At 44.0% G+C, this 144,179-nt stretch overlaps 2 protein-coding genes across 3 annotated transcripts in view; both read right to left on the bottom strand.

Moving 5' to 3' along the window:
* Positions 1-36,350: 36,350 nt before the first annotated feature.
* On the bottom strand, positions 36,351-96,741 carry LOC137383008 (transmembrane protein 233). The gene is made up of 3 exons (XM_068055596.1): positions 96,562-96,741; positions 77,454-77,588; positions 36,351-36,429 (listed from the first exon to the last, which is right to left on the bottom strand). The coding sequence occupies exons 1-3, from the start codon at positions 96,739-96,741 to the stop codon at positions 36,367-36,369; spliced, it is 378 nt and encodes a 125-aa protein (XP_067911697.1). The 3' UTR covers positions 36,351-36,366.
* A 23,840-nt stretch (positions 96,742-120,581) lies between these two features.
* bicdl1 (BICD family like cargo adaptor 1) overlaps positions 120,582-144,179 on the bottom strand; it is a 99,993-nt gene continuing 76,395 nt past the window's right edge. For both annotated transcript variants that reach the window (XM_068055257.1, XM_068055258.1), the window contains 4 exons: positions 141,004-141,222; positions 138,076-138,206; positions 131,309-131,429; positions 120,582-125,927 (listed from right to left, as the gene is read on the bottom strand). In XM_068055257.1, coding sequence (XP_067911358.1) covers positions 125,733-125,927; positions 131,309-131,429; positions 138,076-138,206; positions 141,004-141,222 — 666 coding nt within the window. In that variant the 3' untranslated portion in view covers positions 120,582-125,732. The remainder of the gene's footprint in view (positions 125,928-131,308; positions 131,430-138,075; positions 138,207-141,003; positions 141,223-144,179) is intronic.

Raw genomic sequence — 144,179 nt, 5'->3', positions numbered from 1 at the left:
ATTAGAGATAGCATTAGATCCAAGGAAGAGGCATATAAATTTGCCAGGAAAAACAACAGACCTGAAGATTGGGAGCAGTTTAGAATTCAGCAAAAGAGCACCAAGGGATTGATTAAGAAGGGGAAAATAGATTACAAGAGTAAGCTTGCGGGGAACATAAAAACTGACTGTAAATGTTTCTATCGGTATGTGAAGAGAAAAAGATTGGTGAAGACAAATGTAGGTCCCTTACAGTCAGAAACAGGGGAATTTATTATGGGGAATAAAGAAATGGCTGACCAACTAAATGCATATTTTGGTTCTGTCTTCACAAAGGAGGACACAAATATCATACTAGAAATGTTGGGGAACACAGTGCTCAGTGAGAAAAAGGAACTGAAAGAAATCAGTATGAGTAGAGAAATGGTGTTGGGGAAATTGATGGGATTGAAAGCCGATAAATCCCCAGGGCCGGATGGTATGCATCCCAGAGAACTTAAGGAAGTGGCCCTAGAAATAGTGGATGCGTTGGTGGTCATCTTCCAAGATTCTATAGACTCTAGAACAGTTCCTACAGATTGGAGGGTAGCTAATGTAACCCCACTATTTAAAAAGGGAGGTAGAGAGAAAACAGGGAATTATAGATCAGTCAGCCTGACGTCGGTAGTGGGGAAAATTCTAGAATCCATTATCAAAGATTTTATTGCAGAGCACTTAGAGAACAGTGGTAAAATCGGGCAGAGGCAGCATGGATTTACGAAAGGGAACTCATACTTGACAAATCTACTAGAATTCTTCGAGGATGTAACTAGTAGAGTTGATGAGGGGGAGCCAGTGGATGTGATTTATTTGGACTTTCAGAAGGCTTTTGACAAAGTCCCACATAAGAGATTAGCATGTAAAATTAAAGCGCATGGGATTGGGGGTAGTGTATTGCGATGGATTGAAAATTGCTTGGTGGACAGGAAACAAAGAGTAGGAAAAATATAAATAAAAGCAAAATACGGCGGATGCTGGAAATCTGAAATAAAAACAAGAAATGCTGGAAATACTCAGCAGGTCTGGCAGCATCTGTGGAAAGAGAAGCAGAGTTAACGTTTCAGGTCGTTGACCCTTCTTCAGAACTGGCAAATATTAGAAATGTAAAAGGTTATAAGCAAGTAAAGCGGGGGTGGTGCGAGAGATAACAAAGGAGAAGGTGTAAATAGGACAAGGTCACAGAATAGCTGACCAGAAGGTTGTGGAGCAAAGGCAAACAATATGTTAATGGTGTGTTGAAAGACAAAGCATTAGTGCAGATAGGGTGTTAACTGACTGCAAATTGAACAGCCGTAAGTACAAACATGAAAAAAAAACAATGGGTAAGCAAACTGAACAAACTAAGATGAAATGAAATAAACACAAAAAAAAGAAAAAAGGAAAAAGAAAAAAAAAAGAAAAAGAAAAGTAAAATGGGGGGCTGTCATGCTCTGAAATTATCGAACTCAATGTTCAGTCCGGCAGGCTGTAGTGTGTCTAATCGGTAAATGAGATGCTGTTCCTTGAGCTTGCGTTGATGTTCACTGGAACACTGCAGCAAGCCCAGGACAGAGATGTGAGCATGAGAACAGGGGGGAGTGTTGAAATGGCAAGCAACTGGAAGCTCAGGGTCCTGCTTGCAGACTGAGCAGAGATGTTCCGCAAAGCGGTCACCCAGTCTGCGTTTGGTCTCCCCATTGTAGAGGAGATTGCATTGTGAGCAGCGAATACAGTATACTACATTGAAAGAAGTACAAGTAAATCACTGCTTCACTTGAAAGGAGTGTTTGGGGCCTGGGATAGTGAGGAGAAAGGAGGTAAATGGGCAGGTATTACACCTCCTGCGATTGCAAGGAAAGGTGCCATGGGAAGGGGATGAGGTGGTGGGGGTAATGGAGGAGTGGACCAGGGTGTCACGGAGGGAATGATCCCTTCGGAATGCTGACAGTGGAAGGGAGGGGAAGATGCGTTTGGTAGTGGCATCACACTGGAGGTGGCGGAAATGGCGGAGGATGATCCTTTGGCTATGGAGGCTGATGGGGTGGAAAGTGAGGACAAGGGGAACCCTGTCACGGTTCTGGGAGGTGAGGGTAGTGGTGCGGGAAATGGGTCGGACACAGTTGAGGGCCCTGTCAACCACAGTGGGAGGAAAAAGGAAGACCTATCAGAAGCGCTGTCATGGAAGGTAGCATCATCAGAGCAGATGCGTCAGAGACAGAGAAACTGGGAGAATGGAGGCAGGGTGTGAAGAAGTGTAGTCAAGGTAGCTGTGGGAGTTGGTGGGCTTATAGCCTATCCCCAGAGATGGAGATAGAGAAGTCGAGGAAGGAAAGGAACGTGTCAGAGATGAACCATGTAAAGGTGAGAGAAGGGTGGAAATTAGAAGCAAAGTTGATAAAGTTTTCCAGTTCGGGGCGGGAGCAGGAAACGGCACCGATACAGTGATCAATGTAGCGCGAAAAAGAGTTGGGGGAGTGGGCCTGAGTTGGACTGGAACAAGGAATGTTCAACGTATCCCACAAAAAGACAGGCATAACTAGGACCCATGCAGGTACCCATAGCAACACCTTTTACTTGAAGGAAGTGAGTGGAGTTGAAGGAGAAGTTGTTCAGCCAGGCGGAGAAGGGTGGTGGTGGATGGGGACTGGTTGGGTCTCTGTTCAAGGAAGAAACGGAGAGCCCTCAAACCGTCCTGTTGGGGGATGGAGGTGTAGAGAATTTGGACATCCATAGTGAAGAGGAGGCTGTTAGGGCCAGGAAACTGGAAATAGTCAAAATGACGTAGAGCGTCAGAAGAGTCACGGATGTAGATGGGAAGAGACTGGACCAACGGAGAAAAGATGGAGTCAAGATAGGAAGAAATAAGTTCAGTGGGGCAGGAGCAGGCTGACACAATGGGTTGGCCGGGACAGTCCTGTTTGTGGATTTTAGGAAGGAGGTAGAAGCAGGCTGTCCGGTGTTGTGGGACTAAGAGGTTGGAAGCTGTAGAGGGAAGATCTCCAGAGGAGATTAGGTTAGTGACAGTCCTGTGGACAGTAGCTTGATGTTCGGTGGTGGGGTCCTGGTCCAGAGGGAGGTCAGAAGAAGTGTTTGAGAGTTGACGCTGAGCCTCTGCAAGGTAGGGGTCGGCACGCCATAAAACAACAGCACCACCCTTGTCTGCAGGTTTGATGACCATGTCGGGATTAGACCTGAGAGAACGGAGTGCCTCAAGTTCAGAGGGGGACAGGTTAGAGTGAGTGAGGGGGCAGAGGATAAATGGGTCGTTTTCCGAATGGCAGGCAGTGACTAGTGGGGTACCGCAGGGATCGGTGCTAGGACCCCAGCTATTCACAATATACATTAATGATTTAGATGAGGGAACTAATTGTAATATCTCCAAATTTGCAGATGACACAAAACTGGGTGGGAGGGTGAGTTGTGAGGAGGATGCAGAGAGGCTTCAGGGTGATTTGGACAAGTTGAGTGAGTGGGCAAATACATGGCAGATGCAGTATAATGTGGATAAATGTGAGGTTATCCACTTTAGTCGCAAAAACAGGAAGACAGATTATTATCTGAACGGCTATAAACTGAGAGAGGGGAATATGCAGCGAGATATGGGTGTTCTCGTACACCAATCGCTGAAGGTAAGCATGCAGGTGCAATAGGCGGTAAAAAAGGCAAATGGTATGTTGGCCTTCACAACGAGAGGATTCGAGTACAGGAGCAGGGATGTCTTGCTGCAATTATACAGGGCCTTGGTGAGGCCACACCTGGAATATTGTGTGCAGTTTTGGTCTCTTTATCTGAGGAAGGATGTTCTTGCTAAAGAGAGAGTGCAGCGAAGGTTTACCAGACTGATTCCTAGGATGGCGGGACTGACGTATAAGGAGAGATTGCGTCGGTTAGGATTATATTCGCTGGAGTTCAGAAGAGTGAGGGGGGATCTCATAGAAACCTATAAAATTCTAACAGGACTTGACAGGGTAGATGCAGGAAGGTGGGGGAGTCCAGAACCAGGGATCATAGTCTAAGGATACGGGGTAAACCTTTCAGGACTGAGATGAGGAGAAATTTCTTCACCCAGAGAGTGATGAACCTGTGGAATTCGCTACCACAGAAAGCGGTTGAGGCCAAAACATTGTATGTTTTCAAGAAGGAGTTAGATATAGCTCTTGGGTCTAAAGGGATCAAAGGATATGGGGCGAAAGCGGGAACAGGTTACTGAGCTGGATGATCAGCCATGATCATAATGAATGGTGGAGCAGATTCGAAGGGCCGAATGGCCTACTCCTGCTCCTATTTTCTATGTTTCTATGTATACAAAATTATGAGGGGCATGGGAAGATAGTTTTTCCCTTAGCGGAGGGGTCAATAACCAGGGGGCATAGATTTAAGGTAAGGGGGCAGGAGGTTTAGAAGGGATTTGAGGAAAAAAATTTTCACCCAGAGGGTGTTTGGAATCTGGAACGCACTACCTGAAGGGGTGATAGAGGCAGGAACCCTCACAACATTTAAGAAGTATTTAGATGCGCATTTGAAACGCCATAGCATACAAGGCTACAGGCCAAGTGCTGGAAAATGGGATTAGAATAGGTAGGTGCTTGATGGCTGGCACAGACAAGATGGGCCAAAGGGCCTGTTTCTGAGTTGTATGACTTTATGACTCTAAAGTTGGCTGAGTGGGAGGAAGCGGAGATTAGTGGTGAATGGTTGTTTTTCAGACTACAGGAAGACATACAGCACAGTTCCCAGGGGTTGGTACTCGGACCACTGCTTTTCTTGATTTATGTGAATGACCTAGATTTAAGTGTAAAAGTCAGGAGTTCAAAATCTGCAGACGACACTAAACTTGGAAGTATTGTGAGCTATGCGGAGGATAGTGATAGACTTCAAGAGGATGTAGACAGGCTGGTGGAATGGAAGGACATGTGGCAGATGAAATTTAATGCAGAGAAGTTTCTCGTAGAAAAAACAAGGAGCGATAATACAAAATAAAGGGTACAGTTCTAAAGAGGGTGCAGGAACAGAGACCTGGGGGCCTATAAGAAATAGGAGCGGGAGTAGGCCGTACGGCCCCTCGAACTTCCTCAGCCATTCGATAATGTCATGGCTGATCTGATGTTGGCCTCAACTCCACTTTCCTGATGGCTCCCATAACCCTTGACTTCCCTATAGCTCAAAAAACTATCTCTTGGCCTTGAATATATTCAATGACTTAGGCTCCACAGCTCTCTAGGGTAGAGAATTCCAAAGATTCATAACCCTTTGAGAAGAAATTCCTCCTCATTTCCATCTTAAATGGGACACCTTTATTCTGAAACTATGCGCCCTGCTTCTAGATTCCCTACGAGGGGAAGCATTCTCTCAGCAACTACCATGTCAAGCCCCCTCAGAATCTTATATGTTTCAATAAGATCACCTCTCATTCTCCTATTACTGCAGAGAGTATAGGCACAAATATGTTACATGTGCACAAATCATTGCGGGTGGAGGGCAGATTGAGAAAGTGGTTGGAAAGGGATACGGGATCCTGGGCTTTATAAATAGAGGCATAGAGTATAAAAGCAAGGAAGTTATAATGAACCTTTATAAAGCACTAATTCGTCCTCAACTGGAATATTCTGTCTAATTCTGGGCACAGGCAGAATGTGAAGACTTTAAAGAGGATGCAGAAAGGATTTGTAAGAATAGTTCCAGGGATGAGGGCCTTCAGTTACAGGGATGGATTGAAGAAGCTGGTGGTGTTCTTAGATAAGAGAAAGTTGAGAGGAGCTTTGATGGAAATGTTCAAAATCATGAAGGTTCTGGACAGAGTAGATAGGGAGAGACTGTTCCCAATGCCCGAAGGGTCGAGAACCAGAGGACACCGATTTAAGGTAATTGACAAAAGAACCAAAGGCGACATGAGGAAAAACATTTTTACGCAGTGAGTGGTTAGAATCTGGAATGCACTGCCTGCGAGTGCGGTGGAGGCAGATTCCATTAAGGCCTTCAAAAGGGATTTGGATAAGCACCTGAAGAGAGAAACGGTGGGGTGTGGGAAGAGCAGAGTTGCTGTTGCAGAGACCCTGCACGGACACGACATGCTGAATGACCTCATTCTGTGCTGTAACTATGCTAAGATTCTATGGCTGCAAGATCCAAGGCCTGCTGTGTACAATACCACCAAGATTAAATAGGATAGAAGTAGGGATCAGGAACCTTGTTTTTTTTAGTCCATAGGTTATAGGTGGAAGAGAAAACTGCACTGGCAGACCTTTAATGAAGGACCTATTAATACAATGCACCGGATCTGTAATGACACAATTACACATTAATGGGTGATTAACAATCTGATCCAATGTAATAATGTGGAAGTGATTAACCACAAGAGGGCACTAGGTACACTGATTGGTTTCCTTGCAAATGCTTTTCTTCTGGTCTCATATGAAGGTGGCAATTCACTGCTTCCCTGCAGAGTCACTGGTGTCAGTCAGGGTGCCAATACCTCGTCCAACTGGCCACAATTGAATCTCAGCAGTGGACGCCATTCAACTGTGGGGGGCCTCGACCAAGCCCAACCCTGCCCTCACCGCATGACCGTGTGTGTACTTCCAGGAAGGGCATTGGGGCAAAAGGCTATCCTGATTTTCCCTTCCCTAAGCTGGGGCTCTGAGGCCTATTTTAGTGACCCTACTCCTGCCCCAGCTGAGATCAGTGTCAGCAACTTACACTGGTAATGTGCTTTTAAAGAAAGAAAGTACTTGTATTTATGTGGTGCCTTTCACACCTCAGGTTGTCTCAAAGTGCTTCACAACCAACAACATACTATTTTGGAGTGTAGTCACTTGAAACACAACAGCTAATTTGTGCACAGCAAGATCCCACAAACAGCCGAGAGATGAATGACTAGGTGATCAGTTTTGGGTGGTGTTGGGTGAGAGATAAATGAGGTTGCACACTATCTGATTCAACCTGGTTGAGCAGCTAGAGAGGGGGATGAAATGAGGGGTCGGTACGGGGCTTTTGGCAACAGCTAAGTATGACGGTTTCATTTTTCCTCCAAGTTCTAGCTCAGCCCATGATGGGATGTCAGAGAGACAGAGGGCTGTGGAATCAAGGGTGGTGATGTCTCACATTTTTAGAGGACATTAAATGAGGGAAATAGGCTGCTGTTACTCAACTGGCTATAGAAGGCTCCCATTAATCACTCAGCAAGGTACTCTTACTCCAATACACCCTCCGCCAAACCACCACACTACGGTGTAACCATGTGCAGACCTCTGGTGGAAATCCAGATCTGCAAACCCCACTGCCATGTGCCAATATTCTGCCGCGGTATGGCACCTGATATACCATTTGGTAAGTGGCCTGCTGCGTGCAATAGCCTTCTTGATTAGTGATAATGGGCAGGAGATGTTGACAGCTTGAGCGGTAGCCAATCTCAGCGAATGTACATATAAACAGAAGCAGCTCGCCTGTTTGAGGCTCCCAACCTGACATTGCGGTTAAACTAGTGTCACTGCGGTCCCCTATGCTTCAAATCTGCTGCCATCAACCCTCTCAAAAAAAAAAACACTCTTGACCCCTCTATCCTTTTAAATTATTGCCCCATCTTCAATCTCGCTTTCCTTTCGAAAGTCTTTTTCATGATGTCACCTCCCAAATTTGTGCCTCCATGTTTGAATACTTCCAATCAGGTTTCCGTCCCTGCCAGAGTACTGAAACAGACCTTATCAAAGTCACAAATGACATTGTATGTGAATGACCATGGTAGATTATCCTCCATCCTTCTCAAGCTAGTTGCATTCTTTGACATGATTGGTTATAGCATCCTCCTCCAATGCTTCTCCAATTTGACTGGGTGGGATTGCCTTCGCGTGACTTCATTCTTTTCTATCCAGTTGTAGCCAGAGAATAACCTGCAATGACTTCTCTTCCTGCTCCTGCACTGTTACCTCTTGAGTTCCCCAAGGATCAATCCTCAGCTGCTTCCTATTCCTGCCCCTGGGCAATGTCATCCGAAAACACATGAGGTTCCACATGTATGCTGACACACCCAGCACTCCGTCACACTTTCTATCTTGACCCTCCACCGTCTGGGATTTGTCACACTACTTGTGCAGCATCAAGTACTGAATAAGCAGATATTGGGAATTGTCTGAGGTCTGCAACCTTGGTGTTGCTTGAAATGAGCTTCTGACTGCATATTCACTCTATTACAAAGATCACCTACTTACATCTCTGTAACATCACCCAAATCAGTCCCTGCTTCAGCTCATCTGCTGCTGAAGCCCTCATCTCTGCCTTTGTTACCTCTAGTCTTGACTATTCCAATAGTCTCCTGGCTGACCTCCCATCTTCCACCATGCATAAACTTGAGCTCATCCAAAACTCTGCTGCCTGTAACTTAACTTGCACCAAGTCTTGTTCATCCATTACCTCTGTGCTCGCTGACTGATGTTGGTTCCTGATCCAGCAATATCTCACTTTTAAAATTCTCATCTTTGTATTCAAATCCCTCCATGACCTGCCCCTCTCGATCTCTGTTACTTCCTCCAGCCCATGACTGTTTGATAAAGTACCATATTATAGGCTTGGTAGCAAAATTGAAACCCATTCGATAAAAGGGGCATTAGCAGCATAGATACAAAATTGGCTAAGGGATAGAACACAAGAGTTGAGCATGGCTATTTTTCAGACTGGAAGGAGAGCTACAGTGGTGCACCCAGGGTTCAGATTTTAGACCATTCCTGTTTTTGATATACATTAATAACTTGGTCTTGGGGGTGCAGGGCACAATTTTGAGATTTGCAGATGACACAAAACTTGGAAATGTAGTAAACAGTGAGGAAGATGGTAATAGACTTCAAGAGGACATAGACAGGCTGGTGGAATGGGGAGGGAACATGGCAGATGAAAGTGTGAGGTGATATGTTTTAATTAGAGGAATAAGAAGAGATAATACAAGTGAAATGGTACAACTTAAAGGGGGTGCAAGAGCAAAGAGATCTGCGGATGTTTGTGCACAAATCTTTGAAGATGGCAGAACAGGTTTACAAAGTAGTTAATAAAGCATACGGGGTCCTGGGCTTTATAAATAGAGGCTTAGAATACAAAAGCCAGGAAGTTATGACAAATCTATATAAAACAGCTGGAGTATTGTGAACAATTCTGGGCATCACACTTTAGGAAGGACGTGAAGGCTTTGGAAAGGATACAGAAGAGATTCATCAGAATGATTCCAGGGATGAGGAACTTCAGTTAAGTGGAGCAGCTAGAGAAGTATGGAGTTGTTCTCCTTAGAGCAGAGAAGGCTAAGAGGAGATTTTTTGGAGGTGTTTAAAATCATAAAGGGCTTAGCTAGAGTAAATAAAGAGGAATTGTTTCCAATGGCTGCAGGGTTGATAACCAGAGGGCTCAGTAAGCTGATTGGCAAAAGAACCAGAGGCAATATGCAATGACTGGTTAGGATTTGGAGTGTACTGCCTGAAAGGGAAGTGGGGCTACCAGGATTGCTCTGTGTTGGGGCCTCAACTTTTTACAATTTATATAAATGACTTGGATGAAGGGACTGAAGGTATGGTTGTTAAATTTGCAGATGACACAAAGATAGGTAGGAAGGTAACTTGTGAAGAGGACATAAGGGGGCTACAAAGGGATATAGATCGGTTAAGTGAGTGGGCAAAGACCTGGCAAATGAAATATAATGTGGGAAAGTGTGAAATTGTCCACTTAGGCAGGAAGAATAAAAATGAAGCATATTATCTAAATGGTGAGAGATTGCAGAGCTCTGAGATGCAGAGGGATCTGGGTGTCCTAGTGCATGAATCGCAAAAGGTTAGTATGCAGGTACAGCATGTAATTAGGAAAGCTAATAGAATGTTATCATTTATCGCGAGGGGAATTGAGTACAAAAGTAGGGAGGTTATGCTTCAGCTATACAGGACATTGGTGAGACCACATCTGGAGTACTGTGTACAGTACTGGTCTCCTTATTTAAGGAAGGATGTAAATGCGTTGGAGGCAGTACAGAAAAGGTTTACTAGACTAATACCTGGAATGGGCAATCTGTCTTATGAGGAAATATTGGACAAGCTAGGCTTGTATCCGCTGGAATTTAGAAGAGTAAGAGGTGACTTGATTGAAACATATAAGATCCTGAGGGGTCTTAACAGGGTGGATGTGAAAAGGATGTTTCCCCTTGTGGGAGAATCTAGGGGTCATTGTTTAAAAATAAGGGGTCGCCCATTTAAGACAGAGATGAGGAGAAATTTTTTCTCTCACAGGGTCATGTATCTTTGGAATTCTCTTCCTCAGAAGGCGGTGGAAGCAGAGTCCTTGAACACTTTTAAGGCAGAGGTAGATAGATTCTTGATAAGTAAGGGGGTGGAAGGTTATCGGGGTAGGTGGAAATGTGGAGTAATCGTTTCAGCCTGAACTTATTGAATGGCGGAGCAGGCTTGAGGAGCTGAGTGGCCTACTCCTGCTCCTAATTTGTATGTTTGTAAAGAGCCAACACAGATACGATGAGCTGAATGGCTTCCTTCTGTGTAGTACTGTTATATGATTCTATGATAACTCTCCAAGATCTCTGCATTCCTCCAATTCTGGCCTCTTGCCCATCCTTGGTTTCCTTCACCCCACATTTGGTGGCTGTGCTTTCAGCTGCCGAAGCCCACAGTTCTGAAATTCCTTCCTTAAAACTCTCTGTATCTCTGTCTCTCTCTCTGCCTTTAAGAAGCTCCTTAAAACTTACATCTTTAACCTAGCTTTTGGTCATCCATACTAATATCTCCTTATTTGTTTAGAACAATGAGTTTAGAAGAATGAGAGGTGATCTTATTGAAACATATAAGGTCCTGAAGGGACTTGACAGGGTGGATGCTGAGAGGGTGTTTCCCCTTATGGGAGAGACTAGAACCAGGGGACATGGTTTAAAAATAAGGGGTCGTCCATTTAAGATGGTGATGAGGAGAATTTTTTTCTCTGAGGGTTGTTAGTCTGTGAAACTTTCTTCCCCAGAGAGCAGTGGAGGCAGGGTCATTGAATATTTTTAAGGCTGAGTTAGATAGATTCTTGATTGACAAGGGAGTCAAAGGTTATAGCAGGTAGACAGGAAAGTAGAGTTGAGGCCACAATCAGATCAGCCACGATCTTATCAAATGGCGGAGCAGGCTCGAGGGGCCGAATGGCCTTCTCCTGCTCCTTATTCATCTATTCATATGTATGTTGGTTCAGTGTTAAATTTAATTTGATAATGCTCTGCGAAGTGCCTTGGGATATTTTACTCTGTTAAAGGGGCTACATAATTGCAAGTTGGTGGTGATGGAGGAGATTCTTCTTGCAGACACTTCACTGTACTGCTTATTGGGCTGTGGCATTGGCTAGAGTTTATTTGTGGGACTTGAAGGGGTCCTTCTGAGTGGATGGATTGTGGAGGGCACTTACATTTCATTTCCTCCACTTCCTTCAAGCTGACTAATTGTACAATTATGCTTTACTAATCCTGGCGGCCTGTGCTGCAACATAGTGAGGGAACATTTCTATTGCCATGTGATCTATACCATCATAGACTGATGTGGATCCAATGAAGGATGCTGGGAATCTGCCAGTTGAGTGCTTTAGGTGAATTGATTCCTGACCCTTATCCACTCGGAGGTCTCATGACAGAAGTAGAGTTTCCAATATTTAGCATTAAGCAGAACAACCATCTGATACAACGGAAACACATCCCTACCTGAGGGAGAAACAACAGCTGACAACACGTGTCCAAAACACACATCTGCAATATCAAAGAAGTTTGATTTCCTTTTGTGTGTCCTGCAATTCTTTGAGCCTCAGCAACTCAACCCTTTATGGTGTCCAATTCCATCCAAGGTTAGAATACTGTTCAGAGAATGCTCTCCTAACATCTTTCGCACTCTTCGACAAGATCCCAGAAAAGACATGTCCGATAGTTATTCTTGCTCTCACTTCTATCCTTTCTCTTTTCCTTCTCTGCCTTATTGGCATGGTTTGGTCATTGCTTCTCTGATCTTGATTTTCCTCATCTCAGTTTCCTACCTCAGTCTTACAGGATCACAAAACTCAGCAACAAAGAAAACTTCCTGGGGTAGATTATCAACTTGCCATCTGGCTGTAAAACTGTTGTTGCAGGTCAGCTACATGGTGTAGGAACTACTCAAGTTTCATTCCCACTGAAATCAATCGAAATAAAAAGCAGCCAGTTTCTTGATCAATAATGACCGTTTTACCCCTGCGGGGGATGGGGGGGGGGGCGTGGTAACTTGAACATTTCTCACTACCCTCTCCCCCTCCCACCCCCACCCCCGGTCTTCCCATCTTACAGTTTAATAGTTTTTAAAACTCAGGCATGACACCATTCAAGCCCTATTTCATGATTATCTCCTCCTTTAGTGACCATAACTCTTCAGCCAGGTTGTTCAATAACACAATCCTGCTGAAAGTCAGTGAGACCTTTATGAGCCTACTGAGAATTATTCATTGCTCTGTGACCTTTGAACAGATTGTGATCATAGAGGTTAGATTCATCCTCGTCATGAGTAGTTGGCAGGGGTTGGGTCATTTCTGAAATGATAAGCCACAATTCTGCGCAGATATTTTCCCTAATTAGAGCTGTTATCTCTCATCTAATCATCATTGCAGGAGTTTTAACACACACATGAAGAACAAACACTTTGGCTACGTACCAGAGGAATTCTTCATGCAGACCTGTCACCTGGCATGAGTCAGAGCTTATAGAAGAGGAGTAATAACGGGAAAAGGTCATAGAGTCAAAATTGGAGGATGAAGGAATTAGTGGTCTTGCATTACAAAGCTGTGAAGCATCTTCAAGTACCATTCTCCCTGCACCCTCACTATTCAGACTCATTGAACTTGCCTCCCACTCTGAATCATTTCTTTCCCAGGACCACAAAACTAGAAATAATAGCTTTCCCCAGACTTCCCTTCAGACTACAACCGTGGCTACACTCCAAAAGTACTTAATTGTGAAGCCCTCTGGGAAGACCTGAAGATATGAAAGACGCTATATAAATACATGCTCCTTCTTCATTCTCTCAACAATTTTGAGACTTAGCATCAATGAATCACTCTGTCCTGTGGTACCTTGTCGTCCTTCAGATATTACACAGTGAGTCAGAAAAGAAGTTGGCAGCTTCATCAGTTCAAGTATCAGCATTTCAGCAGAAAAGTCATTGGACATTCTGAGACCAACAACAACATGGCAGGCTATGACCAACAAGTGCCAAACCCTGCACAAAGTATAGAAAGGATTTGCTGAAATAGACATCAGAGAGTGAGAAGATATATTTAGTGAAATGCCAATCAATCGTGTTTTGAATCTCGGGGGCCCGGTGGTCTATCAATGTTACATGATCCAACCACCCAGATTAACATCAGATGGACAGGCAGGGTAAATGGAAGCAAGGAATCAAGGATAGTCCCTTCCTCTTTTAAACACTCTCGCTCTTTTTCTTTCCACAGATCTTAAGCTAATAACTGAAGGCCTTAAAATTGGAATAATCTGAGCAAAACTCACTACATCAAGCCTGCCAGTGTTGTAATGTACCACTTTTATGCTTAAATTGCATTGTTCTCACTCTGTACATCCATGTGTCTATTTTAAGGAATTTTCTCTTCCAAGAGAATGTTAAGTGCTACGTTTGAACGATTACGATTTAAACACACACTGGCTACTGCTGTTTACGTTCAGTTTATGAGTTGCTGAATTTTTCTTTACTGGGGACACGATTCTCTATATTTAGCTGAGTCAATGATAGGATTGCATATCAAAATACGGACTTTAACATGGGCAGAATGCACCTGTCCTCACTCCCAAGCTTCAGTCACTGACACCAGCGCACAAGCTGAGAACAGCAGTTCTGCATCTGTTGCTGCCAGTATCAGGAGGTGCCTGGAGAAAGGGACACGTGCTGCTTCTCCACCACTGGGATGCAGAAGCCTGCAAATTCTTAAGCTGTTCCACCCTGTATTTTCTCCTTTCCCTAAATCACAACGTGCAGTCCTTTTGATAGCCATGGAACTGTTACATGGTTCAGTGGTAACACTCTCAGCTCCAAGTCAGGTTATAAGTTCAAGTCCCAATCCAGAGACTTCAGCACATAATGCTAGGCTGGCACGTAAGTGTAGCATGGCTGGGATTGTCAGATGTGTCATGTTTTGGACGAGACAATAAACTGAGGCCTGCTATTGTGGACGTAAAGATCCCATAACACTATTTTGAAGAAGAGCAAAGGAATTCTCCTGGTGTCCTGGTCAACAGTTATCTTTCAATCAACAAGATTCTCTGGTCATTATTTTTAATTGGTGTTTGTGGGATCTTGCTCTGCGCAAACTGGCTGCCAGATTCCTATGTTACAACAGTAACTACAGTTAAAAATAATATTTAATTGGCTGAGAAGCGTTTTGGCACGGCTTGAAGTCGTTAAAGGAATTCTATCAATGCAAGTTTTTTTTAATGGCCACCTTGCAGATTTCAGAATAGCAGAGAATGCCTTTTTCAGTGTCTGGCTCTCAACCATTAAGTTACTTCAGTGACTTTTGTTTCTTGAAAGCAAAGATGAAAACCAGACAGAGGAACAGGTAGCCCTGGCTGGATTTCCTATCTTTAAGCTCCCTAACCCGTGGGTGCTGAGTCTAACTCTATTGGCCCCACTGCTGCTCCAGTTGATGTTTTTATTTATTTATTTAGAGATATAGCACTGAAACAGGCCCTTTGGCCCACCGAGTCTGTGCCGACCAACAACCACCCATTTATACTAACCCTACAGTAATCCCATATTCCCTATCACCTCCCTACACTAGGGGCAATTTACAACAGCCAATTTACCTATCACCTGCAAGTCTTTGGCTGTGGGAGGAAACTGGAGCACCCGGTGTAAACCCACGCAGACACAGGGAGAACTTGCAAACTCCGCACAGGCAGTACCCAGAATCGAACCCGGGTCCCTGGAGCTGTGAGGCCGCGGTGCTAACCACTGTGCCACTGTGCCGCCCATAATTACTTAACTGACAGGTTGGAACTGAGGCCTCCATGGTCTATATAGTTCATCTACTCATTGGGTAAACACACTGAACTGGTGAGCAAACCTTTTTTGTTTTCATTTTCCCGCAACAACTGGGACAACAATGCCTGCTCATTGCCAATGGCCACTTATTACACATTGGCCTGCAGCCATTATAACAGTATTAGTGAGAAAAGTAAGCCAGCTGAAGGCAACCAGCAGAAAAGCAGCCCTTTATTTGAAATTGAGCTGACTGAGGTGAACAGATCAGAACAACAGGCATCCCTAAAACTCACAAAATGAGGCAATGGGGCCCAAGTGACAGCTAGTCCTGGTACTCATGCATTTTAGCTACAATCTTAATTTTTAAAGAAAGGACACACCTCTTAAAGATTTGCCTTTATTTCATTATCACTTTTTGTAATACCTATCAGAGTCATCATTTTATTTACAAAAGACACTTTGAAAAGGTAGGTAAATACCACTTCACCCGACGCTGGAAGAAGATTTAGTTTGTAAACATGAAACAAGAATAAAGCCCTACGTTTCCATTCCCTCTTATAATTTTTTCTTACTGCAGCTCCCTGGCCTTGAAGAACGTGACAGCTGCAGAAACTATGTAAATGACAAATATGTCTGCTACTTAAGACCAATAGTTATCTGGGTGTATGGATGACTGTGATCCATACAGCAAAAACTAAACACACAGCTGGATTATTCTTTGTGTAGTCACTAACATTTCAGTAAAATACCATGGTGACGGTGTGGAACTTTCATATGATGAATTACACACCCATCAGTACATTTATAGATTTTGTCCTTCTAAACTTTGTCTTTCTTAACTTTGGTTGCGGTCGTAAAGAGTATCTTGTACTGTATGACACTAGGGTGAATTGCTGGGGATTACAGGTCTGTCGCTGGTGGGGGTAGCACGTTCACCACATGGACTGCAGTGGTTCAAAATGAAGGCCCACCACCACCTTTTCAGGAGCAACTAGGAATGGGCAATAAATGTTGGCCTTACTGGCAACGCTCATATCCCGAGAATGAATTTTTAAAAAGTACTGGGAACAATTTGAGCTGATGAATTGAGCACCACATAAGGTGCACATTGTCATGTTATAGTGTATTGGCTGGTTATGGTGTTTTCTGTTGTGCTTTGGTATCAATGTACTGAGTGGAATCACTGGATGCTACATCTCATTAAATCATTTTAACTACTAAAGAATTAAAAGAAACATACACAGCTTGAAATTAAGCTCTTTGAATGTTAGCATAAAACATTTAACATTTGTCCCTGACATCTCCTTCTCTGCTATCTCCACAGCACCATTGGCCTACTTATCTTAAAATGGGTTTGTACATCTGTTAAAATACAGACAGGAACTTTGCATAAACCTGTTAAATGTCATGTGCTAATATTGTAAGAGATGACTCTCAAGGGATTATCTTCCTAATGAAATTATGAATGTAACAGCTTTCGAACACTGACATACAGTAAACACACAGAGTGGGTCACACTATCTTATAAATGATGTGATCGCCCGCATGGGAGTCTGTTTAAGCCTCAAGTTAATTCTGGTGCATTAAGTAAATAATGAGATCTGATATTTTTAAAATGACTTCCCGAATTTTTATTGCTGCTTATGTGTTTCTGTGTTATCCAGCTGCCAGATTTGATGGAAAAGTGTTTCCCGAGCTTTCTGATATCACAAAAGTTTGAAATTATTTCAGTTTTTCTTTTCCCTGATCAAAGGACTTGACTGGTTTTAAGACAAAAAAAACTTTGCCCTCTAGCCAGCTGAATAAGAAGGATCACATTAACTACAATAAACTATGCATGGCTGGCAATAATTACACGTAACTCCTTCCTCTTTTTCAGGTTGTTGCTGGTGAATTTCCAAATCAACCAATCTTCCTTGCTGTTTGCCCAGTCACTGCTGCTGCAAGCAAAGGCAAAACAAACAGATTAACTAAATGAGAAAAAACCCACAAATATTGGAAATCTGATATTAAAACAAAAAATGCCAGAAACACACAGCAGGTCAGTCAGGATTTTGATGTGATGGAGGGTTATGACTATGTGGGAACCCAGCCAAATACCGATTCATCTCCTGTGCACTTATAGCATTTTCTGCTTTTATTACATTATAGACCGTGATATCAACAAACCAGTAACAAATAAATGATACTTCTATACAAAGTATGTCCTTTTCAATCAAAGGTCATATGATATTCAAGGACAAGGAAAGCCATTCTGCCCATCTAGAGAGACCCTACAGACCCCAGTCAGTTGTTTCATAAGTTGCTTCAGAGTTTTAATCTCCACTACTCTACCCCACAGGCCCATGTATCAATCATTGTTCTGCACAGAAGAACTTCCTGACCAGTTCTAAATATGCCTTTTACTAGTTTAAGCCTGTGTCCCCTTGTCCTACACTTGCACTTTGATTTCAAGTAATTTTTCAGATTTCTCTCTTCCATACCATTTATCTCATATAACTTGATAAGGTCAACTCTCAGGTACCTGATTTAGCGTAGTTATGAAAAAGGACAAAGATAGACCAGCAGTAAAAGTATTCATTTGGGGGGGGGGGGGGGGGCGGGGGATAGGCCAATTTTACTAAGCTGACATGTGATTTAGGAAAGGTGGACTGGAAACAGCTACTTGAAGGTAAATCAGTGGCAGAGCAATGGGATGCATTCAAGGAGCTGATAGTGAAAGTTCCAAACAAATATTTTCCTGCAAAGAAAAAGGGTGGGACTCGAAAATTGAGAGCTCCTTGGATGACAAGGAACATGCAGGGTAGGATAAAGCGAAAAAGGGAAACTTTTTTGTCAGATACCAAGATCATAATACTGCAGAAAGCTTAGAGGATTATAGAAAGTGTAGGGGGGAAATTAAAAAGGAAATTAAGAAAGCAAAGCAAGGGCATGAAAAAATATTGACAAGTAAAATCAAAGAAAACCCAAACATATTCTATAAAAACATAAAGAACAAGAGGATAACTAAGGAAAGAGTAGGCCCTATTAGAGACCAAAAATGTAACCTGTGCGTGAGGTGGAAGATTAGATTAGATTAGATTAGAGATACAGCACTGAAACAGGCCCTTCGGCCCACTGAGTCTGTGCCGAACATCAACCACCCATTTATACTAATCCTACACTAATCCCATATTCCTACCAAACATCCCCACCTGTCCCTATATTTCCCTACCACCTACCTATACTAGTGACAATTTATAATGGCCAATTTACCTATCAACCTGCAAGTCTTTTGGCTTGTGGGAGGAAACCGGAGCACCCGGAGAAAACCCACGCAGACACAGGGAGAACTTGCAAACTCCACACAGGCAGTACCCAGAATCGAACCCGGGTCCCTGGAGCTGTGAGGCTGCGGTGCTAACCACTGCGCCACTGTGCCGCCCTGTGGGCATAGTTCTTAACGAATAATTTGTGTCTGTCTTCAGAAAAGAGTGGGATGATGCAGACATTGTAATTAAGGAGGAGGAGTATGCAATATTGGATGGGATAAATATAGTGAGAGGAATTAGGGATTTAGCATCTTTGCGAGTGGAAAAATCACCAGGCCCAGACGAAATGTATCCAGGGTTGTTAAGAGAAGCAAGGAAGGAAATAATGGAGGCTCTGACTATCATTTTCCAATCCCATCTGGCTACAAGCATGGTGCCAGAGGACTAGAGGACTGCTAATGTTGTACCATTGTTTAAGTAGGGAGGAAAGGATAGCTCGAGTAATTACAGACCAGTCAGTCTAACATCAGTGGTGGGAAAATTATTGGAAAAATATTCTGAGAGACAATATAAATTGTCATTTATAAAGGCACAGGTTGATCAAGGACAGTGAGCATGGATTTGTTAAGGGAAAGTAGTGTCTGACTAACATGATTGAATTTTTTGAGGAAGTGATAAGGTAGCGTGTTTGATGTAGTCTACATGAATTTTAGCAAAGCTTTTGAAAAGGCCCCATGTGGCTGACTGGTTTGAAAAGTAAAAGCCCATAGGATCCAAGGGAAAGTGGCAAGTTGGATCCAAAATTATCCCAGTAGCAGGAAGCAAAGGGTAATGGTCGATGGGTGTTTTTATGACTGAAGGCTGTTTCCAGTGGAGTTTTGCAGGGCTCTGTACTAGGTCCCTTGCTTTTCAGGGTATATATCAATGATTTTGACTTATATGTAGGAGCATGATTAAGAAGTTTGCAGATGATATGAAAAATGTCCGTGTGGTTGGTAGTGAGGAAGAAAGCTGTAGACTGCAGGAAGGTATCAATGGACTAGTCAGGTGGGCAGAAAAGTGGCAAATGGAATTCAATTGGAGAAGTGTGAGGTAATGCATTAGGGAAGGCAAACAAGGCAAGGGAGCACACAATAATTGGTAGGGTACTGAAAAGTGTAGAGGAGCAAAAAGATCTTGGCGTGCATGTCCACAGATCCCTGAAGACAGCAAGGCAGGTAGATAAGGTGGCTCTGCAGATATACGGGATACTTTCTTTTATTAGCCGAAGCACAGAATATAAGAGCAGGGAGGTTATGCTGCAACTGTTTAAAATACTCGTTAGGTCACAGCTAGAATACTGCGTACAGTTCTGGTCACCACATTACAGGAAGGATGTGATCGCACTGGAGATGGTACAGAGGAGATTTACGAGGATGTTGCTAGGAATGGAAAACGTTAGCGATGAAGAAAGATTGGGTAGGCTGGGGTTGTTTTCTTTGGAACAGAGGAGGCCGAGGGGAGACTTAATTGAGGTGTATAAAATTATGAGGGCACTAGATAGAGTGGAAAGAAAGGACCGGTTTCCCTTAGCAGGAAGGTCATTAACCGGGGCATAGATTTAAGATAGTTGGTAGAATTCGGGGGGAGTTGAGGTGAATTTTTTTCATGCAGAGGGTGGTGGGGGCCTCGAACTCACTGATTGAAAGGGTGGTAGAGTCAGAAACACTCACCGTATTTAAAAAGCACTTGGATATGCACTTGAAGTGCTGTAACCTGCAGGGCTATGGACCAAGAGCTGGAAATTGGGATTAGACTGGATAACTCATTTTCGGCTGGCACAGACACAATAGTCCGAATGGTCGCCTTCTGTGCCATAAATTTCTAAGCTTCTGTGATTGTACCTCCTGCCTAGGTAGAGAAGCCCAGTTTGCTCAGTCCTTCCTCATACTTCAGACCTCTAACACTAGAGATCAGCCTCACAGCCCACAGGCTGCGGAGATTCAGAAGACTGCAGGTAATACTTCATGATACAGGCTGCAATATTTTGCTCTATATTATTTGAATGTGTGTGACACTCTAACTCTTAGAAGGTCGTAGTCTAATATGAAGACTTTTAAGGTAATTAGCAAAAGAACCAGAGGGAAAATGAGGAGAATCTTTTGAACCGCAGCAAATTGTTTCGGTCTGGAATTCATTGCGTGAACATGAGGTGGAAGCAGATTCGATGGTAACTAATGGTATATGCTAGAAAAGGAAAACAAGGTGCATGACTAAGGGGGAAGAAGAGAGTGGAACTAATTGGATCTCTTTTTCAAAGAGCTGGCTCAGTCACAATGGGCCTGATGGCCTCCTTCTTTGCTGTATGATTCTATGAATGTGCTGTGTTATGAAAGAGTCTTGATTCAAGTTTTCTCTGCCTTCCTTAGAAGGTACTGATTCATAGAGTATGGTTCCATGGGCACTAACCGTCCTCTGATACTTTACCCAGGTGGCCATTCTTTATGTGTGATCACAACATTCATGAGTTGAAGTCACAATCACGTGGCTTATTAGTTTTATGTCAATATCTCCTTTTGCTCCTTTCATACCAGTACTCTGACACTACATAAGTTAATAGCTACAAATTGGCTAGGACCCAGTCAGCAAGTGTTTGTAGATCTTGTTAAATGATGCAATATCTGAGTCTGTTTTCTGCGTTGTATAGACAAATTGCTCCGTATAGCCTATGTACGATCTTTGCTAGATTTAATTGGGAACCACAAGTGGGGTGATTTATTTTCTGTTTGGTACTTTCTAGTTAAGGTGGTTTTGTAAACAATCTTTAACTCCGTTTGTCAGAATGGCCATCTTCACAATTCTCTTTGCAGATTCATTTCTTGTCTAAATATATTATTTGGCATCAGTCTCATCAGTCATAATGAATTCCCTGATTACCAGGACATCATTAAGGTGAGCATTGACAATGTTTTAATGATTTGCTAACAAACTTTGAAAATGTCTTCCAAAGTTGATTGAGCTGCTGATTTATGTCTTCAACTGAGGCAGCAGATAAATTATCCAGATCTTCAGAGCACCAAGAATGTGCTGAATATTTTAGGAAAAACAGACACCTCGAAGTTCTTCTGTTAGTTACTCTCACAAATGTTAAAATGTTTTGTTTCCATTTCTTTCAGCTCTCAAACATCTGTCGCTCCCATTATTATCTCTACTCCTTGCTGCCCAAACCCTGATCCAAACCTTCATTACCTTCAGGTTCAGTTTCTCCAATAGCCTCCTCCCCAGCTTCCCTTTTCCACCCTCCAACTTACCTAGAACTCCACAGCCCTTATTTTTTGGAATTGATTCTGAGGATATGGGTGTCTCTAGTAAGGTCAGTATTTATTACCCATCACTAATTGTCCCTGAAAAGGTGATGGTAAGCCGCCTTCTTGAACCACTGCAGTCCGTGTGGCGTTGGAAAATGAGTTCCATACTTTTGACCCAGTTAAAGGAATGGCGATTTACATCCAAGTCGGAATGGTGTGTGAATTGGAAAGGAACGTGGAAGTGGTGGTGTTCCCATCTGCCTGCTGCCCTTGTCCTTCTAGGTAGTTGAGATCGTGGGTTTGGGAGGTGCTGCTGAAGATGCCTTGGTGAGATGCTGCAGTGATTCCTGGAAGTAGTACACCCTGCAGGCACAGTACACCAGTGGTGGATGTTTAAGGTGATGCATTGGGTGCCAATCAAGCTTTGGCTTGGATGGTGTCGCGATTCTTGATGTGTTGTTGGCGCTGCAGTCATCCAGGAAAGCACAGAACACTGTTGTAATAACGAAGTCAATGGAAAGGAAAATCGGGCAGGGTACACAGCATGCAGCTGATCCACTACCACCTGTTTTGCACTTGCCCCTACCCTGGCTGCAGTTGAATTATGCTCTCAATAACTACTAATAAGGATTCAGTTCTATTATGTCAACATCCATATCTCCTCTGCCTTTACTGACTATGCCTGGAATTCATCAGGACTTCTTCCACTCTGCATAATATCATTGGAAGTTTGTTGGAAGCCCTATTTAACTGCATGAATGGATTTCCTTCGAAGTTGCAGCAGCAGAACAGGAAACGTCCCAAGCCTTTTTCCTCTCTGTTGCAGATACTGAGTCTAATTGAGATTGTAGTTTGTTATGAGCCTTTTTAAAATATATTTTATATATTTTACTTTCACTTTCATCTTTATTCATCTGTCCTTCATACAGATTTTATCTGTGTTGTCACAGCTTTATGATTTAATTCTCAATCATCTCAATGTCATTTATCATGTCCAGTTTAGACAGAGTCTGAGAGTAAGGTGATATAATAATGTTAAAAAGACCACTTAGCACATACTGCAACACCAGCCCAATGATAAAGGGTGTATTTCAGTCTGTACCTAGAAACAAACCCAATACTACTCCATAGACATTGTTGCTAAATTCAGACTCAATGGCCAAGAAATTCTATTGCACCTGAAAACATGCATCTGTTTGCCAGCCTCCAGCCAGCACTTGAAATTGGGGCTGGGACCTAATTATAATGCAGTCAGCACCATCCACACTACTCGTTGGTTCCAGGCTTGATTGGAGAGGGGAGGGGCAGAAATCGGGCTTGACTGATGCCACTTAAAGGCAGATGGCACCTCTTAAAGGGGTGATGTACTCTGACTTCAGACAGCAGGGAAAATGCCCAGACTGAAGAGGGCTGGACGAATTGTAGATAGAACACCCAGGTTCTCTGATGCCACTTTGGAGGACCTGGTGCAGAGGGTGAACAGGAGAAGGGAAATCTTGATCCCCTGCTCAGGGTACAGAGAGTTCTTCAGGCAACACCTTCAGTGCTAGTGGGAAGAGGTTGCAGAGGAGGACAGTGACCAGGAGCTTAGCTCCTAGGATGTAGCTGCAATGCTGAAAGACATTCTTTGGTCAAACCATAGTTGTCAAGATGGGAATACTGCTCCCTTACTCTCTACTCACATCTCCACCAGTTTCAGCCTCACTACTCACAATACCTCCCTCCCATATTTCCTTTCAGTCTACTACCATCACTACACTGTTCTTCACTACACCGCCTTCTCCTCAAACACACTCACCACTATTGCAATCCTCACTTACCCATGCCACACATTTTTGTAATGAGTTCTTTATGTTGCCTGATGCAACATAAATGAGATGCATGGAGTCCAGTTATGCTGAAGATCTCTAACAGGTTTATTCACAACTAACAAGTATACACAGTACAGAGCTAACTATTTACAGAACTTACTTTGCGTGTTATAGTTGCAGAATGACTCTGGCTCCAAGTCACATGACTGCATCCTGGTACTTGGCTAAGATCTTAAAGGGACTCCACTCTTAAAGGCAATCATACAACATACCCTTTCTTTCCAATGATAAGTCTCGTATACTACAATTAAAAATACATCAAATTAGATAACACCAAAATTATTTACACAGGTTATTTACAGAGATTATGAACTTTACACGTACAGAAGCTTAATAGTCCACATATCGTTTCAGTGGTTTGACAGCTCTTCCAGATCTGTTTATAGTGTAACCTTCAGGGGATGTGGATTTCATCCTTGGCTGCTTTGGGTTTGCAGGCATGTTGTCAATGTGTTGGTTGTTGTTCTGTTATTCCGTCACACCCTTATCGTTTGAGTGTGTTCTTTCGAATCCGCTGTGCACAATTGGAGTATTGCACACTTCTCTTAGTTGGCTCTGGTTCCTTCTCAATACCACTCCACTAGATGTTGTAATCTTGTAGAACCTAGGGTCACTGCAAATTTTGGATACCTCTGTGGGTAACCTTGTTCTCTAAGTGAGGTGTATGATCCTGACCTTTTGTCCTATGTGCAGCTGAGGTAGTTCTGCCCCTGCATGTAGGTCGTGCACCATCTTCATTCTCCCCTGTTTTTCCAGCAGTGTCTCCTGCACCTCAGAGCATTTGGACAGATGATGGCTTGGCAGAGTCGTCCACACTTGTCTACCAAATATGATCTCTGCTGGTGACGGTAATCCCATATCCCTAGGTGTAGCTCTGAGGTGGAGCATGACAACACGGAAATCTTGTTTTGTTGTCCTACACTTCAGGATAAGTGATTTGACTGTGTGAACCATTCGCTCAGCAAGACCATTAAATCTAGGGTAATGTGGAGAGGGCGTCACATGGTTTACACCCCATTAGGCTCAAATATCTCTGAAAGGTTTGCCCATATACTGTAGCCCATTGTCAGAAATGATTTCTTCAGGTTGACCGAACAGACTGAACTTGGCACTCAATGTGTCTGTGACGACTGCGCTTGAAATGTCTTTTACCTGTCTGACAATTGGAAATTTGGAGAAATAATCAGTGACTAAGATAAAGTTGTCTCCATCAATGGAAAACAAGTCAGTGGCGATTGTGGACCAAGGAACTGACGGAATCCCGTGAGGGTGTCGAGGTTCTTTGCGTTGTTGTGGCTGGTGGCTCTGGCATGCCTCACATATCCTCACTAACCTTTCGATGTCACTGTTGATCCCTGGCCAATTAATAGTGTCTTGTGCCAGTCGTCTTGTTTGCTCTATACCCATACAGCCTTGGTGAAGTTGTTTCAAAATGTCCTGTCAGAGAGCTTTGGGCACAATCACTTGTTTTCCCTTGAAAGTGATGCCTTTTGAGATAACGTGTTCATCTCTGTAAGGCCAAAAACATCTGAGGGTTTCTGGCACCTCTTTTACCATGTCAGGCCAGACTTCTTTGATGACTTTCCACAGTGCCTTCAGTTGTGGATCATTCCTAGGCCCAGCCATCTTCAGCTGCTTCATCAATGACCTTCCTTCAATCATAAGGTCAGAAGTGGGGATGTTCGCTGATGATTGCACAATGTTCAGCACCATTCGTGACTCCTCAGATACTGAAGCAATCCGTGTAGAAATGCAGCAAGACCTGGACAATATCCAGGCTTGGGCTGATAAGTGGCAAGTAACATTTGCACTACACAAGTGCCAGGCAATGACCATCTCCAACAAGAGAGAATCTAACCATCTCCCCATGACATTCAATGGTATTACCATTGCTGAATCCCCCACTATCAACATCCTAGGGGCTACCATTGACCAGAAACTGAACTGGAGTAGCCATATTAATACCGTGGCTACAAGAGCAGGTCAGAGGCTAGAATCCTGAGGCAAGTAACTCACCTCCTGACTCCCCAAAGCCTGTCCACCATCTACAAGGCCCAAGTCAGGAGTGTGATGGAATACTCTCCACTTGCCTGGATGGGTGCAGCTTCAACAACACTCAAGAAGCTTGACACCATCCAGGACAAAGCAGCCCACTTGATTGGCAGCCCATCTACAAACATTCACTCCCTCCACCACCGACGCACAGTGGCAGCAGTGTGTACCATCTACAAGATGCACTGCAGCAATGCACCAAGGCTCCTTAGACAGCACCTTCCAAACCCGCGACCTCTACCAACTAGAAGGACAAGGGCAGCAAATACATGGGAACACCACCACCTGCAAGTTCCCCTCCAAGTCACACACCATCCTGACTTGGAACTATATCGCCGTTCCTTCACTGTCGCTGGGTCAAAAACCTGGAACTCCCTTCCTAACGCACTGTGGGTCTACCTACCCCAAATGGACTGCAATGGTTCAAGAAGGCAGCTCACCACCACCTTCTCAAGGGCAATTAGGGATGGGCAATAAATGCTGGCATAGCCAGTGATGCCCACATCCCATGAATGAATAATTTGCTGGTTCTGATTGTAGTTGATCACATTTGTGCTGATCAAAATGCAATAAATCGATTTTGAGCACATCTTCCACCTCGATATCCATGCTGCCTACTTGTAAATCCAGTGGAACTTTTTCATTCTTGCTCGGGTTTGGCAATCTGCTCAGTTTATCCGAGGCGGCCATTTTGGTACCCGGTTTCACAGAATCACAGAATCGTTACAGTGCAGAAGGAGGCCATTCGGTGCATCGTGTCTGCACTGGCTCTCTGAAAGAGCAACTCCCTCAGTTCCATTCCCCTGCCTTCTCCCCATAACCCTGCACATTCTTCCTTTTCATATAACTGTCCAATTCCCTTTTGAATGCTTCAAATTTAACCTGCCTCCACCACGTTCTCAGGCAGCGCATTCCAGACATATGTAGCAGATGTTGAAGTTGTACCCCTGTACTTTCACTAAGAGCTGCTGCAATCGAGGTGGTGCGCTTGTCAATGTTTTGCGCCAGATCATCTCCTGTGGTTTGTGGTCAGTTTCCACCGTGAACCGCTTACCAAACAGGTGGGTGTGGAATCTTGTGATCCCAAACACCAGAGCAAGGTGTTTCACGCTCTATGTTTGAGTAATTGGACTGTGCTGAGGATAAACATTTGGACCCAAATGCAATTAGTTTGCCATCCTGCAGGATGCACACTCCTAGCCCTTTCTTTGAGGGGTCAACTTCCAGGATTGTCTTCTTCCTTGGATCATAGTACTGCAGGGTACAGGTTTCTGCTGACAGTGCTTGTTTGAGAGACACAAACATATACATGCTGCTATACATATGGTACGTCTTTCTTTAATAGCTCTCTCAGCGATGATGCTTTGTCAGAAAAATTTGGAATGTATGGTGCCAAAAAGTTGAAAAATCCAAGACATCTCTGGAGGTCTTTCTTGTCTTGTGGAGTAGGCATATGCCTTACATCTTCGATTTTGCCTGGGTCAGGACGGATTCCACGACCAGAATAGATGGAGCCAAAGAAATTGATCTGACTTACATTCACCTGACACTTCTTGCTGTTAAAAACAGGTCCTTTGTGATGAGCTACTGCTCAGTGAATGGAGATTTCGATCATGTTCTTCTTTTGTTTTGCCAATCAGCAACGCATATACAGCCAGGTGCATTTTCTATAATTCTGTCCATATGCTGAAACAGATCTTGACTGACAGACAAGCCGAAGGGTAGTCTCTGGAAACAGTATCTTCCAAATGGTGTTCTGAAGGTGGTGACTTCTTGAGATTCCTTAGCTAGGTGTACCGACCAATATCCATGTTTAGCATCCAACTTGGAGAATTTGGCTCCTGTGAACTTGGGATTCAATTCCTCTCATGTTGGTATCTTGTGTCATTTCCTTAGGGAGCGGTTTAGATGTCTCGGATCTAGACATACCCTGATTGCTCCATCCTTCTTCAGTATGCACGTAATTGAGCCGCACCAGTCTGTGTGATGATGCACACGATGGATGATGCCATTGTGTCCCATGTCATGTAACCCATGCTTAAGCTTTTCTTGTACGTGCACGCTGCACTTTGTGGGGGGCTCGACTGATGGAGTTGCATCCTGTCTAAGCATTTGAAATCTCCTATGGCATCGAACCTGTCCGGGTACATTTGTTGTAGATCGTGGACTGACTCAATGCGGGTACCCTTGGTCTCTTCTGCTGTAATGGGTACCTTGGTGACATCATGGATGGTCACGATGTTGAGGTCCTTACACACTGGTAGTCCTGCCACTGCTGGTTTGTTCATGTCTACAAGGTAGAATGTTTGTGGTTTAATTGCCGATTTGCCATAGGTGCATTACATTGTTAGTGTGCCACTACAAGGATTGGGTAACCCATTGTATACAGATAACATGGCAGTTATCATTTGTATTATTGATTTCCAATAACTCCGGTACATACCTTTGAGTAGTTGAACTGGTCGGATATTTGCACTAGCGCCAGTGTCAATTTTGACCCTGAGTGTATATTTGCCAGCTTTCTTTGTTAATAATGTTAATAATGGCGAAAGCTTCCGGTTGTTTGACTTCATCAATGTGATGTGTCAGGTTCACAATGTGGAACGCCTGTTCGTCCTCTGGCTGAGAAATACTCCTCGTTGAGTCTTGTCTCAGGTCTGTTTTGCTGTAGATTTCGTGTATCGGCTTGCGTTTACACAGGTCTCTGGCACTCTTCTTGTTGCTGTTGCCCTGTTGCTGCGCCTGTTGTCTGTTTGTCAGTGTCCTGCTGTGACTTCTGGCTGTGTCTTTGGAGCCAGATTTCTTGCATAGGCGGACCCAGTGTCCTTTTGCACGGCACGCCTTGCACAGGTCACGAAACGTAGGGCAATTTCGCCATGAGTGGGACCAATCATATTTACCACACAGCTTTCTTGCTCTTTTCAACCTGGTTATGGTGCCGATACTGTTGGCTGCACCTAGTGCTTGCAGGTGCTGTTGTCCTGCTACAATGGCTTCATATTTCTGCCATCTTCCAGCCGTGCATTGATGCTATGACCTTCCTTTTTCCCCAAGAGGTCTTTCTGAAATGCTTCAATGGGTGCTGGTACAATCACCAGCTCCATTATTCGATCCGACAACTCAGCTTCTGAGAAATTGCATTCGTTTCCCTTACTACGGCATCTACTGATGAACTGGTCTTTTGATTCCTGTGGCTGTAGCATGTGAGACATCAATTCCAGGTGGTGAATTCTAAAATTTACTCTTAATCGGAGCTGATCTTCTAGCATTTTCCATATCTTTGCGGGATCTTTCTGGTCCTCGTCCGATAGTCCAGAGGTGTTGATTTTGTGTAGTCCCTCATTTCCAACCGTTATTTCTGTTTTTACAGCCTGTTTTTCTGGTTTTACAAATATTTGGTCTGTGAAAAATAACTGCATTCTTTGTTTGAACAGTTGGAACTCAGATAGGATATCCAAAGCCTTCCAATTTAGGCTGGGAAATTTGACATCCATATTTCTGCTGTTCTTTTGCTTAAAAACATGCTTTAAGACTTGTACTATGACTCTGCACTGTTTCCCCTTTAAGAGAATCTCTTATTTATACTAGCTGCTTTGATTGACAGGAGCAGGTGTTTGCTAGTGCTGTGTGTTTACACAGCTGTTCAATAGCTGCTAGAGTTTGTTTATGTTCTTCACGCTCGAGTGGTTTAATGAGTTTTTTTACTGTGGCTTTGTGAATGGAAGCTCTTATTTTAGCTCGAGTGGTTTAGGGTTTTTTAAAACTTTGGCTGCATTGGAAGAAGGCTCTGCAGTGATCTGGATTTTCGTGCATTTTTTTTAATGGATGCTTCCTGTAATGGCGCCAACCTCGATCAGCTCGGGAAAGGAGTCAGGTCTTCCCCATTCTTTTTCTACATGGAGTTTTTGAAAAGAAACAATCTTTTGAAGGTCTTCAAGGCAGTTTTTTAAAGTGGTATCCCTGACCCGTTGGCACAATGGCTCACACGATTTACTTGCAGCCGATCATTCTGAGCTCTGTCTGTTACAGCTGGAGGTGAGTCCCTTTTTTCTTTACTGTTTGAGCCAGTAATTTTTTTTCTACTTTTCTCTCCAGTAGCTGTAGGGAAGTTGTTTTCAGAGATATAGTCTTCAAAATAGAAATTTCTTTTCACCACAGCTGCCACCATATAATGAAGTCTTTTATGTTGCCTGATGTAACAGACCTAACCATCAGCCTCAAGAAAACGAACATCATGGGGCAGGACGTCAGAAATGCTCCATCCATCAATATTGGCGCCCACACTCTGGAAGTGGTTCAAGAGTTCACCTACCTAGGCTCAACTATCACCAGTAACCTGTCTCTAGATGCAGAAATCAACAAGCGCATGGGAAAGGCTTCCACTGCTATGTCCAGACTGGCCAAGAGAGTGTGGGAAAATGGCGCACTGACACGGAACACAAAAGTCCGAGTGTATCAGGCCTGTGTCCTCAATACCTTGCTCTATGGCAGCGAGGCCTGGACAACGTATGTCAGCCAAGAGTGACGTCTCAACTCATTCCATCTTCGCTGCCTCCGGAGAATACGTGGCATCAGGTGGCAGGACCGTATCTTCAACACAGAAGTCCTCGAGGCGGCCAACATCCCCAGCTTATACACACTACTGAGTCAGCGGCGCTTGAGATGGCTTGGCCATGTGAGCCGCATGGAAGATGGCAGGATCCCCAAAGACACATTGTACAGCGAGCTCACCACTGGTATCAGACCCACCGGCCGTCCATGTCTCCGCTTTAAAGACGTCTGCAAACGCGACATGAAATCCTGTGACATTGATCACAAGTCGTGGGAGTCAATTGCCAGCGTTCGCCAGAGCTGGCGGGCAGCCATAAAGACGGGGCTGAAGTGTGGCGAGTCGAAGAGACTTAGTAGTTGGCAGGAAAAAAGACAGAGGTGAAAGGGGAGAGCCAACTGTGTAACAGCCCCGACAAACAAATTTCTCTGCAGCACCTGTGGAAGAGCCTGTCACTCTAGAATTGGCCTTTATAGCCACTCCAGGCGCTGCTTCACAAACCACTGACCACCTCCAGGCGCTTATCCATTGTCTCTCGAGACAAGGAGGCCAAAGAAGAAGAAGATGTAACATAAATGAGATGCTTGGAGTCCAGTTATGCTGAAGATCTCTAACAGGTTTCCTAACAGCTAACAAGTATATACAGTACAGAGGTAACTATTTACAGAACCTTACTCTGGATGTTACAGTTCCAGAGTGACTCTGGCTCCAAGTCACATGACTGCGTCCTGGTACTTGATTCATTAGCATACTAAGATCTTAAGGGACATCACTCTGAAAGGCAATCATACTACAGTCTTACACACTGTATACCAACTACTCTAATAGGATTGAAACATTCTCTCAGCAGCTCAAGACCGTCACTAACACACTTCCTTAATTTCTTGCCGGAGAAGGTTGTGTATAACATGAGACAGGAAGCTGCCACCAGAGGAGGCCAAGCCTGCCTGTACACCCTCTTCCCTGTGGAATAAACTGTGCTGCTTTCATGGGCAGGAGCAGAGTCATGGCCCTGGTGAGTGGTGACACTGGAGGTGATGTCCAACGGGGTTTATTCACACCTTATCCTCTTTTTCTCTTCTTCTATCTCATCCTACACACCCTGCATGACAAACTGCAGCAGTTTAAGCAATCATTAATCTATTTGAGCTCTCCTTTCATGTGAAGAGCCAACCCTTGTCCTTATTTCTTTTCAGGTGCTGACAATGTGGAGATACTTCAACCACTTCAGGAAGAGGAGGCCAGCCTTTCTGAAGATGCACCTCACTCGATCTCACTGCAGCGAACAGCAGCTCAGAGACTGGTACCACACGTACTTCAGATGACAGGCTAAAGGAAAGATCTTCATGTAGTGAATCAATGGCCACAGCTAGGGCACGGAGATAGGACACCACAAGTGCCAGCTCATTGGAAGACAAGATCACATACTAGCTCAGCTGCATATGGTATGGACCCTGTCTTCGAAGGCCCAGGCTATCCAAGGGGACTAATGGGCATCTATCAGGAAGTGCTAGGTGCACTGGGCAGCGAGCTTGCGCATAATGGCTCAGAGCATGGAGAAGTCCAACTCCAAGTTGTGTCAAGACTTCAAACTGCGCACAGAGACCATTCTTCACAACATGGACTGAGTGGTGAGCTCCATGAACATGACAATGGCACCCACCATGACGGAGCCTCTGGTGACATCTCTGACAGCAGTCATGGTAGTTCAGATGGCTGCGACCTTTACTTAGGGCGCCAGTGTTGACAGGGGCACCCAGAGTGTCTCATTAGTCCTCCACTCTGTTTGCATGCAAAGCAGTAGAATTGCTGAATTGAGTGGTCTCAGCTCCATGGGAGAGCCCTCTGTCAGGCTGACAACATGCCTGCTCGCCCACCGCCCACCCTGCCAGTGCCCTTGTAGATGCCACATAGCCAGCTTGGCCAGACTGCCCTGACCCTGGAAAAACAAATAACTTCATTGAAATTTCTAAACCAAAATAGGGTTTTAAACAAGATAAAATCAAAAATTATATATTCCACAATAGCAATTAAAATTATCCTTTAATTTTCCTTTTTCCATCGTTCAATAGCACCAAAGTGCTGCAGTCTGCAATGGGGCCCTCTAGGCACAGCATTACCCGAGATCCTTAACCACAGGCATCTGAAGAGTCCTCATTTGAAGCCTTCCAGTTCTCAAGCTGTAGACACTGGGGAAACACCTTGTAGGAGCACTAAGATAAGTAAACAAGTACAGAGAACAAACACTAAGGGATTGCACAAGGGTGATTCATACTTATTTCTATTAACTATTAGATGCAGATTTCAGTTGTTTGATAAATTTGTTGTTTGTTTTGTTGGTTTTATCCTGTAGTGAAGTGAGGGCAGCAGCCATAGGGTGGACTGAAACAAGGCAAGTGGATGCTGATAGTAAGGAGGGTGATAAGGATTGTGGGACTGTGGTGCACTGGGGATGGGAGAGATGGTTTAGGTGAAACACAGTTGGATAAGCTGCTATGGCAACTAGAGGCACTGGTTTTTCTTTTTCCTTTCATTCCTCCTCCCATGTCCCTCCTCTTTGTCCAGGTGGTGATAAATGTTGGTCCGTTATGGTGGCAAAGCTATGGAGCATGCAGGAGACAATAACAAGTCTGTATCCTTACTCAAGGGTGTACTGCAAAGTTCCTCCTGAACGGCCCGGGCAGCAGAATCTTTGCTTGAGCACTATGACTGTCTACTCAATGACACCTCTGGTAGTGGCATGGCTCTCGCTGTAGGTCACTTCAGCAGCTGTGGCCAGGCTCTTGACAGGAGTCATGAGCTATGTCTGAAGGGGATAGCCCTTGTTGTCAGTAGCTAGCCAGTAACCTGATGGCATGGTTGGAACAAAGGTGGCACAGAGCACTGACACAGGATATATGAACGCTGCCAAGAAACGAGGCACAGACCTGCATGATGCCCTGCCAATGGCCGCAAAGAAGCTTAGTGTTGAGGGAGTGAAATCACTTCCTATTCAGAGGGATGCCAGAATGGTGATGAGATGTACGCAAGGCAATGTGGTTGCAGTCCATGGAATCTTGGACCCTGGGAATCCTGCGATGTGGATGAAGCCTCATCATGCTTTCCTCTGTCCACAGGGAATGCAATGCAGGTGTTGCTCCTGCAATAGTGATCCTCAGTGAATTCCCTGGTAGGTGAACAGCAAACTGGGAGATGTCACTGATGTCACCTGCTGCAGCTTCTGCTGTACACCCTGAAGAGGGTGTACACACAGAGGAGCCTGGTCCAAAACAGCTTGCAATGCATTTCTGGCATGGGATTGGCACGTGTATGCTGATCACCATATTTGGATCCTTAGGCACCCATTTTATGCCTGTAAAACGAGTGAAGATTGGTCGAATTTCTAGCTTACACTGATTTTTCTGCCTATTGATATGAGTTACCTTTGTGCCAATCATTTGGTGGAGTTTCGATCTGGGTGTCTATTGCTCTATATCTTACCTAAAATGTTCCATTCATGTTGACTTCATCAGTTCTTTCCAAATCTTCATCCAAGTTAATTAGGCACAGTTCCATCAAGCTCACTCTCTGATGCTGACTCCTTCTCTTGTCATATAGTTCTTGCTTTCCACTTGAAAATACTTGCAATATTTTCCTCCTTGTTGGGACCTTGCCCGAGAGGAAAATGTCAAACTTTTATAATGTTTTTTGCCAAACATCTATATTTTCTACATCACCTTTTCATATTTTAACTTGTTATCTTGCTCCCAGTCCAAATCCCAGTAGACCTGCAGTAACATTGCAAATGGGTGCTTATTGTGTTTCCTCCCAGCTTAGCAATTGAATGCAGCCTTCGTTGGCCACTGACATCCGATACATTTTAGCATGAATCTAAAAGCGCAGACCCTTGTTGATTTAGCAGTTTCGTTGAATATGTTCCACTACTATTTCACAAACACTCATTCAAGGTCCATTAATGTAGGAACATGTCCACTAATAATAGTTTGGAAGGCCTGGGACACTTGCGAGACTTTCAGGCTTCATTATAAACATGTGTTCTGTTTCCAACAACAAATTTATGGCCAGATTGTAGAATATTTGATCATAAAATTATGGTAATCAGGTTTTGAAAGCTTTCATCTCTAGAGATTCTTATTACAGTGTTAATAGCATCCCAGTTTATCTTCTTGTTTCTCCATATTTATTTGGAAGGTGATCTTTATTTTTTCCTATATTGAAAGCAAAATGATGCTGAACCATTCCTCTTTCTGCAGTGATTTATTTTCATCTGCAACTCAAAATATAATTAGGCCATTTTTGTCTGTTTCAATTTTATATATTATAAAATATTTAATACACCCATTTCATTGACATGTTTTATGCATGTGTATGTCATAGATTAAATATGTCCATGACATTGCCCCACTTTATGAGGTGTATCCAAAATATTTAACATTTCAAACAAGGCAAGGGAATACACAATAAATAGTAGGGTACTGAGAAGTGTAGAGGAACAGAGGGACCTCGGATTACAAGTCCACAGATCCCTGAATGTAGCAGGACAGGTAGGCGTGATAAAGAATTGCTTACAGCATTCGATAAGATGCCTGAAAGGTTACTACACAAAATAAGAGCTCATGGTGTGGGGGTAACATATTAGCATGGATAGAGGATTGATTAGATAACAGGAAACTGAGAGTAGGGATAAATGAGTCATTTTCCGGTTGGCAAGCCATTACTAGTGGAGTGCCACAGCGATCAGGGCTGAAGCTTCAACTATTTATAATCTATATCAATGACTTGGATGAAGGGACACAAGGTATGGCAGCTATGGCTGCTGACGACACTAGGACAGGTAGGAAAGTAAGCTGTCAAGAGGACATAAAGAGTCTACAAAGGGATTTAAATAGGTTAAGTGAGTCGGAAAAATTTGACAGATGGAGTATCCACATCCACAGGGTGGATGTGGAAAGGATGTTTCCTCTTGTGGGAGAATCTAGAACCAGGGGTCACTGTTTAAAAATGAGGCGTTGCCCATTTTTAAGACAGAGATGAGGAGAAATTTTTTCTCTCAGAAAGTTGTGAGTCTTTGGAATTCTCTTCCTCAAAAGACGGTGGAAGTAGAGACTTTGAATATTTTTAAGGCAGAGATTCTTGATAAGCAAGGGGGTGAAAGGTTATCGGAGGTAGGCGGGAATGTGGAGTTGCGGTTACAATAGGTTCAACCATGATCTTTATTGAATGGCAGAGCAAGCTCGAGGGGCTGAGTGGCCTACTCCTGCTCCGAATTCATATGGTCGTATGTAGAATGGGCATAAAAATGGCAGAAGGTATTTTGTGTCAGTAAATGGGAGGCGGTACATCTTGGCTTCTTGAAAAATATTATTGGAGCAAGCTGGATTGTTTGGAGTTGCGAGTTCACCTTCACGAGTCCTTTTAAAAGCTGCACCTCAAATGGATAAGTATGGATCACTGGTTTAATGGCATGAGGTATAGATTATTAAAGTTTGGATACAATGGTGAATCTGTATAAACCTTAGTAAGACCATAATTGGGGAACTGTGTGCAGTGTTGGGCTCCATAATGTAGGAAGGATGTTGAGGCAAAAGAGAATGAATAGCACAGATTCACTAGGATTCTCTGAGAACCATTTCAAAACTTCACAGTAATAGTCGCTTGTAGTCTCCCACCTTCCACCCTGTCACAGACCTTCCCTTTTGTTTTCCCCCACCTCCCTCGTCTCTGCACTTGCTTAAAACCTGTTATCTGTAACTTTTTCCAGTTCTGATGAAGGGTCACAGACCTGAAACGTTAACTGTTTCTCTCTCCACAGATGCTGCCAGACCTGCTGAGTATTTCCAGCACTTTCTGTTTTTATTTCAGATTTCCAGCATCCGCAGAATTTTGCTTTTGGATAACTTACTTAATTGTTTCACAGTTCTAAATGAATCATTCAATTATAATACATAATGCACATTAAATGTTAACTGCTACAATACTAATGCACAAATATAACTGTTTCGGCATATAATGCATATTTTGTATTACTTACAGTTCACAATGCACATTAAATCTTAGCTGCTACGGTAAGTAATTAGGGGCTGGATTTTACGTGCCGTTGGAAGGCAGGTTTTCTGGTGGAGGGGTCGGAGAATCGGCACAGATTCGTTCGCCACGGAACCCAACGCTGTAATGCCGGGTTCCAATTCTTTTTGGAGACGGTGAAGTTCCATGGTGGTACCTCCGCCATGAAGCGAGGGGATTGTAGTTTAAATATGCTAAATACAGTTTTGCAAGCATTAGTATATAATTCGGTGGGATCCTACTACCAGACATTCGCAATCTTCTGCACGACAGCGGCACTCACGTGCCTTCACAGTCCCGTCTTTGAAAAGCTGGTGCCACCGAGGCGGGAGTTCTTGGTGCCTGCAAAGGTTAGGTAGGTGATGCGTTGTTATCTTCGTGAATATTTTTCGACATCGGACACTGCCACTAAACTCAATCTGCAGATGTGAGGGAATGGGGGAGCTCTGTAAGTGGGTGCTGTGGGGGAGGGGGAAGAGGGAACTCCAAGTCAGTATTGTGGGGGAGGGGGAACTCTAAGTGGGTACTGTGGGTGGAAGGGGGAAGGGGGAGCTCTGTAAGTGGGTACTGTGGGGGAGAGGGAAGGGGAAACTCTAAGTGGGTACTGTGGGGGGAAGGAGGAACTCTAAGTGGGTACTGTGGGGGGAAGGGGGGAAGGGGAGCTCTGTAAGTGGGTACTGTGGGGGAGAGGGAAGGGGAAACTCTAAGTGGGTACTGTGGGGGGAAGGGGAGCTCTGTAAGTGGGTACTGTGGGGGGGGGGGAAGGGGGAGCTCTGTAAGTGGGTGTGGTGGGGGGGAGGGGGAACTCTGTAAGTGGGTGCGGTGGGGGGGGAGGGGGAGCTCTGTAAGTGGGTACTGTGGGGAAAAGGGAAGGAGTTACTCTAAGTGGGTACTCTGGGGGGAAGGGGGATCTCTAAGTGGATACTGTGGGGGGGGGGGAAAGGGGGAACTCTGTAAAAGGGTGCTGTGGGGGGGGAGGGGGAGCTCTGTAAGTGGATGCTGTGGGGGGGGGGAAGTGAGCTCTGTAAGTGGGTGCTGTGAGGGGGGGAAGGGGGAGCTCTGTAAGTGGGTGCAGTGGGGGGGGGGGAAGGGGGAGCTCTGTAAGTGGGTACTGTGGGGAAAAGGGAAGGAGTTACTCTAAGTGGGTACTCTGGGGTGAATGGGGATCTCTAAGTGGGTACCGTGAGCGGGGGGTGGGGGTGAAGGGGGAGCTCTGTAAGTGGGTACTATGGGGGCGGGGGAAGGGTTGAAGTCTGCAATCCAACATCAGGAGACTCCATAAACACGTCGCCAATGCCACCCTTGCCACATGATTTTGGAAGGACTGCTGCCGTCATTACACTAAGCGGCTGCCTGCTGGGTCATCGCAGCAGTGCAGCTGAAAACATCACAGGCAGGACCGCCGCCATTTTGCACACCCACAACCGATAACAAAATCCAGCCTTCGGAGTGACCCTTTGGCTTAGTTGTTGCATGCCCATCTCTTGAGTCAGAAGGTACAAGGTTTGAGTCCCGCTCCATCTAGGTAATTGGAGACTGGAGCTCCAGCTCTGAATTCTGGTTTGAATCCAGCAGGATACCCTTGTCCTGTGGGTGTGGTTATCTCTCCCTCATTGTATGGATTATGGGAGCCCATAAAACCCTCCCACCATATAGGAATAACCATAACAATAAAGATGGTTATGGCCATGAAATGAACATTCACATTGCAGCCTGTCAGACTGATAGTCAGCTTGCAAATCCTTCCACTAATCCAAGGGAAGAGTATGAAGATGAAAAAAAAATAACATCCTTGGAACAGTACCCCATAAAACTGACTAAAGAGTTGCCTTAAAGATTTAAAAGGGAATGCCCTGTAAACTGCCTGGGTATAGCCATACAATATGGAGTTCAGCTGTTGAACTGAATACAGGCTTCCAAATAGTTAAAACGGGTTTTTAAGTAATTAACTCATCCAGTCATTGTCCCTTGCTCAGATCCAGGGGAGAAGTCCTTATCATGTCTTAAACAGCTCACAATCACTAATATTTATGTGGCTCCCTTTGTTAAAGGTGAGACCTGAAGGTACGGGGTTTATAGAAGTGGAGATGACCACTATGGAGGTCCATGATTTAGTACTAACTTGTTGGGGATGATTGACAGAAAAAGGGGTGAGCACTTCTGACACATGGATCTCTCAGAATGGGAGTTTTTGTTTCTCTGTGGTCTGTGCTTTCTGGTTTCTTGATGATTTAGCAAGAAATCTTGTGACAGCTTGCAAGTAACCTAATAGTTAGTAAATTAGTAAATGGTTAGTAAATTAATTTCAATTCAAACTGGTTAGTGTAAGATATTGTTCAACAACAATTTGCATAGTAAAATACACATTAATGTGGGCAGCATGACGTTGAGAAATATGAGGGATCAAGGATAGCTGCTTGGAGTACACCAGAGGTTACTTACTGCGTGGAAATGGGAAGAGAAGCCATTGATTCAATAGTTAGGGGAAGAGACAGGCATTTCTGTGCTGCAGGCATGAATCCAGGATGGCATGTTGCCTCCCTGGTGCTAGGATCCAGGATGTCATTGAATGGCTGCAGCGCACTCTGAGGGGGGAGAGTTAACAGCTAGATGTCATGTTCCATATCAGAGTCATTTACGGCACAGAAGAAGGCCATTCGGCCCAATGAGTCCATGACGACTCTCCACGGAGCTATGCAGTCAGTCCCACTCCTCGGCTCAATCCCCATAGTCCTGCAAGTCTATCCCTCTCAAGTGGCCATCCAACTTCTTCTTGTCTCTGCTTCCACCACCCTTGGGGCAGCGAGTTCCAGGTTATTACCACCCGCTGCGTAAAAAAGTGTTTCCTCATATTCCCCCTGCATCCTTTGCCCAAAACCTTCAATGTGGGTTCCCTAGTCCTTGTACTATTTGTTAATGGGAACAGTTTTTTCTTGACTAACTTATATAATCTGTCATAATCTTGTACACCTATATTAAACCTCCCATCAATCTCCTTTGTTCTGAGGAGAACAAAACCCGTTTATTCCAACCTAAACTTGTAACTAAAATCCTCTATCCCTGAAAACATTCTGGTAAATCTCCTCTGCACCCTCTCAAGGGCCTCCACATTCTTCCTAAAGTGTGAAGACCAGAACTGGATGCAATACTCTAGTTGGGGCTTAACCAGAGCTTTATAAAGGTTCAGCATAACTTCCCTGATTTTGCACTCTATGCCTCTATTTATGAAGCCCAAGATTCATATGCTTTACTAATCACTCTCTCAATATGTCCTGCCTTCAAAGATCTATGCACATGCATCCCAAGTCCCTCTGTCCCTGCACACTCTTTAGAACTGTGTCATTAAGTATAAATTGCCTATCCCTATTCCTTCTGCCAAAATGCATCACCTCACACTTGTCAGTATTAAATTCCATCTGCCACCTGTTTGCCCATTCTGCTAGCCTATCTATGTCCTGTTGCAGGCAGTTCATATAATCCTCACTGTTTGCCACACGTCTAAGTTTGGTGTCATCTGCAAATTTTGAGATTCTACTCTGTATTCCAAGATCTAAGTCATTTATATATAGCAAAAAAAAGCAGTGGTCCCAGCACTGACCCTTGGGATATGCCACTGTCTACCATCCTCCAGTCTGAAAAGCAACCATTTACTCCAACTCGCTGTTTTCTGTCCTTAATTTTTTTATCCAATTGGACACTGACCCTCCTATTCCATGAGCTTCAGTTTTGTTAACTAGCCTTTTATGTGGTACTTTCTCAAATGCTTTCTTAAAATCCATATGAACAACATCCATTGCATTCCCTTCATCAACCTTCTCTGTTACTTCATCAAAAAATTCAATTTGATTAGTCAAGTATGACTTGCAAACTCATGCTGGCTATCCATAATTAACTTGAACCTCTCCAAGTGTCTGTTGATATTTTCCTTGACTACTGTTTCTAAAACCATACCCACCACCGACGTTAAACTAATTGGCCTGTAGTTGCTAGGACTGTCCTTACATCCTCTCTTAAATAAGAGTGGCACATCTGCCACTCTCCAATCCTCTGGCACCTCCCCCATATCTAGGGAAGATTGGAAGATTATGGAAAGTCCTTCCGCTATCTCCATCCCCACTTCCTTCAGCAACCTGGGATGTGAGCCATCTGGACCAGGTGACTTATCCACTCTAAGCATAGCCAGCCTTTTTAGTACCTCTCCCCTCTCAATTTTATCCTATCCATTGCCTCTACTCTTTCTGCTTCTACTGATATTTTGTCAGCCTCCATTTCCCTCCTGAACACTGATACAAAGTGCTCATTTAGCACAATAAGCCTTGCCTTGCACCTCTAAGCATGTATTACCCTCTCTCTTCCTAATGGGCCTCGCTCCTCCTCTTACCACTTGCTTACTATTTTCATGCCAGTAGAAGATCTTTGGGTTCCCTTTTATGTTGACTGCCATTCTATTTTCATATTGTCCAGTCTTATTTTCCTCTTCATCTTCCCTCTGAAATAACTGTATATGGCCTGTTTCTCACTTGATGAGTCCATCTAACATGGATCATACACCCTCTTTTTTTGTTTCATCATCATCTCTATCTCCCTCATCAACCAAGGAGCCCTGTTCTTGGTTCCCTTATCTTTCACCCTTGTTGGAATGTTACGAGCCTGTACCTGAAGCATCTCTTCCTTATAGGTGACCCATTGTTTGATACAGCTCTTCCTGACAGTCTTTGGTTCCATTTTACTCTGACTAGATCCGTTCTTCCAATCTAGGCATTCTACCTTATTTTGTTCCTTGTTTTTCTGCATTACTAGTCTAAACCTTATGATACGATGATCACTCTTACCCAAGTGCTCCCCCACAGACACTTGGTCCACCTGGCCCACCTCATTTCCCACTACCAAAGGCATAGGTAGAAAGAAGAATGAAGACGTGCAGGCAGATTTTAAGGAGCTAGGAAAGAAATTAAAAAGTAGGATCTCAAAAGTAATAATCTCTGGATTACTCCCAGTGCCTTGTGAGTAGAAAATGGGAGGATAGTGCAGATGAATGTGTAGCTAGAGAGATGATGCAGGAGGGAGGGCTTTAGACTCCTGGGCTGGAATTTTACGCTGAGCGGACGGGAGCCGGACTCCGATGTAAATGTCGGTGCCGAACCCGCTTCCGCCCAGCCTGGGGATCCGTCCCGTATTTTACGGATCCCCAGGCTTTAATTGGCCCAAGGCGGGACTTCCACCCACTTGAGCGAGGAGGTCCCGCCTCAGTGAGCTGCCGGCCAATCAGCGGGCCGGCAGCTCTTAGTCTCAGCAGCGCCACTAGGAGCGGTGGCCACTGCTGGGACTGCAGCCCAGCCGACCGAGGAGGATACCAAGGAGCCGGGACTGAAGGTAAGTTTGGGTTGCCTCACCAGGGGAATCGGTCGTGCCCTGGTGAGGCTAAGGTAGTCGTTTGGGGGGAGGGGGGCATCTTGGAACCCAGGGTTGGGTTGGGAGGCGGGGGCAGCCCTCAATCGGGCACCCTGTGCTCAACCGGGGTGCGGAAAGGCCGGCAGCTATAGCTGGGCGGCCTTTCATGTCCCCGGCACACCCGCTTGCCAGGGGTAAAATACCCATGGAGACGGGCAAGGGCCCTTAAGTGGCTGTTAAGTGGCCACTTAAGGGTCTTGATTGGCCTCGGGCAGGCGGGCCACTTTGCACCCCCCGCCAACCTCCCCCCCCCACCCCGCCGGATCTCAGTAAACTTGGTTGGAGACAGAATCGGGACAGCTAGGCCTCCCGGAGCCTGCTGCTCAATTTGACGCCGCCCAAACGCCACATCCGACCCGCTGGGGCAGCGTAAAATTCCGGCCTTGGTGTACATGGGACCTTGAAAAGCTCAATGGGTTACACCTTAATGGGATTAGGACCAATATTGTGGCAGGGCAGTTTGCTGGTGCTGTTGGGGAGGGTTTAAGTTAGCTTGGCAGGGGAATGGGAACCTGAGTGTAAATGCAGTAGAGAGAGAAGAAATGGCAGGCATAAAATCAGTAAGCAAGTGTAGAAGGCAGAGGAAATAAAGGCTAGGAAATAGACAACAAAGGAGTTGTTCAGTGATTAGTGGTATTATACATCAATGCATGGAGTCTAGTGAATAAAACAGATGAGCTGAGGGAACAGATAGACACTTGGAAGTATGATGTAGTTATTGTTGAAACATGGCTTAAAGAAGGGCAAGAATGGCAGCTCAACATTCCTCGTTACAGGGATTTCAGGCGGGATACAGAGGGGCATAAAAAAGGAAGGGGGGGTTGTAATATTGGTTAAAGAAACAATCACAGCTGTGAGGAAGGATATGTTAGAACAGGGGCCACCAACAAATAGATCACAAGCTATTGGTAGCTTGCTGTTGGTCTCTAAGTAGCTCGCATAAAGCTTTGAAAAATTGCACTTAACAAGAAACGTTTTCCTTATAAAAAGAAAAAAAAACTACATGTGAGTAAATGTAGACTCTATCAGTAGTATATTACAATGTACCCCTCTGTATAATGGAGATTATTTGATGTGTCTCTGCTCTTTGACCTGACGCTCTCCTCGTGCCAATTGTTTTGATTCTAATTGGCTCCCACTGAGCACCGCTCCATCTGTCCCGTGCTCTCCAACCAATCACAGCAGACCTAATATCCGCTGGTCTCACGGCCAACCAATTAGACGCATTGTTTCTTAACAAGGCCAGGTGAGCACGTCTTCGGATAACAGTCTGTTCCTGGAGAGAGCAGCCAGACCCGGGGAAGAGCCTGTTCCTGGAGGGAGCAGTCGGATCCGGGAAAGAGTCTGTACCTGGAGGGAGCAGACGGACCCAAGGAAGTGTTTGTTCCCGGAGGGAGCAGCCGGACCCGGGGAAGGGAAAAGGTTACCAAAAACTCCAATTATGGACGCTGACATTTCGAAGCCGACTGACCAACAAGCATCTGAACGACTCTATCAGGGTTGCCCTCTCCAGTTACAAGCCGAGTTTCTCAGGATTGGTGGACAGCACGCAGTGTCAAGTATCACACTGAAATAAAGTTAAGATTCGTTTTCCTTCATATTAACTATAATATTATAATGTAATTATAATAGGTACATATTTAGAACAAAGAACAAAGAACAGTACAGCACAGGAACAGTCCATTCGGCCCTCCAAGCCTGCGCCGATCTTGATGCCTGCCTAAACTAAAACATTCTGCACTTCTGGGGTCCGTATCCCTCTATTCCCATCCTATTCATGTATTTGTCAAGATGCCTCTTAAACGTCGCTATCATACCAGCTTCGACCTCCTTCCCTGGCAGCAAGTTCCAGGCACTCACCACCCTCTGTGTAAAGAACTTGCCTCGCACATCCCCTCTAAACTTTGCTCCTCTCACCTTAAACCTATGTCCCCTAGTAACTGACTCTTCCACCCTGGGAAAAAGCTTCTGACTATCCATTCTGTCCATGCCACTCATAACTTTGTAAACCTCTATCATGTCGCCCCTCCGCCTCCGTCATTCCATGAAAACAATCCGAGTTTATCCAACCTCTCCTCATAGCTAATGCCCTCCAGACCAGGCAACATCCTGGTCAACCTCTTCTGTACCCTCTCCAAAGCCTCCACGTCCTTCTGGTAGTGTGGCGACCAGAATTGCACGCAATATTCTAAGTGTGGCCTAACTAAAGTTCTGTACAGCTGCAGCATGACTTGCCAATTTTTATATTCTATGCCCCGACCGATGAAGGTAAGCATGCCGTATGCCTTCTTGACTACCTTATCCACCTGCGTTGCCACTTTCAGTGACCTGTGGACCTGTATGCCCAGATCTCTCTGCCTGTCAATACTCCTAAGGGTTCTGCCATTTACTGTATACTTCCCACCTGCATTAGACCTTCCAAAATGCATTACCTCACATTTGTCCGGATTAAACTCCATCTGCCATTTCTCCGCCCAAGTCTCCAACCGATCTATATCCTGCTGTATCCTCTGACAATCCTCATTACTATCCGCAACGCCACCAACCTTTGTGTCGTCCGCAAACTTACTAATCAGACCAGCTACATTTTCCTCCAAATCATTTATATATACTACAAACAGCAAAGGTCCCAGCACTGATCCCTGCGGAACACCACTAGTCACATCCCTCCATTCAGAAAAGCACCCTTCCACTACCCTCTGTCTTCTATGACCGAGCCAGTTCTGTATCCATCTTGCCAGCTCACCTCTGATCCCGTGTGACTTCACCTTTTGTACCAGTCTGCCATGAGGGACCTTGTCAAGGGCTTTACTGAAGTTCATATATATAACATCCACTGCCCTTCCTTCATCAATCATCTTCGTCACTTCCTCAAAAAACTCAATCAAATTAGTGAGACACGACCTCCCCTTCACAAAACCATGCTGTCTCTCGCTAATAAGTTCGTTTGTTTCCAATTGGGAGTAAATCCTGTCCCGAAGAATCCTCTCTAATAGTTTCCCTACCACTAACGTAAGGCTCACCGGCCTATAATTTCCTGGATTATCCTTGCTACCCTTCTTAAACAAAGGAACAACATTGGCTATTCTCCAGTCCTTTGGGACCTCACCTGTAGCCAATGAGGATGCAAAGATTTCTGTCAAGGCCCCAGCAATTTCTTCCCTTGTCTCCCTCAGTATTCTGGGGTAGATCCCATCAGGCCCTGGGGACTTATCTACCTTAATGCTTTGCAAGACACCCGACACCTCCTCCTTTTTGATAATGAAATGACTGAGACTATCCCGCGTTATCCAAGGTTCCCGAAACTTGCCAAACTTATCCTTCTTCCTCACAGGAATATGCCGGTCCTGGATTCTAATCAACTGACGTGTGCATTTATCAGTCCATATTTTTTCAATATATGTTTATGTGGCTCGTGATATTTTTCGTTTATCAGAAGTAGCTCGCACTAAAGAAAAGGTTGGCGATCCCTGCATTAGAAGGATCATCAAATGAGGCAGTATGGGTTGAACTGAGGAACAAAAAATAAAGGGCGATCACATTGCTGGGATTATACTATAGACCCCCAGAGGGAAGTAGAAGAGCAAATATGTGAGCAAATTGCTGAGAAGTGCAAAAACAATAGACAGTAATAGTAGGGGATTTCAGCTACTCTAATAATAATTGGGATAAAATCAGTGTGAAAGGCACAGAGGGTTCAGAATGCTTAAAAAGCATTCAGGAAAGCTACTGTAGCCAGTACATAGCAAATCCAACAAGAGTTCTGGAATTATTTTCAGGAATTTTTAATTCAGCTAGTTGGAACATAATTATGGAAAAGGTGGAAATACAACAGGAGTTAAAGTTCTAAATTGGGGTAAGGCCAATTTTACTAAACTGAGATGTAATTTAGCAAAAGTGGACTGGAAACAGCTACCTGAAGGTAAATCAGTGTCAGAGCAGTGGGAGACATTCAAAAGGGAGATTCAAGGCATTCAGAGTAAACATGTTCCCACAAAGAAAAAGGGTGGGATGACCAAATCTACAGCCCCCTGGATGTCAAGGGGCTTACAGGGTAAGATAATACAGAAAAGTAAAGCTTATGTCAGAACTCAAGATTACAGAAAACCGAGAGAAGGAAAGAAAGTGGAGGGATGAAATCAAAAAGGAAATCAGGAAAGTAAAGAGAGGGCATGGAAGAATATTGGCAAGAAAAATCAAGGAGAATCCAAAAATATTTTATCAATACATTAAGCGTAAGAGGAAAACTAAGGAAAGAATAGGGCCCAAAAAGATCAAAAAGGTAACCTATGTGTAGGAGTGGAAGATATTGGTATGGCTCTTAATGAATACTTTGCATCTGTCTTCATCAAAGAGGGTGACGATGCAGATATTGTAGTTAAGGAGGAGGAGTGTGAAGTATTGGATGTGATAAACATATGGAGAGAAGATGTATTAAGGGGATTAACATCCTTGAAAATAGATAAGTCACCAGGGCTGGATGAAATGTACCCCTGACTGTTAAAAAAAAACAGTGAGAAAATAGCAGAGGGTCTGACTATCATTTTCCAATCTTCGCTGACTACAAGCATGGTGCCAAAGGACTGGAGGACTGCTAAGGTTGTACCATTGTTTAAAAAGGAGCAAGATACAGACAGAGTAATTACAGGCCAGTCAGCCTAACCTCGGTGGTGGGTAATGAATGAAACAAATTCTGAGGGATAGGATAAATCGTCATTTGGAAAGACATGGATTAATCAAGGATAGTCAACATTGATTTATTAAGGAAAGGTCGTTTCTGACTTACTTGACTGAATTTTCTGAGGAGGTAACAAGGTGGGGTGACAAGGGTAGCAAGTTTGATGTAGTCTACATGGATTATAGCAAGGATTTTAACAAGGTCCTACATGGAAGACTGGTTAGAAAAGTAAGAGCCCATAGGATCCAAGGGACCTGATCGGAGGTGGCAGTGGAGAAGACAGTCATAGGGCTGGAGTTTGTTCTCAGCCCGATGTCAGTTTGCATGGCAGTGGGCCGGAGAATCGGAACGGCAGTGGCTGTCACGGAACCCACGGGATTGCTGGGCCCAATCTTCCTGGCGGTGGGGAAGCTTTGTGATGGCCTATCCACCACCGCTCTGCGACAGGACCTTGGTTTAACTATTTAAAATATCCATTACCATGTCATCCGCCACGATCGTCCCATTCGTTCCCCATCTACAGCGCGACTTGCGACACTCACGTGCCTTCACTTACCCATCCGGGTGAAGCTGGCACCATTGAAGAGGGGAAGGGGTCTCTGCTGCATTCTGAGTATATTGCGGGGTTGTGGGGGGTGGAGAAGGGTCAACTCTGCATTCTGAATATAGATGGGGGGTGGGGGGGGGAGAAGGGGTCAAGTGTGCATTGTGTAAAAGGATAAGGGGGGGAAAGGGCAACTCTGCAATATTTAGTTCTTTTAAAAATGGCGCCAGTACCTGCTCCAGCATCAGGTGATATTGTGAATGGCGCTACCAATGCCGCCCCACCACGTGATTGTGGGGGAGGGGTGGCCTCCGTCAATATGTTAAGTGGCTGGACGCCGCATAATCACGGCAGCGCGGCCCCTGTGCGGGGCAGCCACTATTTTCTGCACCCACCGCCATTCCCGGTGGTGGGACAATAAAATCCAGTCCATCGAGTCATTTACAGCATCGAAGGAAGCCATTCAGCCCATTGAGCCCATGCTGGCTCTCCATGGAGCAATCCAGTCAGTTGACCCCAATCCCCCCAACCTGCTCGATCCCCGTAGCCCTGCAAGTTTATTTCCTTCAAGTGGCCATCCAATTTCCTTTTGAAGTCACCGATTGTCTCCGCTTCCACCACCCTGGTGGGCAGCGAGTTCCAGATCATTACCATTCACTGCTATAAAAAGTAAAGGGGAGAGGGGGGAAGAGTGTGGACCTGAGTAGAGAATGAGAGAGAGAGAGAGAGAGTGGGGGAAGAGTCCGGACCTGAGCAGAGAATCAGAGAGAGAGAGAGAGAGAGTGAGAGTGAGTGGGGGAGGGAAGAGTGTGAACCTGAGCAGAGAATGAGAGAGAGAGAGATAGAGAGTGGGGGAAGAGTGCGGAGCTGAGCAGAGAATAAGAGAGAGAGAGAGAGAGAGAGAGTGAGAGTGAGTGGGGGAGGGAAGTGTGTGAACCTGAGTAGAGAATGAGAGAAAGAGAGAGAGAGAGAGTGGGGGAAGTGTGGACCTGAGTAGAGAATGAGAGAGAGAGAGAGAGAGTGGGGAAGGGAAGAGTGTGAACCTGAGTAGAGAATGAGAGAGAGAGAGAGAGAGAGCAAGTGGGGGAGGGAAGTGTGTGAAACGGTGTAGAGAATGAGAGAGAGAGTGGGGGAAGAGTGCGGACCTGAGTAGAGAATGAGAGAGAGAGAGAGAGTGGGGGAGGAAAGAGTGTGAACCTGAGTAGAGAATGAGAGAAAGAGAGAGAGAGAGAGTGGGGGAAGTGTGGACCTGAGTAGAGAATGAGAGAGAGAGAGAGAGTGGGGGAGGAAAGAGTGTGAACCTGAGTAGAGATTGAGAGAGAGAGAGAGAGAGAGTGGGAGAAGAGTGCAGACCTGAGCAGAGAATAAGAGAGAGAGAGAGAGAATGGGGGAAGAGTGCAGACCTGAGCAGAGAATAAGAGAGAGAGAGAGTGTGGGGGAAGAGTGCAGACCTGAGCAGAGAATAAGAGAGAGAGAGAGAGAGTGGGGGAAGAGTGCGGACCTGAGCAGAGAATAAGAGAGAGAGAGAGTGGGGGAAGAGTGCAGCCCTGAGCAGAGAATAAGAGAGAGAGAGAGAGAGAGAGTGGGGATAGAGTGCGGACCTGAGCAGAGAATAAGAGAGAGAGAGTGGGGGAAGAGTGTGGACCTGAGTAGAGATTGAGAGAGAGAGAGAGAGAGAGAGTGGGAGAAGAGTGCAGACCGGAGTAGAGAATGAGAGAGAGAGAGAGAGTGGGGGAAGAGTGCAGACCTGAGCAGAGAATAAGAGAGAGAGAGAGAGAATGGGGGAAGAGTGCAGACCTGAGCAGAGAATAAGAGAGAGAGAGAGTGTGGGGGAAGAGTGCAGACCTGAGCAGAGAATGAGAGAGAGAGAGAGAGTGGGTGAAGAGTGCAGACCTGAGCAGAGAGTAAGAGAGAGAGAGAGAGAGTGTGTGGGGGAAGAGTGCGGACCTGAGCAGAGAATAAGAGAGAGAGAGAGTGGGGGAAGAGTGCAGCCCTGAGCAGAGAATAAGAGAGAGAGTGGGGGAAGAGTGCAGACCTGAGCAGAGAATAAGAGAGAGAGAGAGTGTGGGGGAAGAGTGCGGACCTGAGCAGAGAAGAGAGAGAGAGAGTGGGGGAAGAGTGCAGCCCTGAGCAGAGAATAAGAGAGAGAGAGAGAGTGTGTGGGGGAAGAGTGCAGACCTGAGCAGAGAATAAGCGAGAGAGAGTGGGGGAGGAGTGCGGACCTGAGCAGAGAGAAAGAGAGAGAGAGGGAGTGGGGGAAGAGAGCGGACCTGAGCAGAGAATAAGAGAGAGAGAGGGAGTGGGGAAGAGAGCGGACCTGAGCAGAGAGTAAGAGAGAGAGAGAGTGTGGGGGAAGAGTGCAGACCTCAGCAGAGAATAAGAGAGAGAGTGAGTGTGAGGGAAGAGTGCAGACCTGAGCAGAGAATAAGAGAGAAAGAGAGTGGGGGAAGAGTGCAGACCTGAGCAGAGAATAAGAGAGAGAGAGAGAGAGTGTGGGGTAAGAGTGCAGACCTGAGCAGAGAATAAGAGAGAGAGAGAGTGGGAAAAGAGTGCAGACCTGAGCAGAGAATAAGAGAGAGAGAGAGAGAGTGGGGATAGAGTGCGGACCTGAGCAGAGCGAAAGAGAGAGAGAGGGAGTGGGGGAAGAGAGCGGACCTGAGCAGAGAATAAGAGAGAGAGAGGGAGTGGGGAAGAGAGCGGACCTGAGCAGAGAGTAAGAGAGAGAGAGAGTGTGGGGGCAGAGTGCAGACCTCAGCAGAGAATAAGAGAGAGAGTGAGTGTGAGGGAAGAGTGCAGACCTGAGCAGAGAATAAGAGAGAAAGAGAGTGGGGGAAGAGTGCAGACCTGAGCAGAGAATAAGAGAGAGAGAGAGAGAGTGGGGATAGAGTGCGGACCTGAGCAGAGAATAAGAGAGAGAGAGAGAGTGTGGGGCAAGAGTGCAGACCTGAGCAGAGAATAAGAGAGAGAGAGAGAGAGTGTGGGGGAAGAGTGCAGACCTGAGCAGAGAATAAGAGAGAGAGAGAGAGAGAGAGTGGGGATAGAGTGCGGACCTGAGCAGAGAATAAGAGAGAGAGAGAGTGGGGAAAGAGTGCAGACCTGAGCAGAGAATAAGAGAGAGAGAGAGAGAGTGGGGATAGAGTGCGGACCTGAGCAGAGAGAAAGAGAGAGAGAGGGAGTGGGGGAAGAGAGCGGACCTGAGCAGAGAATAAGAGAGAGAGAGGGAGTGGGGAAGAGAGCGGACTTGAGCAGAGAGTAAGAGAGAGAGAGAGTGTGGGGGAAGAGTGCAGACCTCAGCAGAGAATAAGAGAGAGAGTGAGTGTGAGGGAAGAGTGCAGACCTGAGCAGAGAATAAGAGAGAAAGAGAGTGGAGGAAGAGTGCAGACCTGAGCAGAGAATAAGAGAGAGAGAGAGAGAGTGAGGATAGAGTGCGGACCTGAGCAGAGAATAAGAGAGAGAGAGAGAGAGAGTGTGGGGCAAGAGTGCAGACCTGAGCAGAGAATAAGAGAGAGAGAGAGAGAGTGTGGAGGAAGAGTGCAGACCTGAGCAGAGAATAAGAGAGAGAGAGAGAGAGAGTGGGGATAGAGTGCGGACCTGAGCAGAGAATAAGAGAGAGAGAGAGTGGGGGAAGAGTGCAGACCTGAGCAGAGAATAAGAGAGAGAGAGAGAGAGAGAGAGTGTGGGGGAAGAATGCACACCTGAGCAGACAATAAGAGAGAGAGAGAGAGTGGGGGAAGAGTGCAGACCTGAGCAGAGAATAAGAGAGAGAGAGTGTGGGGGAAGAGTGCGGACCTGAGCAGAGAATAAGAGAGAGAGAGAGAGTGGGGAAAGAGTGCAGACCTGAGCAGAGAATAAGAGAGAGAGAGTGTGGGGGAAGAGTGCGGACCTGAGCAGAGAATAAGAGAGAGAGAGGGAGTGGGGTAAGAGTGCAGACCTGAGCAGAGAATAAGAGAGAGAGAGAGAGAGAGAGAGTTTAGGGGAAGAGGGCGGACCTGAACAGAGAATGAGAGAGAGTGAGAGAGAGAGTGTGGGGGAAGAGTGCAGACCTGAGTAGAGAATAAGAGAGAGAGAGAGTAGGGGAAGAGTGCGGACCTGAGCAGAGAATAAGAGAGAGAGAGAGTGTGGGGGAAGAGTGCAGACCTGAGCAGAGAATAAGAGAGAGAGAGAGTGGGGGAAGAGTGCAGACCTGAGCAGAGAATAAGAGAGAGAGAGAGAGAGTGGGGATAGAGTGAGGACCTGAGCAGAAAATAAGAGAGAGAGAGAGAGAGAGTGGGGATAGAGTGCAGACCTGAGCAGAGAATAAGAGAGAGAGAGAGAGTGTGGGGGAAGAGTGCAGACCTGAGCAGAGAATAAGAGAGAGAGAGTGTGGGAGAAGAGTGCAGACCTGAGCAGAGAATAAGAGAGAGAGAGTGTGGGGGAAGAGTGCGGACCTGAGCAGAGAATAAGAGAGAGAGAGAGTGTGGGGGAAGAGTGCAGACCTGAGCAGAGAATAAGAGAGAGAGTGAGAGAGAGAGAGTGGGGATAGAGTGCGGACCTGAGCAGAGAATAAGAGAGAGAGAGTGTGGGGGAAGAGTGCGGACCTGAGCAGAGAATAAGAGAGAGAGAGAGAGTGGGGAAAGAGTGCAGACCTGAGCAGAGAATAAGAGAGAGAGAGTGTGGGGGAAGAGTGCGGACCTGAGCAGAGAATAAGAGAGAGAGAGGGAGTGGGGGGAGAGTGCGGACCTGAGCAGAGAGTAAGAGAGCAAGAGAGTGTGGGGGAAGAGTGCGGACCTGAGCAGAGAATAAGAGAGAGAGAGGAAGTGGGGGAAGAGTGCAGACCTGAGCAGAGAATAAGAGAGAGAGAGAGAGAGAGTTTAGGGGAAGAGGGCGGACCTGAGCAGAGAATGAGAGAGAGAGAGAGAGTGTGTGGGGGAAGAGTGCAGACCTGAGTAGAGAATGAGAGAGAGAGAGAGAGAGTGGGGGAAGAGTGCAGACCTGAGTAGAGAATGAGAGAGAGAGAGAGCGAGTGGGGGAAGAGTGCAGACCTGAGCAGAGAATAAGAGAGAGAGTAAGTGTGGGGCAAGAGTGCAGACCTGAGCAGAGAATAAGAGAGAGAGAGAGAGTGGGGGTAGAGTGCGGACCTGAGCAGAGAATAAGAGAGAGAGAGAGTGTGGGGGAAGAGTGCAGACCTGAGCAGAGAATAAGAGAGAGAGAGAGAGTGGGGGAAGAGTGCAGACCTGAGCAGAGATTAAGAGAGAGAGAGAGAGAGAGAGAGAGAGTGTGGGGGAAGAGTGCAGACCAGAGCAGAGAATAAGAGAGAGAGAGAGAGAGAGAGAGAGAGCGGGGATAGAGTGCGGACCCCAGCAGAGAATAAGAGAGAGAGAGAGAGTGTGGGGGAAGAGTGCAGACCTGAGCAGAGAATAAGAGAGAGAGAGAGTGTGGGGGAAGAGTGCAGACCTGAGCAGAGAATAAGAGAGAGAGAGAGAGAGAGAGTGGGGATAGAGTGCGGACCTGAGCAGAGAATAAGAGAGAGAGAGAGTGGGGAAAGAGTGCAGACCTGAGCAGAGAATAAGAGAGAGAGAGAGAGAGTGGGGATAGAGTGCGGACCTGAGCAGAGAGAAAGAGAGAGAGAGGGAGTGGGGGAAGAGAGCGGACCTGAGCAGAGAATAAGAGAGAGAGAGGGAGTGGGGAAGAGAGCGGACCTGAGCAGAGAGTAAGAGAGAGAGAGAGTGTGGGGGAAGAGTGCAGACCTCAGCAGAGAATAAGAGAGAGAGTGAGTGTGAGGGAAGAGTGCAGACCTGAGCAGAGAATAAGAGAGAAAGAGAGTGGGGGAAGAGTGCAGACCTGAGCAGAGACTAAGAGAGAGAGAGAGAGAGTGGGGATAGAGTGCGGACCTGAGCAGAGAATAAGAGAGAGAGAGAGAGAGAGTGTGGGGCAAGAGTGCAGACCTGAGCAGAGAATAAGAGAGAGAGAGAGAGAGTGTGGGGGAAGAGTGCAGACCTGAGCAGAGAATAAGAGAGAGAGAGAGAGAGAGAGTGGGGATAGAGTGCGGACCTGAGCAGAGAATAAGAGAGAGAGAGAGTGGGGGAAGAGTGCAGACCTGAGCAGAGAATAAGAGAGAGAGAGAGAGAGAGAGAATGTGGGGGAAGAATGCACACCTGAGCAGAGAATAAGAGAGAGAGAGAGAGAGAGAGAGTGTGGGGGAAGAATGCACACCTGAGCAGACAATAAGAGAGAGAGAGAGAGTGGGGGAAGAGTGCAGACCTGAGCAGAGAATAAGAGAGAGAGAGTGTGGGGGAAGAGTGCGGACCTGAGCAGAGAATAAGAGAGAGAGAGAGAGTGGGGAAAGAGTGCAGACCTGAGCAGAGAATAAGAGAGGGAGAGTGTGGGGGAAGAGTGCGGACCTGAGCAGAGAATAAGAGAGAGAGAGGGAGTGGGGTAAGAGTGCAGACCTGAGCAGAGAATAAGAGAGAGAGAGAGAGAGAGAGAGAGTTTAGGGGAAGAGGGCGGACCTGAACAGAGAATGAGAGAGAGTGAGAGAGAGAGTGTGGGGGAAGAGTGCAGACCTGAGTAGAGAATAAGAGAGAGAGAGAGTAGGGGAAGAGTGCGGACCTGAGCAGAGAATAAGAGAGAGAGAGAGTGTGGGGGAAGAGTGCAGACCTGAGCAGAGAATAAGAGAGAGAGAGAGTGGGGGAAGAGTGCAGACCTGAGCAGAGAATAAGAGAGAGAGAGAGAGAGAGAGAGTGGGGATAGAGTGAGGACCTGAGCAGAAAATAAGTGAGAGAGAGAGAGAGAGTGGGGATAGAGTGCAGACCTGAGCAGAGAATAAGAGAGAGAGAGAGTGTGGGGGAAGAGTGCAGACCTGAGCAGAGAATAAGAGAGAGAGAGTGTGGGAGAAGAGTGCAGACCTGAGCAGAGAATAAGAGAGAGAGAGTGTGGGGGAAGAGTGCGGACCTGAGCAGAGAATAAGAGAGAGAGAGAGTGTGGGGGAAGAGTGCAGACCTGAGCAGAGAATAAGAGAGAGAGTGAGAGAGAGAGAGTGGGGATAGAGTGCGGACCTGAGCAGAGAATAAGAGAGAGAGAGTGTGGGGGAAGAGTGCGGACCTGAGCAGAGAATAAGAGAGAGAGAGAGAGTGGGGAAAGAGTGCAGACCTGAGCAGAGAATAAGAGAGAGAGAGTGTGGGGGAAGAGTGCGGACCTGAGCAGAGAATAAGAGAGAGAGAGGGAGTGGGGGGAGAGTGCGGACCTGAGCAGAGAGTAAGAGAGCAAGAGAGTGTGGGGGAAGAGTGCGGACCTGAGCAGAGAATAAGAGAGAGAGAGGAAGTGGGGGAAGAGTGCAGACCTGAGCAGAGAATAAGAGAGAGAGTTTAGGGGAAGAGGGCGGACCTGAGCAGAGAATGAGAGAGAGAGAGAGAGTGTGTGGGGGAAGAGTGCAGACCTGAGTAGAGAATGAGAGAGAGAGAGAGAGAGTGGGGGAAGAGTGCAGACCTGAGTAGAGAATGAGAGAGAGAGAGAGCGAGTGGGGGAAGAGTGCAGACCTGAGCAGAGAATAAGAGAGAGAGTAAGTGTGGGGCAAGAGTGCAGACCTGAGCAGAGAATAAGAGAGAGAGAGAGAGTGGGGGTAGAGTGCGGACCTGAGCAGAGAATAAGAGAGAGAGAGAGTGTGGGGGAAGAGTGCAGACCTGAGCAGAGAATAAGAGAGAGAGAGAGAGTGGGGGAAGAGTGCAGACCTGAGCAGAGATTAAGAGAGAGAGAGAGAGAGAGAGAGAGAGTGTGGGGGAAGAGTGCAGACCAGAGCAGAGAATAAGAGAGAGAGAGAGAGAGAGAGAGAGAGAGGGGATAGAGTGCGGACCCGAGCAGAGAATAAGAGAGAGAGAGAGAGTGTGGGGGAAGAGTGCAGACCTGAGCAGAGAATAAGAGAGAGAGAGAGTGTGGGGGAAGAGTGCAGACCTGAGCAGAGAATAAGAGAGAGAGAGAGAGAGAGTGGGGTTAGAGTGTGGACCTGAGCAGAGAATAAGAGAGAGAGAGAGTGTGGGGGAAGAGTGCAGACCTGAGCAGAGAATAAGAGAGAGAGAGTGTGGGGGAAGAGTGCGGACCTGAGCAGAGAATAAGAGAGAGAGAGAGTGGGGGAAGAGTGCAGACCTGAGCAGAGAATAAGAGAGAGAGAGAGTGTGGGGGAAGAGTGCAGACCTGAGAAGAGAATAAGAGAGAGAGAGAGAGAGAGAGAGTGGGGATAGAGTGTGGACCTGAGCAGAGAATAAGAGAGAGAGAGAGAGAGTGGGGGAAGAGTGCGGAACTGAGCAGAGAATAAGAGAGAGAGAGAGTGTGGGGGAAGAGTGCAGACCTGAGCAGAGAATAAGAGAGAGAGAGTGTGGGGGAAGAGTGCAGACCTGATCAGAGAATAAGAGAGAGAGAGTGTGGGGGAAGAGTGCAGACCTGATCAGAGAATAAGAGAGAGAGAGTGTGGGGGAAGAGTGCAGACCTGATCAGAGAATAAGAGAGAGAGAGTGTGGAGGAAGAGTGCAGACCTGATCAGAGAATAAGAGGGAGAGAGTGTGGGGGAAGAGTGCAGACCTGATCAGAGAGTAAGAGAGAGAGAGTGTGGGGGAAGAGTGCAGACCTGATCAGAGAATAAGAGAGAGTGTGGGGGAAGAGTGCAGACCTTATCAGAGAATAAGAGAGAGAGAGTGTGGGGGAAGAGTGCAGACCTGATCAGAGAGTAAGAGAGAGAGAGTGTGGGGTAAGAGTGCAGACCTGATCAGAGAATAAGAGAGAGAGAGAGAGTGTGGGGGAAGAGTGCAGACCTGATCAGAGAGTAAGAGAGAGAGAGTGTGGGGGAAGAGTGCAGACCTGATCAGAGAGTAAGAGAGAGAGAGTGTGGGGGAAGAGTGCAGACCTGATCAGAGAATAAGAGAGAGAGAGAGAGTGTGGGGGAAGAGTGCGGACCTAACTGGAGGCAGCAGCAGTGGCAGTGTTCCTTCCACAGTGTATTGCCATAAGTGACATCACAGGACAGCAGGTAGGCAATTAGTTGGTGAGTATTAAGGTTTTTTCTTCTAAACTAGGGCAGTGGTTTAAACTAGGACAAGAAAACTATAAGGTATTGTATTAAATTTGTATCTTAACTAATTAAACTAATTAATATAACATAATCGGACAAAAAGGGAGGCCCGCGAGCAGAACAGCACTGACTGTGAGTCTGAATCAAATTGGAGGGAAAAAGCAATGATACTGTCCAGGTGTCACGTTGAGTGAGTATAGTGGTAAACTTTTATTTTAAATTAATCAACAATAATGAAAGACTAAATCAATAAAATAGTATGAAAACTAATACAATTAGTTAAATTATCATACAATTACGATCAATGTTCAATTAATTAATCGTATGTAGAGGTAAAAATTAAATTAAATAAAAAGGTTAGTAACACTAATAGGGCTCTAAATATTTCAGTAAATTAAAATCTGAGGTGTATCGATAATAAGAGTAAGTGAAACATTTAAGTTAACTCCCATAAAATAAAGGGAAGCAGCTTACTGGTGAGTAGCTGTTCAGTCTTTCGTTAAGTTTTAAGTTTATTTCTATTAAGTCAGTTAATAGTGCAATAAACAGAGGGATGGCAGGACATCTCAGTCCCATGGAATGCCCATCCTGTTCCATGTGAGAACGCCAGGGCACTTCTCATGACCTGGACAACCATATGTGTGGGAAGTGTCATGAGCTTGAGCTCCAAGTTTTGGAGCTTCGGTGACAGCTGGCGACACTGTGATGCATCAACGAGTTGGGAGTTTTGTGGATAGCACATTTCTGGATGTGGTTGCCCCGCAGCTTAAGGGTGTGCATGGAAAAAGGGAATGGGTGATGGCCAGGCAGTCAAAGAGGAACAGGCAAGTAGTGCACGAGTCTTATAAGTGCAACTTTCTCTCTCGCCAGTATTCAGTTGGTGAGAATGGTGGTTCCTCTGGGGAGAGCAGCCAGAGTCAAGTTCATGGCAGTACGGCTGGCTCAGCTGTACAGGGGGGCAGGAGGAAGAGTAGGAAAGCAATAATGATAGGGGATTCTAGGGAAACAGATAGGCATTTGAGCAGCCACGGTCATGAATCCAGGATGGTATGTTGCTTCCCTGGTGCCAGGGTCAAGGATGTCACTGAGCAGCTGCAGACCACTCTGAGAGAGGGTGGGTGAACAGCCAGGCAATATCAGTACCAACAACATAGGTAGAAAAAGGGATGAAGTACTGAAGGCAGATTTTAGGGAGCTACAAAGGAGACTAGCAAGCAGGACCTCAAAGGTGGTAATCTCTGGATTACTCCTGCTGCTACGCGATAATGAGTATAGAAATAGGAGGATAGAAAAGGTGAATACATGGCTGGGGACATGGTGCAGTGGGGAGGGCTTTTGATTCCTGGGACATTGAGATTGGTTCTGCGGGAGATCGGACCATACAGGCTAGATGGGCTGCACCTGGATAAGAGCCAGGAAGGACCAATGTCCTTGTGGGGTGGTTCGCTAGTGCTATTGGGGAGGGTTTAAACTAAGTTGGCAGGGAATGGGAACCAGACGGTAACATTAGAAAGAAAAACAAGGTGTGCAAAGAATTGGGAGATACAGATAGCACTGGAGTAAGAAATTGTAAATTATTAATTGGGGTCAGAATAAGAGGGAATGCAATAAGGTCTAAATTAGGTTTTCAGTGCATGGATGCAAAAGCATGGAATGTGGTAAATAAAGTTAGTGAGCTGTAGGGGCTGACAGACATGTGGGAGTATGATGTTGTGGCAATAACAGAGATCTAAAAATAGGCAGGACTGGGTACTAAATATTCCTGGATACAAGGTGTTCAGGAAAGATAGGGAAGGAAAGAAAGGAGGAGGGGTGGCAGTATTGATTGATAATATTACAGAGCTGGAGAGAGAGGATGTCCTAAAGGAGTCAAGGGCAAAATCCATTTAGTTTAGGCTAAGAAACAATAGAGATACTATTACACTACTGGGTGTATTCTATAGGCCTCCAACTTGTGGGAAAGATATAGAGGAACACATTTGCAAGGAAATTTCAGAGAGGTGCAAAAATTATAATGCAGTTATAATGGGGGACTTTAGTTATCCTAATATAGACTGGGATTGTAATAATGTAAAGGGCAGAGATGGGGAAGAGATTCTAATGTGTGTTCAGGAGAATTTTCTACATCAGTATGTTTCCATTTCAATAAGGAAGGAGGCATTGCTGGATCTGGTTCTAGGGAATAAGGTGGGCGGCACAGTGGCGCAGTGGTTAGCACCGCAGCCTCACAGCTCCAGCGACCCGGGTTCAATTCTGGGTACTACCTGTGTGGAGTTTGCAAGTTCTCCCTGTGTCTGCGTGGGTTTTCGCCGGGTGCTCCAGTTTCCTCCCACCACCAAAGACTTGCAGTTGATAGGTAAATTGGCCATTATAAATTGCCGCTAGTAGAGGTAGGTTGGAGGGGAATATAGGGACAGGTGGGGATGTGGTAGGAATATGGGATTAGTGTAGGATTAGTATAAATGGGTGGTTGATGGTCGGCACAGACTCGGTGGGCCGAAGGGCCTGTTTCAGTGCTGTATCTCTAAATAAAAAATAAATAAAATAAAAAAGTGGAACAAGTGTCAATAGGGGAACATTTAGGGGACAGTAATCATAATATCATAAGTTAGCTATAGAAAAGGACAGACAGCAAACCAGAGTGAAAAATAATTAATTGGGGATGGCCAATTTCAATGGGGTGAGAACAGATCTGGCCCAAATAAATTAGAATGAAAGATTGGCAAGCAAACCTTAATTGAACAATGAGCTACTTTTAAAGAGGAGATAGTTCAGGTACAGTCTAGGTACATTCCTCGAGGGGGAAAGGTAGGACAAACAAAGCCAGAGCTCCCTGGATGACAGAAGAGATAGAGAACACGATGAAACAGAAAAAGGTGCATATAACAGATGTCAGGTTGATAATATAAGTGAGAATCAGGCTGAATATAGAAAGTTCAGAGATGAAGTGAAAAAGGAAATAAGAGAGTCAAAGAGAGAGTATGAGAGGAGACTGGCAGTCAACATAAAAGGAAATCCAAAAGTCTTCTATATGCATACAAATAGTAAATGGGTGGTAAGAGGAGGGGTGGGGTCAATTAGGACCTAAAAGGTGATTTATGCATGGAAGCAGAGGGCATGGTTGAAGATTAAATGATTACTTTACCAAGGAAGATGATGCTGCTGAAATCATAGTGGAAGAGGAGGTAGTTGAGATACTGGATGAGCTAAAAATTGATAATGATGAGGTATTAGAAAAACTGGCTGTACTTAAAAGTTGATAAGTAACCAGGACTGGATGGAATGCATCCAAAGATACTGAAGGAAGTAAGGTTGCAAATTGCAGAGGCACTGGCTATAATCTTCAATCCTCCTTAGGTACAGGGGTGGTGCCAGAGGACTGGAGAATTACAAATGTTACACTCTTGTTCATAAAAGGGTGTAAGAATAAACCCAGCAACTACAGTTCAGTCAGTTTAACCTCAGTGGTGGGAAAGCTTTTAGAAACAATAATCCAGGATGCAATTTACAGTCATTTAGACAGATGTGAATTAATTAAGGAAAACCAACATGGATTTGTTAAGGGCAAATCATGTTTAACTAATTTGATTGAGTTTTTTGATGAAGTAACAGAGGGTTGATGAGGGTAATGCGGCTGATGTAGTGTAAATGGACTTCCAAATGGTCAGCAAAGTTGAAGCCAATGGAATAAAAGGGACAGTGGCAGCATGCATACGAAGTTGGCTAAGTGACAGGAAACGGAGAGTACTGAACAGTTGTTTTTCGGACTGGAGGAAGGTATATAGTGGGGTTCCTCAGGGGTCGGTACTAGGTACTACTTTTCTTGATCTATATTAGTGACTGAGACTTGGGTGTACAGGACACAATTTCAAAATTTGCAGATGACACTAAACTTGGAAGTATTGTGAACTGTGCAGAGGATAGCGATAGACTTCAAGAGGACGTAGGCTGGTGGAATGGGCAGACAAGTGAAATTTAATGCAGAGAAGTGTGAAGTATTTATTTTGGTAGGAAGAATGAGGAAAGCCAATATAAAATAAAGGATACAATTTTAAAAGGGGTGCAGGAACAGAGTAACCTGGAGGTGTATGTGCACAAATCATTGAAGGTGGCAGGTCAGTTGAGAAAATGGTTAATAAGGCATATGGGATCTCGGGCTTTATAAATGAAGGCATGGAGTACAAAAGCAAGGAAGGTATGGTGAACCTTTATAAAACACTGGTTTAGCCTAAGCTGGAGTATTATGTTCAATATTGGGCATCGCACTTTAGGAAGGATGTGAAGGCTTTAGAGAGAGTGTAGAAAAGATTTACAAAAATGCTTCCAGGATGTGAAACTTCAGTTATAAGGATAGATTGGAGAAGCTGGGGCTCTAATCTTTAGAGAAGGTTGAGAGGAGATTTGATGGAGGTTTCAAAATCATGAGGAGTCTGGACAGAGCAGATAGGGAGAAACTCCCATTGACGGAAAGTTCGAGAATCAGAGGACACCGATTTAAGGTGATTGGCAAAAGAACCAGATGTGAGATGAGGAGAAACCTTTTTACACAGTGAGTGGTTGGGATCTGGAATACACTGCCTGAAAGTGCGGTGGAGGCAGATTCAATTGAGGCCTTCAAAAGGGAATTGCTAATTATCTGGAAAAAATATTTGCAGGGCTACGGGGAAAAGGCAGGGGAGTGGGGTTAACTAAGTAGTTCTTACAGACAACTGGCACAGATACGACAGCCTAAAAGGCCTTCTTCTGTGCTGTTACTATTCAGTGATTCCATGAGTCTAAGGGGACGTGTCAAGTTGGATCCAAAATTAACTCAGAGGCAGGAAGCAAAGGGTAATGGTCTCCAGGTGTTTCTGTGACTGAAAGGCTGTTTCTAGTAGTGTTCTGCAGGGGTCTGGACTAGGTCCCTTGTTTCTCGTGGTATTTATCACTGATTTAGACTTAAATGTAGAGGGTATGATTAAGAAGTTTTCAGACGATACAAGGTTGGTTGTGTGGTTGATAGTACGGAAAAAAGCTGTAGGCTACAGGAAGGTGTCAATGGACTGGTCAGGTTGGCAGAAATGTGGCAAATAAAATTAAATTTGGAGAAGTGGGGGGCTAACAAGGCAAGGGAATACACAATACATGATAGGATGCTAAAAAGTGTAGAGGAACAGAGGGACCTTGGAGTGCATGTCCACAGATCTCTGAAAGTAGCAGGACAGGTAGATAAGGTGGTTAAGGAGGCATACAGGATACTTACCATTATTAGCTGAGGCATAGAATATAAGGGTGGGGAAGTTATGCCAGAACACTAGTTCGACCACAGCTACAGCACTGCATACAGTTCTGGTCACCACATTACGGGAAGGATCTGATCAAGCTAGAGAGGGTACAGAGGACATTTACAAGGATGTAGCCAGGAATAGAGAATTTTAGCTATGGGGAAAGATTGGATAGGCTGGGGTTGTTTTCTTTGGAACAGAGGAGGCTGAGGGGAGATGTATAAAATGATGAGGAAATTATATATAGTGGATAGGAAGGACCTATTTCCCTTAGAAGAGAGGTCAGCAACCAGGAAGCATAGATTTAACATAATTGCCAAGACGATTAGAGGGGAGTTGAGGAGAAATATTTTCACCCAGATGGGGGTCTGGAACTCTCTGCATGAAAGTGTGGTAAAGGCAGAAATTGTCATTGCATTTGGAAAATACTTCGGCATGCACTTGAAGTGCTATAACCTACAGGGCTACAGTCCAAGAACTAGAAGTGCCGTAATTTTTTTGTTTTTATATTTCTTCCTACTTGGAAATTTTGTGTGGTTCCTTGATCACTTAATCAGATTTGCCATCCCTTCCATCCTTCATTTCCTATCATCTGCAGATATGACTGACTTGCACTGTGTTTCTACATTATATTGCTTTCCAATAGCCACTTGGAATGTCAGTTGTGATATTTTTGAAATTGGAGTGAGGGTTAGCTGAGTTTAGTAAGAAATATGAGACAAAGACTAAGACAGAAACAACATGCTGTTATAATGGAGTCTACTTTATTCTGTTTTATTTTCACTTCCTCTTTTAGCTCCCTCTGCTGGCTCATGTGTGCATTGTAGCCTCAAGTGAACAATATGTACAATGCAATTCTCAAAACACTACATCCCTCCCCTTCTTAGTAAATGCGAGACATAGCATGTTTCAATGGTTTGTTTCCAAAAGTGTAAACAATAAATTTAAACATAAATAGTTCACTTCATAACAGTAGTCACTTAAGTATGGTGGGCATTTTCTCTCACAAATAGGATATCGTCTAACACAGGGTGTGGTCTCATTTGACTCATGTTCTTCATCTGAGGTGTTGATGTCAGAATCGGATTCAATGCTTGTGAGTGGTGTTTTCAGTGCTTTGAAGAATGACGTGGATCTTGTGATGATTTGTGAATTGCACTTAGCAGTGATGATTGATCAGTGTGTTGGTCACAGCAAATGGTTGGATGCCATGAGGGGTTGTTTGCTTTCCAACATGACCATCACGTTTCACAAGTACTTCATCTCCTGGCTTAAGCAGTGTGGCTTTAAATTTCATGTTTCACTCTGCATTTACTTTCACTCGATCCTTCTGCTCTCGATCGCATTTGCATACATGTTGATCATTAGCTCCGCAGAGTAGCTCAGGAAGACATGTGCGTATAGGATGTGCAAAGATGAGTGTAGCTGGAGGCTTTCCAGTAGTCAAGTGAGGAGTTGCTCTGCAATTACGAAGAAAGTGATTAGCTCTTGCCCTCAGCTGTAACTGTATGTATGACTTTTTTCAAGGTTTATACAAATCTCATTGACTTCTCCATTAGCTCGGCCAATGGGGTGTGATTTTCTGATGAGTGAGCCCGAAGTAGTTCATGAATTTACTGAACTCATCGCTGTTGAATAGGGGTCCATTGTCAATTGTTACCATTTGAGAGATTCCAAACAATGTAAAGATCTGATCAAGCTTTGGGATGACTGCTTTGTTGAAGTCGACATAGTTAATACCACGATTGGGAATCTGCTGTAGTCATTAGTGACAACAAGCAGGTGTTCACCTGTGAGCAAATGTGCAAAACCAATGCTGACTTCAATCCATGGTCCTGGAGGTAATTCAAACATCTTGAGAGGATCATGAAGATTTGACATTGTGTTTGCTTGACATGGCAAACATTGATTGATATTGTGCTCTACCATGCGGTCAAAATTCCTGAGAACCATACCTTTTCCCTAAGGAGTTGTTTGGTTTTGACAATTCCTTGGTGTCCTTCATGTGCTAAATTGACAACACATTCCCTCAATAAGTGTGGGATGACAATACAGTTGTTGCATAGTACAAGATCAGATGTGGTTGTAATCACAACATTGTTCGAACATTGTGAAGATCTTGTAGTGTGTGAGCAATTTCTTTTGTAGACACTTTCTTAATCATGTCTTTCCAGTGTTATGATTCCATAGCCTTCATACATAGTTGCAAAGCCTCATCTTGTTTTGTTGCTGCTTTGATGTCAGCTAGTTTTAGCAACTTTGGCACCACATTTATGCTTATGTGGTTAAGATGTTGCTCAGCAACCTTTTCCTCACGACCAGTAGGACCGACTGTCGGCAACGGATGTTGCGAAAGATAGTCCTCTGCGTTAAGCCTGCCTGGCTAATACTCAACATAGAACTCGTACTCCTGTAGTTTGAGTATCCAACATTCTATTCAAGTGAGTGGTTTGCCATGTGGATTGTTGAACAAGCTCACGAGTGGTCTATGATTGGTTATTACTTTAAACTCACTTCCATATTATTAGAGATGAAAGTGTAAGATACTCCATGTGATTGAGAGTGCTTCTCTCTCTGTTTGCAAATAACATGGCTCTACAGGCGTTAACGATCTGCTTGCCATCGCAATGATCGATGGGTTACCTGCCTTGTCTTTCTGTACAAGAACTGCACCTAAGCCAACTGGGCTTGTATCCACGACTAGCTGGGTGGTTTTCTCAGTCGAAATATGCATTTGTGCAACTTGCTGACAAACGTTGTTTGATCTGGTATACCGCCTGTTTGTGTGATTTAGTCCATTCCTAATTAGTGGTCTCTTTTGTCAGATCGCGTGGCGGGGGGGGGGGGCAGATAGCGTAGTGAGGTCAAGAGTGCAACGACTACAGTACATGATGAGTCCTCGCAGACTCTGGACTTCTTGCACGTTTGTAGGATCCACAGCATTTGCAATGGCTTCAACTTTCCGTGGATTAGGTGACACTCCTTCACCACTGAACACATGACTGAAGAATTCAGTTCTGCTTTCATTGAAACAAGCACTTGTTTTTGCTCCTTATGATCAATTCCATTGTTTTGCCCATTACTGATGTAAGACTAAAGAACCTCTCTTTGTCTGAGTTTGTTTTCTCTTGTTTTTGAAAAAAAACACCATGTTGATTTGTTTACAATCCAGTTGGGGCTCCTGTGTGTTCAATAACTCCCCCAGGACAATTGTCAACACTTCACACACTTGGTTCCTAACTGACTCAGAACATCTGTTATATTCCATCCATTGGTGGATATTTAATGTTCCTCTTGCCTGTCTAGGGCTTCCTTGCACGTGGTGTTAATGATATCAGGTTCAGTTGTAGAATTTTCTAAGATGATGGGTATCACACTTCTAGAATCTGCTCTAGTGAATACTTCCACAACATTTTCATTCAGTATGTTAACAATTCATCCTCCGTTTCAAACCTGTTTGTGTCCTTAAAGGATTTGAATTTTCCTTTGACACTGTTTGGCTGTTACAATATTGGAATAATTTATTACTGCTGCATTTGATTTGTACAGCAATGTTCATTTCTAGCTCTCTCTTTACCCCTCTGACTACCTTTTTGGGGAAGTTTCTGTATTTTTCCCAGTTGTTTCCCTCACAACTTTCCCTACAATCTTGGCAGAGTTTGTTTTTCTTATTTATTTATTTTGCGATCTCTTAATAATTTAGATCATGTTCATTTAGTCTGCATTTACTAGTCGTCAATATTGGCTGCATGCTCAGTCGTGTACCTGTAAAGGTACAGTGTCTACCACTTACATCATCCACACTTATCACAGGCATCTACCTATATCAGGCAAATAGCACTAACCATTGATCGATTGCAATTACAAAGACATCACTTATAACTATTAAGCACGCCAACGATTTTGGGCAGTTCACCGAGTGCTTCACACCTCAATTATCTTCTATATTGAGACATTCCCAGGGACCCCTGCAAAATATAGACACCCAAAATGGTGCCATTGTTGCAGACAACATTTTGTGTGTGTATGGCAGGGCATTCTAGTACATCAACAAATACAAAATCAGCTGATACACGGACAGATACATCTCTTGCTCCCACCTGGCCCACGTGACAGCATATTTTGCCATCCATCTGTCCTCGGAGGATTGGGAAGATTGTCCAGGACTCCCTGAACCCCCAACTTCGACCATGTTCTCTTCAGCCCCCTAAGTGAGGGGGCTGATCTTGAAAATTTAAGACTAATATCTCTAAGTTTCTTTGAGAACGCAGACCACTTCACCTGTCTGGGTGCACTGTCCTCCACAGATACGCCAGGACCCATTTGAGCCCCCCGTGCCCCTCCCTCTCCTTTGATTTCATTTGCTGAACATTCTGCCCCTTACAAGGAAAATTGGAACGTTCCAGAGATGGCAATGGCAATGACATGGTGGGTAGCTCTTGTGTTCCAGCAGAGTTCCGTGGGAGACCAGCAGAACTCTGAGGAATTTCAGCTCCAATTAGTTTAAAGAGCAGAAATACAAATTTAGTTCCAGCTGATAACATTGTTCACTTGCCATTACCAAATGAAGATTGACTTATCTCTCATGGTATCCTAATGTATTGTGTCAGAAGGCAGTCGTGTATTCGTTTTGGGCCATGCTAGACTGCTTTGGTATACCCAATTTGTACCATTACAGAAGCAAAATACTGTAGATGTTGGAAATTTGAAATAAAAACAGAAAATGCTGAAAACAGTCAGCAGGTCAGGCATTGACATGAAACATTAACTCTTTCTCTCTCCACAGATGCTGCCTAACCTGTTGAGTGTTTCCAGCATTTTCTATTTTTATTCCCGATTTGTACTAGTTTGGTTAAAGTCTTCGAATAATATGACCTATCTGTTAGCAGAAGCCTTACTTTATGTTGTGACTTGACGGTCTATTATAGAGATTTTCAAGCGTTTTAGTAGAGGGGTCCCCTGGAAATCCTAACAGACTGTTCAGGACTCCTCGCAAATACCAATGCAAGTCCCAGGATCCCACTTACCAATACCGACACTTTCCCAGGAGCCTCCCTAATTCCCCTTGACAACTGAGAGGCTTGCTAAGCCATTTCAGAGGGCAGTTGAGAGTCAACTACGTTGTTGTAGGTCTGGAATCACATATAGGCCAGACCGGATAAGGACAGCAGAATTCCTTCCCTAAAGGACATTACTGAAACAGATGGGTTTTTACAACAACCAATGATAGCTTCATGGTACCATGACTGAGACTAGCTTTCAATTCCAGATTCATTAACTGAACTTATTAATTATTTGAATTTAAATTCCACCAGCTGCTCTGGTGGGATTTGAACCCATGTCCCCAGAGCATTAGTCTGGCCCTCTGCTCAGTGAGATTACCACTACACCACCACCTCCCCCTAAATACTGACACACTCCCAGGAACTCCTTTACCAATACTGACACTCTCCTGGGAACTCCCTTTACCAATAGAACAACATAGAACATAGAACAGTACAGCACAGTACAGGCCCTTCAGCCCACGATGTTGTGCCGAACCTTTAACCTACTCTAGGATCAAACTACCTACATACCCTTCATACGACTATCAACCATGTACCTATCCAAGAGTCGCTTAAATGTCCCTAATGTATCTGCTTCTACTACCACCACTGGCAGTGCATTCCACGCACCCACCACTCTCTGTGTAAAGAACCTACCTCTGACATCTCCCCGAAACCTTCCTCCAATCACCTTAGAATTATGCCCCCTGGTGATAGCCCTTTCCACCCTGGGAAAAAGTCTCTGGCTATCCACTCTATCTATGCCTCTCATCATCTTGTACCCCTCTATCAAGTCACCTCTCATCCTTCTTCGCTCCAATGAGAAAAGCCCTAGCTCCCTCAACCTTTCTTCGTAAGACATGCCCTCCAGTCCAGGCAGCATCCTGGTAAATCTCCTCTGCACCCTCTCTAAAGCTTCCACATCCTTCCTATAATGAGGCGACCAGAACTGAAGACAATATTCCAAGTGTGGTCTAACCAGGGCTTTATAGAGCTGCAGCATAACCTCGCGGCTCTTAAACTCAATCCCCCTGTTAATGAAAGCCAACACACCATACGCCTTCTTAACAACCCTATCAACTTGGGTGGCAACTTTGAGGGATCTATGGACATGGACCCCAAGATCCCTCTGTTCCTCCACACTACCAAGAATCCTGTCTTTAAGCCTGTATTCTGCATTCAAATTCGACCTTCCAAAATGAATCACTTCACACTTTTCCAGGTTGAACTCCATCTGCCACTTCTCAGCCCAGCTCTGCATCCTGTCAATGTCGCATTGCAACCTACAACAGCCTTCCACACTATCCACAACTCCAGCAACCTTTGTGTCATCGGCAAACTTGCTAACCCAGCCTTCCACTTCCTCATCCAAGTCATTTATAAAAATCACAAAGAGCAGAGGTCCCAGAACAGATCCCTGCGGAACACCACTGGTCACCGAGCTCCAGGCTGAATACTTTCCATCTACTACCACCCTTTGTTTTCTATGGGCCAGCCAATTCTGTATCCAGACAGCCAACTTTCCCTGTATCCCATGCCACCTTACTTTCTGAATGAGCCTACCATGGGGAACCTTATCAAACGCCTTGCTAAAATCCATATACACCACATCCACTGCTCTTCCTTCATCAATGTGTTTTGTCACATTTTCAAAGAATTCAATAAGGCTTGTGAGGCATGACCTACCCCTCACAAAGCCATGCTGACTGTCTCTAATAAAACTATGCTTTTCCAAATAATCATAAATCCTGTCTCTCAGAATCCTCTCCAATAATTTGCCCACTACCGACGTAAGACTGACTGGTCTATAATTCCCAGGGTTATCCCTATTCCCTTTCTTGAACAAGGGAATAACATTTGCCACCCTCCAATCATCTGGTACTACTCCAGTAGACAGTGAGGACGCAAAGATCATCGCCAAAGGCGCGGTAATCTCCTTCCTCGCTTCCCGTAATATCCTTGGGTATATCCCGTCTGGCCCCGGGGACTTATCTGTCCTCATGTCTTTCACACTCCTGGGATCCCCTTTACCAATATTGACACACTTCTGGGATCCCCATTACCAATACTGACACACTCCTGGGATCCCTTTTACCAATATTGACACACTCCTGGGATCCCCTTTACCAATACTGACACACTCCTGGGATTCCTTTTACCAATACTGACACGCTCCTGGGATCCCCTTTACCAATATTGACACACTTCTGGGATCCCCATTACGAATACTGACACACTCCTGGGATCCCCTTTACCAATATTGACACACTCCTGGGATCCCCTTTACCAATACTGACACACTCCTGGGATCCCCTTTACCAATACTGACACACTCCTGGGATCCCCTTTACTAATACTGACACACTCCTGGGATCCCCTTTACCAATATTGACACACTCCTGGGATCCCCTTTACCAATACTGACACACTCCTGGGATCCCCTTTACCAATATTGACACAATCCTGGGATCCCGTTTACCAATACTGACACACTCCTGGGATCCCCTTTACCAATACTGACACACTCCTGGGATCCCCATTACCAATACTGACACACTCCTGGGATCCCTTTTACCAATATTGACACACTCCTGGGATCCCCTTTACCAATATTGACACACTTCTGGGATCCCCATTACCAATACTGACACACTCCTGGGATCCCCTTTACCAATATTGACACACTCCTGGGATCCCCTTTACCAATACTGACACACTCCTGGGATCCCCTTTACCAATATTGACACACTCCTGGGATCCCCTTTACCAATATTGACACACTCCTGGGATCCCCTTTACCAATACTGACACACTCCTGGGATCCCTTTTACCAATACTGACACACTCCTGGGATCCCCTTTACCAATACTGACACACTCCTGGGATCCCCTTTACCAATACTGACACACTCCTGGGATCCCCTTTACCAATATTGACACACTCCTGGGATCCCCTTTACCAATACTGACACACTTCTGGGATCCCCTTTACCAATATTGACACACTTTTGGGATCCCCTTTACCAATATTTGCACACTCCTGGGATCCCCTTTACCAATACTGACACACTCCTGGGATCCCATTTACCAATATTGACACACTCCTGGGATCCCCTTTACCAATATTGACACACTCCTGGGATCCCCTTTACCAATACTGACACACTCCTGGGATCCCCTTTACCAATACTGACACACTCCTGGGATCCCCTTTACTAATATTGACACACTCCTGGGATCCCTTTTACCAATACTGACACACTCCTGGGATCCCCTTTACCAATATTGACACACTCCTGGGATCCCCTTTACCAATATTGACACACTTCTGGGATCCCCGTTACCAATATTGACACACTCCTGGGATCCCCTTTACCAACACTGACACACTCCTGGGATCCCCTTTACCAATATTGACACACTCCCAGGAACTCCCTTTACCAATATTGACACACTCCTGGGATCCCCTTTACCAAAATTGACACACTTCTGGGATCCCCGTTACCAATACTGACACACTCCTGGGATCCCCTTTACCAACACTGACACACTCCTGGGATCCCCTTTACCAATATTGACACACTCCTGGGATCCCCTTTACCAATATTGACACACTTCTGGGATCCCCGTTACCAATACTGACACACTCCTGGGATCCCCTTTACCAACACTGACACACTCCTGGGATCCCCTTTACCAATATTGACACACTCCTGGGATCCCCTTTACCAACACTGACACACTCCTGGGATCCCCTTTACCAAAATTGACACACTCCCAGGAACTCCCTTTACCAATATTGACACACTCCTGGGATCCCCTTTACCAGCACTGACACACTCCCAGGAACTCCCTAGAAATATTGATGCACTCCCGGGACCTCGGCGCAAATATTGGAACAGTCTTTGGACCCTCCCTGAAATTCCTGAGACATGACCAGAGACTCCTGCTTGTATAAGCACGCCGAAAATGGTGCCATTGTAGCAGATAACATTTTAATGAGTGTACAGCAACAGATGTAACATTCTAGCTCGTCAACAAATGCAAAATCAGCTGACGCATGTACAGGCAGAACACTGTTGACTTTGTGGATCTCTTAAGATCTTCTTGTGGGTTTCATAAGGTCTGGAAACCTCTATTTGAAAACTTATGGAACAGCAAACCTTTAGAGTTATCGGAAGTAAAGATCTGCCTAGATAATTGTAGATTTTGCGTTCCCAAAATACATATGTAATGAGCTGAATGTTAGGTAACAGTCCCTCATACCTAATTTTGAATTTATACTCTTTAAGCCAAACACATTTTTAATAAACATAACAAAAGACATGCACATTTAATTTATTTCAAGAGGGCTACTTATCCGTTATTGTGTAGTGAATCACTGAGTAAACCCTCCATCTATACACGCTGTGATCTACTATTGAGATGCACAGCATGTAGCATTTCAAAACAAAACTGTTTCAAGTTGTCAAGATGAATTATAGAGCATTTCAAACAGCAGTTCTTCACGACAAATTAACACTTAGCTGGTAATCAGCATTACTGTGCATGCTGTAATTCTTCCTCTATATATCATTGCACCTGTTTTCTTCCAGGATTTAACCTCCCTCGATTATCCCGAATTCAATGGCATTCATTCAAAGCTCATGTTACAGAGGGTAAGACTGAGCAAGACACTGCTTCTTTCCCTCTGCAGGCATGTGCTAAAAATTCAGGATTACATTAGCCCTCATCAAAAAAAAAATGGATTTGCTGCTCCATGTGTTGAGCAAGGCTACCTAAAAAAAGTTTGCTCCTGTCAATGTTAAGATTCACTTTTATCCTTGTATTGTGGATTAGGATGGACCGGTGTGAAATAAGCCAGGGATGAACGCGTGGGCACTGAAACCAGGAATGGAACTATGGGCACTGAAGCTACAGATGGACCTGTAAATATTGAAGACAGGTTTGACTTGTGGGTACTGAAGCCAGGATGGACCTCTAGGTACTGGAGCTTCAACTCAAACTTGTAAAAAAACTCATAAAGCTTTCTAGTAAAATATGCTGAAGAACCTTTAGTGCTTTGACCAGATGGACTTGTTTGTAAGGGAATGGGAAAATGTGAGGACATTCATGTCTCTTACTGTGAAATGTTGGGATTCTGCACAGTCCTCTTGCTCTTGGATGTGTAGATCATGTTTGATGGAGTCAGAATGCTCATTTTAATGAAGGCCTCAACAAACCTGGGTTTTGGCATTAAGAACAGAAAGTGCCAGAAATACTCAGGTCTGGCAGCATCTGTGTAGAAAGAAACAGAGTTAACATTTCAGGTCTGTGACCCTTCATCAGAACTGATAATAGTTAGAAATGTCTTTGAGCAAGTGAAAGAGGGAAGGTCGGGAGAACAAGAAGGAAAGACTGTGATAGGACAGAGGGGGGAGAGATTAAATGACAGATGTCATGGGACAGAATGCAAATGGACTGTGAAATAGTTGTAGCGAAAGAAAAAGCATGAGTCCAGAGAGAGTGCTAATGGCAGAATAATGAACAGCTCTGTACAAAAGCAAAAACATGGAAAATAAGTTTAAAAAATAATTACAAGAGAAAATATATATTAAAAAATATAATCAATAAACAAAATAAAATAAAAATAACAAAAAATAATGGAGCTCATGATCTGAAATTATTGAACTCAATATTGAGTCCCGAAGGCTGTAGAGTGCCTCATTGAAAAATGAGGTGCTGTTCCTTGAGTTTGCGTTGATGTGCACTGGAGCACTGCAGCAGGCTGAGGATAAATGTGGGTATGGGAACAAGGCAGAGAATTAATATGGGAAGCAACTGGAAGCTCGGGATCATGCTTGCGGACCAAGTGGAGGTGTTCTGTAAAGTCGTCACCCAATCTGCGCTTGGTGTCCCCAGTGTAGAGGAGACCACATTGTGAGCAGTGAATACAGTATACTAAATTGAAAGAAGTCCAAGCAAATCGCTGCTTCACCTGGAAAGAGTGTTTAGGGCTTTGGATGGTGAGGGGAGAGGAGGTAAAAGGGCAGGTATTACACCTCCTGCGATTGCAAGGGAAGGTGCCTTGGGAAAGGGACGAGGTGTCAGGGGTGATGGAGGAGTGGACCAGGGTGTCGCGGAGGGAACGGTCCCTTCGGAATGCTGACAGGGGAGGGGAGGGGAAGCTGCATTGGTGGTGGCATCACGCTGAAGGTGGTGGAAATGGCGGAGGATGATCCTTTGGATGTGGTGGCTGATGGGGTGGAAAGTGAGTACAAGGGGGACCCTGTCGCAATTCTGGGAGGGAGGGGCAGAGGTGAGGGAGGGAAGCGGTGAGGGAGGGTAGAAGTACGGGAAATGGGTCGGACACGGTCGAGGGCCCTGTCAACCACAGTGCAGGGGAATCCTCAGTTGGGGAAAAAGGAAGATATATCAGAAGGGCTGTTGTGGAAGGTTCATCAGAACAGATGTGTCAGAGACGGAGGAACTGGGAGAATGGAATGGAGTCCTTACAGGAAGCAGGGTGTGAGGAAATGTAGTCAGGATAGCCGTGGGAGTTGGTGGGCTTAGAGTAAATACTAGTAGGCAGCCTATCCCCAGAGATGGCAACAGAGAAGCCGAGGAAGGGAAGTGTCGGAGATGGACCAACGTAGGTGAGAGAAGGGTGGGAAGTGGAAGCAACGTTGATGACACTTTCCAGTTCGGGGCAAGAGCAGGAAGCGGCACCGATACAATCAACAATGCACTGGAAAAAGAGTTGGGGAAGGAGGCCTGAGTAGACTGGAACAAGGAATGTTCGACATATCCCACAAAAAGACAGGCATAACTAGGACCCATACAGGTACCCATAGCAACACCTTTTATTTGGAGAAAGTGAGTGGAGTTGGAGGAGAAGTTGTTCAATGTGAGAACAAGTTCAGCCAGGCGGAGGAGGGTGGTGGTGGATGGGGACTGGTTGGGCCTCTGTTCAAGGAAGAAGCAGAGAGCCCTCAGACCGTCCTGGTGGGGGGATGGAGGTGTAGAGAGATTGGACGGCAAGAGGAGGCGGTTAGGGCCTGGAAACTGTCGAAATGAAGTAGGGTGCCAGAAGGGTCACAGATAGAGGTGGGAAGACAAGGACAAGGGGAGAAAAGATAGAGTCAAGACAGGAGGAAATAAGTTCAGTGGGGCAGGAGCAGGCTGACACAATGGGTCTATCGGGACAGCCTTGTTTGTGGATTTTGGGAAGAAGATAGAAGCGGGCTGTTCGGGATAGCGGGACTATCAGGTGGAAAGCTGTAGAGGGAAGATCTCCAGAGGAGATGAGGTCAGTGACAGTCCTGGAGACAGTGGCTTGATGTTTGGTGGTGAGGTCATGGTCCAGGGGGAGGTCGGAAGAAGTGTCTGAGAGTTGGTGCTCAAGCTCTGCAAGGTAGAGGTCGGTGCACCAGACAACAACAGCTCTTGCGATTAGGCACTCTATAGCCTGCTGGACTCAATATTGAGTTCAATAATTTCAGATCATGAGCCCCATTATTTTTTCTTTATTTATTATTTTAATTTTTATTTTATTTGCTTTATTGTATTTTGTTGTATATGTTTTCTTCTTTTTTTAATTATTTATTTTTTAACTATGTGCTAGTCTTAAGCTTATTTTCCATGTTTTTGCTTTCGTACAGAGCTGTTCATTATTCTGCCATTAGCACTCTCTCTGGACTCATGCTTTGTCTTTCACTACAACTATTTCGCACTCCATTTGCATTCTGTTCCATGACATCTGTCATTTAATCTCTCCTCCCTCAGTCCTATCACAGTTTTTCTTTCTTGTTCTTCTTCCCCCTCTCCCCTCTTTCACTTGCTCAAAGACTGTTACATTTCTAACCTTTGCCAGTTCTGATGAAAGGTCACAGACCAGTAACATTAACTCTGTTTCTCTCTCCACAGATGCTGCCAGACCTGCTGAGCGTTTCTGGCATTTTCTGTTCTCAGTTCAGAGTTCCAGCATCTGCAGTATTTTGCTCTTATTTTAGGTTTTGGCATTGCTTTTGTGCTCTGGATCAGGATGCTCCCAGATTCTAAGGCATTTGTGCCAACTAGCTGTCAATCACTTTACACAACATCCTTCATTTTCCTTGATTTTCAGTCTTGCTTGTAAGCCAATACCAGCTTGTATCTGGAATTCCCTCCTTAAACCCCTCTCCCTCTCCATTCAGACTTTTCGAAGAAACTACTTTTTTGACCAAGCTTTTTCCTATCCCCCCAAATATCTCCTTCTTGGAATAAGGGTCACTTTTTAAAAAAGAAAATACACCTCTGTGAAGCACCTTGGAATGTTTTACTATGTTAAAGGCGTCTCATAGATGGAAGCTGTTGAAACTTGCGTTTTTGATGGCTCTCCCATTTGCTGGAAGGTGAGTGGGTCAAAGCTTTACCTCCCCTACAATGCAATTGCTCCCTTAAAGATGACGGATTTGCGGGTTTCTGGTTCTTCCTGCTCATTAATGTGAATGAGTAGAAAATTACGGTCTGGCCAACACAGAAACAGAAACAGCCAGCCAATGAGTTTTAAGAAACCTCCAGGTCTGCCATTTCCTTTTGTCACAAGCTCCTGACCAGGTTTCCATCTGGATCTAAAGTCTGGATTCCTTTCTTGTTGGTTCAGTTGAGGAAGATAGGTTGATTTCACAAGAGGTGTTGATTGGCTAATCTTAACTCTATCTAGAGTTTCGGCTGCGGAGTGGGATATTATTTGGTATACAGTTGCTAGAATATCAACTGACAAGTACTTGTGAGAGTGACTACTGAAAATCCCTCATCCCATTACCACAACCATTGAACCATTGCAATTGCATTGTTGCAGTCTGAGATTATGGATCAGTGTTGCAGATGATGTGGAACAATAAACTCCCAATCACATATTTTCTGAATTTGTTTTTTAATAGGTCATGATGCTGAAGGGGGTACGGTTCATTGAAGGTATATATTTCACACCCCATTCATTGCGTTCTGCCTTGAATCTTCCTGTGAAGGCCCCATTGGACTCCAGAATGGGTCATTTAATCAACTTTCTGTTGTTCGTTGGCTTCCAACATTCTGGAAACAGCCGGTAATGACATTTCATTCAACATGAAAGGGACTCAGAGATTCCTTTTGTCCATCTCAATCTATTTGTGTATGATTGCCCATGATCATGGATAAGGAGAGGATGGGTTGTTCTCAGTTGACTCTTGGGTTGGTCTGGGGCTACCCTTTGAGGTTGTATAGTGCTTTGTATTTGTCCCCTTTGCCCCCCCCCCCGCCCTCCTCATCACACTAAATGGAGGAAGGGCGCTGCCCCCAACTCTGATTGAATGCCCTTTCCGTCCCCATATTGTTTGCTCCTTTTTCTGACTTTGGCCTCCCACAAACGTGACTCTCATTCCTGCTGTAAAAATGAAACCTTAGGCTTTTCCTATTGCAAACTGTATGACTTGCTATCCTGGTCCTAATCACAGGAGCCTGTGTCAGCCTGAATAAATCTCCTATGGTTCTCTTTGACTCAGTCTTTGTTGAAATGGTCACTATTCTTATCCAATGCATATGAACTTTTAATATTATTGTCAATTTGTTTAATCTTACCTCTTGACTGTTACAAACTTGTATTCCAGTTTGTTATTGCTGTAATGTTGTTAACCTGTTATACTGCATGGTGCTGCTCTCTTAATTTATTTTCCTTTATCTTTTACCTTTGCCTATTGGGTATTCACAAATTGCAAAAATAAAATGTTTAAAATAAACGTTGACCCCAGATTAAAGGAAAAATTCAGAGATCCCACACTCCCAACTCCACTCCATTGGAGAACGGATTTGAGCAAGGACTCAGATTCTCCGAAATCCATCTTCTTTGAGTTCAACTTCCTGCTGTGAGTGCAGGATCACAGCATTTATCCTCTGAATATCTCTAACCATGAAAAGCCATCCCTCTATTGGTAATACCGTGGCTTCTCCCAGGCAGTCACTGCGGCCTGTCCTCTTCTATTCCCATGCATCCTAGATGTAGTTTTTATCACAACCACTCATGTTTGAGCTGAGTGAATTTCAATAAATATTAAAGTATCTTTTTTTAAATAGAAAAAACAATTGTTTGATATTATAGCACCATTTTGTTAATTCTTAAAATTATCAATTCTCAGGAAGCCAATGCTTCAATTACACTGCAGAGGGAATCTCTGGATCAATAGTCAGGAATTAGGGTTGCCAACGCTCCTGGAATCTCCAGGAATGAGAAATTAATCTCCTGAACGCTGCTGCAAGCAACCCGGAGAAAATCATAGGGGCATTAACAAATTCATTCTCTTTAAGCACCTTTGTTTATTAGTTATGAAAATATTGGAGATGGGCGAAAGAAGGCTGTTTGACTGGGCGGGTTAGTGGTGGGAGGTCATGTGATGAAACCTCCAGGAATTAGTCCAACCAGAGTTGGCAACCCTACCAGGATTCTACTCAGACCTTCTCCCATTCCAGCTATAACTTCACCAGAAACTCTGGTTATGTGTATAAATGGGGTTTGGACTGCAGACTCACTGACTCCTTTCATTCATTACACTCTATGTATTCGTGAAGAATGTGCAGAGGGGGCACATTGAAATGACCATTATGAACTGAACTCACTAACTGCAACAAAGTCAGCTCCCCTCTTCAGTTGTAGGAAGGATTACAGTGATCCTGGCTCCAACTTCCTCTCCTGAAGGTGCAGCCTCACAGTGGGGTATTACCCCACAATTGCAGGCCAACCTCAATTCTTTGGCCAAGTATCTACTTTTCATGTGGGAGCCTGACGCAAGTGTCAGAATGCTATTTGAATGTATCAGGCTTCACTGCCAAGCTTGATCCTGTTCTTGCCTGACTCACAAACATGTACCCTGCTGTAAGGGTTATTGGAAAGTAGTCCTTTCCCTAGCACAGGAGCACTGAACCTAATTGTAGCACCTTGATTAAACTGAAGTCAGCTAACTCAACACAGATCAGGGATTGAACCTGTAACATTCTGAATCTGTATGGCTCAGTTTCACATCTCCTCAATCAGGCAGCAAACTCCACATTTACCACTCTAGTATCTTGAGCTTTTACTGTTACACTCACAAGTCAAACCTTCATACCTATCCCGATTTTATTATTCCTTTTGCCATGTTTTATGGAACCATATAAATCTTTGGTAAACTTTTGCAGAAAGTGTCACAGATTGCCATGAATCAATGCAGATGTGAAAGATAAAATAACAGATGGCTGATAATTCTGAATCAATTTCACCAAAGCTGTATTACTGTAACTCATATCATGAACTTCCAAATAGCAGATGTACTTCAAAGCCCAGCTAGGTTAAAAGATGTAAAGTGAAAGGTTCCTACCACAGTGAAATGAACAATGCAAGAAATTGCAATAATTATTACTCCAACAATAATAGCTGCAATGGCAACCAACATCGCAATATGTCCCAGCTTTTTGGCTCCATCAATATCTCCCTCGTTGTATCTGTGTAGAGCCTGGAAGATGAAAAGCAATTATTAGTATAAAATCATGTTGCTCTCTTTAACTTAGTGATTAGTCTGGTACTTAATACAGTGAATGCTGCTAATATGCTCTAACTCACACCAAGTCCAGTTCACCGATCATCCCTGTGTTTACTGGCACCTGGTCCAGCAGCGCACTGATTTAAATATTCTCATCCTTGTGTTCAAATCCCTCCATGGCCTCACCCCTCCCTGTATCTGTAACCTCCTTCAGCCCTACAACCTACTGTGTTCCTCCAATTCTGGCCCCTTGCTTATCCCCGATTATCACTGTCCATCATTGGAAGCCATGCCTTCAGCTGCCTACGTCCAAAGCTCTGAAATGTTGCCCCCTAATTCTCTCTGGCTCGCAACCTCTCTCCCTTTTTAAGGTGCTTCTTAAAACTGACCTCTTTGTCCAAGCTATTGGCCACCGGTCCTGATATCTGATTAAGTGCGTCTATGTTAAATGTTGTCTGACAACGCTCCTGTGAAGCCTATTGAAAGGTTTTTATTATGTTAAAGGCACTATATAAGTGCATTGTTATTGTGATAGCAAAAGACGGTGATGGTAAATTAGCAGTCCGTTTTACATATCTCCTGATTATTATTTCCATTGACAATCCATTTTACACTATTACACAAAACCAACATGACTCCTTCTTCCCAAAACAAAATCAGATTGCCGAATATATTTTTATGAGAGCTATATTCCTTTAAAATTGTAAGGAAAAGCAATTATGTTGTGCGATATGGAGTATAACACATTTACTTCATACACGGATAATCATGGCTAAATCACTGTACCGTTTTTCCCTTCACATCAGACGTAACATATTTTCTTTACATTATTCAAAGCCTAGAATTCCGGTAATTTATTGATCCCAACATTTACAGGGAGGTGCAGAGGACTTGTAGCAGCTGGGAAAGCCAGAAATACAGGTGATGCAGAGGCTCTGCCGACTCCAATGGCAGGACCCAATTTGAATATTTTTTTCTTCTGTTTTCTAGACAGCAACCAGCCAGGTTGAAAGGTTGACTGGCTGTCAGGCAGGAAGGCCTGTGCAGCAAGGCCACAGCTAGGAAGCGGAGAGTAGGGAGGGAGGGGAAAATCACAGGGGGTGTTGAGATCGCGGGTCAGAGGGGTGATCGCGGGGGTGAGGGGTGGGGTGGTGGTTGAAGAGATCGTAAGTCGGGGGAAATCGTGAGTTCGTGGGAGACCTTGGATTGAGGGGGAGAGATCACAGGGAAGGAAGCAGATTAGCTTGGGGGCCAGGGGTAAGCACTCCTGTTCCTCCTGACCCACAAGCAGTGCTGGAGAGGCACATACCTGCTGGATTCAGCCGTCCTCGCCTCCCTTCAGCTGCCAGATTTCCTGAGTCATGGAAAACTCATCCCAAAGCTGTTGAACCAAAAAGTCTGTTAAGATTTGAGGCACACAGTCTCATTGACATATTGAAATAACTGCCTTTTGAAAGCAAGTTAAGTCACCCAGCACCTCCCCAATCCTCTCCACCTCCCTGTAAATATTGGGATCTCCATTAAAACCAGAAATGGGTGTGTTTGAAGCGGGTTCGGGTCAGCTTTCAGATTTTGAAATGTTAACATCCTCTGCCATCCATCATGGGGAGTTAAAGCTCTGCCCATTGTCTCCATGAATCGCAGTTGAAGTATCAGCCTCTGCATTGATGTTAATGGAAATGAAAATCAGGCATGGTGTAAAACAAGCTGCCGATTCGTTATCACCCATTTAATGTTACCATCCAAGACCAAATTATCACTGAGATGACGGACTGCACTAAACTCCAATCAAGCCCTAAATTATATTATTCTAATCTATGCCAATCTATTCTAATCTATCTGAAAAGACACTAAAATATTTTTTGAAAACAACCTTTGCTGGAAATGATGTGTTTTGGGCTCAGTAAACAACAGAAACCTTGGTGACCTGGGGAAGATGTTTACAGAGAAGTTGCATGTCAAGGTTTTTGGAGGTCAGGAGGTTGACTTTCTGTTTGGGGAAGATATTGTTTACAGTTCAGTTGGGGTGTGAACTGTTTTGAAGACAGTTGGAGATCAACTTGCCAAGGAAAAAACACCCAGCTCACCTCTTTCTCTACCTCTTTGAAGAAACCTTGCAAAGATCCAGTGTGAGGGAGCTAAAATCCCTGTTACGGCATCTCTCCTGAGAAGCTGGAAAAAATTGCCAGATTAATTCTCAATGCCACCGGAAAAGAACTGCTTTAGAAAAAATCCCAGTGACCATTCTCCATATACCCGGACACCAGACCAAAAGGGACATCCGACTTCCTTCCATATCTTCTCTTTTATCTTCAGAATGAGCAAGTATTTGGCCTAAGTATTCTTTTATTGTCTTTTTTTTTTGTAACAGACCTCTGCAGAGAGAATTTCTGTATTCTTTTCAGATTGTGTGTATGTGTGTGGGGAATTTACAAAGGGTACTTTGATATTTCAATCTGTGTGTTCATGCTTTGCTTCATTACTGGATAAGTCTTGTTTGATAATAAACTGATAATTTTGTTGTTTATTAAAGAAACCTAGTTGGTGTATTTCATTCTGGGATAAATAGTAGAGTATATGATTGACCTAATGGGTAACTGGGTAAACATTTTAAAATATATGTTGTGACCTGTGGAAAAGTGGGACTAGAAAGGACAGCGCACTCCTCCCACCTCAGTCATATAGTTGGGGGCTCTGTGCAGGATAACCCGATGCCAACAACGTGCAATTGTAAGTGGGGTAACAATTATTGAAAAGAAGAAAAATTTTTAAAAACAGGTTCTTGTGCATTAGAGTAAAGCTTACACTACCAGAATGTCTTTATCAGTTGTTAGGACCTTTCTGGGGAAGGAGGATGTATCCCTGAGTGATTTGAGAAACTTAACCAAGGTTAGACTAAAGGAATTGGCAGAAATATTGGCTTTAGAGAGTTAAAACCAGGAGGTAACAAAGCAGACATAATTGAGGAAATAGCACAGCATGTGAAATTGGAAGAAGAAAAAGGCAATCCAGATGGTAGTGTAGTTGAATTAGCTAGGATTCAGTTGCAGTTGAAGCATCTTGAACTTGTAAAAGAAAAAGAAACAAAATTGGAAAATCTTTAGCTTGAACAGGAAAGAGAATTAACAATGAAAAAACTTAACTAGAATTTCAAAGAGAAAGTGAAAGAGAAGGAAGGAAATTCTAATTTAAAAAGATGGAACTGAGACAAAGTAGTGGTCTTGACTCCAGGGAAAATACTGGCAAGGAAAGATCTGCTCCAGACCAGGACCCAGTGGAGAGCTGTTTAAATTTGCGCAAGCCCTCCTGAAGTTTCAGGAAAGGGATGTAGAGGCATTTTTCATTTTTTTTGAAAAGATCACTACACAGATGATATGGCCGAAGGAAAGCTGGACACTGCTTATGCGAAGCAGGATGATGGGCAGAGCTCATAAAGTTTATGCCATGCTTTCTGAGGAGGCTTCTGTAGATTATAAGATGGCAAAAATAGTTATTTTCGCTGCTTATGAGTTGGTCCCTGAATCATACAGGCAGAAATATCAGAACCTCTGGAGATTGCCTGGGCAGACTTATATAGAATTTGAAAGAGTAAAGCCAATTAATTTTGATCGTTGGATGTGGGCACTATAGGTAGAGGCCATGTATGAGAACCTTAGGGAACTAATTCTCCTGGAAGAATTAAAAAATTCACTCCTTTGTTAGTAAGGACCCATGTAGAGAACCAGAAGGTTTCAACAGCCAGACAGGAGCTGAGATCGCTAATGATTATGAGCTTGTTTACAAGCCCAAACCCTTTGTCTGTCACCCCCACAAACCCGAGAAGGATAGAAGGTGGGAGGGTGAAAGGAAGGCAAGTAGCCTGGGACAAGAAGGGACAGCTGCAAGCACCCCAGGATCTCCTCATCAGGCAAGAAAGGAAGATGCTGAGGGTGGAAGTGAGGTCCGGAAGCCTAAGTGTTACCATTGCCACAAGGTGGGACACCTTCGTGCAGAATGCTGTAAGTTGCAGGGTAAACCCATGGGACTTACTGGGGTGCACAAGGCCAATGCAGAGAAAGGGGCCCTGACTGAGAGTACGACAGAGTAAGCTGTAGCTCTGACTGCAGCTGTAAGGCCAAGTACAAAAATCGCTGTGAGTGTGGGGGATGTGAACCGGGAATTCTTGTCAAAAGGAAAAGTAACCCTTTATCCGTCAAGTAAGGCAGGTAAACCTATAATTAGACTTAGGGAAAAAGGAGCCACCCAAACTCTTTTGCTTGGGAAAGGAAGACTTTTCCACCAGAGACCGCACTGAATGCCAAGGTTTTAATGAATGATAACGATGGGAGTATATACCCATACCTTTGAAACTGAGTGCACCTGGAGTGTGACCTAATGTTGGAACGGTAACTGCAGGAGTCGTCCATAGTTTTCCTGTAGACGGAGTTGACCTACTCCTAGGGAATGATTTGGCCGGAGCAAAGCTAGTAGCTTCTCCAGAATGCATGGAAAAACCAAGTGAAGTCAAAGAGACAGAACAGTAGCAAGAAAAAATTCCAAGAATTTTTCCTTCATGTGTAGTGACCAGAGTAATGGCTAAACAAGTTCCATTGCCAGAGGTAAAACTGGCACGACAAACAGTTGTATATCTGAAACTTTCTTTCAGGATTTGAATAATCCAAAGGAAATGTTCAATAAGTCTTCTCTGAGCAAGGCTCAGCAAGCCGATCCAGAGTTAAGTAAAGTGGCACAATCAGCTCTAAGTGAAGCTGAGACAAAGGGAGTTCCAGAAGGCTACTATATTAAAAATGGGATTCTGATGAGGAAATGGAGACCTCCTCACAGACCTGCAGATGAAGACTGGACGGTAGATCATCAGATAGTGGTACCACCAAAGTACTGCTGGGAAATATTAAGGATAGCCCATGAAATTCCTATGGCGGGACATGTAGGGATCCGGAAGACCCAATCACGTATAAGTCGACATTTTTACTGGCAAGGTCTTTCCAAGGACGTGGTGCAGTTTTGTAAAATGTGCCATATGTGCCAGATTGTGGAAAAACCACAGCCTGCCATAAAACCAGCACCTCTAATTCCCATACCAGTTTTTGGGGAACCATTTAGTAGAGTGTTGGTAGACTGTATGGAAACTTTACCGAAAACAAAAGCGGGACAGCAATATCTACTCACTATCATGGATATGGCTACTCAGTTCCCAGAGGCCATTCCCTTGAGAACAATTTCTGCTAAGGTAGTGGGAGAAAAGTTAACCCAATTCTTCACTAGATTTGGATTACAGATTGAGATTCAGTCGGATCAAGGTTCCCATTTTATGTCTAAAATTTTCCAGGAAGTTATGGGTAATTTGGGTATAACACAGTTAAATTCTTCAGCATTCCACCCACAGACACAAGGAGCTTTAGAATGGTACCATCAGACCCTCAAAACGATGATCAGAGCATACTGTCATGAATATCCCCATGATTGGGATAAAGGGCTAGAATTTCTTTTGTTTGCCACTAAGGATTCACTTAATGAGTCTACTAGTTTTAGTCTTTTTGAATTAGTTTATGGACATGAGATAAGAGTTCCTCTAAAACTAATTAAAGAAAATTTTTGGAACAAAGGGACGAATCTTCTGTGTTAGATTATGTATCCGTGTTCTGGGAGCAGCTCATGAGAGCCTGCAAAGTGGCTCAGGAACACCTGAAAGTTTCCCAAATAACCAGGAAGAAATGGGCAGGCAAGCATACCAAGACCCGAACATTTCAACCAGGAGTGAGGTGTTAGTATTACTGCCTTTGCAAGGTGAACCGCTGAAAGCATGGTTCAGTGGTCCATATAAAGTGGTCAAAAGAATTGGTAAAATAAATTATTTGATTGACACCCCAGATCGCCAGAAAAAGAATCGTGTGGTCATATCAATATATTGAAACAATATCATCGCCGGGAGGAGGATAAGCGAGCACAGGTATGTCAGGTAGTAGGGACAGTGAAGGATGAAAGGGATAGTGAGGATGAGGCAGAAGGAGACCGAGAAAATTCTCAAATTGAACCTCCTATCTGATTAGTTAATACTGAATTAAGGAGATTGAACACTATGATTTCATATTTAGATGCAGAACAATGAAAAGACCTAACAAGGCTACTCACAGCATTTAAAGGGGTCTGTAGAGACAAGCCAAGATGTACAACCTTAGTCACACATGATGTGGATGTATAGGAATCCTTTCCTATAAAACAGCATCCTAATATCCTAATTGCTTTTGTCCAGAGAAACAGGCCCAGGTAAAAGCAGAAATCCAATACATGCAGAAAACCACCTAATTGAACCCAGTCAAAGCAGCTGGAGTTCACCAATAGTACAAATGCCTAAACCTGATGGTTAAACTAGATTCTGCATAGACTACAGAAAGGTTAACACAGTAACAAAGGCAGACTCCTACCCAATTCCTCGCTTGGAAGACTGTATTGACAATGTTGGCAGCACCACATTTCTTACAAAAATAGATCTGTTAAAGGGATACTGGCAGGTTCCTTTAACAGCCCGAGCTAAAGAAATATAGGTGTTTGTCACACCAGATGGTCTTTTCCAATGCTGAGTGATGTCATCCAGGCTAAAAAATGCCCCAGCCACTTTTCAGAGACGAATGAACCAAATGGTAGCCAGTGTTCCTAACTGTGTGGCTTATCCTGATGATGTGCTGGCATACAGTGACACTTGGAAAGACCACTTGGAACAACTAGAAGCTCTGTTTAGAAAATTACAATTGGCTGATTTAGGGATAAACCTTGCCAAAAGTGAATTTGCAAAGGCGAGAGTAGCCGACCTCGGGCATATAGTAGGGCAAGGTCAAGTGTTGCCAAGAACGGCAAAAGTACAAGTATTGGTGGAGTTCCCTTTCCCTAAGACTAAGGGAGAAATCATAAGGTTTTTGGGGATGTGTGGTTTCTACCGCAAGTTTATACCAAAGTTTCGTACTATAGTTGCTGCTCCACTGACAGATTTGCTACAAAAAAAGAAAACCAAGGTAGTGTGGTCAGGGGAGTGCTGAGCATCTTTTGAGAGGTTGAAAGCCATTTTGATTAATGAACAGTAAAGCTGCTCCAAATTTCACTAAGCCATTCAAGATAGCAATTGGTGCTAATAACCTGGGGGTTGTGCAGTCCTGTTACATGATGATAAATCAGGCTTAGAAAGGCCAGTGGGATACTTTTCCAAAAAGCTAAAGCAACATCAAAAAGATATTAAACAGTGGAAAAAGAAACCCTGGGCTTATTACTAGCTCTTAAGTGTTTTGAACTCTATGTCCACCATGATTAAAGAGTGACACTGGTGTATAACCACATAGCCTTTGTGGAAAAATTTAAAAACCAGAATTCCAGATTATTCCGATGGAGTTTACTATTGCAACCTTAAAGATTATCCACGTTGCAGGGCAACATAATGTAATTGCGGATGCATTATCTAGAATCTAACTTTGCTTTGAGTTATCTGAGTGCAAAGATGGTACAAAGCAGAACTGTATTAGCTACAGGTAAAAAGTGAGCGGGAATATGAGAATGAGTGTGTAAATGTGTTCTAATTTTTTTCATCTTCTGTTTTTTTTTCACTTTAATAATGAAACATTTAAAAATGGCATTTCATTCCACCAAAGATGGAGATGTTATGAAGACGCTCCTATACTTTTGTTGGGTATTTTTTTGAGGATTTATATTTAAATTGTGGAGATGGATTCATTGGAAGGCTGAAGATTTCATGAATGCTGGACTTTGCTTTGTTGTTGACAGTTCACTGAAAGGCCACTGAGATGTTGTTTGCAAACAACCTTTGCTGGATATCATGCGCTTTGAGCTCAGTAAACAACAGAAAACTTGGTGACCTGGGGAAGATGTTTACAGAGAAGTTGCATGTCAATGTTTTTGGAGGTCAGGAGGTTGACTTTCTGTTAGGGTTTTGAATATTGTTTTCAGTTCAGTTGGGGTGTGAACTGTTTTGAAGATAGTTGGAGATCAACTTGCCAAGGAAAAACACCCAGCTCACCTCTTTCTCTACCTCTTTGATGAAAACCTGCAAAGATCCAGTGTGGGAGAGCTAAAATCCCTGGTGCTGCATCTCTCCTGAGAAGTTGGAAAAACCAGCCAGGTTAATTCTCAATTCCGCCTGAAAAGAACTGCTTTAGAAAAGATCCAATTGACCCATATCTGTATACCTGGATGCCAGGCCAAAAGGGACAACCAACTTGCTTCCATATCTTCTCTTTTTTCTTCAAGAATTAGCAAGCAGTTAGCCAGAGTATTTTTTTTTTTGGTCTTTTTTTGTAACAGACCTCTGCAGAGAGAATTTCTGTATTTTTTTCAGAGTGCGTGTGAGTGTGTGTGTGGGGAATTTAAAAAGGGAACTTTGATATTTCAATCTGTGTGTTAATGCTTTGCTTCATGTCTGGATAAGTCTTGTTTGATAATAAACTGATAATTTTGTTGTTTGTTAAAGAAACCTGGTTGGTGTATTTAATTCTGGGATAAAGAGTAGAATATATGATTGACCTAATGGATAACTGGGTAAACATTTTAAATATATATGTTGAGACCTGTGGAGAAGTGGGACTAGAAAAGACAGTGCACTCCTCCCACCTCAGTTGTAACACAATATTCAAGAATGGCATGTACCAGCAAAGTTTAAAGAATTGTAGCTGGTAGAAAAAGTTTGCGTGAGGGAAGATGGTACAAAGGATTTTGGGTGTGCACTGTGCAATGTGTCACAGTTTTCCAAGCCAGTAAAAAGGTACAGTTTTGGGTAATAATCCACACAAATAAAATCCCTGCAAATAGACCACCAACCATGTGTCAGGAAAGTCAAAAGAAGGGAGCTGCAGGTCAGTAACCAGATCTAAAGCAGAAATGCCCAAATGTTGTGCTAACAGATAGTCCCATTTCTCAGCAAGATTTAAGGTTTAAACACTGCAGCATTTGCTCGTGAATTTAGTTTAAACATCATATGCTCTGAGCACCAATAATTAACTCAATCCTCTGGATTTCCATTCTTAAACAGCTGCTCTGATGATTAATTGCCAAGTGTTAAACTTCTGTTCTTTTCATTTTGCAGTGGCGGGGGGGGTTATTTTATGCAATTAGTGAATGACTGAACTGGTTGGGGGTTAATAGCTCCATCAGATTTTCTTTAATTCGTTCATGGGATGTGGGCGTCGCTGGCTTGGCCAGCATTTATTGCCCATCCCTAAGTGCCCTCGAGAAGGTGGTGGTGATATACCATCTTGAACCGCTGCAGTTCATGTGGTGAGGGTACTCCCACAGTGCTGTTAGGGAGGGAATTTCAGGATTTTGACCCGGTGTCAGAAAAGGAATGCCGATATAATTCCAAGTCAGGATGGTGTGTGATTTGGAGGGGAATTTGTAATTGGTGGTGTTCTCATGCATCTGCTGCCCTTTTTCTTCTAGGTGGTAGAGGTCACAAGTTTGGAAGGTGCTGTTGAAGGATCCTTGGTGAGTTGCTGCACTGCATTTTGTAGATGTTACACACTGCTGCCACTGTGTGCAGTGGTAGAGATGGTGAAAGTTTAAGGTGATGGATGGGGTGCCGATCACACGGGCTGGGCTGCTTTGGCCTGGATGGTATCAAGTTGGTTGAGTGTTGTTGGAGCTGCACTCACCAAGGCAAGTGGAGAGTATTCCATCACACTTGTGCCTTGTAGATGCTGAACAGGCATTGGAGAGTCAGGCGACGAGTTAACTTGCCGCAGAATTTCCAGTCTCTGACCTGCTCTTGTAGCCACAGTATTTATATGGCTGGTCCAGTTAAGTTTCTGGTCAATAATAACATTCCAGGATGTTAATAGTGGGGGATTCAATGATAGTAATGTCAGTGAATGTCAAGGGGAGATGGTTGGATTCTGTCTTGTTGGAGATGGTCATTACCTGGCTGGCACTTGTGTTGCTCGAATGTTACTTGCCACCTATCAGCCCAAGTATGAATGTTGTCCAGGTCTTGCTGCATTGGAGGAGTTGCGAATAGTACTGAACATTTTGAAATCATCAGCGAACATCCCCACTTCGGACCTTATGATGAAGGGAAGGTCATTGATGAAGCAGCTGAAGATGGTTCGACCTAAGACACTACCATGAGGAACTCCTGTAGTAATGTCCTTGGGCTGAGATGGTTGGCCTCCAACAACCACAACCATCTTCTTTGTTTAACTATGACTTCAGCCATTGGAAAGTTTTCCCCCTGATTCCCATTGCTTTTAATTTTGCTAGGGTTCCTTGAAGCCACCCTGGGTCAAATGCTGCTTTGATGTCAAGGGCAGTCACTCTCACCTCACCACTGGAATTCAGCTCTTTTGTCCATGTTTGGACCAAGGCTGTAAAGAGGTCTGGTGCCGAGTAGTCCTGATAGAAACCAAACTGAGCAGGTTATTGGTGAGTAAATGCCGCTTGATAACACTATTGATGACACCTTCCATCACTATGCTGATGATTGAGCGTAGACTGATGGGGCAATAATATCCCGGATTGGATTTGTCCTGCTTTTTATGGACAGGACATAACCTGAGCAATTTTCCACATTGGTAGGTAGATGCCATTGTTGTAGCTGTACTGGAACAGCTTGACTAGAGACATGGCCAGTTCTAGAGCACATCTTCAGCACTGCAGCTGGGATGTTGTAAGAGGCCATAGAATTGAATTGGCTGAAGACAGGAAGAGGCGGAGATGGATCATCCACTCGGTACTTCTGACTGAAGATTGTTGCAAATGCTCCTGCCTTGTCTTTTGCAGTCACATATTGGGATCCCCCATCATCAAGGATTGGGATGTTTTCAGAGCCTCCTACTCCCGTTAATTGTTTAATTGTCCACCACCATTCACAACTGGATGTGGCAGGACTGCAGAGCTTTTATCTGATCTGTTGGTTGTGAAATTGCTTAACTCTGCCTGCAACATGTTGCTTCTACTCTCTATCATCCTGTGTTGTAGCTTCACTAGGGTGGCAGCTCATTTTTAGGTATGCCTGGTTCTGCTCCTAGCATGCTGTCCTATACTCCTTGTTGAATCAAAGATGGTCCTCTGGCTTGATGGTCATGAGAGCGGTGAGGACAAAGTCAAGTAGGTTTTTCCCTTTTGTTTGTTCTCTCACCACCTGCCACAGGCCCAGTCTGGCAGATATGTCCTTCAGGACTTGGCCAGCTCGGTCAGTAGTGGTGCTACCAAGCCACTCTTGGTGATGGGCATTGAACACCCCGACCCAGAGTACATCTGTGCCCTTGATACCATTAGTGCTTCTTCCAAGTGCTGTTAAAAATGTAGGAGCATTGATTCATCAGCTGAGGGAGGGTAATCAACAGCGAGGGTTTCCTTGCCCACGTTTGATCTGATGCCATGAGACTTCACGGAGTCCCAAGTCAATGTTGAGGAATCTTAGGGTTACTCCCTTCCGACTGTATACCACTGTTCTGCCACCTCTGGTAGGCCTGTCCTGCCAGTGGGAAAGGACATACTCAGGGATGGTGTTGGACATGTCTGGGACATTGGCTGTAAGATATGATTCTGTGAGAATGGTTATATCCATCTATTGCTTGACTAGACTGTTGGACACCTGTCTCAATTTAGGCAGAAGTCCCCAGATGTTAGTGTGGATGACTTTGCAGTGTCAACTTAGCAGGGTGTGCCTTTGTTGTATCTGGTATCTAGGTCAATACTGGCTGGTCCAACTAGTTTTATTCTTATTTGAAATTTCTGTAGCGGTTAAATACAATTGAGTGGCTTGCTAGGCCACTTCAGAGGACAGTTAAAATTCTGTGGGTCTGGAGTCACATATGGGCCAGACCAAGGAAGGATGGCAGATTTCCTTCCCTAAAGGACATTAGTGAACCAGATGGATTTTTTGTGACAATCTGGTAGTTTCATGATTATCATTACTGAGACAAGCTTTATATTCCAGATTTATTTTAATAATTCCGTTTAAATTCCCCCAGCTATCATGGTAGGATTTGAACTCATGTCTCTGCAGCATTAGTCCAGGCCTGCAGGTTGCTTCTCCAGTAATATTACTACTATTCTGCTGTTCCCAACTGTGTCTGGCATGTACAACCTCTGTCATTCATCACAATCTAGGGGCTTAGGTTGTCAACTTTCTCTCAACAGTGTACACTGTTGCCGTCTGTCAAGGGAGCTCACACTTCCTGTGAGAAAGTGCCTGGAGCCATAAAGGGAATGGATGTGAAGTGATAATGTGTAATTAGCATTTCCTAATATGCATTATAAACTGGAGTTTAATGATCTTATATTAACAAAAATACGTGGATATCAGAAAGAATATTTAAGTTCGGAAATGACGGTGAGGTTTCAGCAACAGTTGCGTCACCTAGAATGTACACAGCTAGATAATAAACTTTGTCATGCTAGACCCCCACTCTGCCAAGAATGAGGCATATTAATTTCACCATATGGATATTAAATTTCAAATTGTTGCTGGGACAAAGAGAAGGCCTGTTACAAGGTGTCATGCAGGCCCCCACCTGACAAGCATGAGGCATATTAATTTCACCACATGGACATTAAATTTCAAACTGTTGTTGAAGTGAACAAAGGACTTGCTTTTAAAAAAAATTGCCAGATCCTGGCTGGAAAAACATTTGCATATTAACAGACAGTGCTTAGAAAGGACAAAGGACGATTCACTGACACATTCAACCCTCAATGGACTTTTGATCACCAGCCGTTGAAGGTGGGGGAGCTCGCATTCCAGGTTGACTGCTAAGATGGCCTAATACACAAATGGACATGGTCAAACCAGCTAGTCACATGACTAACCTGCTGGGAAACCTGAGTTTTTTGAATTTGTACGAACAGTTTGGGCAGAAAGCTGAATGCTCCTGGACTGAGAGGATCTCTCCTGGCTGGCTCGCCACAGCCTCTCCTGTCTGTCTGCTCCTAACTCTTTATCATGGAACTCCAAATCCACTGAAAACACTTGACCCCTAAGACAGAAAAGTCTCCGACAGCGAACAAGGTTTAAGAAGAATACTAGGTCCCAACGAAAAACAAAATCTATCTACAATCAAGGACTCTACAGTGAGCTCGAAGAACCATAACAAAAACTCTTCAGATATTGCCTCAAACTTTTCCAATTTATTTTTCTTCTGCTCTTTTCTGTCTCTATTTGCATGTGTGTATTGCGTATGCATGCTAGCGTGGGCATGTGATGTATCTGTAGGCGTCAACCGAACTAGAGTTTAAGTTTAATAAATTTCAACTTTTCTTCTTTATACTTAAGAAAGCCTGTTTGTACTGGTTACTTTGCCTTATAATTGGAAAGTGGTGAACAAGGATTCACCAAGGGGGAGCTAAAAACACAGTGTGTTTAAAATTAAACTCTGTTACAGTAAGACCAGGTGAAGGCTGAGAGGGATCCCTAGCCCTCTTTCTCACCTGGTCATAACACAAGGGCTGCCAGACACTTGGCTGGAAGACATTTACATACCAATAGGGACAAGCGAGATTACTTCCCTTATCCACTTAACCCTCAATGGACTTTGAGCACCAGACATTGAAGGCTGGGAAGCGCATTCCAGGCACTGCTAAGATGATACAATCTACAGAGCCAAGGTATAGTCAGACCAATTAGTCACATGACTAACCTGCTTGGCAACCTGGGTTTTTTCTGAATTATACAAACAGTTTGAACTCAGGATGTCCGTTTGCTCCTGGACTGAAAATATCTCTCCTGGCTGGCTCACCACAGCCTCTCCTGTCTGCCTGCTCCCATCTCTTTCTCATGGAACTCCAAATCCACTGAAGACACATGAACCCCAAGAGGGAAAAGTCTCCTGCATCAAACAAGGTTTAAGAAAAATGCTGGGTCCCAACGAAAAGCAAGATCTGCCTACAATCAAGGACTCTACAGTAAGCTCAAAGATCCGTAACAAAAACCATCTTCAGAGATTGCCTCAAACTTTTCCACTTTATTTCTTCTGTTCTGTCTCTATCTGCACGTGTGTATAGCTGATGCATGCCAGCGTGGGATCATCACATATCCGTAGGCATTAACTGAATTAGAGTTTAGGTTTAAGTTGAATAAATTTCAATCTTTCTTCTTTAAATCTAAGAAAACGTGTTTGTGCTGGTTTCTTTGTTGAAAAGTGGTAAACAAGGATTCACCAAGGGGAAGCTAAAAATAGTGTGTTTAAAATTAAACCCTGTTACGGTAAGACCAGGTAAAGGCTGGGAAGGATCCTTAGAGTCCTTTCTCACCTGGTTGTAACACCTTCGATGCCTAGCTGGGAACCACCCATAAAACAGCACTGAGTCAGACTGAGACACAGGTGATACCTGTGAGTTAGAGAGACAGAGACACAGGCAGCTAGGACTGAGCTAAGCAAAGGCACAGGTGGACAGCAGGAGTCAGACACAGCCAGATAGTACTGAGTCAGACAGACACAGGTGGGAGCACTTTGTCAGGCAGACAGAGACACAGGTTGACAAGACTGAGTGAGGCAGATGAACAGGTAACTAGCGTTGACTAAGTACATAGTTTGACAATTAGGTCAGTAATACTGACTTAAATGGATAGTCATAGGTGGGCAGCACTGAGTTAGACATACTCCAGAATAGACAAAGAGCATTGAATCAGACATAGCACTTATACAAACAGAGACATGACTGTAAAACACTCAGACACACAGAAACATTGAGTTTTATTAATCTCCTATAAAATCCAGATGAAGGTAAGAATATTTAAATATCCCGTGTACTCAGTGGAATTGTACCCAGATGAAAACTGAACATTGAAGTAGGACTGAAGCTGTTTAAGTTATGTTTCAAAAATATAAATTCACTGGACAAGAATAACAACTAATGAACAAACCCTTAAACTAGAAGAAACAAAGAGGGTAGTGCTGAGGCTGATCATAATGAGGTGGATGACATACCATGGGTATACGTTTCGAGAAAAACTCTCTCACCCAGAGGGTGGTGAGTGTCTGGAATTCACTGCCCGGATCGGTGGTGGAGGCAGAAACCCTCAACTCATTTAAAAGGTACCTGGACCTGCACCTGAAGTTTTGTAACCTGTAAGGCTACAGGTCAGGTGCTGGAAGGTGGGATTAGAATGGGCAGCTAGTTTTTCAGCTGGCGCAGACACGATGGGCTGAATGGCCTCTTTCTGTGCTGCAACTTTTCTATGCTTCTATATTATTAGGGAATCACAAGAAAGTCACTGGTTTATTACTGTCTGGGAAAGTTGATTGCAGGTGAAAAAGCTCAATGATGGAATAGAATAGGCAGGTCTAATATCAGGGGATGACCTGTGCAGATATCAGAAAGCATGCAGTGCAAACTATAGAGCGCAGAATGCACATAAAAGAACAGGTACTGGATGCTACTGCTGGCATGTCAATTGTATCTAAGTGTGCTCATTCCTTTCCTCATGGAGCCAATCCAGATGATGTTCTGAGGCAGTTTTAGTAATCTCATCCTTGAGCCGACAGGTCTGTAGCACTCAGCGTCCCATTGGTGATGGACCAGTCTATTATGAGAGGAAGACCTGTGATCGGGTGCTGACATTCTTCCAACAACAACTTGCATTTATATAGCATCTTTAGCATAGTAAGATGTCTCAAGGGGCTTCAAAGGAGCAAATATCAGACAAACATTTGACACCAAGGCACACAGGAAACAGGTGACCAAAAGCTTGGACAAAGAGGCAGATTTTAAGGCATGTCTTAAAGGAAGAGAGAGAACTAGAGAGGCAGAGAGGTTTAGGGAGGCAATTCCAGAGTTATGGAGAATCTGTTATGGACAGGTGGTCTGGGTGACTTCCACTTTTCACCTCTCAACTAACTGCAGATAGCGTTTTTAAAAAGTGTTTTAGTCCCTAAGTATTTTAAGGGTCAAATAAAGAGATAAACAACATGTTTTCTTATAGGTTAAAAAAGATAAATATATATTTTACACAATAACTGAAAATGTTTGCTACCTCACCCACCCTCGCACACACATACACAAAAGAAAAGATAAAGAGTAGAGTGGTAGCATGCTGTTAGAGTTCAATTCTGGCAAAAGAGTTGATTGCTTTAAGAAAACCTTTAGAAGCTTTTCAAGAAGAAATCTTTCAATGGAGTATGCCTGAAAGATCTTTGTCTTGGAAAGGATGAAGTGTTTCAGGCTCCTTGTGGTTAAGCCTTAATCCAAAGTCGATGGTGGAAATTCTGGTTCACTTTCTCAGATGGGGAATTCCAAAGTCACCTTGCAATTTCTCTGCTGCAGTAATTAAAAGGTGTTATCAGCAGGGCTCCTGCTTAGCTGGAACTGGTTCACAGCTGTTCTGTCTGGAAAATACCTTCTCTGGCTGTTCGGCTATTCTGCCCCTCTCTCTCCAGAGAGATACTTTTTAAGGCAGAAACTTGCCAGTTTGGAGTGTTGGTCAGGTGTCCTGGGGTGATCCATACAATGTTCCAGGATATGGGAACCATTGTTCCATGATGGCATCTGGATGTGGTCCATTCTGATGAATAGGTTCTACTTCACACCTATTATTTTAGTCTTTGCTCCAGAGTCAGTCTGTCTACAACGGACTTTGTTAGCTCCATTCCTGAAACAAGGAGTTGGTTGTATAGAATGGGCTGTTTTACATTTCAATGTGTTTTCCCCAAAGCTAATTCAGAACTAGATAATGGGTTTCATCTTCAACAGACAGATTTGCCTATTGACAGTACAGGAGGGGTCACCTGACCTCTACTCCATTTTGTCTATGGCACAGATGTGTCCATTTTCTTCTGGTTCAGTTCAACAATCAACTTTTATTTCATAATTCCTCCAGCTCATTTCATATTTCCTCAATGTTCCCTCCATTAGTGTGAAAACCCTAAGCAGATGAAGGCATGGCCAGCAATGGTGGAGCAATTAAAATTGGGGATGAACAAGAGGCCAGAATTTGAGGAGTGAAACGATCTTAAAGGCTTGTAGGGCTGCAGGAGACTGCAGAGATAGGGAGGGGTGAGGCCATGGAGGGATTTCAGAATAAGGATGGGAATTTTTATATTGAGGTGTTGTTGGACTGGGAGCCAATGTAGGTCAGCGACCACAGGAGTCATGGGTGAACAGGACTTGTGCAAGTTAGGATGCGGGCAGCAGAATTTAGAATGCATTCAAGTTTATGTAGTGTGGAAGATGGGAGGCCGGCCAGGAGAGAATGCAAATAGCCAAATTTCGAGGGAACTAAGGCATGGATGATGGTTTCAGCAGAAGATGAACTGAGGCAGGGGTGGAGTTTGCGGATATTATGCATGGGAGGCGGTGGCGTAGTGGTATTGTCACTGGACTAGTAACCTAGAGACCCAGGGTATTGCTCTAGGGACATGGGTTCGAATCCCACCATGCACCTGCTGCCCTTCTTCTAGTTAGTACAGGTTGCAGGTTTGGAAGATGCTGTCGAAGGAGCCTTGGTGAGTTGCTGCAGTGCATCTTGTATACGGCACACACTGCTGCCACTGCATACTGGTGGTGGAGGAAGTGAATGTTGAATGGGGTGCCAATCAAGCGGGCTGCTTTGCCCTGGATGATGTCGAGCTTGTTGTTGCAGCTGTACTCATCCAGGCAAGTGGGGAGTATTCCATCACACTCCTGACTTGTGCCTTGTAGATGAACAGGTTTTGGGGAGTCAGGAGGTGAGTTACTCACTGCAGAATTCCTATCTCTTACTTGCTCTTGTAGCCACAGCATTTATATGGCTGGTCCAGTTCAGTTTCTGGTCTAGGGTAACCACTAGGATGTAAATGGTGTGGGATTCAGCAATGGTAATGCCATTGAACGTTAAGGGAGCCTTGGTGAGATTCTCTTTTATTGAAGATGGCCATTGCCTGACACTTGTGTAGCATCAATATTATTTGCCACTTATTAACCCAGGTCTTGCTGCATGCAGGCATGGACTGCTTCATTATCTGAGGACTTATGAATCGGACTGAGCACTGTAATCATCAGCGAACATCCCCACGTACGACCTTATGATGGAGGGAAAGTCATTGATAAAGCAGCTGGATATGGTTGGGCCTGGAAAACTGCCCAGACGATCTCTTGCATCAATGTCCTGGGGCTGAGATGATTGGCCTCCAACAACCATGACTATCTTCCTTTGTGCTAGTTATGACTCCAGCCAGAGGAGAATTCCCTCCGCCAAATTCCCATTGACTTCAATTTTACTCAGGCTCCTTAATATCACACTTGGTCAAATGCTGCCTTGATTTCCGGGGCAATCACTCTCACCTCACATTACATTCACATTCCTATATTACAACAGTGACTGCAATTCAAAAGTACTGACTCAGCTATTGCATGCGTTGGTACCTCCCGAGGTCATAAAAGGCAGCATATAAATGCAAGCCTTTCTTTATATTCCAGTCCCACACCAATGTAGTAGACTTTTAACTGTCCTTTCAGGTTGCCAGTTGGGATTGGCAATAAATGGGGGCCTTGCCAGCGACACTGACATCCCGAGAATTAATAAATAATGAATAAGCGAGTGCATCATTGAGGTGATACAGTTAAGAGTGAGTCCTCCCTTGGGGCTAAGAAGTTAGGTAGATTTTTCAATGTGGGGTTGGAGACCGCTGGACATGTGGCAGCCCAAGAAAACCTCAGCTGCCTGAGGAAATCAAGTGGAACACGTGAATCTGTTTACAGCCAAGGAATCTGCCTTCAACTCCAGGAGATTGCTTATTGCTGGTGCAAACTCACGGTAACAGATTTACAGTAACGTCCAGTCCATTGTGATTTAAAACCTGGTCATATAAATGAAAACGACTAAAGTCCAAAATCTGCTTTACAAAACACACCTAGGAATGAAACTATCTTTGGTGTTTAACAGAAATGAAAACTCTCAGGCTCGGACTCTCTAGTTAACTATTTTAGGACTTGTCGTTTTGCAATTTCCCTCCTCACAATTCCCTGAACTCACCATCATTGAGAACACGAATGCCACGATGTTGATGGGATAAGAAGGACAGAAACAGGAGAATATGGTGAGGAGGATATACTTCCCAGGCGTCCCTTCCCGCGCGGCTTCATGGTCAGTATCAGTCCCTGGACTGTCCTCCAAAGATCGCTTTAGGTCCGACTTGATGACCGCCTGAGACATGAGGGGAGTTTGGAAGAGTCCAGGAGTTCTTGATGCTGGGCTCCTACTCGCACTGAGGGCTGGGCTGTCCGACAAACTTATAACAAGTCAGCACTGACCTAATTTTACCGGGACACCCAGCCTGAAGACAGAGACTCCATCACCGCCCAGCCAGCACTGACCACTGCCCATCCGTCAGCTAGTAGTAACTGCAGATCGGGAACGCTTGGTGAGTAACTGGATGTAGTCAGACTTCTTTTCATTATCTGTAACAGTGGGGTTTATTAACCTCTCACCCTCTATAACTACTATTTATTAATTTCTCACCCTAGTAACAATGGAGGTTATTAATCTACTGTAACAGTGTGGTTTATGAATCTTTTATTCCCTGTAATAGAGGAGTTTATTCATCTCCATGTATTAATGTACATTAATGTATCATGTATGTATAATGGATGTATTAATCCTCTATAAAAGTGAGGTTTATTAATCTCTTATCCCTGTTACTCTAGTTTATTACCCCTATAACAGTGGAATTTATTAATCTCTTGCCACCCATAAATAGTGGATTTATTAATGTCTTTAATGGTCTCTCCAGGAGGAATTGGTAAAAGTAACAGAGCTTGGCCAGAAGGGAAGCTCTGGGTTAGATATATCGAGATGGGTGTACTAGGAATCCTCCTGTTCCTCAAGTATAGAAATGGTCTCATGACAGTCTCAATTCAATGTACTGTATTTAAACATTCCAGGGCACATTAAATGGTTGGTAATAGGGTGCAGGGGGTAGTTCGGGGGTGGGGGTAGATCATATGGTCTGTCGAGCCTGCTCTACCATTCAATATGATCATGGCTGATCTTGGGATTCAACTCCACTTTCCCACCCACTCTCCATATCCCTAGACTCCCTGAAAGACCAAAAATCTGTCTATCTCAGCCTTAAATATACTCAACGAGGGAGTATCCACAACCCTCTGGGGTAGAGAATTCCAAAGATTCACAACTCTTTGAGTGAAGAAATTTCTCTTCATCTTCGTCCTAAATGATTGGCCCCTTATTCTGAGACTGTGCCCCTGTGTTTTAAATTCTCAGCCAGCGGAAACAACCTCTCAGACTCTATCCTGTCAAGCTCCTTCAGAATCCTATATATTTCAATGAGATCACCTCTTATTCTTCTAAACTCCAGAGAATACAGGCCCAATTTTCTCAGCTGCTCATCCTAGGACAACCCTCTCATCCCAGAGACCAATCTAGTGACCCTTCACTGTACTGCCTCCAATGCAAGTATATTCTTCCTTAAATATGGAGACCAAAACAGTACACAGTATTCCAGGCGTGGTCTCACCAAAGCCCTGTACAATTGTAGCAAGACCTGTTTATTCTTGTACTCCAATCCCCCTGCAATAAAGACCAACATGCCAGTTGCCTTCCTAATTGCTTTCTGTACCTGCATACTAACTTTCTGTGTTCCTTGTACGAGCACATCCAAGTCTCTCTGCACATCAAGATTTACAAATTTCACACCTTTTAAAAAATATTCTGCTCTTTTATTATGACCAAAGGGAAGAACCTCACACTTCCTCACATTATACTCCATCTGCCATCTTGTTGCCCACTTACTTAACCTGTCTATATCTCTTTGCAGCCTCTATGTGTCCTCCTCACAGCTTGCATTTCCACCTACCTTTGTATCAGCAGCAAACTTAGATATAATACTCTCTGTCTCTTCATCTAAGTCATTAATATAGATTGTAAATAGCTGAGGCTCCAGCACTGATCCTTGCGGTACACCACAAGTCACAGCCTGTCAACTTGAAAATGCCACATTTATGCCTACTCTTTACTACCTGTCTGGTAACTAATCCTCTATCCATGCTAATATATTACCTCCAACTCCATGAGCCCTTATCTTGCATATTAACCTTTTGTGTAGCAACTTATCAAATGCCTTTTGCCAATCCAAGTATACTACATCTACTGGTTCCCCTTTATTTACCCTACTAGTTACATCCTCAAAAACTCTTAATGCATTTGTCAAACATGATTTTCCTTTCTTAAAACTATGTTGCATTTGCCTGATCATACTATGATTTTCTAAGTGCATTGTTAAGACTTCCTAAATAATAGATTCCAGCACTTTCCTGATGACTGATGTCAGGCTAACTGGCCTGTAGTTCCCTGTTTTCCCTCTCGCTCCTTTCTTGAATAGCGGTGTTACATTTGCTAACATCCAATCAACTGGAACTGTTCCAGAATCTAGAGAATTTTGGAAAATCATAACCAGCACATCCACTATCTCTGCCGTTATCTTTTTTAGAACCCTAGGATGTAGGACATCAGGTCTTGGGGATCTGTTGGATTTTACTTCCTTAAATTTCTCCAATTTTTTTTTGTATTGATATTAATTTACTTAATTTCCTCACTTTTTTAGCCATTAGGTTACCCTCTATTTCTGGTATGCAACTTGTGTCTTCTACTGTGAAGACAGGCACAAAATATATGTTCAACGTCTCTGCCATTTCCTCATTCCCCATAATAATTTCTCCTATCTCTGCTTCCAAGGTGCCAATGTTTACTTTAACTACTCTCTTCCTTTTTATATAATTATGAAAGCTCTTACAATTTGTTTTAATAATCCTAGCTAGTTTACTCTCATATTCTATTTTTTCCCTTGTTATCAACTTTTTGGTGGTCCTTTGCTGATTTCTAAGACATTCCTAATCCTCAGACTTGCTACTAATCCTTGCAACATTGTAAGCCTTTTCTTTTAATCTATCACTATCCTTAACTTCCTGATGGATCTTTCTTGGAGTTTATATTTTTCAATGGAAGGTATTTTTGTTGAACATTTGAATTATTTCTTTAAATGTTTCCCACTTACCATTTACTGCCATACCTTTAGTCTACTTACCCAATCAACCTCAGCCAGCTCTCTCCGCATACCTATGTAATTGGTTTTGTTTAAATTTAAGATTCTTGTTTGTGATTGGAGTGTGTTGCTTTCAAACTTAATATGGAATTCAATTGTATTACAGTCACTATTTCCCAGTGGACCTTTTACTATGAGATTACTAATTTACCCTGTCTCATTACACAATACTAGATCTGAATTAGCTTTATCCCTAGTTGGTACAACAACATATTGCTCCAGGAAACTATCATAAAAACATTCCACAAACTCATCTTCTAGACCACCTTTGCCAATTTGATTGGTCCAGTCTATATGAAGATTAAAGTCCCTCACAATTATTACATTGCCTTTGTTACAATCTCCCATAATTTCTTGTTTCATGCTCTATCCAATGTTGTATCGACTGTTAGGGGGCCTATAAACTACTCCCACTGGAGTTTTCTGACTCTTGCTATTCCTAATCTCCACCCATATTGATTTTACTTCCTGATCTTCTGAGCCAAGGTCCTTTCTCACTAATGCCCTGATGTCATCATTTACTATCAAGGCTACCCCTCCTCCTTTGCCATTCTTTCTGTCTTTTTGAAATACTGAGTGCCCTGAAATATTTATTTCCCAACCTTGGTCACCTTGTAACCATATCTCTATAATGGCAATTAGATTGAAATCATTTATTTCTATTTGTGCCATCTACCTTATTGTGGATGCTTCATGCATTCAGAAAAATAACCTTTAATTTTATTTTTTCACTGCTACTCTTTGCATGCACCTTACTTGCTGATGCACAATAACTGTTAAACTCTCTGTCCCTTCCTGTCTCACTCTGTCTTTACCCCATGTCTCTGGACTATTCTATTGCTTCCATTTTTCTCTTTGGATTTCTAAATCTCCCTTCACCTGAACCCTTCCCCCACTCTGTTAGTTTAAAGCCCTATCCAAAGCCCTGGTTATACAATTTGCCAGGACACTGATCACAGCCGGTTTAAGTGGAGCCCATCCCAATGGAACAGTTCTGTCTTTCCGGAGTACTGGTGCCAGTGCCACATGAATCAAAACTCCTTCTTCCCATACCACTCTTTGAGCCGCACATTTAATTCTGTAATCTGCTTGACCCTATGCCAATTGCCACATGCCTCAGGTAACAATCCAGAGATGATGACCTTTGATGTTCTGCATTTTGAATTAGATCCTAACTCCTCAAATTCTCGAAGCTGAACATCATTCCTAGTTTTACCTATGTTGTTGATTGCTACACAGACCACAACAACTGGATTCTCCCCCTCCCTCTCTAAATTCGTCTCCAGCCACGGGAAGATGTCTTTAACTTTGGCACCACACATGCAACACAACCTTTGGAGCGCCTGATTGTGGCTGCAGAAAACAGTATCTATCCCCCTGACTATAATGTCCCCTATCACTACCACATTCCTTTTCACTCTTCCCACTTGAATGGTGTCCTGCAGCATGCTGCCATGGTCTGTTTGCTCATTCTCCCTACAGTCCTTGTTCTCATCTGCACAGGTAGCAAGCACCTCTTACCTTTCAAGGGCTGAGGCTCCTCCATCACTACATGCTGGATCCCCATACCAGCCAGACTTGCAGTTACAGCCTCCTGCTCCTGACCATTGACCAACTTTAAAACTTTATTTAACCTAGGGGTGCAACTGCCTCCTAGTATAAAGTGCCCAGGTAACTCTCCCCCTCCCTGATGTCCCACAACATCTGCAACTCAGACTCCAGCTCAGCAAATCTGAGCCAAAGTTGCTCAAATTGCAGACGCTTACTGCTGATATGGTTGTCCGGGACTGCAATGCATTCTGCAGATTCACAGTGTAAAGCATGGCTACCTGACCCGAACCGATGACTTGTGTTGGGTTCAGGTCGGGTTGGGTCTCACTTCCAGGTCCTGCATTCGGGCTCGGCTCGGATCGGATCAGGCTGGACATGGACACAATGCTGCCTTGCTCAGGGAGGGAAATAATCTTCAAAATTTTAACATTCTGCCGGGACGTCAAGGCGGGAAATGTGCTGTCGGAACGGAGGATCACAACATTTGGACAAGGTACAGCACAATAACCTGTTCGATATAATTAACTTTATTACAGTAGTCGGGTTGGGTCGGGTCGGGTCAGGCCCAGGTCGGGTTTCAATTTCATACCCGAGCAGGCCTTTATCACAGCACATCCCATCCCTGCCATGTTGGTCTATCCTTATTTATTTAACTTTATTTATTTAACCTTATTTACTTAATTAGTTATGAATTTACTGAACTGAAATAATAGCAAGTTAGACTCCCTGGCTTGCAGACAAAAGAACACTCACCAACGATTGGAGGTTGAACAAAACGCTATAAAAAGCAGCACCTCCTGCTCCCTCTGTACCGAAAATTCCCACCTGCATCAAATTTCTGACGTAGCACTCAGTCCTCGAAGGACTCTATTGTCGGCTTACTCTTTTCTACCATACTTCTCTTTTATTCAGTCGTGGGATGTGGGCATCGCTGGCTAGGCCAGCATTTATTGCCCATCCCTAATTGCCCTTGAGATGGTGGTGGTGAGCTGTCTTCTTGAACTGCTGCAGTCCGTGTGGGGTAGGTACACCCACAGTGCTGTTAGGAAGGGAGCTGCAGGATCTTGACCCAGTGACAGTGAAGGAACGGCGATATAGTTCCAAGTCAGGATGGTGTGTGGCTTGGATGGGAACTTGCAGGTGGTGGTGTTCCCATGCATCTGCTGCCCTTGTCCTTCTAGGTGGTAGAGGTCGCGGGTTTAGAAGGTGCTGTCTAAGGAGCCTTGGTGAGTTACTCTGGTGCATCTTGTAGATTTTTTTTATTCATTTATGGGATGTGGGCATCGCTGGCCACGCCAGCATTTATTGCCCATCCCTAATTGCCCTTGTGAAGATGGTGGTGAGCTGCCTTCTTGAACCGCTGCAGTCCATATGGGGTAGGTGCACCTAAGTGCTGTTAGGAAGGGAGTTCCAGGATTTTTACCCAGCGACAGTGAAGGAACGGCGATATAGTTCCAAGTCAGGATGGTGTGTGACTTGGAGGGGAATTTGCAGGTGGTGGTGTTTCCATGCAGCTGCTGCCCTTGTCCTTCTAGGTGGTAGAGGTCGCAGGTTTGGAAGATGCTATTGAAGGAACCTTGGTGAGTTGCTGCAGTGCATCTTGTTGACGGTATACACCACTGCCACTGTGCATCAGTGATGGAGGGAGTAAATGTTTAAGTTGGTGGATGGGGTGCCGATCAAGCAGATGGCTTTGTCCTGGATGGTGTTGAGCTTCTTGAGTGTTGTTGGAGTTGCTCTCATCCAGGCAAGTGGAGATTGCTTCATTATCTGAGGAGTTGTAAATGGTGTTGAACATTGTGCAATCATCAGCGAACTCCCCGGTTCTAACCTTATGATCGAGGTAAGATCATTGAAGCAGCTGAAGATGGTTGGGCCTAGGACACTACCCTGAGGAACTCCTGTGATAATGTCCTGGGGCTGAGATGATTGGTCTGCAACAGCCACAACCATCTTCCTTTGTGCTAGGTATCTTTCCAACCAGTGGAGAGTTTTCACCCTGATTCCCATTGAGTTCAATTTTGCCAGGGCTCCTTGATGCAATACTCAGTCAAAGCTGCATTGATGTCAAGGGAAATCACTCACTTCCCCTTTTGAGTTTCGCTCTATTGTCCATGTTTGGATCAAGGCTGTAATGAGGTCAGGAGCCGAGTGGCCCTGGTGGAACCCAAACTGAGTGTCACTGAGCAGGTTATTGCTGTGTACGTGCTGCTTGATAGCGCTGTCGATGACCCCTTCCATCACATTGCTGATCATTGAAAGGAGGCTCTTGAGGTGGCAATTGGCTGGTTTAGATTTGTCCTGCGTTTTGTGGATAGGACATTCTTGGACAGTTTTCCACATTGTTGGTAGATGGCAGTGTTGTAGCTGTACTGGAACAGTTTAGTTAGGGGTTAGACTCAGGGCTATTCACTGACCTTTGCTTATCATGTTCAACTGGTATGAGGCAGCAATTAGCAAAACAAATAGGTGGCTGGGTTATAATGTAAAATCAGTTCAGTTCAAATCCCCAAAAGTTGTGCTCAATCCATACAGTGCACTGGTTGGGCTACAGCTCAGTTCTGGTCATCATGACATCTATACCCTTGAGCAGTGATGTCAAACTCATTTTCTTTGGTAGTGGGTCTGATCCGATATTCTGGCATTTGGTCTGGGCCACATTTGTTGTATATTGTTGTTAGCATAGTTCGAACGTTGTTTAACGATGTCTCGGACTCCTTGTGTGGCTAAATATAACTAATTTATTTTATATACATAACTATTTACACTCTCATTAAGCCTGTCCAGCTAGCACTTCTCATGATGCTTCTATCTCCTTCCAAGCCCAATACCCATGGTTACTCTGTCTCAAACACGAACCCATTCAGATGCTTATACATCTCTCCCAAGTCTTCGTCCATATATATGTTTAATATATATTTATATAATTTACATACTGCCCCATCTCCCCCCAAGTCTCTATCATCACAGATTCAATTTGTCAGGAGGCTTCATGACTCTCCCTGATCGTGTTCTTGTTGGACTTGGAAGATCTGTAGTCTTTCTTGAAAGTGTAGTTCGACGTCTTGGTTGGCCTTGACCAATGTTTGTAATATTATGTTGCCTCTGGGTTTCTTGATCATCATTTGGTTCTTCGAAATATATGACTGGCTGTTGTGTTTGAGAAATAGGGATAAGGTTTCTCCTTTTCGGTGTATAGTACCCTTCAGAGTGTGTACTACATAAGATCTCAGATGAACTTCATCTCTCTACCTTTATATCCTAGATCTTGCATCCAAACCTTCCCTCCATCCTTTAACGTTGGTAGGCTTCTGGTACAAAATCTCTTATGGTAATTGTGAACTTGTTGGTTCCGGTAAGACTTCTCTCTGTCTTGAACTTTTTTGTAGTCTTGTAGGTCGAGTCCCGGAAGTAGTTTTCTGTGTACAATAGGAAGTTGAGTTTTAAGCTCCTTCCCCATCAACAACTCTGAAGGTGATAGTCCACATAACAATGGAGTAGATCGATAATTCAATAATACGGTTAATGCTTCACCGTTTGATTGAGGGTGACGAAGGGAACTTGTGAGACGTTCAAATCCCCACTTACTCACAAATTGTGTGAAGTATTCATTTGCAAACTGTGGTCCATTGTCTAATACAACTTCATCAGGAATACCATGCGTTACAAAGATCTCCTGTGAAGGTCCAATGACAGATTCTGTTGTTGTTCAGTACAATCTTTTCACTTCAATCCATCTTGAAAAATAATCAATCACTATGATGTAAGGTTTTCCATTGTACATAAAGAAATCCATTCCTAGATGTTCCCATGGTCTGGTTGGATATTGTGTAGTTATCAGAGGTTCTCTCTGTTCTGGTCTGTGTACTGCACATACCTGGCAATTCAAGATCATGTCTTTGGATATTCCTGGCCACTAAACAGGCGATTGAGCTCATGCTCTGGATTTTGTGACTCCCATGTGGCCTTAATGTATCCTTGCCAAGATATCTGATTGAAGAGAAATTGGAATGACCAGTCTGTCGTTATATACGAGCAAGACGTCTATGATTGTGAAGTGCCTCTTGAATTTGAAGAAAATTTTCATTACCTTCCCATTGTGATGCTGCACACTGTGAATACGACTCTCTATCTCTTCAACAAAGTTAACATTCTGTTGTGTCGGATGGTCAACAGTTGCTCTTGATAATGCATCAGTGGAAGTTTGCATCTTTCCTTGAACATATACCGTCTCGTAGATATATTTCATCAACCTCAATTGGAATCTCTGAATTCTTGGAGGCAACCTTGCAATTTCCTTCTCATCCACTAAGGAAACCAAGGGTTTGTGATCTGTCTTAATAACCACTTTCAGGCCAGTAATGTAATCAGTAAACTTCTCTCAAGCCCACGTGACTGCAAGTGCTTCTTTTTTAATGACAAGCATACCTTGTCTCTGTCTCGAACAAAGCTCTAGATGCATAATAGATTGGTCTTTGACATCCATTTGGCTGTTCTTGAAAGAGACTGCCCCTAACCCTGTAGATGAGGCATCTGCTGTGATTATAGTTGGTAATGAAGGGTTGAATTGTGCTAATATCTTTGGCGAGACTAGCATCTCTTTAATTCTTCAAAATGCCTGCTCTTGATGTGTGCTCCAACACCACGCTTGATCTTTTTACAAGAGTTGTCTTAATGGTTCTGTTACATGTACCAACTTGGGATTGGGCATTCACCAATGGCTGTAATCTTTTGCGGGTCTGCCATTATGCCCTTGCTACATACAATACGGCCCAAGAAATGATTATGATAAGTGTGAATTCTCATAAACATCTAAAGTGTCAACCCTTCTTCTTGAAGTCGACTTAAAATCACTTTTACTCTCTGGTAGGGTTCTTCGACGGATTCCCCATGGAGCAGGATGTCATCCGTGTGACACATCACCTCGTGAGGCCTTGCAGAGTGTTGGACATGGTCTTTTGAAAGATTTCAGATGCAGACATAATATTGAAGGGTAAACGATTGAAGCAAAATTATTCAAATGGTGTGATAAATGTTGAGAGTAATCTTGACTTCTCGGCCAGTGGAGCCTGCCAAAAGCCACTGTTTGTGTCGAGTTTAGTGAGCATAATGCTTTTGGATAGGTTTGCCAGGCTTCCGTCCACTGAAGACATAGGATGGATTTCCCTCGTGTCAGGCAAGCATGAGAAAGAACCTGCCAAGAATGAGAAAAGCTAATTTTGCCACATGAACATTGATTTTAAACTATTGTCCGTGAAGAAACAACTTGCTTTAAAAAAAAGGCTGCATTTGCTGACAACGCTACCGCTAGGTGGCGCTGCTGTGGCACATGCGCAAATGCAGCACGTGCCACTAAAACGTCTCAGTCTGCGACTTTAGGCAGCTGCCAGGACTAAAGATGGTGCTGCTCAAATAATCACACGGAGGCAACCAAACAAACACATGGCAGCACACAATGGCGGAGTGAGAGAGCGGGGGAGCGGGCCAGGGCCGGGGAGGTGGGGGAGCACAGCGGGCCTGGTAGGAGCGGAGAGAATGGTGAGTGGGAAGTGGGGGGTGGGGGGTGGAGTGCGTTTTTCTGCGCATGCGCCATAAACTTGCAACGGCAATAGACGTACCGGCTGGTCCTCGCACCCGGCGACACCAAGGTCTTCAGCCGCTCGCTCCCCGCGGCTCTCTACGGCCTCTCACTTCCGGCCCTCTCCATCCAGCCATTCTCTCCAGCTGCAGATCCCCCATCCAGCCGCTTTCTCCCCTACTTCTCAACTGTACTTTAGGCATTGCAGCTGTCTGGTCCCTACCTTTTGCAGCCCCCTCTTCAAGCACTTCTGAATTTAACTCCCTCCCACTACACCCCCACATCCCCTACCCTGTCTCTACCTCTCCCCCTCACCTCCCCCCTCCACCCCATCTCCCCCCAGGACAACACCGCAGTTGAATATCTGAAGTGCAGTTGTAAAGTCGGGAAAATAGCGTCAAAAACCTCAACAATTCCAGGTTTAATTATTGAGAAATTTTATTAAGTACATTAACCATTCGAGGCACTGCTGTGCATGGATACATGAGTGTTGTGTCGCCAGCATTCCCGTGAGACAGACAGGCCGAGTCTCTGCTATGCAGAACTAAAGAGATTGTTCCTGGAGAGCCTTGTGGTGAATGAACGCTTGGCTCTCTATTCCATTACTGTATTGTCCATGTGAAGAAGGCAAAGTCACAAGAGTCTGAGCTCAGTCTATTCTTGGTGAATGTTCTCCAAACGCATCCCAATGTGTGCTCCCACTTCATCCATAAATGTAAGGTTCCTTTCCACATCGTGACAAGCTCCGCAGCATGATCCAGTTGCCTTCGTTGCTTGAATGCTGACCTTAAATCTCAAGGATTGTTTTCTCAACGGCATGCTTTACATGAAAAGAAATAAGGAAAGAACATCAGTGTCAGAGCCTCCCCCCTCCAATGAAAGCACTGTTGAGCATGCTTTATGTTCTGCAGTAAAGGCATGTACTGATAACACCACCAATGAATCACTTAGTGCCCACCTCAGATGTAGGAGTCAGGATGATGTTTCTGTCCCTATCTCGTGATGGTTCAATGCTGCTCTCAGGGAAAACATGAATGATGTGAGTGTGCTGGAAAAAGAAGCACATTTCTTTTGGACTATGAACATAAAGCAGGCCATTTAGCCCAGCTGTTCCCTGCTAGTGGTTATGCTCCTCCTGCGCCTTCCCATCCGCTCCCATTTAATCCTGTCTACTACTATCAGTATCGCCTTCCATTTCTTTTGCTCTTATCTACCTTTGCCTCAAAGCAACATTGAGGGTGGAGAACGGTGTGGCTGCACTCCCACCTCACCAGTTGTGTACGCAGCAAGAGCATTCACATTTGTGCTACCACTGGACACAGCATGCTTGTTTCTTTTAGTGCTCAGTCTCTTCTTGCTGAATGTTCCCCAAGTGCTTGACCGCTTTGGACCCCCTCTCTGCTTGATAGACAGCAGCAGCTGGCAATTGCAGAGTCTCACAAGGCTCTGCATGGTTGTTTCAAGGGCGGATGGGGAAACAGGTGGCTGTGTGTCCATGTGCACTGCTCTGATAGGTGCAGGAACAGAGCAACTTACAACAGGGACTGGAGCACATGTACTGCCTGCACACAGCCCCAGACAATGGAAAGGATTTTAGTGCAGTGCAGTGGACTAGAGCATATGCAGTGCCCCAGACAATGGAAATGTTTTCAGAGCAACTTACCTTGGAGCAATCTCCTCTTTCTGATAAAAATGAAGCAGACTGAAATCTTCAAAACGACTAAATAATTGCGAGAAAATGCCCGACAAAACCTCTCCTCCTTCCACTTTCAGAAACTCGCACCGAAGCTTGATGCATGCGTGAATACCCATTGGTGTTGCATAAAGCGCATGCACAGTGGCCGACCAGGCGCGTTGCCCGAAGATGCATACGTCACGCGATGACGTAATCGGCGTATGTGCTAAACAGTCCTGGCAAGCCAGAACGCAGCGCATGCACAGAGAGCAGGAGACTGTCTGCGCATGTGCGCACCGTGGCCAGCATTGTCAGGAATCACTTCGTTAAAAAAACAATTGGAGACTTTGGCTGGAGAGAGACAATAGCATATCAACAGATAAGTACTTCAAAGGACAAAGGAGCTATTCCCTGCTCCAATTTAATCCACAATGGACTTTTGATTACCAGACGTTGAAGGTGGAAAGGCTAACATTCCAGGTTAACTGCTAAGATGGCCGAATACACAAACAGATGTGGTTGGACCAGTTTGGTCACATGACCAGCTGACTGTTGGAGTTTTTTTGAATTTGAACTTCCAGCAGGGATTTTGAACTCAGAAGGCTGTTAGCTCCTGAATTGAGAACACCTCTGTCCTGTCTGCTCTGATCTTATGCTCACCAGCTTTGGAAACCATTGAAGACATATGAACCCCAAGAGAGAAACATCTCCTACAGTTAACAAGGTTTAAGAAGAATACTGGGCCCCAATGAAAAGCAAGATCTACCTACAATCAAGGACCCTACAGCGAGCTCGAAGCACAGTTAAAAAAATCCTCTTCAGAGATTGCCTCAAACCTCTCCATTTTATTCTCTTCTCTTTTTTGTCTCTATTTGCATGTGCTTATTGCGTGTGCATGTTAGCGTGGGCGCAGCGTGTATCCGTTGGCATTATCCAAATTAGAGTTTGAGTTTAAGGTTTAATAAATTTCATTTGTCTTCTTTAAACCTAAAGAAAACCTGGTGTGCTCATTTATTTGCCTTATAATTGGAACGATGTGAACAAGGATTCACAAAGGGAGAGCTCAAAACACTGTTTAAAATTAAATCCTGCTACAATAAAATCAGGTGAAAATAGTAAAAGACCCCTGGACACCTTTCTCACCTGGTTGTAACAGGAATTTGGGTGCTAGCGACCGGAATTTAACCCACAGACGAACGAGTGAAATTGGAAGTGGGAAGCCAAATTGCTCCCAATCAAAAAGAACAAAATATCAATACAGGTTTTCTTGTGGTTGTGTGTGATTGAATACTAACATGTCTGCAACTGAAGCAAGTAGCTCTCCAAGCCAGGGTGAAGTAACTTGGGATAAGTTCAAAGCACTGTCTATGGAGGAGCTGAGAAAAATGGCTGAGAAGTGTGGGAACACTGTACTTGGCAGGGATTTTGAACTCAGAAGTATGTTTTCTCCTGAACTGAGAACACCTCTCTCCTGTTTACTCTCATCTTGCTCTCACCAGCTTTGGAAACCATTGAAGACACATGAACCCTAAGAGCGAAAAGCCTCCTTATTAAACATTGTTCACTGTAGAATACTGGGCCCCAACAAAAAGCAAGACTACCTACATCAAGGACTCTACAGTGGGCTCGGAGCTCAGTTAAAAAAAAAAACCCTCTTCAGAGATTGCCTCAAACCTCTCCATTTTATTTCTTTTCTCTTTTCTGTCTATTTGCATGTGCGTATAGCGTATGCATGCTAGCGTGGGCGCAGCGTGTATCCATAGGCGTTAACCAAATTAGAGTTTAAGTTTAAGGTTTAATAAATTTCACTTTTCTTCTTTAAACCTAAAGAAAACCTGCTGTGCTCATTTCTTTGCCTTATAATTGGAAAGCTGTGAACAAGGATTCACAAAGGGAGAGCTCAAAACACAGTGTGTTTAAAATTAAACCCTATTACAATAAGACCAGGTGAAGACAGTAAAAGCCCCCTAGACACATCACCTGGTCGTAACACTTGCTACGGCTTTCTCAAGCTGTATTAAGTCCACACAGATATGAAGAGTACCATTTGGCTTTGGAATTGGAACCGCAGGTGAACACCACTGTGTTGGTTTCACGACAGGAGAAATGACTCCCATCCTGGTCATCTCTTCCAACTTGGTTCATTAAGGTTGTGGTATCTTTCTTGGGGTACAGATACATACTGGTCTGGCAGCTTCTCTTAACGTTATACTATACTTGGTCTTCAGTCTTCCTAGACCTGAACATAGCTTTGGAAAGTCTGCTTGAAAGCAACTGTTGGACTTTGGCTGTTAGATTTCATCCATGGTTTAAAATTAGATATAGATCTAAGCATGCTTTTCTGCTTAACAGAGAAAATTCTTGTTTTTTCAGTACATACAGGGTGTCCATTATCTGTGTTCTCCTATTTTGGAGTGTTGCTTGTAGCTTTCGTTTGACCTTCAGTTGAATCCCTCCTGAGCATGTAACTGAGTGTTTGTGGGTTGTAAGCAATGCGTTGACAACCATGACTCTTGGTCTGACAACACTGTGACACTTGCACCTGTGTCCAATTTGAAATTAGTAATATGTCCCTTGACATAAAATGTCTGCCATCCAGAATACCTGACTGCGGTCATTAATTTCCCCTAGGACGTCTCTTGGTTTGTCTTCCAATGGAAGTTGTTCCACTTCATTCATCCACTATGAAGGCTTTTTGTTTTATGAGAAGAGGTCCTGCTCTGGCACATCTTTCCGAAATGGCCTGTCTTATTGCAATTAAAGCATTCAGCTTTATTAGCAGGATATTGTTCACATCTGTGGGTCTTCCTGGCTCCACAGCACTGGCAGGGTTGCACAGCATCTTACGCCTTCCCCAGAGTATACCTCATCTGTAAAGTGCTTTTCCGTCCTGAGCTTCAGGAACTGTACCGTCATCAGATTCTTTCTGATCCAAGGCATCTCTTCAGCCCTATTTTGTCTTCTGACCTCTGCCTGTCACACCAACTGAATTGAGATCATCTTTTGACTCTAAGAGACGCAATAAAGACTCATCAGCTATTCCCACTACTCTTCCATCCCTGATCCCTCAGCCAAACTGTACAAGTCATTAATGAAAGCATCTTCTGATTCACCAGCTTCTGGATCCTTTTAATAAACTTTGCTTTTTCCAGTATCTTATTGTTTCTTAAATTTAAGTATTTATCGAAGGCTTGTAAAACATCATCAAACTTGTCTGAAGCCTCAATGATGCCTTGTCTTACGATCATGTCATCAGCAATCGCACCGATGGAGTAGAGTATTTACTTACCCCACTTCAGATTTGGTGTGTGGCTGTGAAGCTATTATAAATCTTAGAAATATTTTCACGATATAAACCAATTCGGTATCTGATTGAGTCCTTCTGAATTCTGGAAGCTTTCAGAGGCACTGTGTATTTCGAATCCATTTTTTCCTAACTCTTTAGGATTTCTCTTTCTTTTAAGAAATTTATCTTTGCTTTAACAGAGGTGTTCCTGCACTTTTCTGAGGTTTCCCGCTCTTTTCGGGTGTTCCCGCACTTCTCTGCGATTTGCTCGAGTAATGGCTGCTGACTCCATTCTCACCCTTGCAAGGGATTGACTTTTTCCCCTGTCTTGCCTGCTCAGTGCATTGTTAAACAATAAATGCACTCTTTCCAAAAGGGTTCTCACCCAATCCCTGACCGTTGCTCGGTACTGTGACTCGCAGCTGGATTGCTGGACCTGGTTTCTGCTTGCAGACCACCATGCTTCTGTGGTGCAGCCTGAATGCATGCACAGCTGACTCACTGACCGTCTTTGTCTTCCTTCGGCTACGGAGCAGCTCTGGAGCTCTTCGCCATCTCCCTTTGAGATCTGCCGTCTTTGTGGCGCTTCTGTGCGAGATGAGGTCTTTCAATAATTTTTAGGTGATTTTCACTGCTGCCACTATATTGCGTATTGTTTTTAGCGTAGCTCGAGCGTTGTTTAAAGATATCTCAGAGTCGTTGTATGGCTAAATAGTAATTTGTTTATTTTGTATACATAACTATTACACTCTCATTAGGCCTGTCCAGCTAGCACTTCTCATGATGCTTCTAGCTCCTTCCATACCTAATACCCATGTGACTATTATATCAATACTACAGTGGGAGAGGTTATTCTCACTGTCTCAAACATTAACCCTTTCAGAACCTTATACTACAACATTCAGTAAAAGTTAATAAAATAGAAGTACAGCAGATGAAGATGAATTGCATTGGTACTTACTTACATTTAGATTTTATTTATTGCTATTGCCGCTCCCCAATACCTGGTCCCTCTTAGATTGAACTATTGAATCAATGTTTGGAGAAAATGACTGGAATGAGACCTACTTTGGATAAAAAGACTTGCATTTATATAGCACCTTTCATGGCCACCAGACCTCCCAAAGTGCTTTACGGTCAATTTTGAAGTGTATTCACTGTTGTCATATGGGAAAAATGGCAGCTGATTTGCGCACAGCAAACAGCAATGTGATAATGACCAGATAATCTGCTTTTTGTAATGTTGATTGAGGGATAAATATTGGCCAGGACACGGGGGATAACTCCTCTGCTCTTCTTCAAAATAGTGCCATGGGATCTTTTACATCTACCTGAGAGGGCAGACGGGGCCACAGTTTAATGGCTCATCTGAAAGGCAGTACTACACTGTTGGCCTAGATTGTTGTGCTCAAGTCCTGGCGTGGAACTTGAACGCACAACCTTCTGATTCAGAGTGCTGTCAATTGAGCCACAGCTGACACAAGAACAGGAGGACCACCTGTCCCTGCAGAACTTTGTGTCCCAAGTACTAACCCTGGAAGTGAATTCCACAACCTCACAAACTCTCTCTGTAAAGAAGTTTCTTGATCACTGCTCTAACTCTCTTACATTTAATCTTTTATCTGCAGCTCTTTGTCTCGACTCCACAACTGGAAACAGCCTGCTTCCATCTACCCCATCCCATCTTTCAGAATTTGAAAAATAAAACTATTATGTTGCCCTGGAATATGTACTGGATAAAGAATGAGTCCCAACAGAAGAGGCACAAAGTCGGAATGGGCCGGAGACTGAGCCACTTAACTGTCATGTATGATATCCTTCACTCCTAAATGGTTATACAACCACAACTGACTGCCTTAGTAATTATTAGCTATAAGCCACAAGCACATAGTATTCCCTGCTGCACATACCTTGTAAGCATCATCTCTGGATCCTTCACAGTGGGGAGGAAAACTGCAAGGAGGGAAAAAGGAGCCTTTCCTTCCCATGGAAATCGGTGTGCTTTGTTCTGTAATGTTTACTGTTCAAATAAAGTATCTCCCTTCTGGCTTTTTGTGAAGTTTCTTTGGAGGACCTCGACTTTTCATCACAGAGCAGCAATTGACAACCAGCCGACATGCATCATCAGTGATATTGCAACAACTATTGACACCACAATATGATCCTGCATTATACTATTGACACTGCATGATTTATGGCTATTGGTTAGTTTGGGGGATAGTGGTTAGGGTGTTAGGCTTAGGAGTTAGTGGTTTCTATCCCTTATAGATAATTCCATTGTCACAAGTTATGTCTTTTTTTCATTTCATGATTTTTGTACTCTCATGCAGACAAGTCAACAGGTTCATGAATTGTTAATTCAAGCATTTCCTCTCTTCCACATCTCCACATTTATAATGGAAGACATCAAGGATATCAGACTTTGGAATTTTGGTACAAGAATATACAGTTTAGATGTTGCACTGGTTACATTAAATCATCAGCCTGCCTGAACAGGGCTTCTGATAGTAACCTATCACCAGGCATCACACATCACCATCTGATTGCACCATAGTTATCGTCATTCTTTTGCCTTCATTACAACTGGTTTTGCCATGGTGACCATTTCCCATACTGAGGGCCTCTGAATTCCATTTTATAGTCCCAGTAGTCCTGGATTTGGTCTCAGTGACGAATCTCACTGTCACCATCTCCTCATCTCAGTCTGCCTCACTCAACCGCCTTTCGATCTTTTTCTCAGCTCTTTCCTTTATCAGCCATGGTGTTTTGCTGCTTTTTGAATGTGGGCGGAATCTGAACCTCTCAGTGTCGATCCCTGTTGCACCTTTTATTTTCAGATACAGGTATATATCATTTAAAATGGTATTCAACTGCAGAGCAGAAGAGCTCGAGTCCCTGCTGCAGAAAGTGTGAAGGCAGCTGAAGAATGGGCACGAGCTCAGCAATCAACTAAACGGCAAATGCGTCAGCAATGGGAGCGTAGGAAAATATGAAGCTGTGATTGGAGCAGCAGCAGGAACTAGTAAAACTGTAATAAAAACAAAAAGTGCTGGAAATACTCAGCAGGTCAGGCAGCATCTGTGGAGAGAGAAGCAGAGTTAATGTTTCAGGTCAGTGACCTTTCATCAGAACTGGCAAAGGTTAGAAATGTAATAGGTTTTGAGCAAATAAAGTGGAGGTGGAGCAAAAGAGAACAGAAGGGAAGATGTTGATAGAACAGAGGGTCACAGAATAACTTACCAGAAGGTCATGGAGCAAAGGAAAAGAGAGTGTGTTAATGGTGTGGTGAAAGAGAAAGCGTTAGTGCAGAGAGGGAGTTAAATGACAGAATAATGAAAGCCCTAGCCTAAAGCACAAACACGAAAAAAAAACCTTGGGCAGGCACATGGTGAAAAAAATTGAACGATGAAGCAAACCAAAATAACATAAAATAAAAATAAAGTAAGTAAAATGGGGGGCCGTCGTGCTCTGAAATTATTGAACTCAATGTTCAGTCCGGCAGGCTGTAGTGTGCCTAATCGGTAAATGAGATGCTGTTCCTCGAGCTTGCGTTGATGTTCACTGGAACACTGCAGCAATCCCAGGACAGAGATGGGAGCGGGGGGGGGGGGGGGGGGGCGGTGGGTGGGGGTAGTGTTGAAATGGCAAATGACAGGAAGCTCGGGGTGTTCTGCAAAGCAGTCACCCAATCTGCGTTTGGTCTCCCCAATGTAGAGGAGACCACATTGTGAGCAGCGAATACAGTATACTACATTGAAAGAAGTACAAGTAAATCACTGCTTCACCTGAAAGGAGTGTTTGGGGCCTTGGATAGTGAGGAGAGAGTATATAAAGGGGCAGGTATTACACCTCCTGCGGTTGCATGGGAAGGTGCCATGGTGTCAGGGGTAATGGAGGAGTGGACCAGGGTGTTGCGGAGGGAACGATCCGTTCAGAATGCTGACGGGGAAGGGAGGGGAAGATGCATTTGGCAGTGGCATCACGCTGGATGTGGCGGAAATAGTGGAGGATGATCCTTTGGATGTGGAGGTTGATGTGATGAAAAGTGAGGATAAGGGGAACCCTGTCACGGTTCTGGGAGGGAGGGGAAGGGGTGAGGGTAGAGGTGCGGGGAATGGACCGGCCACGGTTGAGGGCCCTGTCAAGCACGGTGGGGGGGGGGGGGGGGGAATCCTCGGTTGAGGAAAAAGGAAGACATATCAGAAGCGTTGTCGTGGAAGGTAGCATCATCAGAGCAGATGCATCGGAGATGGAGAAACTGGAAGAATGGAATGGAGTCCTTACAGGAGGCAGGGTGTGAAGAAGTGTAGTTGAGGTAGCTGTGGGAGTTGGTGGGCTTATAATGAATATTAGTGGACAGCCTATCCTCAGAGATGGAGACAGAGAAGTCGAGGAAGGGAAGGGAAGTGTTGGAGATGGGCCAAAGGAGGTGAGAGAAGGGTGGAAATTGGAAGCAAAGTTGATAAAGTTTTCCAGTTCGGGGCGGGAGCAGGAAACGCCACCGATACAGTCATCAATGTACCAGAAAAAGAATTGGGGGAGGGGGGCCTGAGTAGGACTGGAACAAGGAATGTTCGACATATCCCACAAAAAGACAGGAATAACTAGGACCCATGCGGGTACCCAGCAACACCTTTTACTTGAAGGCAGTGAGTGGAGTTGAAGGAGAAGTTGTTCAATGTGAACAACTTCAACCAGGCGGAGGAGGGTGGTCGTGGATGGGGACTGGTTGGGCCTCTGTTCAAGGAAGAAGTGGAGAGCCCTCAAACTGTCCTGGTGGGGGATGCAGGTGTAGAGAGATTGGATGTCCATAATGAAGAGGAGGTTGTTAGGGCCAGGAAACTGAAAATTGTCGAAATGATGGAGGGTTTCAGAAGAGTCACGGATGTAGGTGGGAAGAGACTGGAACCGGGGGAAAGAAAGAGTCAAGATAGGAAGAAATACGTTCAGTGGGGCAGGAACAGGCTGAAATGATGGGTCTGCCGGGACAGTCCAGTTTGTGGATTTTAGGAAAGAGATAGAAGCGGGCTGTCTGGGGTTGCGGGACTATAAGGTTGGAAGCTGTAGAGGGAAGATCTCCGGAAGAGATGAGGTCAGTGACAGTCCTGTGGACAGTAGCTGGATGTTCAGTGGTGGGGTCATGGTCCAGGGAAAGGCAGGAAGAAGTGTCTGAGAGTTGGCACTCAGTCTCTGCAAGGTAGAGCTCGGTACGCCAGACAACAGCCTTTTCTGCAGGTTTGACCACAAAGTTGGGAATTAGACCTGAGAGAACAGAGTGCAGCAAGTTCAGAGAGAGACAGGCTATAGTGAGTGAGGGGAGCAGAGAAATTGAGACAGCCGACAGTTTTCAATGAAAAGTTCAAGAGCGGATGAACGTGAACAAGTGCAGCTGTGATTGGAGGAGTGGCAGGAACAAGTGCAGCTGTGATTGGAGGAGTGGCAGGAACAAGTGCAACTGTGATTGGAGGAGTGGCAGGAACAAGTGCAACTGTGATTGGAGGAGTGGTGGGTATGCGGGAACAATTGAAGCTGTAAGAAAAACAGAAAACGCTAGAAATACTCAGCAGGTCAGGCAGCATCTGTGGAGAGAGAAACAGAGTGAATGTTTCAGTTCAATAACCTTTCATCAGATCAAAAAAAAAACAACTTGCAGGGAACCTAATGGAGCAATCTACCGTACTTGGGAGGCTGGAGAAAAAAAAACTGAACAATACTTACACATAGGGCTGGATAGGAGGGCCCAGGATCAGGGTTGTGAAAAACACATTGAGGAAAGATCAGGAGATTTGATTTTTTTTTAAAACACAGAAGATGTTGGGGGATGGGTTGCCATGAAACAGTGAAACTCATCTAACAAATTGTAGCCAGGCAGAGGTCAAATCTAATAAAACCGAGCTTGCAGTGCTTGGCACCTGCTGTTTTGTGTTTACTTTCCCACGTTTTAATTTGCACAAATGTGCATAGCAATAATTATCTAAATATTCTCTGCAAGAGTAAAAGGTCAGAATATCAAGCCACCATGGGAAGATGGTGTGGTCAGCGTTCATGGAGGAACTGTGACCACATACTGGCCACGCACTGACCCCACTCTTTAACGGTAAATTGAGTTGGTAACATAATATTGCACTAAAATCTCTCCTGGAAGTTATATTTTTTGAACAACGTCATCCTGCCATGTCACTTAAACCCATTTTCGATGAAAACACATTTAAAAAAAAAATTTTTTTGATTAACATAATGAATCAGTTCCGAAGAAGGGTCACTGACCCGAAACGTTAACTCTGCTTCTCTTTCCACAGATGCTGCCAGACCTGCTGAGTGATTCCAGCATTTCTTGTTTTTGTTTTATTTTAATGAAATGTAGTAACTGCTGAAACAGGTTCTAGCCTCACGCAGGCATGGTGCATCTACACTTACTGTCACTCGAGATTAAAGTGTCGACCTCAGCCCCTGAATCAGATGCCATGTAATCTCTTCCAGGCTGACGTCCAGCAAAGCCCTGCCTTGGATAGTGCTGATCCAGGAAAACACATTGCAAGCTAAGGACAGAACTGCCTGGCACAAGATCCAGCAGCTACACACAGGTCAAACAGGAGGCAGTGGATTCTTAACAAGATGATACCACCAACCTCTGCTGGAACATAAAATAGAACAGGGCACATCACTGTTCTGATGAAAGATCACCGACCTGAAATGTTAACTGTTTCTCTCTCCACAGATGCTGCCAGACCTGCTAAGTATTTCCAGCATGCTCTGTTTTTATTTATATTAGGGCACTTCACTTGTTCTGCTGAACTACTGTGAGTCCTCAGTAAGCAGCAGTATAACATTGTCTAATCTTGAAATAAACCAATGGCTGCCCCAGTGCCACTGATAGGCAATTGCAGAAGAACCTCTGCCAACTGAGGAGATATGACTATTATTATTAATAAACATAAAATTGAAATGAACTAAAATGATCTCGCAATTTAAATTAAGACGTTGGTGAAGCAGGTTGGATTCAAATTTCAATGCAGTTTAACACTGGGAGCAGAGAAGATGTTTTAGCAGGGAATACCTAATAAAAGCTGTACTTTTGAGAGTGAATTAAATAGAGGATAAAAGAGCAAAAACACACTATTTCAGTAGCAGGCTAATAACTCACCAGCAACTAAGTTCAGATTATAACAACTTGAGCTGCAGTCTTACCGTTCACATCATCACCTGAATATTTGGATGAGATTATTTTCTTGCGATCACTCCCATCTGCCCAATACTCTCTAATGTAGGCCAAATAAATACATTGGCTGCAAGGGGCTTTAGATCATCCTGAGGATGTAAAAGTTGCTATGATCTGTTGTTCAGATCTGAACGCACTGCCTGAAAAGGTAGTGGAAGATGATTCAATAGGAACTTTCAAAAGAGAATTGGATATATACTTGAAAGTGGGGGGGGGGGGGGAAATGAAGGGCTATGGGGAAAGAGCAGGGGTGGGCAACTAATTGGATTGCCAGCACAGGCACAATAGGCTGAATGACCTCCTTCTGTGCTATAAGATTCTATGAATAAGAGGGAGTTATTTAATTGGAAATTTTGCTTACGTAACAGTCACAGAGACATTTATGTTAAGCACTTTGTGCCATTTGAACCAGATGTTAACATGCTACCTAAAATCAAAATGTTATAGGTAACTGTGTTCCGCTTAATGTGAATTGGTTCTGTGTATTTTGTTCACGCTTTTCCTTTTACTGATCTGTGTGACCTCAGTCACTGTTCATCTCAGGCATTCCTGGTGTGATTGATGGCCTGACAAATACATTGCAGCTGAGAGATCATGACCACTTAATTCTCTCATAGGGCAGATCTTTATCCCTTACTTCAGTGCAGGCATTAAGCTATTCAAAATGAAAGTGCAGTGTCACCTAAGCACCAAGGGTTTCGAGGTTTGTTATGTCATGGTGAAACTATGTCAAAAAGCAAAATGCTAATATGTACTAAGAAAAGAAAGTGTATCTTCCATAAGAAATTTAACTACATTGGGATGATTTTGAAAAAGAAGTGGGCTAGAGACACCCACTTTAACAAATACACACATCCTAAAAATAAGTAGCATTTGGGATGAAAAAAAATTGCTTCATTTTCTCCAGTAATTGTTTTATTTCTGGTCGCTGACAAGCCTATACACTGCACTCAATGAGATGTCAGGCAGGGTTACTGCAGGGCAATGCTCAGCCAATTCTACCTGGCAGCTGACCCAAGTTCAACCAAATGCAGGTTTCCAGCGGGAAGCCACCGAGCAGCAGCGCCACATAGATGGTGGCCGGAGTAAATAAAAACAGTCTAGCAGGTGAGGGAAATAAACCAGACAAAGACATTCCCACAGATCTTCCAAATAACATTCTCCCGTCTTGAAGGTGCTGATATGCAGTTGCACAGCAGCCCCCTGCTACCTTGCCAGAGTAGTCTGTCTTCATGCGAAAGCTACAGGTATTTGACAGGAAAGGCAACACAGGTGACTTTGAGCCTGACCTCAGCCAACACTGTACAGATGCTCAGGAGGGCAGAGTTTGGCTAGGTGGCCTTCAGTGTTGCAGCAAAGTGACCACTGAAAATGTGCATGACTGGAGAACAAGCGTGGGTCCAAACTTGTGTCCCCTGATGCCCACACACAACCCGGGGGTGTTGAAGGCCAGCCTAACAGAGATCAGGTAACTTAATATGCACTGGGATCAAACTTTGCACTGTGTGCTTGAATGCCACACCAGGCAGTACATTTAACCACTACAGCATTAATACAGCCTCAATCAAAAACACCGGTTTAAAAACTTGCAAATGCAACAACATACTGACAACACATCAGTTTCCCGTCTGCATTTCTCTTTATTATTACAGTGGCTCTGGGACAGACACACTTCATAGAAATATCTGTTTAAGGAGCTTTTCAAACTCGGTACAAGACATGACTATAAAAAAGGCAGCAGCATTTTTACTAAAAAATAAGCATTTGTATAATGTGTCTCTCTTCATATACAAATTAAACAGTAAACTGTATTTCATTTACAAATAATCTATACTGTTATGAAACCTTTTCAATATAGAAAAAAAAATCCAAGCTCTATAATATGTACAGCAAATTTAAGCCACTATGTGACATTCATTGCTTCTCAGCAGTGAGATGCTCTTCAGCTCCCCTCTCTGGAGGGAATTTATTCACAACACATGAGCGGTTCACAGCCCTAATATCATAAACTGTAGGTTCTGAGCAGGGAAGCTGGGTAGCTAACTGGAGCCTCGAGCTCTGTAGCCAGTTGTTTGTGTTCATTCCCTTTAATTGGGTAGGGTCGGCACTGGGCTATACACTCCCTTTGTCAGTAAGGCTTTTATACTGGTGTGTTGTGGGATAAGAATACCGACTAATAGAACAGGTGGGTGCATGGACCATGGTCCATTTTAGTCCAGGTGTGAGCAGTTTGTGTTTTCTAGACAAGATCGGAATCATGGTGACATTGTAAGAGTGGTTCCTTTCAGTGGTGCTGGAGTTCCTTCTGGTTGCCTATGAGGTTAAAGTTGGAATGGATGGAAGTCTGGATTTTGAATGGCTAGGTGAGATTGTCATGTCCCCGATTCCCCTGCCCCTGAATACTATGCCCGATCAATCATTTTACCAAATGCAGAAAAGGTCTAAATCTCACAAATCGCAGACCCTGTGCCAAAAAGGGCTGAAAGTTTTAAGGCAGTCACCCAAAAAAAGGGGCTCAGATGACATTGTAAAGCACAAGAGTGAAACTCAGATGGCTGATTTACAATTTCTGAACCTCAATGCTAAACAGTTTGACCCTTATCGACACCTTGCGACAGTTACAAGGCCTAGATGTTTTGTGGGAATTGTATTTGTACAATTCTAACAGGGCTGTGTAGGTCTTGTGTATGCTGAAGATAACTGTGGATTGGTGACAATTTTACAATCAATACAACTTAAAATACATTTATTATTGCACAATCATAGTTGATGCTGTCAGTCTGTCACTAATCTGTAATTTCAGTAACTGCTGAGACACAGTTCTCATTGATATTCACATTCTCATTGATACAGGAGCCTATAGCAGGGTTTAAACACCAAACAATGGAATAGCAGGTGATCTCACAGTATATTGTGGGACTGTATGCATGTCCCAGACTGGGTCTGTGTAGATTGCTTGGCTTGTGGAGAGAGAAACCGAGTTAATGTTTCAGGACTGTGACCTTTCCTCAGAACTTCTGTTGAAAGGTCACTGACCTGAAACATTAACTCGGTTTCTCTCTCCACAGAACTGCCACACCTGCCAAAGATTTGCAGAATTTTCTGTTTTTATTTCAGATTTGCAGCATCCGCAGTATTTTGCTTGGCTCGTAACTTTTAAGACTGGGCTGCGCTCATTTTGATCTGTTGTGCATGTGTCCAGTCACAATGGTGTTACAATCACAATTCACACAAAAATAATCTCCCTCCAGTTTTCTACCCTCTGCTCCCAAAGGTACTGACTGGCACAGAGCTGCATCCTCCATTTTGCTCTTGACCTGCAAGTTCAGACAGGCTATTTAAACTAGAAGGGCTTCGCAGCTGAGCCCTATCCTACCCTCATCTATATCCACAAATAGACTTTTCAGCAGGTCAACATTAATGACTAAAGCAAGAACCCAACCGATAGTGTGCCAGCACAAGGAGGAGACAAAGGCCAAGATCCTACTGGCTGCCCTAGCCAAACCTTCGTTAGCTAACACAGTGCGGAGATTGACCTTAAACCTTCCTGCTCTGCATGGTTCATTTTCACATCTGATATTTAGAATTATGTAGCTGGGGCAGGTCTCACAACAACGTCCAAATAAAACCCTCAATACATATAGTGAGTGGGGAATCAGTGACACACACCATCAGAGTTTCAACCACCCAAACCCACTGTGCTGATCATTTGTATTTCACCAGCAGCCATGTTCCCCCTAGTGAGATAGCCAAATCTTAACTTGCAGCCTATTACACAGGCATGCAGTACTGTGGAGGCAAAGTGCACTACTCCATGCTATTTTACACTGCACTGATCAGGCACATGGTGCACCTTTGGACACTACCCTACATACGACCCTATGCTGTGCCTAATATTATTCCAATTACAGACACCTGGAAACGTACCCAGATTATAGTGCTCATCCACTCAGTGCCCAGCACCATACTATGCTGTAGAGGCACATGGTAAACTGCTGTACCGGTATGCTTTTCACTACCCCACAATAATATTCACAGTGCACTATCCCACCCACACTGTACCATACAGGCACACGCTGCATCTACAACACATTATGTTGCACAGGCAGACAGTACACTGCCTTATTCTGTAGTGTACGACATACACCATTTCTTATGCTATATTGTACAGCAGGTGGTGCCACTGCACCATACAGTAGTGCATGGCTAATAGCACGCAACCCCACACTAAATTTCACAAGTCCATGTAACACCATTCCATACAATAGTGAGCTTATATTCGGTGGATTATCTCACATTTTAACATAAAAGCACACAGCAATCCATCACATACCATATGTGGTGCACTAGCGAACAATATAGGCTTGAGGCACACATTACACTAGCCCACACCACATTAGACACACACAGGATATGTTTCTACATATACATGCACATGGTGCATCATCAGACAGACAGACACACGCAACTGGAAAGGCACGTGGTACACTACTGCGCAGGTACAGAGTGCATTATCTTATATTATGCTGTATAGGCAGATGATACACAGCTAGAACATACTGCTCATGATGCTTTGTCCTATACCAATCCTAGAGAATACTGTACAAGGTGTAATGCCCCATACTGTATTATTTAAGCACATGTGCATTACCTAGCACCATATTATACAGGCAATATTCCCTCTAAGCTGCATGGCTGTGCAGCAACCCAAAAATCCCAGCGCACAAGTCGGCCTCTTTAAATTACTGTGTGGCTGCGCAAAAAAATTAAAGGGGCATTTAAATAAATTGCTCGCACACTACAAAAAATAGAGGGAACTTTGTATACATACTGTTCCCATCACATATGGCACAGAAATGGTGCACTGACACTATACATGCCCATTGCACATTATGCCACGGCTCTTTATAGGTGCATAATACACTACTCAGCACCCTATCAATAATGCTCAGTGTATATCATTCATATTGTGGTTTATAGGCACATGGTGCATAGTCACACAATCTATTGCACAAGCAAAAGGTGCACTATTCGCATCAAGCATGTACATACCACATTATTCCATACAATTCTTCACATGTACTTTATCCCACATTATTACATTGGTGCCTGCACACTTATAGTGTATTATCCCACATTACTCTTTACAGACACAGAACAAGCTCATACTTTCAAGCACATAATGCATGATTTCAAGCTGTTGAACAGGCACACAGTCTGCTATCTCAACCTATAGTCTACACTAAACTGCACAAGCGTACAGTCCCTAACTATATCATACACTATCTTACACAACATTATCCAGGCACGCATTCTGCTCCCTCAACCTAAACTACAAACATTGGATCATTCTATACCAGATAGGTGTACAGTCCCCAATTTCAAACTGTAACATATACCTTGCACCATCCTATATATACACCTAGTGCATAATCCCACACTATTCTCATACTTTCAAACACTTTACACACAGTGCACTATTCCAAACTGAACAAAGTCTGCTATCTCAACTTACATCATAGCTTGTATGATCCTACACTATATAGTACAGGCACGTAGCCCTCTATAGTGGATATGACTCTGTATCCAACACTTCATTGTATGTTAAATAAAAATTGAGGACAATAAAAGTACACATCCAACATCATCTGAGAAGACAAAAGGACAGGTTCACGGATGATTCTACAATCAGGTGCCAACAGGAACTGTTACATGGGAAACTGTGGGCGTGCAGTCAGTGATTTTCAGTCTATTAACTTTTCCCTTCATCAACAAAATTAAAAAAAGAACAAGTTGTGTGTTTGCAATTTGCAGAGATCAGCACGTGGCTACCACTGCTTCCAGCTGACAATGCCAGTCTCAGAATCATCCTTAATGTTTCAGGTGAAGACCCTTCATCAGCTTTGATTAAGCGTCTCCACTCAAAACAAGAACCTGTCTTTTCTCTTTTCCAATGCTGACAGACATCCTGTGTACTCTTGTGTTTTTTGGGTTCTCAGCATTCGTGACATATTTCACACACAAACATCAACCATGATCCTACATTGTGCTGTACAGGGATATGGTGCAGTACAGTGATTGTACTGTCCTAACACTTTATACTCTCAGTGCACTCACGCACTGAACTGGTACTCAATGCTATTCTGTAGAGATGGTATTATGGAGCGCTTTATACACACACACACAAAGTACATTCTAACACTTCTCGAGCACAGTGCGTTTCTTGCACTATATTGAATAAACATGAGTCACAGACACTGCATTCTACTGGCACACAGTGAATATCCCACTGCCGACACATGCACATGCAGCAACATTCCATATCAATCATCAGAGGTGCACGGCTCACAATTCAACCATCTCAAGTAATACTGTACAAACATTCAGTCCTTCACAAATCAGACATTCTGCAACTCGTGTTTCTCGAAAATTTAGCATTTTGTGAAAATAATTGAACTTATCAACATGGTTTGTTTGAACCTGTTATGTACAGTACAGTTGTGCAATGCTCCAGGTACAAGAACCTTTGCCAAAGACCAGTTGGGCACCAGTTACGGCAGAGAACATCTCCAGTAACAAGACTACCTGACTTAGCTTGCATCACCCAGGGTCTGCTCCACTGTGCCACCCTGCCGCCTCTTTGCAGGTGAATGGAAGCATCGCCTAAGCCTGGGCAGAAAGAGTTTCTTTCCTAATTCAATGAAACACTCTTTGTACAAAGAATCTCTTGAAGCCCTGCCAACTCCGCATTGGCCCTTTTAATAATTACAAAGAAAATTAATTCTTCTTGAAAAATGAGAAGGGACGTTTCCCTTCTGCCCCAATGACCTCTTCTCCATTACGTTCCAGTCTCGCTGAGGAGATGACTTTGTGCCTCATGCTGCAGCCATTCCTGTAGGATTGTGCTGGCGAACGACACTCTTTCTGTTGTTTGTCCATTAGCTGCTGGTCGATGACCCTGTGCATGTCATCCTGCGAGGAAAAGGAAGGAATGGAGTCAGCGTTAGCCACACATTTATAGTTACACCGAGCGCAGGGAAGCTTCAGATTATTTCACGGAACATGACAGTGGTCAAACCAAATGTTGTTGCAAGCTAAACCTATGTGCTGTGCGTGTATAGGCCCGGGTAGTACATTTACAGCTGTGAGATGTGGCACGAAATGCAACATACATACAGAGGTCAGTCGTGAAAGGACGATGAGGGAGGGAAAAAGATGAGCAGTGAGGGGAATGTCATAGCTAAGCATAATATATTTCTAGCACTGAGGCGGAGGAGGGTCAGCTGCTGTCCAGTGAAAACTAGGAGGGTTGTGCAGAGAAGGACTAGGGAGCATCAGTGCTAATGGTGGAGGAGAGGAACATAGACTAGATTCTGTGCTGAGTAAAGAAAATCAGGACTATGGAGCTGAAGCAGGGAACAGTTAATGCTGTTGTGGAGATAGTAAAGAGGAGGATTTGTGCTGACTGCAGCCAAATCAAGTCCTCATACATCGCTATTACAGGGCTACCACACACACTCTGGAGCCTCACATAAAGTCACAGAGCGAGGCAGGTTTAGAAATAATTATTTCCTGAAACAGTCACTTAACTTAATATAACTGAGCAATTGCTTAGGTCATAGTTACAGAATTTTCTGTGGCAGATTTTGAATTTTAAAAAAATAGCAGTTTGTAGAATACAAAATCTGACCACAGAAACCTCCCTGGGAATGATCAGAAACGTTTCCAGCAGTGAAAAGAATCAAACATGAGTATCTGTCAGGAGTTCTGATGAAAGGTCACAGACCTGAACTGTTAACTCTGCTTCTCTCTCCACAGATGCTGCCAGACCTGCTGAGTATTTCCAGCACTTTGTTTTTAGTTATGAATATCTGCTGCATGTTCCTTGCTCTCGATTCTAATTGGCTTTGGGTGGTGAATGCAGTATCTGTCTCAGGCACAATATATTAGGTCAAACACACTGTGAAGGACATTAATTGGAAGGCTGTAACCCCAGCCATGTACAACAGGGACATAATGCAATATGGGTCAGACATAGCATGACAGACATTGTACAGAAGGAGCTTGCTGGAATTCTTACTCTAAATACAGGTTCATTAACTAGTCAGAAATGAACCTTAGTGGAATTAACTTATGACCGCCTGGATAATGAGACACTTGTCTACCAAAGCAGTCTGCAATGAATATCAGAACAATGGCGTCATGTTTCGGTGTTGTGAGATTCAAGTTGAACAGGTCAGAAAGAAACAATGATAGGAAATTATTCTGATGGTTGCATGCCAAGCATCATCTGACCTGCAATGCTGCCTGCCATGAACCTGAAAAGTCAAGGTTCACTCTGCCTTAGTCTGTCATTTTCAGCTGCATCACATGGAGCTTGATTAAGTGACTCATTGGAAATGGCTGGTGTGCGTAGTGTCAGAATGGAAAACTCAAAACTCAGGAACAGCTAAAGATGAAGGATGGATGGAATGGGGAAACATTCTAACAAGTGGATAGGGTGAGATGTTACAATTAAAGCTCACCTCAGAGGCAGGAGGGGGCTTACAATAGTCTGCTTGTACAGTAGCTGGGAAAGGCCACTAGATGAGAAACCAGAGGAGCCAGATAGTGAAAAGCCCTGAGGAAGCAAACTGCAGCAGGAGAGAAGAGAGGGAAGAAAACACAAGACTCTGAAGCAACGAGAACAAAAGCATTCCTCTGTTGGACTACTTCTATTAAAAGTGGTACTTGGGTCAGGACACAATACTTAAATTAGATCACACAGTACTTACCTCAGCACTAACTAAGATGATCCCACCATACACTACTCACCTCAAATGCACACATCTACCCAGTGGAATCACATACTACACAGAGACTTCCCCTGTACAGATAGATGGTTTATGGATTCCAAGGTGATGCCATCACATTGATACCTGCTATGGTTCCAAGTATACCCAGAGATACCGACAAAGTCAAATCAAGTGTCTGACTACACAAATACATCCATTTAAGAGAATCGCCTGTTTAATGGGCCCAACTCATGACCTGTGAAACCTTCCCCCATTACTCTCAAAGCTTTCTTTACAATTTACAAATTGATAGTTTCTTGTTCAAATGGAGTCTGACTCCCATCCCTAAAAACGTGCCAGTAAAAAAAAAAAAAATCAGGTATTTAAATCAGACGTGAACAGAAAGGTAGTGTTTTGTGCTATAATTATAAATTCATATTTCAAGAGTGCATAAAGTGTGCAAGAAGCTTATTCATTCCAGCCTCCTGTTTACAATATTTATTTACACAGCTGCAGGATTAGCGCCTTAACACTATACTTGCAGCAAGCATATTACAGTTTAATTACTCGTTACAGATATAATTAAATATCCAGGATTGGGACTTATTGCGACATGTTAATTTATGTTAATTTTTATTATGTAGTCTTTTGCCCTTTATCTATGTCACTCAAATGACCATTCAGTCTTTTCCTTTCCTTAGATGCCAATGCAGCATTCAAAATAAGCTGCCATTGAGCACTCGATTCTACAAAGGTTCTATAAAATAAAGTGTTGGTGGGCTTTTTGACTGTGACTAGATACGGGAGCAGAGATGGTGGGGGTGGGGGCTGGAGAAAAGAGTCATACAGCACAGAAACAGGCCCATCATGTCTGTGCCGGCCATCAAGCACCTATCGATTCTAATCCCATTTTCCAGCACTTGGCCCGTAGCCTTGTCTGATATGGTGTTTCAAATGCTCATCTAAATACTTCTAAAATGTTGAGGGTTCCTGCCTCTACCACTCCTTCAGGTACTGGGTTCCAGATTCCAACCACCCTCTGGGTGAAATTTTTTTTCCCCTCAAATCCCCTCTAAACCTCCTGCCCCTTATCTTAACTCTATGCCCCCGGTTATTGATTCCCTCCGCTAAGGGATAAACTTTCTTCCGATCTATCCTATCAATGCCCCACATAATTTTGTATACCTCAATCAGGTCCCCCCTCAGCCTTCTCTGCTCTAAGGAAAACAAACCTAGCCTATCCAGTCTCTCTTCACAGCTGAAATGCTCCAGCCCAGGCAACATCCTGGTGAATCTCCTCTGCACCCTCTCCAGTGCAATCACATCCTTCCTTTAGAGGCTAAGATATTTCTAACCCTGTCTTCACCTCATGTCCCTACACCAAACCTGGACCTCTATAGAAGTGGGAGTTCAAAATGACAGCTTAATTTGAATGTTGCATTGGCACTCTGAGGAACGGATACTAATACATCTCACCAACCTGGATGTCAAAACATCTTCACATTGTCCACTGAATGGCCAGTATTGATAAAAGCTTACTTCGAGCAAGTGAAGATTCACTCTCAGTGCCACTGAACAACGTTCAGGGTCTTCATGTCACAGATTAGAAGTAGGGATGGGGAGCAAATTAAACAAGCTTCCCATTCAATCGCCCTATACTCCTCCTTATTGCTACATTGTGCTCTTGTGACACTGCTGCCAGGTGCATTGGTCCGGACTTTGGGAGTTGCCCCTCATGGCCACCTGCTCCCACTCCCTTATGTGGGTCTCCTGCCCCCCCCCCCCCCTTCGCCCCCCAAGGGACTAAAGCATCACTCCCCTTACCCACGTGTACCACTAATACCTCCAGTGTCACATCTGTCAGTTTAGATCCCTCTGTCTATCCTGATGTGCAGTTTGCAAGAATTTCTGTTGCAGCAATTCAGATCAAAGTGACAGAGGTGTGAACTGGAATAGTCTCACACTGGTGGTAGGGAAAATGCTCAAAATTTCAAAGGACAATGTCCATGTGTTACTGAGGGTCAGAGAGCCTATAAGAAGGTAACAGTATGGTTTAGTATAGGCAGAGCTTCCCAGACCTACTGGAAAATCACAAAAGACATAACAAGGGGATGCTAATAAAGTAGTAGGCTGGAGATGTTTAATGGGTGTAAAATTCTTAGATTTTCAGAAAGCATACGTTGAAGTTTCACATCGGGAAGTAAAGGTACATGGAGCTGCAGACAAATTAGCAAGGTAATTTGCAGTTATCAGTGTAACAGGTAAAGGTGCCACCATGTTAACTAAATTAACTGAAATTATATTAAGGGGATTCTCCTAAAAGGATCAGCATTTACTGCTGGAATTAGCTCAAAATACTCATTCATTGAGGTGGGAAAAAAGGTATTGTCTCCTGAGAAAGATATCCACTGTAGTTATTCCAGTAAACACCAAAATCCACCTGTGGAGACAGGGCTACACATTTCAAATAGCAACACATCACATTTGGGAACATAGGAGCAGGCCATTCAGCCCTTCGAGCCTGCTCCACCATTCTAGATCATGGCTGACCATCTACCTCAATGCCATATTCCCGCACTATCCCCATATCCCTTGATGTCATTAGCAACTAGAAATCTATCGATCTCGGTCTTGAACTTACTCAGTGACTGAGCTTCCATCTCCCTCTGGGGCAGAGAATTCCAAAGATTCACCACCCTCTGAGTGAAGAAGTTCCTCCTCATCTCAGTCCTAAATGGCTTTCCCTTTATTCTGAGATTGTGTCCCCTGGTTCTAGGCCCCACAGCCAGGGGGAACATTCTTTCTGCATCTACCCTGTCTATTCCTTTAAAGAATTTTGTAAGTTTCTCTGAGATCGCCGCTCATTCTTCTCAACTCCAGAGAATACAGGCCCAGTCTCCTCAATCTCTCCTCATAGGACAATCCCACCATCCCAGGAATCAGTATGGTGAACCTCCATTGCACTCTCTATGGCAAGTATATCCTTCCTAGGCAAGGGGACTAAGAATTGCATACAATATTCCAGGTGCGGGCTCGTCAATGTTCTATACAACTGAAGCAAGACTTCTTTGCTCCTGTACTCAAATCCTCTTGCGATAAAGGCCAACATACCGTTTCCCTTCCTAGTTGCTTGCTGCACCTGCATGTTAGCTTTCTGTGATTTAGGAACAAGGAGACCTAGGTTCCTCTGGACATCAACACTTTCCAATCTCTCACCATTTAAGAAATACTCTGCACCTCCGTTCCTACCACCAAAGTGGATAACCTCACACTTATCCACATCATATTCCATCTGCCATGTTCTTGCCCACTCACTCAGCTTGTCCAAATCCCCTTGAAGCCACTTTGCATCCTCCTCACAACACACATTCCCACCAGGTTTTGTGCCATCTGCAAACTTGGAAATATTACAAATGTACGCAACATTTTCTTCAGATGGTTGCGTGGAAACAATGAAGCCAGTTCAGTAACTGATTTAAGATCCACGAAAAGGCAGCGATAATACAAATCACTAAAAACTGCATTCAAATCAAACTGCGTTAAAGTTGGTGTTTGACCCAATGGTTCACCTTGACCTACCTGCCAGGCCTCCAGCTGCTGCGAGAGGTTGAGTTTCTGTTGGATTGCATCTAGGAGCTGGCTGTTGAGGGATATCATGTCAATCTTACACTTGGCCAGTTCTAATTCCAGAGCATTCTTCCTGAAACAAAAACTCAATGTTACCTTTACATTACACTGCCATGTGTCATATCTCACCATGCAGTATTTTGGAAGGAGCATGCTGCTTCAGTTGGTATGCGTTGCTCTATGTGGAACTAAAATCATATTGACCAGTAAGATCCAAGGTTTGGTGATCTATAGAGAAACTACAGCTGGCCTCAGGACTGGGGTTCGGGGCTGGGAGGGGGCAAATCAGCTACGGTTTTTATTCGCAGTCACCATCCAATGTCATCTATTAAGTGAAGATATGGAAATTGGATGAGGACTGGATCAACTGTGATATACCGCTCACCCGACCTTGATCAAAAAGCCAGTGTCTGGGTGAGGTACCAGAGCTGCCCAGAACCTGTGGGATCATAATCCATGAGTCAGTACTTTCAGGAGCAGCAGAAAATGGATTGTGGGGGACAGAAATGCTCCACATCTGATCTGAACCCAACCTAACCCAGACCACATTTATTTTCCTGAAAGTTGCACTGCAGGGTTGACCTGGGTTATTGTTTATGCATCATCAGTTATTGGCAAGAATTTCATTTCAGTTTTCAACAAAAAAGCAAAAGAGGAAATCCACTGAAATGTCAACAAAGTGGAACAGAAGGAACGATGAAAGGACTATTTCCAACCTACATTTTCTCAGTCCTGGCCCATTTGCAGATGTATTTCAACAATCGGAAAACATAACCTGAAGAACTACTTCAGATTCACTGGTGTTACTTTATAGAACTGTTTGAGAATAGCTTAAGAACTTTTAGAGAAAGAAAAAGCCATGAAGTACATCTCTTTTTGATAGATCTCAAGTGATTTACCCACCTTCTCACTATACCCTACAATTTCCTCTCTCCTCAAAAGTACATCAGTCCATTAAGCCTCTTCAATTTGTCTGCTTGAAGAGCCTGATCACATAACTTATTTTATAACTCTACTACACACTGGGTGAAAATACTCTGTTCAAAAGGTCCTTTTTGATGCTGTAAAACTTAAGCATCTCATAAAGCAAGTTCAAGTACATCTGAAGCTTGCCAAATAAAGTGATTCCAGGAATACTGAAAGGTAAACAATATTAGCAAGACACAGTGCCCATAGTGTGAATGTCAGACTCTGATTCTGACCAGGAACAAAAGCATTTTCTTGTCAAGCTATAGCTTCAGGACAGAAGCTATCCAAGGCTGATCTAAGTTTAATCTCAAAACTGAATTTTTCACTCACCCCTTTTGTCCCTGATCCCATGGTTCCAAATGTTGCCTGAGGAATGGCAGCGGTTCAAGAAGGCAGCTCACCACCACCCTTCCCAAGGGCAATTAGGGATGGCAATAAATTCTGGCCTAGCCAGTGATGCCCACATCCCACGAACAAATAAAAAAAAAGAGAGCACTCTAGAATAGGGGCGGCAGTGGCGCAGTGGTTAGCACCGCAGCCTCACAGCTCCAGCGACCCGGGTTCAATTCTGGGTACTGCCTGTGTGGAGTTTGCAAGTTCTCCGTGTCTGCGTGGGTTTCCTCCAGGTGCTCCGGTTTCCTCCCACGTGCCAAAGACTTGCAGGTTGATAGGTAAATTGGCCATTATAAATTGCTCCTAGTATAGGTAGGTGGTAGGGAAATATAGGGACAGATGGGGATGTGGTAGGAATATGGAATTAGTGTAGGATTAGTACAAATGGGTGGTTGATGGTCGGCACAGACTTGGTGGGCCGAAGGGCCTGTTTCAGTGCTGTATCTCTAAACTAAACTAAACTAAATATCTCTAGAAATAGCACACATGATTCACAACTGGTAGGGTACATAGTGTATTTGACCTATCATGTCTGGCACCTTGTAGTTCCTGATTCAATGAAAAGTAAAGAGATGAAAAGATCCTGCAAATGGACCTAAACTGACAAAGTAAGCACGTTGGGACTTGGCTTCTCATGTCGTTATGGTAATCTTCAAAGTTCTAACTAAACTCTACTGTTAGGATCCTAATGACCCAATTAAAGGCTTTCATTTGGGATTTAAAAAATATATAAAATGTGTTTTCCAAGAACTATTCCAACTATTTTCATATCAAGTACAGCATTCAAAGCTGAACGAATTTTCATACAAAATAGTTTATCCTTATACAGTCCAGGTGGGACTGACTGTCCTGGTGCACGCCATCTCTCCATTTGTCTTGCCCTCATTTTCCCATCTTATTTTTTTCATTCAAAACAGGTTTAAAGAAAAAGCATAGAATGAGAAAAGGCCATTTGGCTAATCAAGCCCTCTTTCAAATACCGTGTACAACCTACCCCATCATGGGGTCTATCCCACCTGTCTAATCTCCTCAGAGAAAATCTGGTATATATATATTCCATAAAGGTATTCAAGCAAAGTTCCAGAATATTCATTCATTCTTACACTCCAATGTTCAACATGGCCATCCACAACAACCTCACAGCCTCTTTATCTTCCACCATCTACAGTAGCATATCAGGCCTCATGCCTTTTTAATTTGTCATTACTTTTCCGTTGCTTGATTTTTTCATAATTTCCAATCCAGGTTGCTAATGGACATAAATTGGTAAAACACTTGCCATTGAGTCAGCAGGTCATAGATTAAAGCCTCACTCTCACTCTAGGACTTGAGCAAAAAATCTAGGCTAACACTAAAACAGATGAAGGAAGCTACTGGCCAGCTCAACCTTCCATAGTCACCAGCCAGAGCATCAACCCCACCCCCTCTTTTTAAAAAAAGATGTCGGAACCCATTGGAAAACCCAAAATCTGTCCAAAATTCAGAAGCCACTGTTCCCGGTGAGAGCACCTGCCAGCTGTGAAACGGAGCACGATTTTTTTTAAAAAAGCCTGTCTGAAAGATGACAATAGGAATTTTTCATCTCTGCAATACATCCACTGGTCGGATGGAAACCTCTGGCAGGCTGGATCCTGGCCCGCGGGCCTTATGTTGGATAACCCTGTTGTAACACCTGAAGGACAATGGGTTGCGCTCTCCCTGACTCTCAGATTGTAAACAGGGAGCCAGGGGCTCTAAAATTCACATTTGCGTTGCAATTTTTAGCACCTGGAAACAAAGGACAGCCAAAGTAGTTTTTCTATGGTCGGACTTACGGTCTCTGAGGCTTGTCAAAGAAATATGACTATTGACTTTTGATCTGGATAAATTCGAGAGGCTTTCCTAGCTGAGGCCTGAAAGGAAGAAATGAAGACCAGCAGTCAGCTGCACAGCCTGAAGAGAGAGAGACCAATGGACTGTTTCTGGGGAAACAGCTGCTCTCAGATCACCAATATGGCAAAAATGCTGCTAAGATTTGAACCCAGTTCGAAGGCTCATGGTGTGCTGAGGAGAAAAGACCAATGGGACTCACCAAAGATTGCCTTATTAATACAAGTCCAGTTAAATGTGCTCTGAAGAAGTGAGCAAAGAGGACATTAGCTTTGAAAAGGACACTGGGAGATCAAACGCACTGCAGCTGGGAGGAGTTTGGGACTTTTAACTGCCAGGATACCTTTTTCGATGAGAACACTGAGGAACATATAAATGTGGCGTGCGATTCGAGTGTGGCACTAAGTTCATGCAAATAACTTTCTCGGTAATTTACTGTATTAGCTATCTACTAAGTACGGTTTAGTTAATGCCGATTTTTAGTTTAGTTGTTATAGTAAAAGTCTTAAAAAGTGAAATCTTGCTGTGTAATTCTTTAATCGGTCATTGGGAGGTTCCTATTTCTTGTTTTGAAGTTAGTGGCTTCTACAGAGGTTGAAACAGTTACACACTTTTTCCACAGTCTCCCTGTGACGTACAGAAAGCATACTCAATAGGAACTGTGGTCTGGATTTAGTTCTCCCCCAGGCGTCAGGGTCTGTGGCAATTGGGTTCCGTGAAAATGCCTCCGGGTGAGGGTCACCATGCACCCCAACACCGGGAGGGCCCGGCCCGATTTTGCTGGCGGAGGCAAGGCCTCGTGGTGGCTACCCGCCGCTTGACAATGGGGCCGCCATTTAAATATTTAAATCAATTAAAATTAATGAATTCATTATACTTGTGTTTCTATCATCTGTCCCAGTGCAATCCCGTGCCACGGGCTGGCACTCCCGTATCTTTTTATCTCCGTCCGGGGAAATGAGGCACCACATTGGTGGTGGGGGGGGGAAAAGAGGTAACTTTCTCAGTGTGGTTGGGGGGGGGGGTGAGGGGAAATGAGTTCAAAGTGACATCATTGGTGTAGGGGATGATGGGAAGGGCTTTAGGCTAAAGTTTATGCACTTTGGTGAGGGGGGAGGAAGGCAAGCGTTTTTGGGAAGGGGGGAGGGGAAGAGGGCAGGTAATTAATTTGATGGTTATTGAGAGAGTTGGAGGGAGCAAAATTAATGTATTTTTTATTAACTGTACCTTAATCTTTAAACTTAACGGAAGGGCTCAAAGCCATTTAAAAATGGCGTCAACGCCTGCGCACAGGCAGCTGATGCCATTGCCGGGGACGGACAGCTCACCCCCTCCATGTGATCAGGGGGTGGGGAGCCCACCTTGGCCATTCAAATGAGCCGCCGCACGGAAGGTTGAGGCGGCTCCACAACATGCGGCTGGCGCGGGCAGGCTGCCATTTATTTCGCCTGCTGCCAACCTCAGCTGTGGGCACAGAAGATTCAGCCTGTGTGTGTGCATGCGCGTGTTTGGCTAGCTCCCAGCTCTCCAATATCCCTTCAAACCAGTTCCTAGAGGTCATATGACAGTGGACCAAAAATTCCATTCCCTCCAATTTATTGCCTGGTCTCTGCATAAGCACAACAGAAAGATTGAGATTTGGGGATAACAGCCACGCTGTGTTGATGCTCCAATCCCTGCTCCAATAACTATAATATAGGGCAGAGCTGAAGATTCAGTCCCTGGAGAGCTCGCGGTCCAGTTACTACCTTTCATAGCTGATTAGTTACCCAGTCAATTAATATTTCAATTTACAACATCACTGATCCCATGAGCTTCCACTTAAGCTTTAAATCATCTTTGATAGGTTTTGTCAAAGGCATTTTAAATGTCAAGAGGTACAAAAACGTGTGCCGATTATTTGTTTGGGGGTGGTGGGGGTGCGGGTGAATGAAGATTAAGTTACTCAAATAGTGCTGAATTTATTTCTCCTACATATTGGGCATCACTAGATCGGTTTGAAACTCTTGACCGTAAATACTCGTTAATCTGAAATGCTCACTTCCTCTTCCTGGGCTACATTTATATTCAGGTCTGCATTATAACTGCTGTAACTAGACAAATGCCTTTACACGGGACACGGGTGAATTAGAGAACAAGGCCAGCAGTTTTCATACTTAGTAAATCCAGTAATTTGGGCATACAGAAGAGATTGCAGGTACAAGATGTCAAAGTGCCACACTGGAGTTCCTTTGATGCATTTGTTTGAATATATTGACTGTGTATCACAGACTTACTCAGATCACAAGCCACTGAATATCAATACAAAGCCCAATGGAAAAGGGATGATTTTAATTCACAATATTAAATATTTGTTTGAGGGAGGGGGAAGAGGGTGGCGTGGATGATGCTGCCAAATCTACTGTTGGAGTAAGACTGATGTTGAGATTGTCTTCAGCAACAAAATAGCCATGACCCATCTTACCCAGTGAGCTTCTAATAGCCTTTCAGGACCTACAATACAAATCAGGAACAGGAGAAGGCCACCTGGCCCCTCGGGCCTGCTCCACCATTCAATAAGTTCAGGGCTGAACTGATTACTCCACATTCCTGCCTACTCCCAATAACCTTTCACCCCCTTGCTTATCAAGAATCTATCTACCTCTGCCTTAAAAGTGTTCAAGGACTCCGCTTCCACTGCCTTTTGAGGAAGAGTTCCAAAGACTCACAACCCTCAGAGAAAAAATTTCTCCTCATCTTTGTCTTAAATGGGCGACTCCTTATTTTTAAATAGTGACCCCTAGTTCTAGATTCTTCCACAAGGGGAAACATCCTTTCCACATCCACCCTGTCAAGACCCCTTAGGATCTTATATGTTTCAATCAAGTCGCCTCTTACTCTTCTAAATTCCAGCGGATACATGCCTAGCCTGTCCAATCTTTCCTCATAAGACAGCCCGCCCATTCCAAGTATTAGTCTAGTAAACCTTCTCCGAAGTGTTTCCAATGCATTTACATCCTTCCTTAAATGAGACGACCAGTATTGTACACAGTACTCCAGATGTGGTCTCACCAATGCCCTGCACAGCTGAAGCATAACCTCCCTACTTTTGTATTCAATTCCCCTCGCAATATACAATAACATTCTATTAGCATTCCTAATTACGTGCTGGACCTGCATACTAAACATTTGCGATTCATACACTAGATCCTTCTGCGTCTCAGAGCTTTGCAATCTCTCACCATTTAGATAATTATGCTTCTTTTTTATTCCTCCTGTCAAAATGGACAATTTCCCACATTATACTCCATTTGCCAGGTCTTTTCCCACTCACTTAACCAATCTATATCACTCTGTAGTCTATGTCCTCTTCATAATTTACTTTCCTAGCTATCTTTGTGTCATCAGCAAATTTAGCAACTATACCTTTGGTCCCTTCACCTAAGCCATTTATAAAAGTTGAGGCCCCAGTACAGATCCCTGTGGTACACCACAGGGAAGTTTCTTACTTTGCTATGGCTTCATCCCGGTTGTCGAGAGCTTTCTGAAGCTGGTTGTCTTGTTCCTTTTCTTCCGACGTCACCTTCAGCTTGTCTCTCTCCTCTTTCATTGCATTCATTTCAACTCTCAGCAGCACCACCTAGAAAAACAACAAGTTCAGCAAGAGATGAAGTCTTATAAAATCAGCCTGTTGAAAACATGCAGAGTTTGCCATTCAGTACACCTTATATACAGAGTAAATCTTGGCTCAAGGTTCCTAATCTGTAAGTCAATGCTGGATTCATAAATCAACCTAACACTACAGCTTTCTAAACTGATTACAGTATGGGGCTAGTGGGAAAAAAAACAAACAGAAAAGTGGCATTGGTGGGGTGGGAAGTGCTCATGTGAGGTTTAGGTAGTGTAGTGGTTTTACAGCTGCCTTTTGCTAGACCTGACCCAGGAGTCTTTTATCCTGACACAGGATATCCAAAATAAGAAAGTGTTCCCTTCTCAACACCATTTGTGTTTAAAAAAGGGAAAATACACCAAATAACATAAAATAAATAGTAGAATTTTAAATTGCCATGCCCCCAAAAAAATATGGGATGAGAGTGCTGCATCCCATAGAGAGGAGGGACGCATGGCAGAGACGATGGGCTGAATTTTCAAACAGCCACCGAAACAGGACCAGAGGCAGATGGGCCCGCAATTTCCTGCCATTGGCTGGTGTGCTGGTCTCCCGCTATGGTCCCGCCTCCAGCTTGGAGCCATTTTCGCTCTGGGAAGTTCAGGGTGGGGGGGGGGGGGGGGAGAATTGGTGGAGGGGATGGCTACCCGCCCACAAGCCGCAGGTAGCCCATTTAGCCAAATAAAAAGCCTATTAAGGCCACTCAGCAGAAGCAGTGGCGCAGTGGTAATGTCACTGAACTGGCATAGGCCTTGCGGACTTGGATTCAAATCCCACCATGGCAGCTTGTGGAATTTAAATCTAATTAGTTAATAAATTCAATGAATTAATAAAAATCTGGAATTGAAAGCTAGTCACAGTAATGGTACCATGAAACCACTGATTGTCGTAAAAACCCATCTGGTTTACAAATGTCCTTTCGGGAAGGAAATGGTCTGGCCTACATGTGACACTAGACCCACAGCAATGTGGCTGACTCTTAACTGCCCTCTGAAATGGCCTAGTCAAGCCACTCAGTTGACAAGGGCATTTGTTGCCCACAAATGCTGATTGTGCCAGAGACACCCACATCCTGTGAAATAATTTTTTAAAAGCCAATTTGAATTTTCCAGTCGGCATGTGGACCCTCACTGAGGTTGAAATATGGCTAAGGGATGGAGGCAGCCTCCCGGTGACAGACTAGGTGATGTGGCCTTTTTAACGAACATTAATTTTTTTAAAATCGCTAGTCGTCCTCTCGTTCTCCCTACTGCATTGGCAGCTTCCACCTCTGACTGTGGGACTGCCGATGTGCCATTTCTGGAAGGCTTCCTATTGGCCCTCCAGTTTTGGGAGCCCACCCACTGTCCTTAATTGGGTGGCAAGCAGGCACCCTTTCCGTCAATTGGTCTGCAATACAGCACGGGGTCAGGACCCAGAAATTCACCTACATTGGAGTCCTGACCCCAGAACAAAAATTCAGACCTATGTATTTTGGCCATGACTGCCTTTGCTTTGAGAGCTACTCCAATGTAGAATGGGCAGTGAAGTCTGGAAGTTGGGTTGTCAATTCTTATAAAATTGCACTAGAATTGTTGTGCTTAAAAATGGGAACCTGATATGCTTATTTGGATTCTGTTTGTTACTAGATTTGGAACAAAAATCATTGCTTAACCTCTATGTTGTGGAAGACTTTTAGGTGTGTGGGGGAGGGATAAATTCTGATTATTTGGCATGCCTGCATGTATTTTTTTGTTAAAATGTAAAAAAATGTTAATGTTTGGGAGTGGAACACTTTCTATTTAAGTACCATATCAGAATAAAGCATTCGTGGGTTAGATGGGCAGATATCAACTAGTTTAGTACAAGTTGCACAAGTACAATGAAAATAGTTATAGAATCAACCAGCAAAGATTATAGAATGCCCGACAAGTGTCTCACACATACACGGAAGTACAGGAGAATCCATGCACACACAGAAAACAAAGTATGGAACAATAAATGCCACTCAATGCATTCCACCCACAATAGTTCTGCCATTAGACTCCATGGACTATTTGCACTGTCATGGACTCTCTCAATTCTTTTCAATTCCTGAAAAAACAGAGAAAACTAACATACCAGGTTACTGAGCACCATCATCCTAACATTACCATCCATGTTGTTCAATTTGACCAGTTCCATTCAACAAATTACATTCCTAGAGTCCCAAACGAGACTGCAATCATTTGATCAAGAGCAAAACACTACAGATGCTGGAAATGTGAAATAAAAACAGAAAATGCTGGAAATAATCAGCAAGTCTGGTAGCATTTGTGGAGAGAGAAACAGAGTTAATGTTTCAAGTCAATCTTTCATCAGAACTCACTGGCAACAGAGCCAGCCCCCATGTGTGGCAACTGAATTCTGACGAAACGTCAACGACCTGAAAGGTTAACTCCGTTTCTCTCTCCACAGATGCTGCCAGATTTGCTGAGTATTTTCAGCATTTTCTGTTTTTATTGCAATCATAATCTTTAACTGTACTTATACTGATATCCTTAAAACATATTTTTTTAACCAGCTGCTCATAAAGCTCTTTTCTAAAAGAGTTGACCATTACAGTAATAATTGCTTTCGGTGGAAGTCTGTTGATCTATAGAGAGCCGAGCACATTAAATTTTGAATCAAAGGGCATTAAATACAGTCCATGTACACCTAGGATATGCCAGATTCTTGTTCGAGTTTGCCCAGTGTGTACATCTGTAACGCACTGGAGTTCTACTTGAGTTCATACAAGTTAACATACCGTGGACTCATTTCCATCAAGAATATTCTGGATCAGACGTTTGAGCTCGTGCAGTGCCGTGTGTAGGCTTCCTGTAGGGATATCTTTGGCAGAGGAGGTGTCAGAGGATTCGTCCATAGAGGAGTCAGTGGAAAGTGCAGAGTCTGTGATGTCATTTCCTCTCAGGTGTGAGCAAAGTGAGCGCACTTGGCAGTAGGCCTCCCAGAGTTCCATTCTCAGCTATGGTGAAAGAACAACAATCCTGTAAGTTTATCAGAGAAACATACAGCAAGGTGAAGGTATCACTATAGATACAGTACATCAAGAAATCAGATAAAATCTGGAGCGAGACAGAGCATGGCAAAAGCAAGCTTGCCAATGTTCATGGAAACACCAGAAGCAGCAAGGGGAGCCAGGCCCCATGCGGGGCAGCAAGCGGAGCCAGGCCCATTGCAACCCAGAGCCAAAAGGGCCACACTTGGCATCATCTGGAGCCACTTTACCTCTGGACGACTTGAAATTCTCACTAATTAGCACATGATGATTTTCTGCAGCCTCCCCAGACATTCTAAGTAATTATCTCTAGCTGCTCACCTTCAGTAAGCTAATTACTAATTTCTATCTGTATTGCTTCCACTGGTGTCGAGCTCTGGAAAGACTGAATCACAAGCAAGCCTTTGATTTTAGGGTTAAACACTACTAAACCTGATAATTACCTCTGAAAGATGAATTACAAAATAAGGGTTATGTCCAATAAAATCTAATATTGCCACCATTTAAGCATTGTAGTTCTGGTCTGATGTTCAGAGACACTTTTTTTGATATAGAAAGCATTGTCTCGTTTCTTCACAGGGATAAGCAGTACCAATCGGTGTATCTTCAGTGGCGCCCATCTATGTACAGACCACGTTCTTGGAGGTGCAATCTTTTGAATGAGAAATTAAACTAAGGCCCCATTTCTGTGTTCAGGTGAACGTAAAAGATCCCAGGGCTCGACTTGAAGTGGATCTGGGAATTCTACCAATATCATGACCAACATTCATCCTTCAACTGACACCAGCAAAAACAGATCAACTCATTAGTGCATTACTGCTTGTGGGACCTGCTGTGGGCAAACTGGCTGCTGCATTTACCTAGATAACAGTAACTACAGTTCAAGAGTAACATATGGCTGTAAACTGCTTTGGGATATCCTGAGAATATGAAAAACACTATATAAACCCAAGTTCTTTCTTTCTTTCATCAGAACTCAGTTCTGATGAAAAGTCACAGACCTGAAACATTAACTCTGCTTCTCTCTCCACAGATGCTGCCTGACCTGCTGAGTATTTCCAGCACTTTCTGGTTTTATTACAGATTTCCAGTATCTGTAGTATTTTGCGTTCATTCTTTCTTTCTTTGCTGGTCAGTTTAAATTGGGATTATTGCATATAGCTAGCATCAATATGCTAATGTTTTAATTGCAACCTTGTCCACCTGCTCCTTTATTCAGGCAAATAGCCAGTTATGTTAAATGGATAGATCTCCAACATCAATTAGATGGACACTGCTGATACTCCAGATGACAGTCCTTAGAGCTGCAGACACTATTTATGTCTTTAAATTTCAGCGTGATAGGCAGCTTTACTTGATTTTTGAAGATATATTTTGAATGTATTTTTTCCTGGCTGAACTTCACAGTGTTATGGCTCAAGGAGTGTGCTCTTACTTCAAGTTTTCCCAAGGCCTGTTAAATTCCAGAAAGCTTGTTATGGAAGGATGATGCTGGAGCCTATCTTTACTCAGTTTTGCATTTATTGTACAGAATACAAGGATTGCAAACATGTAGCTCCTCACTCAAAGCCCCCCACCAGTCTCAGTAAGTGAGTGCTTAGAAGTGGCCAAATAAGACCCCAATTAACACCCTGCACCTGCATATAATTAAACAAATGATACACAATTAACAGACCATCAAGAGAACAGTCAAAGACGTCATAAGGGAAGGGAAGAAATAAAGAAGCTCACATAAATCTACCTGAAAGACTGAAGGAATAGTTATGTTCCGTAAACTAGTCCTCCAATCAATTGCTACTGTTAATAGATTACTTTTGTTACAAAAGTGCTTCAACTTGTTTTGAGGACTCATGTGTTTTAGAATTATGGACATTGTTTTATTTGCGAAAACTGAAAAGGATTCCAAGGATGTATTTTTCACTGGGGTCATTGAAAGGACACTGAGGTGTCTGGTTTGAAAACAACATTTACTGGAAGTCACCTGTCTTCAGATAATTACCCAGCAGGGGCTTTTTGACTTGGGGGATTTGTTTACAGAGAAGTGTCAGGTCAAGATTTATACGGGTCAGGAAGCTTGACTCGAGAAATTGCTTTTGGTTTTGCTTTGGACAGTGTGTTAGGGTGTGAACTATTTTGAAGGCAGTTGGAGAAAATCAGCTGAGAGCCGTCACCATCAGCATCCTTTTAATATGGTTATCTTAACAAGAGGTCAATAAAAGTGACTAACATTGAAGTCTTTTCTTTAGTGATCTATTCACCAGTTCCAGTGTTGATGGTCATGAGTTATTGATTTTTACAGAATGTCTGAGCTTAACTCCTACTATTATCTAGGGATCTGCTGCCCAGTTACAAAATGTCTCCCAAGAAGTTGTAAACAGTTAAAAATAAGTATTGATGCAACAAGTTTAAAATGATTGCCATCATGAGGGCAAGAGGGAAACTCATCTCATAGAATGGAGCCAGTCAAGTCTGAACCTGCAACCTGTACTGTCTGAATATGAAAGGAGTCCTTGCATGCATTATGCAGGGGAAAGAAAAATGATTCATATAATCACAAAGGTTTAACTTCTGTATGATAAGGGATGATAAGGGAATTATCTGGCATTCTGGATAAATTAAAGACTGAAGTTTGGGTCTTGTACAGCAGCGACAACCTTGAAGCACACTATCTGGATTGGCCAAGACCAGGTGATTGGGAAGATGTGGATTTATTGGTTGTTCTCACAAACTGGCATTGTTGTTGGCTACACTTTGGTAGCTGAAGGCCCTAGCATGACCAACAACACTGGAACTGGTAAAATGGATCAGTAAAGAAATTATTTAAATATTGTTAGCTAGCTTTTTCTTGACCTCTTGTTAAAAATAAGATGTTATAATAGGTATTTCATCAAATTAATTGCAAATAACTTCAAATTGTTAAACAA

Source organism: Heterodontus francisci, chromosome 23, assembly GCF_036365525.1.
Source record: "Heterodontus francisci isolate sHetFra1 chromosome 23, sHetFra1.hap1, whole genome shotgun sequence".
Taxonomy (NCBI): Eukaryota; Metazoa; Chordata; class Chondrichthyes; order Heterodontiformes; family Heterodontidae; genus Heterodontus; species Heterodontus francisci.
This window is presented reverse-complemented; position numbering and strand designations above follow the sequence as displayed.

Coding starts and splice junctions, on each gene's coding strand:
- LOC137383008 (XM_068055596.1), bottom strand. CDS start 96,741: ATGTCTCAGGCGGTCATCAAGTCGGACCTAAAGCGATCTTTGGAGGAC. Junction 77,589..96,561: donor CATTCGTGTTCTCAATGATG/GTGAGTTCAGGG, acceptor TTCATCTTCCAG/GCTCTACACAGATACAACGA. Junction 36,430..77,453: donor GCATTGTTCATTTCACTGTG/GTAGGAACCTTT, acceptor TAACCTTTGCAG/GCACCAAGAACTCCCGCCTC.